The sequence below is a fragment of the Panicum virgatum genome, chromosome 5K (assembly GCF_016808335.1).
Source record: "Panicum virgatum strain AP13 chromosome 5K, P.virgatum_v5, whole genome shotgun sequence".
Taxonomy (NCBI): domain Eukaryota; kingdom Viridiplantae; phylum Streptophyta; class Magnoliopsida; order Poales; family Poaceae; genus Panicum; species Panicum virgatum.
The window spans coordinates 8126609-8266726 of NC_053140.1; the positions used below are offsets into that span (position 1 = coordinate 8126609).

Genomic DNA, 140118 nt, shown 5'->3' on the forward strand with positions numbered 1-140118 from the left:
TGCTTTTGCCGGACACAGATGCCGCGTGCACCCTCTGCCCGCATCCAAGCCCGCCGTGAGCGTAGCGCTCAGGCCTACGAAGAAGCAGTTAGAGGGCAAGTGGCACGACCAAATCGTGCCAGACAGGGTAACCAAAGGAACCTGTTGCCCGCCCCTGCACGTGCAAATCGCCGTCAGGAAGAAGAAGTCCAGCAAGAGTTGGTTGACGAAGGAGGAGCCAACTATGATGACGAGGAGTTGGATGAGGATTACGTAGCTGAGGAAGAGGAAGAAAGTGAGGAAGTTGAAATGGAACCGGAGGATGAGGAGCAGGAATTACCCGAACCTCCGATGAACGACCTGGTAGCCGTTATGGCTCAGCAGACCCGGTTAATACAAGCCCTAGTCCAAGACCGACAGGGACACCGTGAGAACGCCCGCGGACCTGAAGCAAGACTATCGGAATTCATGAAGTTTAGGCCTCCCACCTTTGAGCATGCTAAAGATCCTCTCGAAGCCGACGATTGGCTTTACGAGATCAATAAGAAGTTGGACATCATCCATGCCAGAGGCAGAGACCGAGTTCTCCTGGCCGCCCACCAACTCATTGGAACAGCTGGAGAATGGTGGGACAATTACAGCAATGCCTCAGAGAATCCCGAGAATATCACATGGGAGGAATTCCAAGAGGCATTCCGGGAATACCATATCCCAGAATGAATAATGGAAATGAAGGCGGAAGAGTTCCGCAATTTGAAGCAGGGTGCCATGACGGTAAAACATATACTAACCTAAGTGTCCTTCTCAACCTTGCGACACTTAGGACTAGAAAGATCCTTAGTCTTGTTATATACTTGAGTTGAATACCAAGATCGCCTTTTTGAATGATGAAATTTAGAGGCCTCTCTAACATATGATCCAATGAGCGATAAGATTTCATTAAGCTGCACAAACTCATTAGTCACAATAATGGTTGTCATTAATCACCGAAACATACCTAGAGGGCCTAGATGCTTTCAATCTCCCCCTTTTTGGTGATTGATGACAACACAGACAATAACTTAAACAAGTAAAGCAAAAAAGATTAACACGCGAAAAGAAAAGCACAAAGAGCACGAAGGCTCGAACAGAATCCATAGACATGTCATAAAAGAGCAACATGCACAGAGTCAAATATATAAGTCCATGAACTAGAAGCCAATAAAGATACAACAATCAAGTCCTGGCATCTACGATCGCTCTGCTAGCTCTACCCTCCCCCTGACTCTAACTCCCCCTAACTCTCTCCCCCTTTGGCATCAAAGCACCAAAAAGGCGAGCTACGGGTCCTGCTGTCACGGCACGACGAGGAAACGGTCCAGGTCGTTGTCGTCGTCGTCGTCGGATGGAGAACCCTCGGTGATGGACGGGAGCTGCGGGTCCGAGCTGACTGGAGGTGTAGCTGTCGTGGAGGCTCTCGTGCTGGCACTGCCTGGGAGAGGATCCGTAGAAGTCATAAGCGGGTCAGCAGAAGAGGTGTCAGCATCTGAAGTTGTGACTGCTGAGGCTGCTGGCTGCGTCGACTGCGGTGGTAGGGACTCCTCTCCTCCTCCTCCCCCTGAAGGTAGTGCCTGTGGTACGATGGGGAGGGCGACTGACTGAACCGCTAATGGTGAGTCCTGAAAAAGCGTAGTCACTGGCAGTGGCGAGAAGATCTGACGACTGGTAGACCCAAGAAGTGCAGACAACGAGAATGTGGTCTCCGGTGTCATTGAAGAAACTGGAGCTGCTGTAGAGGCTGGAGCTGGAGTGACTGCAAGTGGGGGTGCTCCCATACCCTGAAGACCTGGTTGTTGTGGGGCTAGTCCGGAGTGAGAGTATAGCTGTGTGATCATACCGAACATAGCCATCATGCCCTGCTGCATCTGCTGAAACTGAGCGTCTGTCCTCTGAGTGACTCTGTCAAGTAGGCCGACAAACCGCTCCTCTAATGCAGCACGCTCTAGAGCAGCCTCCCTCTGGATGGTAGTGAGCCGGGCCTCAGTCGCGAACCAGTCCTCTCTCTGCTACTGACTAACTGCTGAAGTAGAGAGGTGAGCTCGGGCGGCTGAGTCACCTGAGACTCGGAGACAGTAGTGACTGCTGGCTCTCTGGATCCTCCTGCCTCATGATCGTGAGCAGCTGGTGTAGGAGGGAAGTACTCGTCGTCCTCAGAGGAGTCGGTCTCGAGTTCTGACCAGTGGATCTCGTCGTCTCCTCCGAAAAGCTGTGCCTCTGTCTCAAGTAGTGCCTCGTCCTCCTCGGCTACTCGGGCCTGAACCTCTGCTGATAGCTGTGCCATGGCAGCTCTCTCAGCCTGTCTTCCCCTCCTCTGGTCCTGGGGAGCAGTCGGACGGTAAACTGGCAACCGGGGGGCTCATCCTGACGGTAGACATCACTGATCGGCGAGTCAGCAGGCATGATCATAGAACAAATATAACTGATCCAGTGTGCATAAGGAAACTGCCTCATGACCCCCATCCCGTCAGTGATCACATCCTCGATCTCAGCCAAAATAAAGTCGACAATGTCAAAAAGCTCATGAGTGAGGATGTGGAGTAGTAGTAGCTGCTGCAGTCCTGTGAACCCCTCTGGATAGCCACTCCTCGGTAACAAGATCCTCCGGAGGGCCATGTGAACTGTGTACGCCTCTGGGGTCAGCAAGCTGGGGACTCTGGCATACGAGGCTGGGAAAGGCTGACGGAAGCACCGAGAGATCGCCTCGTGAGAAGGTGCTATCCCCCCAATCAACGCCCTGCGAGGTGGATCTGCGTCCCCGTAGACTCTCTCGTGCAGGGAGACATCGACCAAGTCGACTCCAAGGATCCCTGCAATCGTCGCCCTCGTCAAACCAAAGTCCTGGCCTCCAAACATAAAATGTACAGCTCTGCGCTCGGGAACAATCCAGGCTGTGGCATAGAACACTCGGACCCAGTCCTCAATGTACCTGTTTTGCTCCATCTCAAGTAGCCTGGGCAGACCTCTGAAGTGTGCAAAGTGCTCTCTAATGTCTGCTCCCCCTACGGCTGTCCTCAGTGAAACCCAGTCAAGCACTCTGTGTGGGAAGATCTTGTGGCCTCGCATCTGGTAGGTCTCGTAGAAACTGGCCTGAAGAAGCGTCCAGAACCTACGGTCAACCCTGCTGTCACGGGTCACAGGGAACTAGTCCTCCTCTGCCACGCTCCACCTGAGCCTCTTGACCTGGCTCCAGACGCACAACAGTGCCCATACGGAACACTGCGCGCTTGGCCGCTAGGGCCTCGGCTCTACGGGCTGCTGATGCTACTGCTGTCCTGCGAGGCACCTGTGGCTGGTGACCACCTCGCGTGCTGGGCCCGGTGCGACGCTCGGTCGTTGGTGGAGACTCTGCTGCTGGGGATGTTTGCCGAGTGCGGCCAGAACGTCGTGGAGTCGGTGACCCCTGAGTACTCTGCCCCTGAGACTGCTCTGACTGCGCTGCATCTGAATCTGAGCAATCTGACCCTGCAGCTGCCTCAGATGTGGCCCTGATGGTCCTGCCCCCTCTGACTCTGCCACTGCCTCTGCCTCTGGCTGGCTGCTCCCGGATCCCGAACGGACGAGCACGGCCTGACGCCTGCTCCTCGGCGGCCTTGGCCACCATCTCGGCCCTCTTGGCCTCCCTCTCTGCACGGGTCCGCTTTCGGACCGGCTTCTCGACCACAATCTCCTTGCCCTTCCTCTTCTCACGACACATCTCGGTTCAGGCAATATGTCAAACACCTTGCGAGCACTGTGAGAGCGTGTCGGCTGTGGCTGCGTGGTGAGCGGCGTGTAGGGCGCTGCTGCGTAGGCGGCGTGAGGTGTGGCAGTGGCGTCTCTGTGCGTGTGGCGGCGGTGCGGAGGCGCACGGCAGCGGCGGCGGCGCACGGGCGGTGGCGCACGCGGATGGCGGTGGCGCTGGCTGCTCATGTGTGGAACGGCGTGGGCGTGCGCGGGCGTGAGCGGCGGTTGGGCCGAGCGCAGGTGGCGGTGCGGGCCGGCGGTGAGCGACGGCGCGTGGAGGTGGTGCGCGGCAGGCGGTTGCGTGGGCGAGCGGCGGCGCGTAGCGGGCAGCGAACGGGCGGAAGAAGTGAGAGCGGCGTGCGCGGGCAAGAGATATATGACATGTGGGCCCCGCTATTTTTCTTAACGCCGGTTGATCCGATGCTTAGGTTTAGAACGCCGGTTAAATGCATCGGTTCAGTTCACCCGAGACTCCAGCAAATCTGCATCTGAACACCGGTTGAACCGATGATGTGAAGTTTGAACTCGTCGGTTGATCAATGAAATCATCGGTTGATTGCTAGGTCAGAACCATGTTATGTTCACCGGTTGATCCGATGTTGTGACATTTGCATACGCCGGTTGAACGCCTGGATTTGACTGAGCTGAGACAGAACTTAGTAACGCCGATTAAACCGATGGTGTAGATCCATTAAGCGTCGGTTTAACCGGTGAACCCAAAAAATCTTCACTCAGCTCACTCTTCTATGCTAAGTCCAATAAACTTATAAAATTCAAATAAACTCAAGTTAATGGACTTGCATAGGCGACTTTACCCCTCAAAATAATTAGGAGAGCATACTAGCTTAGTAGTTTTCTTTTCAAACACATGGAAAAGCCGCAAAGCGAGACAAAGCGCCAAATAAAATGTATGAGCCATGTCATAGGAATATTGAAGATAGAGAGCTTCAAACTCATCATGGCATGACTCACTAGGCAATAACACACCTAACACTTTGCTCTATTCACTTCTCATGAATTGAGATCTTGCATATGAAACAAGTCTCATTTTCATCAAGTGATCTCCTTTGTGACCCTTCCGCATGCAATGATGGTGCAAACTATAACCACATGCGAGAGAAGGGTAAACATGAAGTGCACATCTATATGACAAGAAATGCATAACAAGAATTTAAGTTCTACTTGTCAAGTTTGAACCCATGGGAAGCTTCTTCATGATGAGCCTTTCTACAAGCCTAGAGGAAAACAAGTGGACCACCACCTCTAGCTAAACCCATGCTCATCACTATCTTACCATGGTTAGACAAGTGTCCTATATGTATGCATTTTTCTATATGATATAGCAATTTACATGACGTTTGCCGCATCTAATACATTAAGCTCATTCCTTAGCCTTACAAATGTACTCTCATCTAATGGTTTTGTGAAAATATCCGCCAATTGCTCCTCGGATCCCACACCTTGAAGTGATATGTCTTCTTTAGCTTCGTGATCACGCAAGAAGTGATGGCGAATATCAAAGTGCTTTGTGCGAGAGTGTTGAACCAGATTTTTGGAAATTTTTACGGCACTTTCATTGTCACAAAGGAGTGGAATCCTATCTAGTTTCACACCAAAGTCCAAAAGGTTTTGCTTCATATATAGGATTTGGGCACAACATGCACCGGCCGCTATATATTCCGCTTCCGCGGTGGACAAAGCCACGGAATTTTGCTTCTTACTTGACCAAGAAACTAGAGAACGCCCAAGCAAGTGGCAACCCACGGAGGTACTCTTGCGATCCACACGGCTTCCGGCAAAATCCGAGTCCGAGTATCCCAAGAGATCTAAGCTAGCGCCCTTGGGGTACCACAAGCCTATGCTTGGGGTGTGCTTGAGATACCGAAGGATCCTATTCACAGCCGAGAGGTGTGATTCCTTTGGGTTTGCTTGAAAGCGGGCACACAAGCACACACTAAATATTATATCGGCCCTAGATGCAGTAAGGTAAAGCAAAGACCCTATCATAGAACGATAGAGGGATTGATCAACCGGTTTACCGTCCACATCCAAGTCCAGGTGCCCATTGGTTGCCATGGGTGTCTTGATCGGCTTGCATTTATCCATCTTGAACTTCTTCAAGATATCTTTAGTATATTTTTCTTGATGGATGAATGTCCCTTCCTTCAATTATTTGACTTGAAAACAAAGGAAGAAGGTCAATTCGCCGATCATGGACATCTCGAATTCCCTAGACATCATGGTACCAAACTCATGGCTTACTAAATCATTAGTTGAGCCAAAGATAATATCGTCAACATAGATTTGACAAATGAAAAGATCCCCGTTGACGACTTTTGTGAATAATGTGGTGTCCACCCTCCCGATCTTGAAGCCTTGCATGATTAGGAAGTCACGAAGCCTCTCATACCAAGCCCTTGGAGCTTGTTTGAGCCCATAGAGTACATTGTGCAACCTATAAACATGGTTAGGATTCCTCGGATCTTCAAACCCGGGAGGTTGTTCAACATAAACAAGTTCGTTAATAAAGCCATTTAAGAATGCACTTTTCACATCCATTTGATATAACTTGATATTATGATGAGAAGAGTGAGCAAGAAGGATGCGGATAGCTTCAAGTCTTGCAACCGGAGCAAAAGTTTCACCAAAATCCAAACCTTCGACTTGAGAAAATCCTTTTGCTACAAGTCTTGCTTTATTGCGTACCACCACCCCATGTTCATCTTGCTTGTTTCGGAAGACCCACTTAGTACCGATGATGTTCTTGTTTTTCGGAGGAGCTTCGAGGACCCAAACTTCATTGTGGGTGAAGTTGTTCAATTCTTCTTGCATGGCCATCACCCAATCCGAGTCCTTAAGCGCTTCCTCTGTGCTAGTGGGTTCAATACAAGAAACAAACGAGTAATGTTCGCAAAATGAAGCATGCTTAGAACGAGTTCTTACTCCCTTGGAAGGACTACCAATGATTTGATCAATTGAATGATCCTTGGAGATATGACCATGCTTCACTAGCGGTACATGCGTGGATGTTTGTTGAGGTGGATCATGGATGATTTGTGCTTGTGGTGGAACATTTTGCTCTTCTTGTTCTTGCACTTGGGATGTTGGCGTTGGAACACTTTCTTAAGATTGTAGATCATCTTTTTCTTTATTTTCATCCACTTGGGGTGCCATGGAGGTGCTTGGTGTAGACGAGGAAGGTCCTCCCCCTTGATCATTGCCTTCATGCACCTCTTCCGGCTTGATATCCCCAATGGACATCTTCTTCGAAGCTTCTTCAATCTCATCATCACCTACATTGTCATAGCCAATAACCTCCTCTTAGGATCCATTAGATTCATCAAACTCCACATCACATGTTTCTTCAACTAACCCGCAGGTTTGATTGAAGACCCTATATGCTTTGGAGTTTGATGCATAACCAAGAAAGAATCCTTCATCACATCTACTCTCAAACTTACCGAGCCTTTTCTTCTTATAAATGAAGCATTTGCAACCAAAGACTCGAAAGTATGATATGTTTGGTTTCTTCCCGATGATGAGTTCATATGGTGTTTTCTTGAGGAGTCGGTGGGGATACACTCGGTTGGATGCATGGCAAGCCGTATTGATTGCTTCCGCCCAAAAACTCTCGGACATGCCATAATCATCCAACATTGCTCTTGCTAGAGTGATTAGAGTTTTGTTCTTTCTTTCCACCACTCCATTTTGTTGAGACATGTAGGTGGCGGAGAACTCATGCTTGATACCCTCTTCATCGCACCATTCTTCAATCTTCATATTCTTGAACTCGGTGCCGTTGTCACTCCGAATCTTCACAATTGGAGAGTTGTACTCCCTTTGAGCTCTTCTTGCAAATGTCTTGAAGATTTCAGGAGTTTCACTCTTATCGCCTAGAAACATGACCCAAGTATAACGTGAAAAATCATCAACGATTACTAGGAAATAGAGGTTACCACCAATGCTCTTGTATGTGGTTGGACCAAAAAGATCCGTGTGAAGTAGCTCGAGCGGCTTGGAGGTAGACAACATCGTCTTGATAGGATGATGTGTTGCAACTTGCTTTCCGGCTTGACATGCACTACATAGTTTGTTTTTGTCAAAGGTGACATCCTTCAAGCCGGTGATCATCCCACTCTTGTGGGCTTTCTTGAGGTTGCTCATGCCAATATGAGCAATTCTTCTATACCAAAGCCACCCAAGAGACGACTTGGTGAAGAGGCATGTCATGGAGCTTGTTTGCTTTGAAGAGAAATCCACCAAGTAAATGTTGCCATGCCTAAACCCCGTGAATACCAATGACTTGTCTTCTTCAAAGGTTACTACAACACCATTCTTGTCAAAGGTACACGTTAGTCCAAGATCACATAATTGAGCAATTGAAATAAGATTAAAACTAAGTGATTCTACAAACAAGACATTAGAAATGGATAAATCTTTAAAAATTGCTATTCTACCCAAACCTAAAACTTTCCCCCTTGAGTTATCACCATAGGTGACATGTTCATGATCGCCGGGGTCTTCAAGAGATGTGAACATGCTATCATTGCCGGTCATGTGTTGAGAGCAACCGCTATCAAGTACCCAATGTTTTCCACCGGCTTTGTAGTTCACCTACACAAATGAGAATCATTTTTGAGTTTTTGGAACCCAAGCGAGCTTTGGGCCTTGCACATGTGTGACAAGAGCTTTGGGAACCCAAAGTTGCTTGGGGAGATTCTTCTTTGCTTCCTTTGTAATCTTGCCAATGAATTTGACCTTCACCTTGCCCTTTACCTTACTCAAAAGAAAATGGTTATTTTGATGCATAGATGAGTAATTTTTAGGTAAAATAGGGAAAGGACGTGATGGCAAAGGACACTCCCTAGTGTGGTGCCCGGTGACTTGGTAATGTTGACAATATGATCTAACTTCTTTAATGAAGCTAGTCTTGATCTCCGGAGAAGGAGTAGTGCCTTGGTTTGGCTCCAGAAATGAACCAAGACCTCTCTTGCCATAGTCACGAGCATTGTTGAAGAGAATTTCCTTGTGGATGTATTCTCCTCGTGAGAGCTTCTCCACACTACTCTTGAGGCTTGCTACTTGATCCATCAATTCCTTTTCCCTAGAAGGAGCAAGCTCGGGCACAACATTAGTAGCATTTGCATCATTGAGTAGGTTATCACATGAAGTAGAAGCATTGACCTTTTCAATATTTTCATTGATAGAGTTCTCAAGACTCGGGTCAATTGCTTCATAGGCAAACTCAAACTCTTGATATTTGTGAGCTAACTCCCTATGCTCTTGCTTGAGATTTTTGTGACTCTCTTCAACTTGCTTAGCAAGTGCAAGTGACTCATGGTGCTTTTTGAGCAAGTCATTGTACTTGCCAAGCAAATCGGAGTGAGCTAGCTCTAGCTTGGCATGAGTGCTCTCAAGAAGCTTGACCTTGCCCTTTTCCCTCTTGATGACGGATGTATACTCATTGATGAGGTTAGCAAATTCATTAGGATCAAGCTCATCATCACTATCACTATCACTATCCTCTTCACATACTTTTGTGTAACCTTTTGCCATGAGGCACATAGGAGGTGGAGGTAACGATGGTTCTTCATTGGTGAGAGCAATGGTGACGATATCTTCTTCATCATTTGATTCTTCACTTGATGAGACATCGGTCACCCATTCTTGTTTTTTCCAACAAGAAGCTTCTCTTGGTGTTGTCTTTCTTCTTTGGAAAGAGCTTGGTCTTCTTGTCATGGCTCGTCTTCTTCCAAAGTTTCTTGTTTTTGTTCTTCTTTTTCATCTTCATTATAATCGCTTGAATCATGGCGATGCTTGCTCTTGTTATCCTTCTTTCTCTTGTCCGGCTTGGGGCAATCGGGAGAGATGTGACATTTTTCTCCACAAGTGTAGCATGTTTTGTTTTTGACATCTTCTCTTGGCCGGAACATTCTTCTTTTAGGGTCAAAGTTGTAACCCTTCTTATTGATCTTGTCACTCAAGCGTGTAAACTTTCTCATCATGAGAGCAAGTTCTCCATCATCTTCATCATCGGATGAGCTTTCATGACGATCATCTTCTTCATTGCTTGAGCTTGATTCTTGCTTGATCAACTTGAGCTTGCGGTGCTTGTTGACCTTGGTTTTGAGAGCGATTGGTTTGCTTGAAGTTGGCTCTTCGGACATACCAAGAATACCCATTTCATGAGCGCGAATTTCGCCCACAAGCTCTCCCACTTCCATCGTATCAAGATTCTCCTTTTGAAGCATAGCATTGATTATATTGTACTTGGGCTTTGGAAGGAGCATGAGTATCTTGCGGTTAATGGAGCCACTGTCAATTTTAGATACTTCAAGAGCATTAATGTCCTTGACAATGACATTCAAGCGAGAATACATATCATTGCAATTTTCATGAGCTAGCATTTTGAAAGAATCATACTTAGCTCTAAACAAGTGATATTTTTGCTCACGAACTTTGGTGGAGCCTTCATGAATTTCAATGAGCTCCTTCCAAATATCACTTGCCAAGTCTATGCCATTAACTCTAGCAAAGACTTCCTCACTAATGGCTTCGAAAATTGCATTTCTAGCCTTAGCATTCCACTTTAGTTGTTCGGGAGTGGCTGTGGATCCAGCGAAAGTAGAAGCCGTCACCAATTGGAAACAACTGACGATGGTTGTAAGGATCACCAGGGTGTCCGACCCTAGAGGGGGAGGGGGTGAATAGGGTCGCTAATCGCTTTTTAACCTAGGGCTCAAACTACTTGCATAAGATAAACCTAACACGTCATACACATGCTAGTTATGACTAAGGTTTATCTATGCTACTCTCTACTTACCCCTAAAAGACTTGCAATCTAGCCAATCCTAATCAAATCAACTAAGAAAGTAAAGGTACGCAAGATAGAGTAAATGCGGAAACGTAATGCGGTAAGTAAAGAGGTAAGTGCAAGAGGAATGCAAACTCCCGAGTAGACACGGTCATGTAACGTGGTTCGGCACAAACACCTACGTCCACGGGACACCGAGGATCTTCCGATCACCGTCTTGCACTACGCCACCAAGGCGATGCCGTCAAGCAAAGGCAAATGCCCACAAGACACCGAGTCTCGTGCACCGCCACCATCTCTCTCGGTCACCCGGCCGAAATCCACTATGGAGCTTCTCCACCAAGGAGGGGATCTCCTCTTCCCCCGCACAAAGTGTCGTTGCCACTCCCCACCAAGACGGAGGGTCACACGACGGATCACAAGGATTGCTTGCCGCAGCAAGACTTCTCTCAAGGGAGCTCTCGCAAGAACTAATCCCTATTACAAGCACTAAGCACTCTCGCAGGTGTGCTTAAGCCTATATGATGTACAATGAAGCTCTATGGTGGTTGGAGATGATCTTTGGCTCTTGTATACTTCCTTGGACTCCAGCACTCTCAAATGAGCCGTGGGGTGGCATATATATAGCCCAACCCTCCAAACTAGCCGTTGGGAAAAAGCTGACGAAAACCCTTAACGCCGGTTAAACCGACGCTCTAGTTTTGCCATCACCGGTTTAACCGGTGAGTGTATTTTCCCAGCAACTAGTCGTTACAAACTTCCAACGGCTATTTGATCAATCGACCGACACTCTCAAAATTAACGTCGGTTTAACCGGTGAGTGCAAGCTCAGAAACCCCCAGAAAAATGGAGTCTCTGGACAAATGCACCGACGCTCACTTTTTCTTTATCGTCGGTTTAACCGGTGCCTCTGGGTCAGTCTTCACTTCAAGTCATTGCACCGACGAGTTGTCTTTAGGCATCGTCGGTTCATCCGGTGCAAAACCCTTGTCTCATCTTACTGGGTCCATTGCACCGATGAGTACAATTTGCCTAACGTCGGTTTAACCGGTGCATAACGTCGGTTTAACCGGTGATAGCAAATTGTCTCTGCCTTGTTCGTTTTGACTTGAATTTCTTCACGGTCTCTTCAATTCTTGTCCCTTGGACCGAAGAGCTCAGCCGCGAGCGCCACCACCTCCCTGCTCTCCGGCTGCCTCTGCGCCGCCGAGCAATTAGCCCTCGCCGACCCTGCTTTGCCCAATCCAGCGTACAGGTGAGCTTCGCCTCGCCCCCACCTTGCTCCTAGGCCGGAAATCACACCCCCTAGGGCTTTCCCCACGCCAGAACACCCGCGCCTGCGTAACGCCGCCGTGACGCCCGCAGTTCGCCGTGGCAAACCCACTGCAGAGCCCCACAACTGCACACGAGCCCCGCGTTAACTTGCACTCGACTCACAGAAGCTCCCCGAGCATATAGCGTCCACGAACTAACCCAGAAACGCCCCGAACGGCCTGCGCCAGCGAGCTCCGCCGCGCAGAGCCGCCGTTGCTCGTGCCCGTGTTGCCCAGAGCCCAGCCATGCCCCGCCTGTGGCCTAGGTAGATCACGCATGTCACGCTGATCCTTCCTAACCCAAGCTCAAGTCAAATCAACCCCCGGAGCATCGTTTACGGTGAACTCCGGCGAGCCCCGCCGCGCGCTGCCGCGGGACAGAGGTCCCCTGGCGAGCCCCGCTGCCGCCCCACGCGCACGTTCGATCTGGGCCGCCCGATTCAAAACCCGCGGTCCGGATTAGAAGATACCGTTTCGCCTAGGCAGTTTTGCTAAAGAGCCCCTGGACTATTGGAAATCTACCCGTAGTCTAGCCCAGTGCAAAAATAATTAGAAATAAGCATTTAACTTTACGGATTAAACCCCCGAAGTTTTTGAATATAGAACCCGCCGTCCTCGGACTGATTCTTGTAACCAGACCCCCAGAAGTTTAGTTTTTCTTACATTTAGGTCCCTAGTTTTTACTAAGAAACCCCTCCGAAGATCAAATTTTTCACAGATATACCCCCGGACCGAGAATATTCTCCAGGATATTCCCTGGTTTCACAATTTCTAGGAATTCAAACTTCTACAAGCCATAACTTTCTTATTTTTCATCCAAATTCGATGATTCTTGTCTCTAAAATTTTATAAAATCAAGATGTACGCAACCACACCAAATTCACATAAATCCAAGTTGGTTTCCAAATGTTGAATGCTTGTTTGTTTGATCGCGTTAGTAACGTTTCGACGTTCACGCGTAGGTTCGAACGAAGACGAGTTTGACGATGACCCCGAGGACCCGGACTACAAGGAAGAACCCGACAACGAGCCCGAAGAAAAGTCCTATCGCCCCCTCCTTGATCATGTTGAACCCAGATTTTCGAAAATATAAAATATGACCAACATTTAAATCGGACTTGATATTTTCGTGCATGATGTGTCTTTTAGAATGTTTTTCTCCCGGTTAGGGTTTACCCAAAACTTGTTGCTTAAGCCACTCCTTGATCTTTGAGCACCCTGATCCCTTGACAACCATATGTCAAAATTATTATTTCAATTGCATAGGCTAGGTGCTTCGCTACCGCAAAACTTTCAAAAACAACATTTCCTCGTGTGAGTCCATAAATGGTTTCAAAACTGTTTTAAGCTGGGAAAGACATGGCTATGCATTTACTTTGTGCATATGCTACGGAGAGTCTACCCTGGCATATAAGGATTGTCGTTGTGGTCATCACCTAGCATCCGTTTCGTGCAACCACATGTCCGACCTAGGACGGACTTGGTCACGAACCCATAGGCTTAGAGCCGCAATTCACCTGGAGGCAGGGTGCAACGGACACCGGGAGCGGACCTGGGACCTGTGTGGCGTACCAGAGTCTGGCCCCGGCATGGGACATGTGTGGCGTACCATGTCGTGAACTAAATGATATATCCTCGATTAGCTGTGTGCTAATTCGGGCCCCTGGTTGTTCCGTGGTGATTGTGGGCTATATGTCCTATGCGTGTGCGGGATCGAGTTGTACTTGACGTAACTCAAGTACATCATGTGGGTAAAGTGTACAAACTCTGCAGAGGTTAAATCTATCCGGATAGCCGTGCATGCGGTCTCAGGCATGCTATGGTGAAGTCACAGTGATTAGGATTTCGGAAGTTTTGTGGGTGCGTGCTGGGTGGAATAGAATCCCGAGCTCGGAAGCCGAGATGTCGGGCAAAACTGTGTGGAAATGCCAAAGTGTGGCAGTGTGCTTTTAGGCACGGGAACTGGCGGGATTGAAGTTTCTCCCCCAGGGCCAAAACCTACATAATGAAATATACTCTTCTCGTACCTTCCCTTTTTCAAAGAAAAATAGCAGGATTTCACACATGCATTGAAAATCAGCTTTTCCGCAAAACCAAACCCGAGCCTTTCCTTGTTGTACCCAATGCATCTAAATAAACCCTTGAAAGATGGGACTTGCTGAGTACCTTATGTACTCACCCCGCCTGCCGTCATGTTTTTCAGCAGAGAAAGCAGAAGGCGACTTCGACGTAGAAGAAGACGCGTAGTTAGGGTTTAGCCTACACCCAAACCTATGCCTGTGGTGTTGGGTGTATCGCGTAGCGCTTTCGTTGTGTTAAAGTTTGTGGCCTGTGAGCCATTATGTAAGAACTTTATGTAAGTTATGTTTAAGACTCTGTTTCATGTTTTGTATGCGATGTAAGGCTTTAGTACTATTTCTGTATTCTGTGCGTATCAGTTACTAATCCAGAGACTGATACGGTAAGCACAGTGGATTTCCGAAAAGGGGTCCGACACATCCGACCGTGGCGGACAGCGCACGCGCGTCCAAGAACGAGGTATCTGTCTTTCCCGCGGATCGCAGTCGTAGAGGAACAGCTCCTGGTTGTTGGCGCTAATGCTGAACGGCGAGAGGCCGAGATCAGAGGAGAGGTTGAAGAATGTATCGAGGTCGCAAGTGTCGTTAGACATCAGGTCGATGTTGATGGCTCTGAACGAGTTATTGGGGTAGAAGATGTCCAGGATCTGGTGCCTCCAGAACGAGTTCGCCAGGGAAAGGTTGCCCTGGCTGTCGCATGTAACCTGGAAGGCCCTGTAGCCGCACTCTGGCGGGTGCGTGCCGGCGAGCCAGAACGGGTAGGCGACGGTGAGGCTCCCGCACCTCGCCGGCGCGCAGGCCGTCGACGTGTTCCGGGCGACGGCGGGGGTGGGACTGGCTAGCAGTAGCAGAGGGAGAAGCATTATGGCTGGGCAGAGCGGGGCAGCTGCTGGTGCTGGTGCCGGTGCCGGAACAGGACACGCAGGCATCTCTGGGACTGGGAGACCGCGCGCGACAGGAGGTAGAACTGCGGGCTAGTCGAGGAGGTGGGGGAGAACACGGGGCAGAAGCTGATGCACAAAGCGGACTAATTGGACCGGGAGGAAAAGGAAGGCGCGAAGGACGATGCAGAGGAAGGTGATGGTGAAGTGCCCGCATGATGCAGGACTGCACGGTGACGCGTTGCTTGTGGCGTCAGCCGTTGAATTGGCTGGCAGAGCGAGTTGTGCTACTACCAGCATGGCAGCAGAGGAGAAGAGCAGCGAGGCAGCAGCAAGGGAAGATAGATGATGCATCATCGTGCAGACGCAGAGCAGCAAAAGGTAGCTGTATCGTCAGGGGCCTTGCACGCAGCGGCGGTAGGGGTGAATCAGTGAATGCAAGTCAAGTCTCGAGATAAACTGACGAACAGCATCTTGGATGGAAAAATCAAGCTCACGTTGGTTTAATGGTCTTGACTCTCCCTGTGGAGCCAGTATACTTGTGCCCGACGGGAACGTGACGCTTGAGGTTGAGGCCAAACTGGCCCAGCTCCATTGACTTCAGCTGACGTGCAGGTTCTCACCCTGTGTCTTGTAGTACGTTGCACTGCCAGAACGATTTTTTTTTACTCAATAGAAAGCTGTAGACCCATTTTGTCAAGTCTTTAAGATGCAGCATACATTTAGCCAAGGAACTCTCGCAGTCACGAGACTGCTGACGGTGCTAGGCTTCCTGACTCCTGACTGGACTCAGTTTGCTATTGATGTTTACCACTGACTGTTCCAAAGGCAATAACGCTAGAGCTTTGGTTACCAGTGGCTGTATGCCGTGACACGTTCTGGGTGCAGAGCTGGACTCAAGCCTGATTGCTGATATGCCAGGTACTCACGTTCGTATGTCGCCGGCCGGTTGCAGAACGCAGATTTGCATCTTTCAGGGAGAAAGATACGACTTACTGACTGGCAGCTGCAGCACAGCAGCAGCAACGTTGCGGCAGCAAGGCTGTAAATGAAAAAAAAAAATTCGAAGGAATCTTGCCAATTTGAAGTACTAAATGAAATCTATTTATAAAATTTTTTGCACAGATGGGTTATAAATCGCGAGACGAATCTAATGATGCTAATTAATTCATGATTAAGCAATAATTAGCGGCTGGTACTGTAGCATCACTGTTGCAAATCATGGATTAAGTAGGTTCATTAGATTCGTCAGCCCATCCATGCAAAAAGTTTTGTAAATAGACTTCATTTAGTACTTCAAATTAGTAAGATTCCTTCGCAAAATTTTGCGTTTTTGCGTTTACGGGGTGGGAACTAAACAGAGCCTAAACTCTTCCCCTAATCTCCACAAAAGAGTTGCAATAGTGATAATATCAAAACAAATATTTGCGAACGAGCCGTAGCTCGGTTGGCTGGGTCCGCTCGGTGGAGCGCCCGCCGTCCGCGTTCGAGCGCCGCTCGACGCGGATTTCGCACTCGGGAACAGTAGGTTCCCTAAATAATCTCAGATGAGACTCTCAACGCGTGGAGCCACAAAGGGACTGCGATGCACCCGTCGCCGGAGCCTCGATGACTCTAGTGATCTCTCTAAGGACGCGTCTTGATATCTGTGTATAGTTGTAGGTCTGGTTGTATGCTTGTGGTGTGTGTGAGGTGTGCGTGTGTGTGGTGTAGGTGTGCGTCTGTATACGAATAAATGCTACAGTTGTATCCAGATGAGAGGTTAAAAAAACAAATATTTTTTTTCAAGGTAGACTGCTACTGGAGATAATACCTTCGTTTTCCCCTCTTCCTTCTCAGTTTTATAGATTCGCTTACTACTTCGTTGCCATCTGTTAGTAACTATAATACCTAAAACAAAACTAAAATCATCTTTCCACAAAGTGATTTCCTCGATTAATGACATAAGCTTTTTTCTTTGTGAATCATATATACAGTTATTTTACAAAATAAAGAGGAGGCCCTAAACATAATTGTTAATTGAGAACTGGACTGGTATCTGAATTGCAAAAGGCATTTTTTGAAGAGTCGGCCTTGTGAGTGCCAGTCTACTTGAAAATTTTTCTAATATTGATAAGTGGGCCAAAACGAAAAAGAACTGTAACCCATGGGCCAACAAAGTAAGTGGGCTTGACTAGCTTAGTACGTGGGCCAACAAACATGTCTGGGCCAGCAGGAAAGGAACAAAAGAGCAGAAAGCAGGAGGGCTCCAAAACCAAAGGTCACGGCTGCCCTTGTGCTGCTCGTCGCCGGCCTGCCCTAACCTGGCGGTCTCTGGATGCGCTTTGACTGTGCCTAAGATTTACTCGCTGCTGTGATTTGCGTGGAGCAATTTGAATTGTACTCCTGTATGCCTGGGCTGACGGGACAAAAAAAAAACACTTGTGTTCCATCGAAACAACGAGCGTTTGGATCAGGCGAGTTGGAAAAAGCTTTGAAATTTGGGTCCACCTTACGATTAGCTGAAAAGCGGATGCCGGTTCTTCTTCTTCACCGGACGCAGATTTTCCACGCACAAAGTTCGCTGCTATCATCATTGCATTGCCATCGTCTAGAAGGGCAGCCATTCTTCAAAAGAAAATGAGGACACAGAAACACCCGGATGAGTATTTGTGGCAGCAGCGGTCTCGAGAGATTTTTCGCCGCGCGGAGCCGGAGCCGGAGCCGGTGAGCACCTGCCGACGGGCGTATGGAAAAACAGCTGCGTCCGTCGCCGCGACGCCGGCGACTCCACGGAAGCGCTGATGGCGACGGCGAGACCGTACCGCAGGCTTGGGTGCATGGTTTTCAGGCGTGGCAGCTGATTGTCTAGTGACCAAACGGAGAAATCGGTGGCTAGAGGCCCAGACCGGGGTGTTTGAGATGACGCGGCTCCAGGGCAAGCTTTGGTCGGAAACGCTGCTCCAAGAGTGTATGTGTGCTGGTGACGGAGCAGTCGCATTTGTTCTAGCAAAAGCGGATGAAGCCGTTTCAACACTACAATGATCATGCCCTACATGACACGCACGGCTGGTGCTGCGAGCATATAAACTTGCACGGATGCTCTGTTAGTTTCGCGGAACCCTCCTCAAGACTTCAAGATCGAGAAGCAGGCGACAGCTAGGAAGAACCGGAACTGGGGACATGAGTGATGGAAATTCGATGCTCCGTGCTTGAGACCTTTGCCAAGGTCGATCAAACGGCCCACAAGCTACTTCGTTCCATCCAGACCGTCGAAGTCTGCCCGGCCGGGGATGGTGCTGCTGGGTCCATACCCGGGAACATACTCCAGTCCAAGTATCTGACAGTGGCCGCAACCCCAGCGCACGTCAGATGCCCCTCCTTTTGACAACCTCAACAGGTCCGTCCAAACCCCTGCCCAGACGCGACCAAGAACAGCCTACTCTCCCCTCTCCTTGCCCCGATGCCGCCTGGTGCTCTTGCTCTTCTCCTGCTGCTTCCCCTCGCCAGCTTACTGCGCTTCGCCGCCGCCGCCGCCGCCGCCGCCGCCGACGCCAACGGAACCACCGCGAGCTGCGCGCCGGCGACATGCGGGAACCTGAGCATCACGTACCCGTTCACGCTCAGCGGCGTGCAGCCGCTCTACTGCGGCTTCCCGGCCTTCGAGCTCACGTGCGCCAATAGCAATAGCACCGGCCGCGCCTACCTCGCCAGGTCGTTCAGGGAGCGCCTGTACCGCGTCCTCGACATCTTCTACGGGAACAACTCGTTCGTGATGGCCGTCGACGTCGACTCGTCCTACGTCGGCGACGAGCGGTGCCACATCCCGGACTTCAACGTCTCCTCCGGCCTCTCCCTCCTGCCGGTCAACGTCAGCGCCGTCGCCAACACGAACCTCACCTTCGTCTACAACTGCACCCTCCCCCGCAACGCCAGCGTGCTGCTGTCGCCGCCGTGCGCGAGGCTCACGATCGGCGCGTACGTCCAGGACGGCGAGGGCAACCCGCCGCCGCCGGAGTTCCCGAGGAACTGCAGCTCGGTGAGCGTGCCGGTGCGGCGGTCATCGTCATCCTTCCGCAACGCGTCGGAGCCAGCCCGTGAATACAAGAGATTGATCGCGGAAGGGTTCGTCTTGGAGTGGCCGCCGACCGCGGCGGAGTGCGACGCGTGCAGGGAGCGCGGCGGCGAGTGCAGATTCGTGGAGCTTGCGTTCCAGTGCATCTGCAGCGACGGGAGGCCCTGCCGGAATTCTCGCGGTAAGCTGTACGCACCATCTGTTAACTTGAACTGGTCTACCTCTGAATTCTGACAACCAATACGGCAATACATACATTGATCTGCAACCATATGCTGTCATTTCTACGGAGTATCTAGTTAGAGACTGGTATTTCTCCCGTTCTTGTGATTTCACACTAGGAGCTCAAACAATTTCCATGGTAACTTGAGACTAACAAAATTAAACACCAAAGTTTGTTTGTCTATGTTATTGAAGTAGCATCTGACTATTCGAGGCGCCAAAGAAAAAACAACAACCAAAAGCTGCTAATAGTTTTGCTCGAAAACAAGGGCTGTTAAAATTCAGACGCATTCATTGACTAATCTTAGCCAGCGACATTTGAATTTGAAATGGTCAGTTCCTATACTTGGAACTTCGAACCGCCTCTGCAAAACTAGTGGCAGACTGCTTCGCTCCTCTGTCTTTCTTAGCGCTGATAAACCTTAGCAATAGGCTGCCGCCACCAGTAGGAGCCAATCCTTTTGGTCAATCTTCAACATCGACAAGCCAGCCACAGCCATGCTGCGGCATCGAGTTGTCCATCCAATTGTGTGACGCACAAATCGTTTTCTGAAACGACTGTTCAACTTCAACCTTTTTTGTCAGGCCGTTTGGTCCAACCATATGTCTGATGTTTTCCTGGGCAACACGCATAGCAGGTTCAGTAGGAAATTAGTAGACGATGCCTTTCAGATTAGGGAACGGGGTAAGTAATCTGAAGGGGACTGATCACTGAGCCCCTGTACTTATCTAAACTCCCTTAAATAGTAGATTAGATCCAGCTAGAGAATTGACTCAGGTCCACATGCACAGTACTAAAGTACCTGATCTGCAACTGCAAGTCTTCGCCCAAGTCTTCCATTAGCGTTCGTTTTCATTAGATATTTCCTGCCGTGGAAGGCCAGGCATAGCTAGGGATATTCTCATCTTCTGAGCTCTGAAGTCTTCGATCGCAATGCTGTCATGTCCTTTTTTTCCCTAATCGAACATCTTGGCTGCTTCCTGCTTGCACGCTTGATGCATAACGTTGCAGGTGAATACTGCAGCGTATCGCAATTTTTGGGGCTAAAATATGACACTGTCCAATTTGTACATGTTCAGTCTATGTCTTTGTTAGTGTCCTTTCTCTGCTGTCCCTACTTCTGCATTATTTTAAATTACCATTATCCGTCACTATCAAAAGCTGCACTTCTAGTCTTTAAGGACAAAGCATCTACTTTAGCAAAAAGTTCTCTGGTGATTTGGATCGCACGGCCAACGAATAGTACAAATCTACAAATGCGTCTCAACTCTCATAAACTAAGATTCATCAGCACAAGTGTATGCCATAGAATGATAGTCCAGGTATGTATACTTTATAATTCTAACACGAGTATAGAAAATAATTAGACATTTTGAAATTGTTTTGCCAAGACATGGTCGTCTGTAACTTTTTTTTTCCTGATAATTTTTAGGTAGATTAAACTGCATCTCCGTTTGGTTTCCACTGCACGAAACTTTATGCTACTGTATTTCTTGTACTAAGGTAATTTGTTCTATGCAGATACTCGAGGAGTGATCAAAATCGGATCAGGTAATTACGGTTTTATTATAAATAGATACATAAAGCAACCCTAGTTGCACTTGCATGCCCATCCTTGTTAACTTAAACGAATTCAGTACACTACTGTAGTACACTGACACATGACGTTATTATCCTTGGGGTGTTCAACCTCTGCGACAAGAGCAGGAATCGCAGCAGCTCTTCTGTTTCTGATCATACTGAGCGCTCTCTGCCTTCTGATCGCGCTACACAAGCGACGGAAGAGGAAGCGGTCTTCGTCACTGGCCGGCCTCATCGGTGACGGCACGCCATTGGCGTCGCTCAGGAAAGAGTTCAGCATGACCGCCTCGCCGCGCACCCACATCTTCACCTACGAGGAGCTCGACGAGGCCACCGACGGCTTCAGCGACGCCCGCGAGCTCGGCGTCGGCGGCTTCGGGACAGTGTACAAAGGCACGTGCTTTTTAGTTATAGTAGTGTTCGATGCTTCAAGAATCAAGAGTCTATTTGATCGATCAGTGCAGAGGTTAATGAAAGAAATGGTGCTCGTGTTCGTTGCAGGGACTCTGCGCGACGGCAGCGTGGTGGCGGTGAAGCGGCTGTACAAGAACAGCTACAAGAGCGTGGAGCAGTTCCAGAACGAGGTGGAGATCCTGTCGCGGCTGCGCCACCGCAACCTCGTCACGCTCTACGGCTGCACCTCGCCGCGCAGCAGCCGGGACCTGCTCCTCGTCTACGAGTTCGTCCCCAACGGCACGCTGGCCGACCACCTCCACGGCGCGCGCGCGTCGGGGTCCTCGCCGCCGCTCCCCTGGCCCGTCCGCCTCGCCGTCGCCGTCGAGACAGCGAGCGCGCTCGACTACCTCCACGCCGTGGAGCCGCGGCAGGTGGTGCACCGCGACGTCAAGACCAACAACATCCTCCTCGACGAGGCGTTCCACGTGAAGGTGGCCGACTTCGGGCTGTCCCGGCTGTTCCCGGCGCACGCCACGCACGTGTCCACGGCGCCGCAGGGCACGCCGGGGTACGTCGACCCCATGTACCACCAGTGCTACCAGCTCACCGACAAGAGCGACGTGTACAGCTTCGGCGTCGTGCTGGTGGAGCTCATCTCCTCCAAGCCGGCGGTGGACATGAGCCGGGCCGGCGCCGACGTGAACCTGGCCAACCTCGCCGTGCACATGATCCAGGGCTACGAGATCGACCGGCTGGTGGACCCGCGGCTCGGGTACCGGACGGACGCCGAGACGAAGAGGACCGTCGACATCGTCGCCGAGGTGGCGTTCCGGTGCCTGCAGCCGGAGCAGGACGTCAGGCCGCCCATCAGCGAGGTCCTGGCAACCCTGAGAGAGGCGCACAAGACGGGGCAGGCTGCTGGCTGTGTCAAGGTCAAGGATGACGTCGAGTTGCTGAAGAAGAGCAGGGATGGCTCGCCGGACTCCGTCATGCACAAGTGGACGAGCCCATCCACAACTGCCCATAACAGCAGTTGAGGCTTCAGAAAATATTTCTGCAAGTGGCCGTGTGCAGGCTCCGTAATGTGGCTAAAATGTAGACTGAATGAATGATTCGTGTAAATGTGAAGAAATATTTTTCTTTGTAAGGAAGAGTGAGGGTTGGTTCAGAATTTCAGATTCCTATACCAAACGAGGCAGTTAGGATGGTCGAAGTGATTCGCATTCTGTTGCTGTACTATGGTGGAATGACGGGCTGCATACTTCAGAGAATCTTTCCGCAGCATTTCCATGTTCACATTGCACAACCAACTTCGTACACATACGAGTTGTTGACCGTGATTTGAGCTGATATCCAGAAATCCAGTCCATTCTGCTTCAGAATATAGAAAACTTGTATCTCAGTCTTCCAAACTTGACTTTTCCCTGCATGTATGAATCCAATGTCACATGTTTTTGTTTAAATGCAAGATTTATACCTATAGATTTAGAGGTAGAAATCTGGCAAATTTCGTTTCGTTTGATTTGCTGAACGGTCAGTGTTTCATCTTCTCTACAGAGGAACCGGCATTTTTTTTTGATGGTCAGGAACCGGCATTTAAGGATAGGATTTGAGAATTAGGGATTTTGTAACTGCCTCACACATCTTGGATGGACGATCAGCAGTACAGGGAAGTCACTCGCGCAAAGTTACAGTGGGGTAGTTGAAAGGTGATCCAAGATTTTCTTGGTCTGAAATCTGAAGGATTGAAACTTGAAAGGTTCGCATCTCTGCACCAAACGAAGCAGTTAGCATGACCGATCTGAAACAATTCGCATTCTGTTGCTGCACCTGTACGGAGGTGTAACACCCAAATCTTGAGCCTTTAAAAATTTTGGGAAATAAAATTTTGAAGTCTCAAAACACCTTTAAAAATTTCGCAAACTCTTAGTAGATTAAAACATTTCAAAAAGTGTTTCAAAAAGTTTGTGAGTGCCCTCCAAGTTGTCTCGGTCTAAATAAAATTGGTTGTGCATGTGTGTGCCTAAAACTTTTCAAAATTTCAAACCAATTTGAAATCAAACTCCTTTGAAAATTATTAAACCCTAAACCCTAAACGGGCCGCCTTTTTTCTTTCCTCCCGCGCGGCCCGCTTGGCCTGGCCCGCCCCTCTTTCTTCCCTGGGCCGCCTTCTCCCGCGCGGCCCAGCCAGCCCACGCGCCCTGCGGCCGCTCGGCCCGTGCGCGCCAAAATTCGCCACCGCCGCTCACACGCCCGCCTTCGCCTCGCGCCCGCGCCCAGCGCCCAGACGCCGCCGCCGTCTTCTTCCTCCTCTCGCCGGCCGGCCCCTGCCGCGTGTCCGGCTAGCCCGAGCACGACCCCGCTCTTCCCCCGCTCGGCCCCCACCTCTCTCACCCCGTCCCCTACCTGCCACGAACCGCACGTCCTCTCCCTGCGCACGCTCGGCCCCTACCCCGCCACTGCCATTAGAGCTGGGAAGCTTCCCGAGCTCCCGGCGCGAACCGAACTTCCCCTCGCCTACAAATGGGACCCCAGCCACTCGGCGCTTCCTTTCGTCACCGCCCGCGGCTCCAGCACCTCCGACCAAGCCCAGCCGCGAGCGCCACCACCTCCCTGCTCTCCGGCCGCCTCTGCGCCGCCGAGCAATTAGCCCTCGCCGACCATGCTCTGCCCAATCCAGAGTACAAGTGAGCTTCGCCTCGCCCCCACCTTGCTCCTAGGCCGGAAACCACGCCCCCTAGGGTTTTCCCCACGCCAGAACGCCCACGCCGGCGTAACGCCGTCGTGCCGCCCGCGGTTCACCGTGGCAAACCTACTATAGAGCCCCACAGCCCCACACGAGCTCCGCGTTAGCTTGCACTCGACTCACAGAAGCTCCCCTACCATTTAGCACCCACGAACCAACCCAGAAACTCCCCGAACGGCCCGCGCCGGCGAGCTCCACCGCGCCGAGCCGCCGTTGCTCGTGCCCGCGTTGCCCAGAGCCAAGCCATGCCCCGCCTATGGCCTAGGTAGATCACGCATGCCATGCTGAACCTTCCTGACCCAAGCCCGAGCCAAATCGACCCCCGGAGCACCGTTTACGGTGAACTCCGGCGAGCCCCGACGCGCGCCGCTGCGGGACAGAGGTCCCCGGCAAGCCCCCCCCCCCCCCCCCCCCCCCCCGCGTGCTTAATCTGGGCCGCCCGATCCGAAACCCGCGGTCCAGATTAGAAGATACCGTTTCGCCCAGGCAATTTTTCTAAAGAGCCCCTGGACTTTTGGAAATTAACCCGCAATCCAGCCCAGTTCAAAAATAATTAGAAATAAGCCCTTAACTTTACGATTTAAACCCCGAAGTTTTAGAATATAGAACCCGCCGTCCTCGGACGGATTCTTGCAACCCGACCCTCGGAAGTTTAGTTTTTTTTACATTTATTCCCTAGTCTTTACTAAGAAACCCCTCCAAAAATCAGAATTTCACAAATATACCCCGGACCGAGAATATTCTCCAGAATATTCCCTGGTTTCACAATTTCCAGGAATTCAAACTTCTACGAGCCATAACTTTCTTATTTTTCATCCAAATTCGATGATTCTTGTCTCTAAAATTTTCTAAAATCAAGATCTACGCAACCATACCAAATTCACATAAATCCAAGATGGTTTCCAAATGTTGAGTGCTTGTTTGTTTGATCGCGTTAATAACATTTCGACGTACGTGCATAGGTTCGAACGACGACGAATTTGACGACGACCCCGAGGACCCGGACTACAAGGAAGAACCTGACAACGAGCCCGAAGGCAAGTCCTATCGCCCCCTCCTTGATCATGTTGAACCCAGATTTTTGCAAATATAAAATTTGACCAACATTTAAATTGGACTTGATATTTCGTGCATGATGTGTCTTTTAGAATGTTTTTTCTCCCGGCTAGGGTTTACCCAAAACTTGTTGGTTAAGCCATTCCTTGATCTTTGAGCACCCTGATCCCTTGACAACCATAGGTCAAAATATTTATTTCAATTGCATAGGCTAGGTGCTTCGCCACCGCAAAACTTTCAAAAACAACATTTTCTCGTGTGAGTCCATAAATGGTTTTAAAACTATTTTAAGCTAGGAAAGACATGGCTATGCACCTACTTTGTGCATATGCTACGGAGAGTCTGCCCTGGCATATAAGGATTGTCGTTGTGGTCATCACCTAGCATCCGTTCCGTGCAACCACATGTCCGACCTAGGACGGACTTGGTCACGAACCCATAGGCTTAGAGCCGCAATTCACCTGGAGACAGGGTGCAACGGACACCAGGAGCGGACCTGGGACCTGTGTGGCGTACCAGAGTCTAGCCCCGGCATGGGACCTGTGTGGCGTACCATGTCATGAACTAAATGATATATCCTCGATTAGCTGTGTGCTAATTCGGGCCTCTGGTTGTTCCGTGGTGATTGTGGGCTGTATGTCCTATGCATGTGCGGGGTCGAGTTGTACTTGATGTAACTCAAGTACATCATGTGGGTAAAGTGTACAAACTCTGCAGAGGTTAAATCTATCCGGATAGTCGTGCCTGCGGTCTCAGACAACTATGGTGAAGTCACAGTGATTAGGATTTCGGAAGTTTTGTGGGTGCGTGCTGGGTGGAATAGAATCCCGAACTCGGATGCCGAGATGTCGGGCAAAACTGTGTGGAAATGCCAAAGTGTGGCAGTGTGCTTTTAGGCACGGGAACTTGCGGGATTGAAGTTTCTCCCACAGGGCCAAAACCTACATAATGAAATATACTCTTCTCGTGCCTTCCCTCTTTCAAAGGAAAATAGCAGGATTTCACGCATGCATTGAAAATCAGGTTTTCCGCAAAACCAAATCCAAACCTTTCCTTGTCGTACCCCATGCATCTAAATAAACTCTTGCTTAAAAGATGGGACCTGCTGAGTACCTTATGTACTCACCCCGCCTGTCGTCATATTTTTCAGCATAAGAAGCAGAAGGCGACTTCGACGTAGAAGAAGACGCGTAGTTAGTGTTTCGCCTACACCCAAACTTATGCCTGTGGTGTTGGGTGTTTTGCGTAGCGCTTCCGTTGTGTTAAGGTTTGCGGCATGTGAGCCGTTATGTGAGAACCTTATATAAGTTATGTTTAAGACTCTGTTTCATGTATTGTATGCGATGTAAGGCATCTGTACCATTTCTGTTATCTGTGTGTATCAGCTACTGATTCAGGGATTGATACGGTAAGCACAGTGGATTCCCGAAAAAGGGGTCTGACAGGAGGCAAAATGGAATGCCGAGGGATCTTCTTGGGGCGTTTCCATGTTCACACTTGCACACAAGCACACCGAACTCCCCGTAACTTCAGGTTGTTTGAGACCTTTTTCAGTAACACTCATTCCACATCTTGGATGAGCCCGCGTTCCGTGGAATCGCGCAATGTCGCATCCATCTCCGACTTGACAGCCGAGGGGATCCAAACTTTCAGAAATCGACAGTTTATGCAGTGTATCTCGCACCATCTCGTCATGCAATGATGGCAGTAGAACGCTCTCCCCTGCGCGTCTTGCTCTTCATCTTCTCCAGCCTCGGCGGCGCCATCTCCGCGGCGACAGAACGGACCCCGAACGCCACCGGTGCATCGTCAACGTGCCCATCGTACCGGTGCAGCCACGCCGTGGACATCCGGTACCCGTTCTGGATCGACGACGCCAACGCGAGCGCCGGCAGCTCGTCAGCATCCTACTGCGGATACCCGAGCCTGCGCCTGGAATGGCGCCGCGACACGCCGGTGCTGCCGCTCCCGTCGGGGGACTACGCGGTGACCCACATCCTGTACGGCGACCGCACCGTCTCCCTCTTGGACCTCAGCGTGTTCTCGCGCTCCAACACCTGCCCGCTCGTCGGGCGCAACCTCTCCCTCCCGGCGGGGTCGCCGCTGTCGCTCACGGCCCGGGACGCCAACCTCACCTTCTTCCTCCACTGCTCCTTCGTGGGCATCCCGGCGCACCTCGTGGCGTGCCTCGAGGACGACGGCCGGCACCACTCGTCCGTGTTCCGCGACGGCGACGAGCTCACGCCGCGCGGGTACGCGGGGCTGTGCCAGGACGTCATCGGCATGCCCGTGCTGCGGAGGTCCCTGCTCGGGGCCGCGGGCGGCGCCAGCCCGCTGGACGCCGTCGTGCCGGCGCTCAACATGGGGTTCGAGCTGAGCTGGAGGCCGGTGGCGGACGGGGAGTGCGGGCGGTGCGATAGGGCCGGCGGCCTCTGCGGCCGCCGACGTGGGGCGGGGAACGGGCCGTGGACCTTCGCCCGCTTCCGGGCTGCGGCAGCCCCTGCGTGGATTGCTCCAAAATCTCCAGGTACGCATCCCTGTTCCAATTCCTCCCTCCCTTCCTGCTGCTGCTTTGCATTCCGTTGGCGTTTTCTTGATTTTTGGTGCGCCGAGGTTTTAATGGGCTTAACAATACGTAGCTCTGCGCACGCATGAGTATGGGCCTAGCCATATCAAAGGCCATTACCAACGAGGGGTTCAAAGTATAAATGGCCCCAAATATAATGGGTCATAGGCCAGTTTGAAAGGGAGCGTAGCCTAGTGATTACATGAGAGCATTTCAGGTTCTGAGTTTGACTCCCTATATGAGCGAATATTTTAGGATCTAAAGGCGTTGTGCTTTCAGTGGTAGGCGATGTTCCCGTCGACATGTCTGCGATGACTTTGTCAATTTTGAGAATTTGTCAGCTCGGTCTTCGAAGCTTCTCATAGGGACAGTGTTTGCGTATGTGTATTTATAGGGATGAGTGTGCGTGCGTTATGAGTGTCTGAGTTGTACTGCACAATAAAAAAAAGTTAGTGAGTGAGCTGGAGATTTGCTACATTATACCAGCCTGAAATTGCTGCCGGGCTCAAACACTTGATATTAATATAGCAGTATATCAAGCAAACAGAACACAGGCAAGTTTTGCCTCAATGCCGCCCCGCCGTACACCAGCACACAGCAGTACAAAGCTAGTATTTGTTTTTCTCTCGACGAGCACTAACGGCTTTTACACTGTAGGAGTGAAAGGTGTGAACGCACGCGCTCGAATCGGTTAGTGTGACTCACCTTTTTCTTTCCAAGCTCGCTTAACAGACCTAAGAATCTCCGTTCAGAAATTTCGATCCATCTGCTTCGCCACTTGGCCAGTTGGGACCCTGCTTGCTTGAGACTAGTTCAGTGGAACCCCGAGAGGCGATGCTTTGGGACCAGGTGACGCACAGTGGCGTAACACATGTAAGCATCTGTCCCGGCCCATCCAGTGTCTCAAGCTTCCTCATCGTCGACGAGAATATGGAGAGTGGAAGCACGCGCTCGTCGTCTTCAAACGGGACGCGACGCGCAATGACTTAGCATGCCAACAGCGTCCTCTCCCGATCTCGAGTTCTCGCATCCAACATTGCAAGCGTCCTCAGTCATCATCTTTGACTAGTAGTAGTAGGCTTTTAATCGAGGACCGGTCAGCACATTCGGCCACATCATTGGCGCCTTCCTTTTCCTCCCGGTCCGATTTGTCCGCTTTGTGCATCAGCTACTGCTCCGTGTTCTCCCCCACCTCCTCGACTAGCCCGCAGTTCTACCTCCTGTCGCGCGCGGTCTCCCAGTCCCAGAGATGCCTGCGTGTCCTGTTCCGGCACCAGCACCGGCACCAGCACCAGCACCAGCACCAGCGGCTTCCCCGCTCTGCCCAGCCATGATGCTTCTCCCTCTGCTACTGCTAGCCAGTCCCACCCCCGCCGTCGCCCGGAACACGTCGCCGGCCTGCGCGCCGGCGAGGTGCGGGAGCCTCACCGTCGTCTACCCGTTCTGGCTCGCCGGCACGCACCCGCCAGAGTGCGGCTACAGGGCCTTCCAGGTTACATGCGACAGCCAGGGCAACCTTTCCCTGGCGAACTCGTTCTGGAGGCACCAGGTCCTGGACATCTTCTACCCCAATAACTCGTTCAGAGCCATCAACATCGACCTGATGTCCAACGACACTTGCGACCTCGGTACATTCTTCAACGTCTCCTCTGATCTCGGCCTCTCGCCGTTCAGCATTAGCCCCAAGAACCAGGAGCTGTTCCTCTACGACTGCGATCCGTGGGAAAGACAGATACCTCGTTCTTGGACACGCGTGCGCTGTCCGCCGCGGTCGGATGACTCGCCGCCGGTGTTTGCCTTGCTTGGCAAGGGGTACACGCCAGGTGGAACTGGGATGCCACGGCCGATGAACTGCAGCGTGTCCATGATTCCGGTGCTGGGATTTGAGGGAGCGACGAGTGCAGACTACCAGAGGCTAGTGAAGGGTGGGTCTCTGCTCGAGTACACGGATGCTGGGGCCTGCAAGGCTTGCATGGACACCGGCGGCAGGTGCCGGGTTGATGTATCCGAAGATGCGTTCAAGTGCTACTGCACCGACGGCATCGACTGGTTCGTTTGCAGGGAAGCAGGTGAGTTTGTTTAATCTTATGATTTAGTACTAGTAGCTTGTTCTGCGTCTTACTGCTTCCTTCGTCTGGTTTTGCCTCTATAATCTATACTCGATTTCCAAGTAACATGCGTAAGCCTGGTATATTAGCAGAATATTTTTTTTGCCCCCAAAACACTCGAGAATGCCCTGATATTAGCATCCGTGAAAGAAAATATTTTTTTTGAGTTTTTCTTTTCATGAAACACAGCATAAACACATATGCTTACAAACGCACGCACACGCACTCCTATGAATATGTGCACGCAATCCTACCCCTATGAACACATTCGTGAGAGTGAGCTAGTAAATCCTCGAGATTGACGAAATCACCACTGGCGTCTAGTTATGGACGGGCGTATCGTCTACCACTGAATTGTCGATTAAACCACGTCACCTGCTTTTAGAGCGTCGATGGAATGCACTGCTTACATAGTAGATTCGATGTCATCCACCATTTCTATCAACATGATATACTCCATTTTCATCCACTCTTCTCTATTATTACTACATGCCAAGAATAATCCTACGGGCTGTTTCAGAAAAGGAAACATGGTAAAAAAATCCAATCAAGCAAAAGTGTTAACACTCTAAACTAATATCATTTGACTGTGAGAGAGAGAGAGAGAGAGAGAGTCGATGATTACACAAATGCATAGGTTCTTGAAGCTAACCTATGGAAGTTTGCAGGGGCTAAAGGGCTGTCCTCCCTTTGCCTCGAGTTGGGAGGAAACCGAGTCTAGATTCCTGGGTTCCCTTGGCCTGGTCCTGAGTTTTTTTAGTTATCTTGTAATAGCTCTTTGCTCAGTTTTTCTCTTTTCTGGTCAAAGATGAGAATTTCTTCTAGTGTAATTGGACCACTCATTTTTCTCTCTTAGTATAAAGATACGCAGCTATCCTGCTTGTTCTATAAAAAAATACAATTGCTGTAAAAACGTCTAATCCATGCATTCATAGAAAGAGTGGTCTTTTCTTGGAAAATTCTAAGAGAAGAAGCGAGAAACGGATCGATAAAATCCGATCCACTCAAGAAATATCAATGTTGAAGATTGACATCCAACATGATTTGTATTGAAGCGCCTAGTAGTTAGTATCTTGTAGTCGTGGACATTTAAATATGTTTAGGGGGCTTAGGATTATATTAGAGAAAAAAACAAGCATATAGGGTAATGGCTGTCAGATGTAATCCTAAAATTTAGGCCGAGCCAGGCATCTGCTGCTAGCCCAAGCTGGCGAAGCAGGCCTTGGTGCTGGCCCATACTGGCCCTCCTGAGTACATTGGCAAGTGCCTTCACCATTCGGTACTGTGTCACTGACCTTCTCCACCATCTGTTGACGAATTTTTTTTTAACATGGACTTGAGAGCCACTTCTCTTATGAAACATTTTTGGAACATATTTCTTTTTAAATAATTACTGAGATAATTTAAATGCTCATTATTCTGGATTTATAATTTTTCCACGGCCGTTTCAGTATGTCGGCATTTTTTTTACCACACAGTTTAGGAGCTTTCCTCTGTTTTCTGTCTGTTGCGTACTACCTGAGTTTTTTCTTAGTTCTACTATTGGATCATACTTCAATCAGTAACTATTATCACCACATATTAAAAATGTGTAATAACAATAACAAAATTGTTGGGAACCTTTACATACCCAAACTCTATGGTCCAGACATCGACAACATGCATTTTACATTTTAGTCAATACAGTTCGATTGCAAACGTTCTATGATGTCACCATTTTCTGTTGAAGAGAGTACTTTAAAACACATTCCTCGCTGTTTATAATGCATCAAAGTCAGGCTAAGAAAATTCAACTACTACTAAACGGTGCCGTAGTAAGACAAATTCATGCTGACTGCACCCTGTCATGTGAATCCCTCGTAATCAAGTGCCCAATGTCAGATAAATCGGCTCCTCTCTCCATCAGCCATCTACCTCAACAACAACAATCATCCATTTTCACAAGCTACTAGATAAAATGCGATAAAAACCTCGAGCGTCCATACTCCTTTCGGCATTTTTTGCCCCACCGATATCATAATGCACGATGCCGCCGTGCTAGCACTCCTTGTGCTCCTGCTCCTGATGCCTGCGCTCGCCGCCGCGCTGGACGCGGACTGCACGCCGGCGTCGTGCGGGAACCTGTCGATCAGGTACCCGTTCTGGCTGCGCGGCCGGCAGCCTCCCTGCTGCGGCTACCCGTCCTTCGGCGTAGACTGCGACCCGGCCGGCGCGCCGCCGCTCTTGAACGGCTCGTCTGACACAACCGTCAAGTTAAACGGTTTAATTAAGCGTAATGGCCATTATTTAAACGCATCAGGCGCATTAGCTTAATTAAGTGTAACCTGACAGTCTGTTTCCAACCCACAGGCCGATCGAAATACACCAGAAGTCTCGCGCAACGGCGAGCACAGACGGTACCAGCATAACATAATTTCACAAAAATAGATAATATCATAAATATTTACAAAACAACTTTAAATTTAGAATTTACATAAAATAAATGACAGCAGCGGAAGAGAATATGACCTGAGAGAAGGAAATTTGATTGAGAAACCAATAAAACAAAACAATCTATGAACACGTGAGGACGTCACATCGAGCCCACTGATGCGAATTCTGGTTAACTTCTATACCCGAAACAGGGTAAACAACAAACCCTGAGTATACTAATACTCAGCAAGACTTACCCGACTTTTGGGTATACTTAGCCCACATATCTAGACATGCAAAGCTTTCTGGCTGGTGGATTTATTTGCAGAAAAGCATCTAAGGGTAGATTCTTAATTTCAAAATTTTAGCTCCAAATTATAGTTATAAAGTTGCTACACATCTATGATTTGCAGATCTATAACAATCAATGTGAAAACATAAATGATTAAATAACATCAACCTGTATCATATCGTTTCGTTTCATTTCCTTACTACGATGTGACTCGGAGATCAAGATGCTCATGTCCGAGAGTGACTGACGGCGAATCGATCCGATTTAACCTTGCAAGGTGGACCTAACCAACACGGCACGCATATGCCCCGTCGGACTATACGAGCCAACCATTCCCCACCCCGTCTCGAACTACAGGACCGCCCCACCATCATATGGTCAGCCGAGCTCAACGTGAGACCACCAAAAGTAAATATATGCAACCCCATTTCTCCGCGACTACTCGACTACCCCAGGAGGTGAGATGGAGTCATGTACTTTTCGAGATGAGGCAGTACTCGGCTTACCGGTTTCGACTACCTCCTACTCCCGGTATGCGGTTAATACAATTCAAACATGATCAGCAGAGCCGACAACGGTACGGTCCTTAACCGACACAGACGGGGCTAGACAGTTCCCGCCCGGTCTCCAATTCATTTTCTTTCCTCCATATTCCAATATTCCATAATCAATTCATAAAGACATCCTATATCTCGCGAGTAATAGGAAATTACTCGACTTCTACCGAATTCTATTTTTTTAGCATGGCAAAGATACCGACCTACCCATACTAATATTTCGACCAATGGAACCTAGGAATCATGCAACTAGGGTTTCATTCAACGCCTATAAACTTAATGCATAATCAAATAAATATATATAACATTTCATAAGTTAAAATAATAGGTTATGCTCCGGGGCTTGCCTGGGATTAACACTAAGTCAGTGTTAGTTACATGATACTCGCTTGGCGAGCATCTTTCTTTGGTCATGCACATCGGGTTCCATCCATCCGTCTTCGGAATATGTCCACCAACATCATCTTCGGGTTCGGCTCCAGTAGCACGTCCTTCATATGGTTCATCTATCGTACCTAAATGAGATGTGACAATGCATATGTATGAATGCATGGAAGTGCAACACACAAGGCATTCATAAAAGTACAACATACTAGCATAAGCACCTAGAGCTATTTAACTTAACCATCACTAAGCATCTCATAGAAGATGACAAGCACATCAAGCATGCCACACAAATTAACTTAAATTAAACCACTACAAGCATCCACCATTTAGGAAATTAGCCAAACCTTCTAGCCAACAAAATTTAACATGATTCACCCAAAAATGACATACTTGATGTATCAAACCATGCAGAAAAGAATGGCTTAGCAATACTTTTGGAAAGTGAAAGATATAACTAGAAAATAAACAAATGCAAAAACTTAACTTGAGGACATGATCTAGCAACCAAAATTTACCAGCATGATGAGCTATTGATAAAGCATGCAACAATATTTTGCCAACATTTATTGACAACAGAAAATATTTAATTTAGCCCTAACAAAACAAACAGAACAAAAATAGATTTACAAATATGCACATAGCTTCTGGTTCTAAAATTTTTACAGTGAACTAAACATGCAAAGATTAAGTTACTGCATAAATTTCATAATTTTTGAACATCCAAAACTGCAGATATTAAATAGACAAGCGTAAACAAGCATTAACCATGATTAAATCAATACATCATGAAAAAATTAAACAAACAGAAGGTTAAATATTTTTCCTAAGTTCGACATGCCAAATAAAAGCTAATCCAACTGGTTTTACATTTTTATCATTTTTCTAATATTTACTATGCATTTTCAAAGCTTGCAACCACTTAAACTAATATTTAAACTAGAGCAAAACCTATTTAGAAACTAAAGATCAACCTGTAAGGAAAGTTGTAGATCTTAGGACAAGGAATCCAACAAATTTTAGTTTGTATTTTTCTGATTTTTCTATGATTTTTTAAAGTTTCAGCCAAACTATTGCAAAAGAACCCTTCACAGCACTATTCACCTGAGTCATGGACTTCGCAGAAAGGCCTCTACACTTCTTTCTATTGTTGGCTGGGGTCCCTAGCCGCGATTTTTGGAACAGAGGAGGCTCAGGGAGCTCGGTTCCGGCGAGCTCGCTCACTGGCGGCGAGAGCTAGGTGGGGGAGGAGCAAGAGGAGGTCACGGGCTACCTTGGGGTGGTCTTAGCGCGGCGGAGGGCGGCCAGAGGCGTGCTGCCCACAGGAGCAGTGCACGGCGGCGGTCGGCGACGGCGTGTGGCGGCCGGTGAGCGGCTGGCGACGGGGCGGCCATGGGAGGATTCAGCAAGGCTGGGGGGAGTGGGGGCGCTCGACGGCGCGGCACAGAGGCGCGTGCGCGTGGCTTGCGGCGAGCAGCAGCATGCCGGCGGCGGCATGGCTCGGGAACGAGCGCGGAAACTCGCAGAACGCGTAAGAACGAGGAGAGCATGAGCATTAGTGCCTCACCTAGCTTCGATTTGAGCCGCTGGATGAAGAAAACGGTGGCCGGAGGATGGAGTTCGACGTCGAGGTGGGGCTCGATGGCCATGGATGGCCGGTGGCCAGAGGATCCGCGATTCCCGACTATACGGCGGTCGGAGCTCAGTTCCAAGGGGCTGGGGAGGAAGCTAGGGAGGTGAGGGAGCTTCGGGTGCGAGTGATTTGAAGAGGGTGGAGCGGAGGCTAGGAATTTGGCCGGCGGGACGCGAGCTGCTCGAGCTCTCAAGGAAGAAGAAAGGGAGAGGAAGGAGAGAGCGCTGGGCAGGATAAGGCAGTGGGAGGTACATGACGAGGCGACGACAGCGTTGACGTCGGGGATGGCTGACGTGTGGCGCCGCACGCGAGAGAGGCGATGGAGGGGGAGAGAGGGGCAGCGGCAAGCAGCAGCGTGAGACGCGCGGCGCGTGCAGCGCTCTGGCGGTGCCGTGGCCAATTTGGCTTTGGTGACCCCGGGCAAAATATCGGGACGTTAGACCGTCCACAGCGATAGGAGGAAATGGAGGAGTAAATCTACTGTTTGGCACTGTAGATGTACTGTTTGGCACTGTAGACAGAGAGGGCGTGGGAAACGAGGCAAGAGCAAATTTGCTCTTGCTCTTGCCATTGTGGACAGCCTTACAGCTCCTTCCTCGGCGTGCTCGGCATCCAGTACGGCAACAGCACCGTCGTGGCGTTCCACACCAACCTCGCCGACGACCCCACCGGCTGCCGCGCCACCAAGTTCAACCTGTCCGCCAACCTCGCGCTCTCGCTCGTCGCCATAAGCAGCGCCAACTGGGGCCTGTTCCTCTGCTCCAACTGCTCGCGGACGCCTCCGGCGGGTCGTTCCCTATGAACTGCACGGGCCCGGGCCGGTGGTCCGTGTACCTGAGCCGGAGCTACGAGACCGGGGTCCCCGTGCAGGAGGCGGCGTCGACGGGCTGCCAGTACGCGGCCGTGCCGGTGATGCCCGGGTCCGAGCTGAGGGCGCTTTATGCAGCTCGCCAATAAAATCAGACCGAGCACTGACAGATTCTTTTGACACAAGATCCCAAAAAATAGACCAACTCAAAAATATATGCAAAAGATCAGGTTTTAACCGACCCAAGCAAACCACATGTTGGGTCGAACAGAAGACAAAAAAAACCTAATCCAATAGTTACATCAGATCATACTAGGATTGAAGAAAACAAAACAATGGTGACGGAGGTAGACCCCCCAGTATCCTCGAGAAGGGCCTAGCCGGCAACCAAATGGGTCAGGCCAACTACACAAGAAAGACATATTCAGCCCAAGCACAGTTGTAGTCCGATTAGCTCTGTTGTATAGTAACCGACTGGGGGACTTATCATGTAAACCCTATCCCGCAGAGTACATAAGGAGGGGTAGGGTATGCCTAGGTCATGATATACCATCTTCAACTGCCTCTTACCGGTCACTATCGCCTTCCACTACTCCTCATCCCAAAGCAAGGCAATATAAATCCACCTCCAATAGGATATAGGATATCGTGTGCATAGCCGTCCGAATCTATCTAAATCGTTATCTTGTGTTACCATCAAATTCTTAATTATGCGATCTGGCTCACCTCAAACCTACTGTCTTAACACCTGATGGATTTGCCGGAATAGCAATCCTGGTTTTTTTTTTATCCGACTCAAATCTATTTGTCCAAATGATTAGGTCACTCTGGCTCTAGTAGCTTCGCTTCTCGTCGCACTGTCCCGAGCGCGGCTGCCTGCCTTGGAGTTGACCACCGTTCGGATCATCCTTGTAATTCCGGGGTGACCTCCCGAGTCCCGAACTTTGAAACCTAACCCGTCCGATGGTACGTGTCACGTAACTTCTTGCGAATTCGGTAATATATTTGAGCAAGCGTAATCCCTTTTATCTCCTTATTACAAGTCAACTGGAGTTGCAAAAACGGAAAATAATTATAAATAGCTCCGTGGCAAGACAGCACTGACTTTCCTGCTCTGGCTGCTTAAGAAAGCCCAATAATCCGGCCGGAAAGACTAGTAAGACAAGCAAATGCCATTTGTTCCTTCTCCCTATTCGGACCTTGGCCCCCCCTCCATTCCGCAGCCTGCAAAGTTCCTCCATTGATCAAGTAGCAACTAGCAAGCAAGCTCGATGCATGGCCTTACCCTCCTCAAGCTGGTCGCCTCCTCCTTGCTCCTCCTCCACGGCCGCGCGAGCGCCGAGTGCGAGCCGGCGGCATGCGGGAACCTCACTCTCAGATACCCATTCTGGCTCGGCAGCGGCAACCAGACAGAGGCACCCTGCGGCCACCCGGCCTTCGAGGTCTGGTGCGGCGATGGCGGGAGCGTGGCCTCGCTGAAGGGCTCCTCCATCCACGTCCTCGCCATTGACTACGGCAACAGCTCGTTCCTGGCCTCCCACAGCCGGGTCGCCGCCGACCGCGACGGCGTGTGCGGCACCGACTTCAACATGTCGGTCAGCATCGCGCTCAGCCCGTTCACGATCAGCCCCCGGAATCGTGCCCTGTGCTTCCTCTACAACTGTAACGGCACGGCCCCGAGCGGGCCCGGGTTCGTGAACGCCACCTCGACCTGCGACGCCCCCATCTACGCGTACCTCGGCGGGGCCTACTACTGGGACAGGCCGCCGGCGATCGCGACGGGCCGGTGCGCGCTCTCGTACATCCCGGTGCTGGGGCAGGAGGCGGCGACCATGACGGCGGCCAACTACAGCCGGCTGCTCAGGGACGGGTTCGTCCTGGAGTGGGAGGCGGCCGGCGTCGGCTACTGCGCCGCCTGCCGCGCCGGCGGCGGGCGGTGCCGGTACGACAACGCGTTCCGGTGCCTCTGCCCGGCGGGGGCGACATGCACCGGTGAGTAGTCCGATCCCTCCCATCCACGCCCTCTCCTCCGTACGCGTACGTGCGCGCTACAGCGGTCAGCGCGTGTGGACGCCGGCGGGCACAGGGCGACTCGGGCGGCGTGTGTGTGCTTTGCTTTTTACTTTTTTAGCCGCGGGACTTTTTCCTTGGCACATTGCATCATGCGGATCGCGGCGCGGCGCGGCGCGCTGGCGCGTTGGTGTCGCGTCGGTGCTGCCCAATGGATTGGATCCTTTGGAGATTTGGGTCGCGATCACTGCCCCCACCCCATTTGCACGTAGCTCTCGCTCTCAGTAGCCTTGGCTAGTGGCTTGACGCGCGGCAGCTAGGGCCTAGGGTGATGGTTATCTATCTCGTGTTCGCCATCATGCCCCACCAATTGGCCATTGGCAGTGGCGAGTTGACAAGACTGTGGTGCGCGCACTGGCCACGCCGCGAGCCAGCCAGCCAGGGGAAACGCGTGTGCGGCGCGGCAGAGTGCTCGCCGCGGAGCAACGGGAGGCCTGCCGACCGCCGCCGCCGCCTGCCACTGTTATTTAGCTTTCCCGTGTCTTCGTCGTGTATGATTGTTCTCGTTAGTGCGCTGACACATCATCGGAAGCCTGCCTATACATCACCTGCCTGAGCTTCGCTTTGATCCATACGCTATTGCAATTATAGGTTGCCGTAGCGTTGCTCTGTCTTGCCGATTGCTGAAGTGTCCATTTGGGGCAAGTGGGTGCAGTGCATTGCAGGAAGTGTCGCGTGCAGCTTGGGTCACGATGCAAGTGGCCACCAATTGGGCACTTTGGATTTCCTGGTCAAGATAGGAGCCACTTTTTCTGGACAAGTGTCTCGAGTAGGTTTACATTTCTAGTCGTTGGATCGATCCCAGTCCAAATTACAAGCAAATGTCTTGGAGTGTCTCTGATTTATAAATTATTTATGAAAAATAATCCAAGTTGTCGTAGGTTTTGGTTCATAAGCTTAGAGCTGGGAGCTTTGGAGTCAACAACTGCATTAATAACCGTTTAGATGCATAAGAAAAACACATGAATTTGAAGAGAAAGCATGATGCAAATGAAACTTTCATCATGGTGTCGAGCATCATGGTAGTATCCCTTATAAATTCAAATGGAATATAATAATTTCTAGGATATATAGGGCGCCGAACATTTTCATAAGAAATTTCACGCAGGACTCAAAACATTTTCAATTTGTTCTATGGCCCCTTCCAAAGAGCCCCTACATTTTCCTACGTGGATATGCATCATGCTAGAGCGATGCTTGTGATCAAACCTAGTCAAGTACTAGCAAAAACAATGATCAAACTTTATCTTGGTCCAAATCCACTGAAGCATGTTTTGTTGTAACTTCACACTAGCTCGTGCCCTTCTATTGGTCTAGTTTTGAGCTATTATGTCTAATTGGACTTCTCTTACATACTAGTATGATTGTCTTTAGAAAAAGGATATACTATTTCATAGTTATGAGTGCAACTCAAGCTGCCAGTGGTCTGAGATCTAGACTAAATCCGCATCAAACTATTTGTATTAAACACGCCGACATAAACCACTCCAGACCACCCTATAGCATGTGAAAGCCAAACCACACCCCTATCAAAGGTAGAGAGGAAGGCGGAGACCTGCAAGTAGTGTAGGAGCGTGCTGGTGGTGGTACTTTTAATTGATACGCGCTACTAATGGCTAAGACGATGAGCACGAGTAATCAAGCAAGCAGAAGGACGTGCACATCAGCCGCTCTGTCCTAAACCAAGTCTCTTGTGAAACCAAACCAAACCAAACCAAACCGGACTGATTTCTAGAGCAACCATTTCCCACCAAATTGAAGTAGGACCGATGCAAAATCCAAACTGCTGCAACCGGTCTCCACCCAAACCATTAGTAGTTTGAAGTGCAACTATTGTCATCTCTCATCAAAATCTTAAAAATTGAATTTATATAACCAATTAAATGGAATAAATTCATCTGTATCAATTGTAGAGATCCATGACTTCCAGGAAGACATATGACAGATTTCGACTAGCAAATACCAACTTTCAATGGAACCTTGGTTGGAACATTCAATCATAGAATTCTGATTTTGACTTCCCATATTCATATATTGAAACTTGCCAAAATATGCTTTCAAGTCTTGACATCGACTGCTTACTTTGAAGTGTTTTATTTGGCAATTCTCTTGTATGATACTACTATAAAAACGGTGAGTTTGAATCAAACAGGAAACATTCGATACAAAAAAAAAAGTTATATTCTTTTCACCTAACATCTAGGGCAAGGCCCCACTATGATTATCTCTACAAAAAAGGATGTACTACTTTACTATTATTAGTGCAGCTCTTTTCTTCTCTCAACATAAAGTGAACTTACAGATACCAATTCAACCTTGACCTCAACTTTAAAAGGAGAAAATTCAAATGTTTCAACTTCAGTGATGATCCATGACTTCCAACTAGACAAAGACAACTTTCAACTAGCATGACAACTTTCAATGAACTCTTGATTGGAAGTTTCAGTCATATATAGAAATCAGATTTTTGACCTTCCCATTTTCATCAATTCAAACTAGCGAAAGTATGACTCAAAGTCTCTAGACCTAAGACAAACTATTATATTATTCTAACTTTAAAGTGTTTGATGCAACAATTTTGATAACCACTATCAAAAAGAGAAAAGGGAAATTCAACACAGATTTAAAAAAAACATCATACTTGATGTAGGGGAAAAAATATTTTCAGTTTCATATAACATCTAGGAGGGCACAACCTCACACAGCGTACAACCTGGGGTGTTGAATAAAGCTGTCAGCAATGTGATTGGTTATGGAATGTGCATTATTTGCCTTTAAATTAGCACTGTATTTAGGAATGCTTGCATTTTCACTAGAATAATTCAAGATCAAGTGCCTTTCAGAGTGATTCAGTAAGATTTGACTGAAACTATATATCAAAAATCATGATAGGGTTGCAGTCCCCAGCCTAGTATACGGCCCCAATCTAAGATTCTAATGTCCTAAATATATATAATTTCGAAACTTTTGCCATTTTTTTTCACTGGCAAGTAAGGATTTCATGAAAATATTAGAACTGTCGTTTTTGCCTGATAACGACCAAGATTCCACTAGATATTTTTTTTCCTAGCACGGGCATATTCACGCCAATCCAGCGAGAAGCCATTGCTCCACCTTTGCCCACGGATTCTGCTGCTAGGAAATCGACAGGAACACATCCGTTCAATCAAGAGAGAAGACACCATGTATCAAGCACCTTTAAAGCATCCTTGCATCCTAAAATCAGTGGCAATTGAGCTTTTTTTTTTCGGAAAAAGATAACGCTGGAGGTTTTTATCGAATATCGATACACTTTCGTGGCTGTTGCCAAAATAGTCAGGTTGAAACTACCAAGTCAAAAGCGTACGTGCAGTGCTCCGCGGCGACCCCCACTTCAAAGCCTGCTCTGGCTCTGCTGCTGGTCTCTGTAGGAACAGCAACAGCCGGCTTACTAGGTGTGTACAAACAAACGGTTGTTGCGGTTCGCTAGCTAGCAACAGTCCACGGGTTTGACGAAAAGAGAGAGGAGCTTGCTGGCCGACGCGAGCGTGGCTTACCCGGAGGCCGGAGCTGATCAAGTGATCAGCAGGGCGGCGCGCGTCCGGTCACGTCGGTGGCTCGCGCGGCAGTCGTCGCCTTGCCCCGCCCCCCGGGCTCGGGGCACCTCGGAACTCCCCGTGCGCGGATGACGACGGGCCCCCTGGCGCACCGGTCAAAAGGTTCCGGCCGCCGCACTGTATCCACACTACACAGAGGACGCCCGGGCTCGACTCGCCTTCTTCCCCATTTAGTCAGCCACTTGCTTGCGCCTCATCCTCCCATCATGGCATCATCATCATTGATTCACCCCCCTTCGTTCGTCTCGTCGCGCCCTCCCATGGCTCCGTCCTTGTTCCTGCTCCTCCTCCTCCTCTCGGCGGCGCCGCTGGTGCTCGCGGCGGCGGCGGCAGACGGGCAGGGAGCGGAGCGCTGCCCGGCCGCGCCAGTGCCATGCGGCGAGGTGAACATCACCTTCCCGTTCGCGATCGTCCCAGATGAGGCGACGGAGAGCTGCGGCGCGATTGGGTTCCAGGTTATTTGCCAGGACAACACCACCCCGTACCTCGGTTACAATCGGAATCGGCGCTACGGCCACTGGCTCCAGATTCTCCACATCTTCTACGACAACGCTTCCTTGCTCGTCGCCGATTCCGAAAAGCTCGAAGATTTTAACTCTACTTCGAAACGCTGCCACGCCCCGTCGAACAACAGCTCCTCCAAGCTCGGCCTTCGGTTCTCGATCAGCGCCATGAATCGGGACCTGATCATGTACAACTGCGCGGAGCCGCTGCCGGAGTTGGAGCGGCGGGGGAAGGGCCTTGTCGAGATGAGCTGCGGGAACAGGACGTTTGCTCGCGTCGCCGACGACCGTTCCGACGGCGACCCGGAACCGGGAGGCTACGGCAGCTACTTTCTGGAGGGCTGCAACGCTACCATCGTGCCGGTGCTCGCGAGGTCCGGCAAGGCGAACGCGAGTAACTACAAGGAGCTCATCAGAGACGGCTTCCTCTTGACATGGCGGAGGCCAAAGCGACGAGGTACGTTATTACCTGGTGGAACCAATAAATTAGCCTAGAACATGAGCCTCATCGGCGTAGAGACTACTAGTACAGAGCACAGACCTGGCAACCCAAACCACCGATCAGTTTGTTAATAAGGGCATAATATATAATATAATAATACAAAACGCCTGTCATCGTCCCCAACCGCGGTAGGCGTGTTCGCCGCCGGCCCGCCCGCCGCCACCTTGACCTTGCCGTCCGGCCGGCGCTCGCCAACGCAGAAGTCAATGAGATATTAAAACTTGGAATAATAAACCCGGATAGGAAATTAAGTAAGAAAACGAGGCTAATCAAACACTCGGAAGCCGTGGACCACGACCGGTCAAACCACTCGCCACCGTCCCGGTGTCCTTTCTCAAACTCTCCCCTCGTCTCATATCCGTCCGAGCTCCGAGCTCCCCCCATTCCGTTCCACCGCTTGTTCTTGACTTCTTGTTCTGTTCAAGCTCACCTCCCTCGCCGAACTCCGAAATCCAGACACTCCGTCCCCAATCCGTAATGCCTCCGCTCGTCCTGCTGCTGCTCGCTTCTTCCTTCCTCCTCCCGCCGCCGGCGGCCAGCGCTGCAGAGCCGTCAAGCTGCTGGCCGAAGGCATGCGGGAACCTGAGCATCACCTACCCGTTCTGGGTGGATGAGCCCGGCCGGCCGCCGTGCGGGCCTCCGGCATTCAAGCTCAAGTGCAACAGCAGCGGCGCGTTCCTGAGCAGCTCCATCTACCAGGCGTATCGGGTGGAGAGCATCTTCCCCAAGAACCGATCCTTACATGTGGTGGACATCAACCTGCCGCTCGCCATCGGCTGCCCCGCGCCGACCTTCAACGTCTCGTTCATCGCCCGGCCACTCTTCTTCAGCAAAGCCAACAGGGAGCTGCTCTTCCTCGGGAAGTGCACCGAGTCCCAGCCGGAGCCTCCGGCTGGGTTTCACAGCCTGCCCTGCGACAGCTCCTCCTTTGTCCGGCTCGCCGACGGCCGAAATTTCTCGAGCAGCCACGTCCAGGGCGGCATCCCGCCGAGCTGCTTCTTCGCTTTCGCGCCGGTTCTTGTGCCTCCCCGGTGGAATGGCGACGGGTACCTCGCCAGCTTGAGGAAGGGGTTTCTCCTGGAGTGGACAGAGGTGCCCGGCAATTGCTCGGAGTGCATTGCGAGCGGCGGGGAATGCGTGTACGGCGACGCCGTGCTGACCTTCGCCTGCAATTGCTCCGGCAGCATGCGAAATGAGAAGTGCGGTGAGTTCAGGATATTGAAAACGCGCTGCCATTTTGTTTCTATTTAGGAAAAACGAGAATTGGTCATTATTAGTCTACTAATCAGGAAGTAGAGTATAGTCGGCCGACGCTAAATGCAGAGAGATAGCAAAAAAACAAAACACACATGCGAAAAAAGGGGTGAAAGTACAGAGAAATTCAAGAACAATTTCAGAGGGATGCTTTACTCCCCTAATATTCAGATACCACTAGTGGTTCTTAAATCGTACAATGCAAGTGTTATTATCGGATTCAATGATTCTGTAGTGTCCATGTCGGTAGCAAATATGATCCTGGATGCCAGTGGCATAGAGTCGCTATCGAGAATAATTGAATAGCAACAAGTCAGTCTTCATTTCAGGCTGTGTTTGGATCCGTAAAATAGTGGTAAAAAAGTCACATCGGATACTGTGGCACACTGTAGCACTTTTCATTTGTTTGTGGTAATTGTTGTCCTACCATGATCTAACTAGGCTCAAAAAATTTGTCTCGTCGTGTATATCAAAACTATGCAATTAGTTTTTTTATTTATCTATATTTAATACTTCATGCATGAGGTAAAAGATTTGATGTGATGGGTGAATAGTGAAATTTGGAGAGAGAAATTTTGGAAGTGAACACAGCCTCATATTAGCGTGTTCACTGGTACCGGGAATATAAAATGTTAGCTGGAAATGAAGATGTTCAGTTTTAAGTGTGCACCGTCTGCTTCAACTGCAAATTATTTGATTGGCTGATTAGTGAAGTTATTCCATTGATGGGGACGGTGAGGCCGACTGTACTATAGTCAAACACATTGGTTGAAGTGTTCAACTTTACTATTCGATTAAGATACCGCCGTACCGATGGCCCTTATCCCTATTTTTCATCTAGCGCTAGCTGACTACAGAAAATTGTTCTAGTATTGCAAGCCAATGCACTATGTTTTCTAAGCAAATAACTGAATCTATCTGCTGTGGAACCCAGCCTGAGGTTGATTTGAACACTGTAGTGAATTTAAACCCAGGGCAATCATACACGAATGATGTGATTGTGAGAATTGAACTGCAGAAGAGTGGTGTGATCACTTGGCCAACAATTATTGTGACTAGTGGACTGATAAACTTCTCTGTTTTTTTTTCTGAATAAAGGAAGAAATAACAAAAAAGGGTTAGTCCACACAACTTGGACACAATTATATGACTCATTTGATATTCACAAGATTCTGTGCTGTTGCTTATTTGGATTGTCATGCTTAATGTTTCCTTATTGCATCGACTTGCTCCTGTATGCCTTTTGTGAGCTGAACATGCGCGTTCAAAATTTTTTTCCTTTTTTCTAGCTTCTGTGCAGAGTCAGTTTGCACAGGGATTTGTTTAGCTATGAACTTCTGAGGGCTTTCCTTTTTTTAATTCTTACCATCTGAAAGATGCACATACCTAAGTACCTAAACTGTATCTTTGGCTCTATGTAGCGGACCTTGGAGTCTGTAGCAAGTTAGACCAAGACCTTGACTTAAACAGTGCAATCACGTTCTTGTACTGTACAACTAGATTGATTTCGGAATCCTCCCCCATGTTCATCTTAAAAATGGTTCCTAATGTGTCTATGTTTAGAATATTGCTTTACCCTTTTATGCACTTTTGAGGTCAGAAATTTACCCTCTAACCTTCACTCATTTTAAATTTCTGCCAGTTCTTGGTGAAAATATAAACAGTTTGGGCCATCGAATATAAAGAGTTTTTATCAGTTTCTGGACAAAGTCAAAGTTGATGGTAATAGCCAACAATAATGCAAGAAGATTTATTTCATCAAGCAAGACACTGAGTTACTGTTGTCCAACTCCAACCTTTCCACTAGATAACCTGTCTGAGTTGTGCTTAGGTCATGGTTCTTCGTCTTAATTGAAATGTTTTCTTAACATACATCATTCCTCTTTTCAGTTTGAACTGGTGATAGTAAATATAACCATACTCAGCATTACAATCATTAGAACTCCTTCAAACATAATCTATGGACAGACAGCTTTGATGTCTTCACCATTGTCTAGAAGTCAAGATCCTTATTTCTAGCAAGATCTTTTACTTCTAACAAGCTGAGACTTAGCGGTTCTCCTTGTTATGGTTCCACCTGCAATTGAGAATCTGTATCCAGTTGTCGCTGGATTTTCTTGTGCTGTAATTTCAGCCTTATGCCTTCAACCCCTTAACATAATCGTTTATAACTAGGCACTTCAGTCAGTACAATTTAAGTTGTAAATGAGGTTTCAGATCTGCCACAATGTTTTTGAAGATCAGTGGAATGTTCAATATAGGGATTTCTGTCCTATCCTGATTGTTGGGCAAGTGGGAGAGGGGTGGGGGTGGGGGCAGGGCGACAGGACCATATACCACACACTAATATGCGTACCATAGATAGAAAATGGTCACATACTATATATCAAATGTCTGTGTTAAGTCATACAACTCTTTCTTCGTTGTCATATTCTTTTCCTTTTCTTTCAGGCCTAATTCCGCTCATATATACTGTCATATGTTATCTGCCAGCCATGAAAGGAGTTCAGCTATAGATTAAAGCTGGCAAAGTTTTCATGGCAGGATTAATTTAAACTGCAAAATCTTGCATTTAAATAGAAAGATATTCACATTAACTGTTATTATGCAGGACGAAGCAGCAAAAGAAAAGCTATAATCGGTGAGTCCCTCAAGCTGCATAGTCTGGTTTCCTGCACTACCTGGAGCTTTTTAGCATCTTATGTTGCAGAATCTATAGGAACAATTGATTACCAATACCAGATATTGCTAATGTTGTTATACTATCATGGGCAGGAGGTGGCATAGGAGGTGGTATATTATTTGTAGCATGCCTCTTCATTTTTGTCTGGCACAAGCGGAAGAGGAGGAAACAAGCTAGAGCTCCCAATGGCTTCACGTGTAGTGAATCTTCGATGCAATCATACAGCAAAGACCTTGAGTTGGGTGGCTCACCCCATATTTTCACTTATGAGGAACTTGAAGAAGCTACTGATGGATTTAGTGACTCGAAAGAACTTGGTGATGGTGGTTTTGGAACTGTTTACAAAGGTTGGAATGATGTTTGCCAAAATCCCTCGTCAATCTTAACTCTACAGTCTGCATCTCATTGTTTTTTCTGCATTAACATATGAAACTGCAAGTGATAGGAGCCACGCATAACAAAATTCTTTGATAAATATCTTGTTCTTATTGACTTTACAATGACAAGGTGACCTTTTTATCCTTCAGGAAAACTTCGGGATGGAAGAGTAGTCGCAGTTAAGCGCCTTTACAAGAACAACTACAAACGGGTTGAGCAATTCATAAATGAGGTAGACATCTTGTCCCGCCTCCTCCACCAGAACCTAGTCATCCTATATGGCTGCACATCTCGTAGCAGCCGTGACCTCATGCTCGTGTACGAGTACATCCCTAATGGGACCGTTGCAGACCATCTTCATGGACCCCGTGCATCAGAACGGGGCCTCACATGGCCCATAAGGATGAACGTTGCCATAGAAACAGCTGAAGCACTTGCATACCTCCATGCAGTTGAAATCATACACCGTGATGTTAAGACGAACAACATACTGCTGGACAACAGCTTCCACGTCAAAGTTGCTGACTTTGGGTTGTCGCGTTTGTACCCTCTTGAAGTCACCCATGTCTCAACAGTTCCACAGGGCACACCAGGCTATGTCGACCCGGTGTACCACCAGTGCTACAAGCTAACTGATAAAAGCGACGTGTACAGCTTCGGTGTGGTGTTGGTAGAACTCATATCCTCTAAACCAGCTGTTGACATGAGCAGGAGCCACAGCGAGATTAACTTAGCCAATATGGCTCTCAACAGAATTCAGAACCACGAAGTTGAGCAACTGGTTGACCCTGAGCTCGGTTACGAGACTGATAGCGAAACAAAGAGAATGATAGATCTTGTTGCCGAGCTGGCTTTTCAGTGCTTGCAGCTAGAAAGGGATTTGAGGCCGTCGATCAAGGAGGTAGTGGAGGCCCTGAATTGTATCAAGAATGGGGATTCCCCAGAAAAAAAGGTGGATATAAAGTCATCTCTTAAGGAAGATGCACACTTGCTGAAGAATAGCATACAGTATTCACCTGATTCGGTAATCCACAGATTCCACAGTCAATCGACTACCCACTCTGTAGCATCAAATGCTAGCGGATGAGATGAGATTCCTTGTATGTACTGAACCTGAAGAAATAAAGCCCTTTCGGATGTGTTGTATATAGTATAGAGATTGGCTAATGAGCTGGTTCATCTGGGTAAGTTTTTCCCCCTTTTTTTTGGTTGACTGACAATGAACTATAAGATCATGTTGTATGGAAGGCTCGAAAAACTATGAGCTTGCCACAAATTCAAACAGTAGGCATGTAGTAGAGAAGTAGTGTAAGGGTTTTCACGAAGCTGTGGTTTGCACTAGATATGTTCCCATATATAATAGCTTTCATGTTGATAATACAAGGGTGAGTAAGATGATGAACTGAGGAACATGCAACCAAAAAAAAATCAAGCTGTACTTGCACAGCACCAACTCCTCTTTTTTTGAAACGAATACATACTCTAATTGGCCGAATGGCTGATGGACATGTTTTAATTTGTCTTGGTTGATGCGTAGCAGTATGTTGACAGCCTGCATTCTATAGTCTGAAGATTTCAGGATTGCCATTTGAGCGACATATGGTTGTAACTTGTAAACTCACATGGCATCCAGACGTGGAGCCCCGAAGGCCCAAATCCTGAATCGCCACTACCTCAAAATTTCGGCGACGGCCATACATATATTAGAGCAAGTAGTAACCTGTGCATATACAGTACAGAGGTAGAGCTGCGTACGCGTACCTGAATTTGACGCTACCAGCCGGGCCAGGTTGCTCGCCGATCGCGGCTGCATTTCGCCCTAGCGCCCTGCTATCCGGCAGTGCGCAGGTCGCCGGTAGTCTCTTCGGTAGTCTCTGCCCTGAGCCGTCTGCTGCTGCCCGGCGTGCGGCGGCGGCGGCGGTGGCGGCTGCATAGCGCAACGACATAACTGACCGGGCCGCGCGGCCGGACGGCTTGCTACGGCTGACGAAGTAGATTCAGTTGAGAAGGCCTGCCTACTGGGCCGGGCTATCGTACCCAAATCTATAAGCCCAATGCAATAGTTGGGCCTATGTTTTTTTTTTGCTATGCAATTTCAGTACCAGATCGACGTCCATTTCCTTATTCGCTGGCTACCGGTTCAGAGAAGTTTGTAAGCTCTTTCTCTTTTTTTTTTTCTGTGTACACACAACACTAGCAGACAACTTCGCTCTAAAAGAATTCAACAACGCCACCCAAATGTCACGAAAAAAAAATCGATCTGATTCGCGTCAGGCGGAACAAGTCGCGTGCTCTCACTCCCACAGCATGATAGCACCACTCCACTGTCCTCTCCTAGAGAAGCCGAGTGCCGAACGCGTCAAATCCCGCCACCATTAAACTAGCAGCACGCACGTACTGTCGTTCTCTACCCACCGGATTAACTGGGATCCGACGGCGACGTGCGCTAATACGAGCCACGGCGGCGGCGGCGACGCCGACCACCTGTCCGCCGGTTCGAGCGCGGGCACCGGGTCTCGTTATCCCTACCAAGAATCGCGCGTCCTCTAGCGCCCGGGTGGTTAGCGCCTGACGGCGATCCTGATGCGGACGCTGGCCCTTGCTTGGGGTTTTCTTTGGCACACCCCCCGCCGCGCCTCCAAATGGCGCCGTGTGGCGCGGTTGCGGCCCTCGCAAGCTACACGTAAACAAAAGAAACCGGGAGGGAATGTACTTTATTTTTTTTTCTCGAACACGCAGAAGAGCTGTGTATCTTTGTATTAAGAGAGAAATAGTCCAATTACAAACACATCACCTTACCTTGGACTACAGTAAAAGATGCCAATGTTTTAGAAAAACAAAATAATACAAGCAACAAGAATTTGGGACCTGACCACCTCTAGACCTCCTTTAACTAGATACTACAACTCCCTCTAGGCTCAGGGTAGTAAGCCCTTTAGCACCAGAGATTTGCCATAAGTGAAATTCATCCTTAAAGGCTTCGGAGCTCCCTGCAAATTTGGTGCTGCACCATCGAAGATGCAAGCATTCCTGTGCTTCCAGATGATCCAAGCTCCAAGGATTACAAGAGAATTGAATCCCTTCCGTAACTGCTTCTGTAATTTTTTCCAAGATTTCTTCCACCAATCTGCAAGAGAGCTAGATGTGCGACTAGGAACCAAATGAGTTAGGTTCAGTGGCTGGAGAACGCTGAACCAAAATTGCCGTGCAAACACACAAGTAGTGAGTAGATGTTGGATAGTCTCATCTTCTTGGTCACACAGCGGGCAGCAGGCAGGGTGAGGTAGTCCTCTTTTCTGCAGACGATCAGAAGTCCAACATCGGTTACGAATGGCCAACCAAACAAAGGTTTTGCACTTGCTGGGTGCCCAGGATTTCCAGAGCCTCTTCCAAGGTTCAAAGCCAATGGCTCCTTCAAAAAAAGCTCTGTATGCCGATGTAGTAGAGAATTTTCCTGAGGCTTCAAACTTCCAGTGATGAATGTCTTCCGTGTCATTTACAGCAAACTCAGCGAGGGCATCCCAAAGCTCTAAATATTCAGCAAGGCCCTACCAACTGAGGGCTCCTCTTATGTCTGACACCCAGGAAAGCTCAATCATAGCATCGCTCACAGTTCTAGATTTTCTTAATCTTGGTGGTACAGCCTTGAAAACATTAGGTGCCAGATTCTCAATACTGCAGCCATGTAACCAACGATCAGTCCAAAACAAAGTGTTCCTACAATTGCCCACTGTAGTCACAACTGACACGACAAACATAGCAGCGGTGTTGGGGTATGTTGGAACTTCCAGACCAGCCCATGGACGGTCCGGTTTAGTCTTCTCAAACCAAAGCCATCGCATTTGCAATGCCCAACCCATAATTTCTAGGTTATGGATTCCTAGCCCCCCAAGATCGAGAGGTCTCATGACCTTTTCCCATGCCACTAAGCAGCTGCCACCATTGATCTCCTTCCTACCCTTCCACAAGAAACTCCTCCTGATTTTGTCTACTGCTCGGATGAACCATTTAGGGACTTTAATAGCGATCAGCAGATATATAGGAATGGCAGTTAGGACAAATCTCACTAATACAGCCCGGCCTGCCAAGCTCATCAGAGAAGCCTTCCAACCAGGAAGTTTGTTGGCAATCTTCTCAATCCAAGTCATCAAGTCACTGCGTCGCAACTTTCTATCCGAGATTGGTAATCCCAAATAAGTGATGGGGAAAATAGTTGTTGTGCACTGCAGGGTGTTGTTTACAATCTCCACCATTTCCCCATCACAATGAATTGGAATCACACAACTTTTCTGTAAGTTAGTCTGCAGTCCAGAAGCCTCACCAAATACTTGCAGAAGTTCCTTAGTAATCTGAAGATCCTCTTCCTCTGATCTAATAAAGAGTGCCACATCATCTGCGTATAAGGACATCCGCTGACCAGTAGAGAGGAGGGGTAGGAGCAGGCCTTCCGCTTCAGCTTTCAAAAACAGACTGTTTAGAACATCCATGACCAAAATAAACAGCATGGGGGAGAGGGGATCCCCCTGCCGAAGCCCTTGCCGATGATTAATGAAGCCTCCCGGCTCTCCATTTAGAAGAACTTGAGTTGAGGCTGATTGTAAGAGATTAGAGACTAGATTACGCCATGCAGCTCCAAAGCCCAAATGTGTTAATATCTCTAATAAGAAAGCCCAATCCACTGAATCGAATGCCTTGGAAATATCGAGTTTCAAAAACAGGCTTGAAATTTTTCGTCGATGTAGGATCTTGATGGTCTGCTGCACCAACATGTAGTTATGATGAATGCACCTGCCTCTTATGAACGCAGTTTGATTCAAAGCGACCAAGCTGTCCAGCTGAGGAGCTAGGCGATTTGCCATCATCTTGGTAACCAGCTTTGCGAAGCTGTGCACGAGACTAATTGGACGATAATCCTTGGCTTCAACCGCATCAGCTTTTTTGGGGATCAGTGTTAAATATGCAGAGTTTAGCAGCCCCAGCATCCTTGTATCACCTTGCTGTAGAGTGATAATCGCAGCCATGAAATCAGCTTTGATGATTGACCAACAGGATTTGTAGAAACGCCTAGTAAAGCCATCCGGCCCTGGAGCTCGATCAGCCGGGAGTGATCTGATAGTTGCCCAGGCTTCCTCTTCTGAAAATGGCGCCTCAAGTTCTCATAGGTCAATTCCTGCTCTGTGAAATGTAGCCAGGTCAAGAGTAGTATTAAATAAAGTTTATTTGTGAAACCTTTTTATATAGATGGGTGTAACTTTTCGAGAAGAATCTAATGAACCAAATTCCATCATAATTGGCTACAGTGATGCTACCGTAACCGCGCCTAATCATCCTCAGATTGTACGATCAAATGCCTCATTGGCTACATCAACTGCTACAGTACTATAGTTGTGAAGATGGTTTCGTAATTAAACTTTATTTAATATCTCTAATTAGTAGTCAAATGGTCGAAAAGATTTTATGAAATTTTTTTCAGGGTCCATCCAAACACGGCCATACTATAGTCCAGGATCAGCTCCAGAATCCCAGACCAGCTCAAGCGGTCAACAGTAGACAGAAACAGTAGCAGACCCAGCTGAAGAAATGTGAGGAAGAGCACAGGTATATAACCGTACGGCCACATCACAGAGGCGCCGGGGAGAGGGCAGCCAGAGCGAGCAGGATTGCATTGCAGGAAGGATGGCGCTGGCAGGGCGGCTCCACCGGCCCAAGGCAAAGAGCTTCTGGATCCTGGTGCGGCGCCTGCTCCTCCGCAGCAGGAGCCGCAGGCCGCCGCCGGCGGGAGGCGCGGCGGAGGACCGGAGGGAGGAGAAGAGCGGCCTCCTCCTCAGCAGGAGCTCTTCCCTGGAGCAGCTCCTGGTCACGGATGCCGGCGCTCCCGGGGATGGAGACGCTTGCGCCAAGAAGCACGGCCAGGCGGTGGCGGTGCTGGCGCGGCCGGAGGCAGCGGCGGCTGCAGCGGCAGGCGGAGGCCGTGACGGCGCGGCCGCGCACCGGCGGTTCGCGTTCGGCGGGTTCCGGCGGCGGCTGCTCATGAGGCGGCCGTGGCGCCCGGTGCTCGTCGCCATCCCGGAGTGATCATCGATCGGCGGACCGTTAATCGGAAGCACAGTTGCGTGGGATTCGATCGAGTGCGTCTGTCGGATCAAACTACCTGCGGCGGAATCCGCGCGCTCCACTCCTTCTCAGATGCGCTTGTACAGTTGTGCCTGTAACGACTTTGCGTGATGCTTTGGTTCATCTTTGTTCGTTCCTGCCTCCACCGATCTGCGAACTCTAACGAACTGTCTGGTTTTCTTCTTTCGAATATAATGCAACTTGTACATGAACTCGAACGAGATTTTTGATTCAGAGGAATTTAGTTAGGCTCTATGAATTATGATCTGCAGTTACCTACCTCGATGTCCGGTAAAGCAAACCCAACAATGATTAGTCCAAGCTTGCGAACATTTTTTTCAGTTCGAATTTGCGAATTTTCAAATGAGATGATCTGACTGGGCTCCTTGGCAGGATCCCTGGATAGCCGCGCCCAAGCTATCAAAGCTACAGTTGCAGCAGCTTTGCTTTAGCACATGCGGACAAAGATTCAATGAAATCTGGGTCATGTCTGTTTGGATGTTTCGCTATCTTGCTTTCGGCGATGACGACGACCGGGTCGCTTTTAGCAGGCATTCATGCTGGGCTGGGCTGGGCAACACAGAAGCCTAGCTGAATTGGGCTAAATGATGGCCCATCTTTAGAGTAAGCATTGTACAGAATCGGGTTTATCTGAAACGGGCCTGACGAAGTCCTGTCCGCAGATGTTGGGCTTAATTTGCATCAGTGAGCTAGATTTGGCGTTTTTTATATTTTTATATTTTTCAAAATCGTTTTTTACAAAAATATATTTTCGGTTTCAAAATTTACAGGTTTGTATCCCTACCGCGCGGCAGGGGGCGGCAGGGGGCCTGCCGCCCAGGCAGGCCCCCTGCAGCCCCCCTCAGGGCGGTAGGGGCCTATATGCAATTAAAATTTCTATTTTATTGCATGGAGGCCCCTACCGCCCGGCAGGGGGGCGGCAGGCTCCAACCCCCAATATAAAAGCCGAGGTACCCCCACACCTGTATTTGCAGCAAACAACATACATGAGAGACATGGGGTGAGGGAGGGAGTTACAACAGCGAAACCTTGCTGGATTCCGCACTTGTGATCTGCAGGTAAGTTACGTATGAATCCATTAATATTGTAAAGCAATTTAATTTCATTAATGCTATAGTATTAAAATTTTAGTTCAGTATTAAAATTTAAGTTTATTACAGACTTGTTTCTAAATGAATTATAAATTAAAATAGAATTAAGTTTTGGATAGTGAAATATAGTATTAAACTTGCTTCTAAATATTGCAGCATAAGGCAATGGCTGCCTTCAATTTTGGAGGATTTTCATGGACCAAAAAAATCTAGTATAATACTTGAGATCATGACACATCTTGTAATCAGTAAGAAGTTGGATGTATTAGCGGATGGTATGATAGAGATGGTGTTGTCAAAATTAGTTCAGCTTAAAGATTTCATATTGTTTCGAGGTATTACAACGCAGGATGTAAAGGAACACATGCTAGAACGTCGGAAGATATACATGAGGGTATGTGAACTAGCGAATCATCCTAATGTTATTGGATTCTTACAAAATACTTGTAAGATATGGATGCGGTCAGAGGTGTATGAGATGCACATTAAGGTAACTCTTATTCAGTTATAATCCCGTCTGTCATTCGTAATCCATATTTATGAAATAGTAAAATTATTGTGTAATTATATACTAGGATTACCCCGAGGACACGGAGTTGATTAACAAATCGATACCAAATTTCCGTAAATTGGTATGTATCTTCGGTGGAGTTATGCCGCAAACTAGACGAATGAGGTGGAAAAGATCTTCGGGTGATAGTTCTTGGCCTCCGCAAGAACAGATGACCAAAGATTCGTCAAGTCATGCTGCACCACCTCAAGCACCAACTTATGTTAACTGGGATGACGATATGGATGACTTCATGCCCCCCAAATCATGCCCTCCAACACATGATGTTTTCTCTTGAGCAGGATGCCAAACTGGTATCTCAGTATTACACTGACCTGCTCCACACTAAGAACTCCTGGGGCCGATGGCTCAGCAGTCGGCCCAGTAGCATACTTTGCCAGCCACGCTTGTTTCTCCGCGTCTGCTCCAGAAGCTCCTGGGTTTACCAACTGCACCGAGCGTGTTGGATTGACGCTGTCAGGGATGTAGGCGCACGTGTAGCCGTGCGGGATCTCCTTGGGTGGCTCGGTGAGGAACTGGCCTTCTCCAGGATCACCGCCGATCTTGTGGACGATGTAGATCGGCGAATTCTGCTGTATTGCTGCCGCGAGCGAGTAGGGCACTGGCGGCTTGGTTTGCAATGCAGCTTCCCTCCTGTGACTCCCCAGAGTTGGTCCCGATGGGGAGTATTAGTTCTTGATTTCCTCCTAGACAACGCGATGCACCACGCGCTCAAGCTCGTTCACCAGGCTTTCTAAGTGCCGATGGAGCGTGTGAGCCACCATGTAGTTCATCTCCTGGCGTAGGGCCCTGGTACGCTCCTCTGACGGCACAGACAGATCGACGTTGTCGAGAGCGCCTTCTGGTGAGAACCCCTTCCACCTGATGCCATGGTTGCGGGTCCTCTCAAAAGAGCCGATGAGATCGGCTTCGAACTGAGCTTTGGTCTCATCATACTTTAGCTTGTGTTCTGGAGTCAGCTCTTCATACGTGATGGGCTTGGGAGCGGGTTCTTGATCTTGAGCTCCTGCCATCTCTGCGGTGGGCGTTGTTGTTGATGAATCTCCCACCGGGCGTGCCAGAATGTGTTGTCGGTCGAAACCCACCGGCGAGCAGTGATAGGCAACACGAAGAGCCGGGAGGTTGCCGGGGCGCTGGCAGGCACTGCTCCCTCGTCGACGGCCCGCAATTCCAGCACACGCCGCGGCTTGTGAAGACGCAGGGCGTTCCACCTGACCTATACCCAATCAGGAAGGTGCGAACGTGCTTGCAATGACTTGCCTGCATACACAAACACGTGGAAACATAAGTCCGAGCCGTGGTCGGCTCCCCGGGACGACTCTTGCATAGGCTTTAAAGAGCCGATCGAGTCCCGGTGTCAGATGGGATCTGTTTGTATCCAGATATCGATGATTAAAGCGAATAGCTGTAAAGCTGCTTCGATTAAATCTAATTGATCTAATTCACGACGGTAAAGGTTTCACCGCTAGATCGGAACATCCTACACGTGATTGGGCCTAATAAATGTAACAAATAACTAAACCATAACCAAAACAGAGGCCTAAGAACTAGCAAGAGCCGATTCCCGGTTAAGACTAGAGCAGAGCATCTAACACGCCACCGGATCGTCCAACCCGTTTGCAAGGCCTAACCTAGCAGATATTACGCCAACTCTCAAGAATAAGAGCAAACCGTAACAGATCAGATCTACTAAACATAAGAGAAGCAGGGTGTTACCTTTACGCAGCTAACTCTATGCAACAAGAGCTAGTATAAGATGATAACATGATCGCGTAAAGACAACATAATATTCGTAGACAATAAGCAACAAAGCACGACAGATCCACTAAAAGCCATGCTACGAACATTAGGATAACTAGTACTACTCGCCATCAAAAACGCTTCAGTATGAGTAATACCAAGGTAAAAGCAAGAACAACGCTGCCCTGATCGCGAGAAGCGATCAGGGCAGCATGGCGCTTACTTGGATGAAACCCTAAGATTAGGGGTGGCGATGCGCCGAGATTGTTGATTGCGAGACGTGATGACGTTCTTCTTTTCATGAATAACATAGGGTACATATTTATAGTCCGGAGACTTGGGAAACAATCTAAACTAATCTTGTCCCGATCGGACTCTATCTCTAATCTTAAACTAAATCTAAGATACATGGCCCATGTGGCCCAAATGCTCACGCAGGAGCCGATTTACAAGCCTTCTTATTCTCCTGCTTCAAGCCCATCTTGCTTTCGGCCCATAAATTAATCCTGTTAATTTATGGCGATAACACATGCCCCCTTGGTTTTGGCAATGATAGTTCCAAAACCACTCCGTCGCTTCATCTTCCCGTTAATGCTCATTAAACATACTGCAACCACCAAGGAAGATGCAACGTCTCTGCAACTGGCTCCTCGTAGAACGTGAAACTGCCGATCCGTCTTCCATCTTTTCACTATTTAATCTCACCCCGAATCGGCTCTTCTTCACAGCGAACTCCTTCTTCCTCCCAGAGCCAAATAGCGCAGAAAACCCCACTCCTCTGCTAGCCATGGCGATCTCTTCTTCCTCTGGCTCCAACTCCTTCGGAGATTCTCCTTCTTCTTCCTCTTCTCCCTCTTCTTCTTCTCTTTCCACCTCCTCCATCGACTCCATCCCGGAGAGTCGGGAGCCGACGCCGGAGTGGGACCCAACCGCAGCGTATGAAGCACTGGCTCCTCTGCACTGGGATGCAGAGGAGTTCGACTTCGGGGTCGTCTCCGAGGAGGACGAGCCCGAAACTGAAGGAGAAGACCTCCAACTCCTGTTCCAGGAGGAGTTGGAGAGCGACGAAGAAGACTCCTCGGAGGGAGTCGACTCCTCCGATGACGACGAGCCGATGGACGGAAAGCCCTTCCGGTTCCTCGGGTCCTCCGAGGAGGACAGCGAGGAAGAGAACAGCGGCGGCGGCGATGGCTGGAGCGACTTCGGGTCCGAGGGCGGCAGCAGCGCCTTCGGCAGCGACGACGATGACGACGACGACGACAGCGGGGACGCGCCGGCCCGAAGCCCCAAGCGTCGTAGGCACTCAGACACCTACGATTGGTAGATGTAGATAGCATCGTAGGGGTAGGATCACAAAGCCGAAGGATTAATTCCTTTGTAACAATCGGCTTTCCTTGTAATGACCTTTTATTAATGAAATCACTTTCCTTCAATTCTGTGTGTCTGATTTTCTTTCCAAAAAGCCGATGGCAATGCATCAGGCTTCTATAAATATCCAAGAGCCGACGAAATTCAAACTAGAATCAACCCGTATAAGAGTAGAGAATCACTTCCACCTTGAACCGAACTTGAAACAAGCTCTCAAATCCGAGCGTAATTCGAAAACCCAGCTCTACAAATTCAAGCAAGAACTCTTCAAGCATCCGGAATTCGAATCAAAGCCCACAGCAACCAAACCCCAAGTGAACGGATCTGAGCCATGGCAGACTCTGCAACTTAGACAACAAATCCTACTGCTGATGATGCAACCAGTGATGCAGCAATCTGCGGTCTGAAGGTAATATTCGGCCTAATCCTTTAGTTTCCCTCAGCTTATTAAGCCTCTGAAATACTAAACTCTGAAACATGACACCATATGCATACTTTTGAATTTCTGAACTTCAGGTGTCAGACATCCTTCTACCGCATCCTTCCAATCCAAAATCTTTATGTCTTGGCCCACGAACCTATGAAAATCCCACATATTTGATCTCTTGTGAAGCAAATAGGATCCCTTTCGTGAGTCAAAACATCGATTTGAACCTCTGGGCCGACTGCTTAAGAGCCTGGCCCAACCCTCCTGAGAGCTGGATTACATGGTACAGCAGAGTAGCAAAAACTTATATGCCCTTGTGGCAGGATTTGAACATAGCCAATGCACTTAGCTTATCATTATCTCCTCTTGACAAAGATGAGAATCTTCTGAAAACCATCGGCTATTTCTGGTCTGGTGCTCTGAACTATTTTCTCTTTGGTCATGGACCCATGACTCCCACTCTGCTAGATGTCACCATGATCACTGGCCTAGATATTGGATCTCCTAATCTAGCTGCCCACAAAATGGCAGAAGTCCCCTTCAAACTTTCTTCCAAAGTTAACTGCACAAACTGGGGCACTTACATGAATCAGCACATGAAAACAAAAGGTCCAGTGACTGAGAAGGAACACACAGCCTTCTTAAATCTTTGGCTAGAGCATTTCATCTTCTGTGACCCTTCTTTAGCTCCAACTAAGAACTATCTTCCCTTGGCCTACCACCTGGCCCATGGCAATCACATCGGCCTAGGCAAACTTTTTCTTGGAGAAACCTATAGATATCTTCATTTGATGACATCTAACTTGCTTAACCAGAAGAAACTGAGAACTGGAGGCCCTTGATGGTTTATTCAGTTGTGGGCACAACTATACTTTCAGCACCAGATTCTGAACTTCCAAGGCCTAACCAAGAATTCTTTTCCTGATGAGAGTGGCAAACCAATTAGATGTACTAGCTATGGCCAAGCTTTATTTAGTCTTCCTAGCAGTAAACTGAATTCAGCAAATGCAGCAAACTGGTTCAGAATCTTCTACAAGGGACTGGATAATCCACTCTATTTCCCATTCACCGAATCTGAATCCTTTGAAAACCCAACTGCCTTTAGACTAGATAACTTTGCCGATGACGACAGCACTCGGCATCTATACTCTTTAATGATCCGACCTGGTTTCCTTCCTGTTGGCATTAGCACCTCTAATAGAATCATCAAGTCAGGTTATGAATCTTATCAACCAGTCATAGCAGCTCGGCAATTTGGCCTAGGACAGGTCCCTCCCCACTTCCATATTCGCCACTTGGTGGAGAGCAGAGCTGATCTGACTGATGGCCTCACCAGTTCAAGATGCTACAGCATGTTCGATGATCTCCACATTCCAATACCAGCCGATCTGCCCTTTGATCCTTCATCGATCGATTTTAGCACATGGTGGGGAATGTGGAAAACACATGTATTCAGGAAAGCTCTAGGTCCTCGACTGCAGCAAATTGATCCTGAATATGTAATCCCCGAGGAAGAGGTACCGAATCTATGCACTTTATCCCTTCTGAGTCCTTCATTCCTTTACTTGACTAATCCTGCTCACCCTGTTTGCAGCAACAAGATGGTCCAGAACCTATGACCAGCAACGGGGAGCCATTCCACTTTCTTCCAACTGCCCCTGATGTACTCTTCTGCAAAGGATCGACATCGATGAAGAAAGTGATAATGACCATTCAGCCAGACTTACTTCAGTCGGCTTCCAAACGAAGATAAGCTTCTGCAATTGTTGCCCCCCGAGTCTTAACCAAGAAAAGGAAGATGATCACGAGGCGCGTTATCAAAAAACCAGCACCAGCTTCTCCGAGTCCATCAGAGTCCAACACCAACCAGGTAACTCACCTTTCTAAAACTTCTTCTTTATTGCATACACACATGCTCTGGTTGACTGTAATTCTATTTTCAGGACGCAACTGAAGACATCCTTGAAACTGACAATTCAAATGCTCTGACGGATGTACATGACGAACAGGCTAACACAGTCAAAGCCTCTATTGTCACCTCCAATCCATCCGGATCAGCTACACCAGAGCCGATCATCACTTCCTGTTCAGAACAGGTAATATTACAAGAACCAATTCTGAACCAGCCGATAGTTCCATAAATGCATCTTGCTATTAACTTCAGATATATCCACAGGGCTTTGAAATTTCAAGTTTGCTTTCCTTTGACCCGGTATCAATGAGTCTGACTGCCCCTGGAGCAAAAACATCATCTTTGCAGCAATCGGCTAATTTGGCACATCAGCTTCATCTTATCAAGGATCTGCTATCTGCTCCACTCACTGCTCTAGTTGGCGATTCCAGTGAAATAAAGAACATCTTCGAGCAAATAGAATCCCAACTCTCGGAGCCATTGCAAATCAAACTTTGGCCAGCTAGCAATCTTCCATTCTTCCGGTTAGAAGTGAATAAAGCACAACAAAGAATAGAAGCACGTCGCTCTCAAACTTCTCTGAAAGCTGACATTGCTCAAAAGTGCAAGACCCTCAACCAGAAGAAGGCAACTCTAGATACCAAAGCTGATGTGTCTGCCAACAAGAAACAACTCGACCTCCTGAAGAAAGAACTGGCAGAACTCGAAGAAAAGGTTTGTACCACCAAGAAACTCATCCAGACCGAGGAAACTTCCATCGCAAACTCCGAACAAGAAACCCAGGAAATAGCCGAGCAGATACAAGCAGAGTTTGCAGAGATAAGCACCTTGAGCCGGCAGATAGTTACAGGCGATGACAAGGATGACGAAGCAATCATAGCACGAGCAGACACCGTCCGCACAGAAGCCATCCACGCCATAGAAGAATTCCTGAACCAATAGATAGGCTCCAGAAACAACTAGTACTGTCTGTTAATCCTGAAACTTGTAACTGTTTAAAACATCTTAAGTCGATGGTCGCACATCGGCTATCTTGCTTCTTATATGTATTTTACTAGCCAACTCAACGTGTTGGCCCCTCATTCATTTCTCATATTTTTTTTTACTGGCCAACTCAACGTGTTGGCCTTTCTCTTTTTTTACTGGCCAACTCAACGTGTTAGCCTTTCTCCTTTTTTTACTGGCCAACTCAACGTGTTAGCCCTTCATAATTTTTTTTCTTGGCCAACTCAACGTGTTGGCCTATCTCAGTACAGCCGGATGGATCTCATCGGCTCTTGTCACTCGCCTTCCCACATGCTCGGGAAATACTTCTTGAGGTGTTGACCATTGACAGCAACAGGAAACTTGACACCATCTAGCTCCTCAAGCATGTATGCATTCCCAGGCAAGACTTGATCAATCTTGTACGGTCCGTGCCAAGTTGGAGACCACTTGCCATATTTTCTATCTTTAGTTCCCAATGGCAATACTGCCTCCCAAACCAAGTCTCCAACCTGAAAATTCTTTGGCTTGACCTTCTTGTTGTACGTGCGAGCAACTTTAGCCTTATTTTCCTTGATCTTCTCCAGCGACCAAAGCCTTAGCTCTGTCAGATCTTCCACATTATCGTTCATCAAGGCTGCATACTGTTCAGCAGATAGATCATTCTGAAACTCAACACGCCTTGACCCAGCCGTGATTTCCCAAGGTAACACAGCGTCTTGGCCGTAGACTAAATGGTACGGCGATGTCTTGGTGGACCCGTGACATGAAATACGATACGCCCACAAAGCTTCCGACAACACCTCATGCCAGCGCCTAGGATATTCATCGATCTTTCTCTTTATGAGCTTGATGAGGCTCTGGTTGGATGCTTCAGCCTGTCCATTAGCTTGGGCATAATACGGAGATGATCTGATCAGCTTAATTCCCATGTCATCGGCAAACTTCCTGAATTCCTCTGATATAAAGACCGATCCTCCATCGGTCGTAATAGTTTGAGGAATCCCAAATCTATGAATGATGTGCTCTTTGACAAAGCCGATCACATCTTTCGACGCTACTAACCTCATGGGTATTGCCTCTACCCACTTTGTGAAATAATCTGTAGCAGCTAAGACCCATTGGTGACCCTTGCTAGACGACGGGTTGATCTGACCAATCATGTCCATGGCCCAACCTCTGAATGGCCACAGTTTGATGATAGGATTCATTACTGATGCCGGCACTATCTGAATCTTGCCAAACCTCTGACATGCCTGACACCCTTCGTAATATTTGAAGCAATCTTCAAGCATAGTGGGCCAGTAATAACCCGATCGCCTAATCAGCCACTTCATCATATGAGCCGATTGATGAGTACCGCAGGCTCCTTCATGAACCTCATGCAAGAGCCGATTTGACCGATTGCTGATAAATGTCGGCCGTGGCTTATCCCCAGGACCGATGTCAACCTCTTCCAAATCATCAGCTGACGTGAACCCGTATCCCAGCTTGCCGTCGTCTGAAAAACCAACTGCGAACGCAGGCGGGTCCTCATTATCCACAAGATCAGCGGCGAACACAGAGAGATGACAAGAAAAATTATTTGGCCAACCGCATGGGCTGGCCGTTTCTATTCTTCCATTATCATTCGAAGCCAAACGATCAATGAGTGGCCAACTGCTGGAGCAGGCCATCGTATGTACATGATGTAACAATTCCGACCCCAAATAGGATTTTTCTATTTTTCGGGGCCGGTCGCTGGGACCGGCCTCTCTATCTCTATTACACCCCGTAGCATGCCAGGATGTGTTTACTCTGTGAGGCCAGTGGATAAGACCAGCCTCAGTCCATTTTTTGTCGCTTCGATCCGATCACAATCTTCCAGGGCGATCCCTGAGATCGGCTCTTGCCCTTCTGCGTCCCAGGCATTCATATATGCGAGCGAGACTTTGCTGGAATCATCCGCAGGGACCATTTCCACTTCATCGCCATCCCATTGGATGAGATACTGATGCATTGTGGAAGGGATACAACAGTTGGCGTGAATCCAATCCCTCCCAAGCAGTACCGTGTATGTACTCTTGCTGTTGATGATGAAGAACGAAGTCGGGATCGTCTTGCGACCCACTGTCAGCTCCACATTAAGAACCCCCATTGCCTCTGATGGTTGTCCATTGAAGTCATTGAGCATCACATTGGTCTTGATTAGGTCGGCAGAAGAACGCCCCAACCGGCGCAGCACTGAATATGGCATCAGGTTGACTGCAGCACCGGTGTCAACCAGCATCCTGCTAACGGGTTTACCGTTGATGAAGCCCTTGAGATACAGCCCCTTCAAATGTTTGTAGCTTTTTTCCTTTGGCTTCTCAAAGATGATCGGCTGGGGGCCAAGATCCAACTGTGCAATAGGCAAATCCTCCGGCTGGGGTGCCTGGAACTCTGATGGGAGCACGAAGACCATGTTCACATCAGCCGATGACTTCTCATCGGCTTTTGCCAGCTTGGGGCGCCACTCTTTTCTTGGAGAGTGCCTTTCCACCCTTCGCGGATGCTTGACTCGTTACGCGAGATCCGGACGCGCCTTCCTCAGCACGTCAAGGTACTTTGCTTCTGCTTCTTCTAGATTGCGCAAGCGCTGCACTCTGCGCTTCTGCGAGCGATTAAGACCGTCAGGACACCACCGTGGGCGATGGTACCTGTCTTCTTCTTCTGGCTCGGAATCACCCCTGGTCGACCGCTCGGCGTGATCGTCGTGACACACTTTGGGCCCCAAGCGCTAGAACACCGAAGTATCGTCTGACTGGCGTGTCCGAGGCCTGCACTCCAGACAATCATCTATAGTGGGCAATCGGCTCATGCCGGAATTCCAGCAGTACCTGAAGAACGGGCAATGCCAGTGGTCACGTACAGCCTGGCGCCTTCCCAGCGTCCTCCCTGTGCGGTACTCATACTCCTCTTCTTCCGATTGATATCGGCGACGCAGCTTGTGCTGATATTCATATTTTTCCAGAAGCCGATCGGAAGCAGGAAGCTGATTACAAATGTGATGCACTTGCTCTTCAGTAATATGCTGTCGCCCTGGCTCATTTTGATCTTGGGGCCGTTTGCCAGAAATGGCCTCCCTCCTTTGCTCGTCACGACGACGTACAGGCCCCGCCATGTTGATCTGGAATGAAAAATTCTGGCCCGTAGGAGTGAAGTCTGACAACTCTACCACGTTAGCTTGCGGGAAGGGCTTCGTGTCGACCTTGATCGTGTGTTGAGCCAGAATTAATCGGCCTTGCTCGATAGCCGATTGGATTTGACGACGCAACTCCTTGCATTCACCCGTGGCATGAGTGAACGAGTGGTGCCATTTGCAGTTCAGTCTTCCCTACAGCTCTTGTGCCGTCGGTAGCTTGTGATTCTCTGGGAGCTTCAGCTGTTTCTCTTTGAGCAGCAGATCAAATATCTGCTCTGCTTTGGCTACATCAAAGTCGAAGCCCTTCACAAGCCCTTGCTGTTTGATCCATTTGCACGGGACAGGGTTTGCCCCCCCCTCGAGTCCACTCTGCCACGACCACTTCTTGTTCCTCGCCAGAGTCATCAGATTCATCTGCCTGGGCCATGTTTACATCGCGCTTGAACTTGTCCTGGTACAACTCAGGATGGTAGTGTTCATATGCCGTAAGCTTCTGCACCATGTGTGCCAGAGAAGTGAATTCCAACTGAAAAGCCAGATCCTTGATCGGCTTAACGAGTCCCAAAACAGCCAGATCGACTGTCACCTTCTCTGTGATGCGTGATGAGTAGCATCGATTCTTGACTTCTCTGAAGCGCTGTATGTATTCCGACACGGTCTCTCCTCGCTTCTGCCTGACTTGGGCGAGGTCGGCAATCCCAGCTTTAGCAGCCTCTGAGTGATACTGGGTATGGAACTGATCTTCCAGCTACCTCCAAGTTCGAATTGAATCTGGAGCCAATGACGCATACCATCCAAAAGCCGGGCCTGTAAGAGATTGGCCGAAGAACCGGACCCTCAACGGATCCGATACTGAGATCATCCCAATCTGCGTGAAGTATCGGCTCACATGCTCGATGGAGCTGGCTCCTTTTGATCCGTTGAACTTGGTGAACTCAGGGAGCCGATACTTGGGTGGCAATGGGATCAAATCGTAGTCACTTGAATACGGCTTGGAATAGCCGATCGCTTTTCTCTTGGGCAGGATGCCAAACTGGTCTCTTAGTATTGCACTGACCTGCTCCACATTAAGAACTCCTGGGGCCGATGGCTCAGAAGTCGGCCCAGTAGCGTACTTTGCCAGCCATGCTTGTTTCTCCGCGTCTGCTCTAGAAGCTCCTGGGTTTACCAACTGCACCGAGCGTGTTGGATTGACACTGTCAGGGATGTAGGCGCACGTGTAGCCGTGCGGGATCTCCTTGGGTGGCTCGGTGAGGAACTGGCCTTCTCCAGGATCACCGCCGATCTTGTGGACGACGTAGATCGGCGAATTCTGCTGTATTATTGCCGCGAGCGAGTAGGACACTGGCGGCTTGGTTTGCAATGCAGCTTCCCCCCTGTGACTCCCCAGAGTTGGTCCCGATGGGGAGTATTGGTTCTTGATTTCCTCCTGGACAACGCGATGCGCCACGCGCTCAAGCTCGTTCACCAGGCTTTCTGAGTGCCGATGGAGCGTGTGAGCCACCATGTAGTTCATCTCCTGGCGTAGGGCCCTGGTACGCTCCTCTGACGGCACAGACAGATCGACGTTGTCGAGAGCGCCTTCTGGTGAGAACCCCTTCCACCTGATGCCATGGTTGCGGGTCCTCTCAAAAGAGCCGATGAGATCGGCTTCGAACTGAGCTTTGATCTCATCATACTTTAGCTTGTGTTCTGGAGTCAACTCTTCATACGTGATGGGCTTGGGAGCGGGTTCTTGATCTTGAGCTCCTGCCATCTCTGCGGTGGGCGTTGTTGTTGATGAATCTCCCACCGGGCGTGCCAGAATGTGTTGTCAGTCGAAACCCACCGGCGAGCAAAGACAGGCAACACGAAGAGCCGGGAGGTTGCCGGGGCGCTGGCAGGCACTGCTCCCTCGTCGATGGCCCGCAATTCCAGCACACGCCGCGGCTTGTGAAGACGCAGGGCGTGCCACCTGACCTATACCCGATCAGGAAGGTGCGAACGTGCTTGCAATGACTTGCCTGCATACACAAACACGTGGAAACATAAGTCCGAGCCGTGGTCGGCTCCCCGGGACGACTCTTGCATCGGCTTTAAAGAGCCGATCGAGTCCCGGTGTCAGATGGGATCTGTTTGTATCCAGATATCGATGATTAAAGCGAATAGCTGTAAAGCTGCTTCGATTAAATCTAATTGATCTAATCCACGACGGTAAAGTCTTCACCGCTAGATCGGAACATCCTACACGTGATTGGGCCTAATAAACGTAACAAATAACTAAACCATAACCAAAACAGAGGCCTAAGAACTAGCAAGAGCCGATTCCCGGATCAATTCCCTGTTAAGACTAGAGCAGAGCATCTAACACGCCACCGGATCGTCCAACCCGTTTGCAAGGCCTAACCTAGCAGATATTACGCCAACTCTCAAGAATAAGAGCAAACCGTAATAGATCAGATCTACTAAACGTAAGAGAAGTAGGGTGTTGCCTTTACGCAGCTAACTCTATGCAACAAGAGCTAGTATAAGATGATAACATGATCGCGTAAAGACAACATGATATTCGTAGACAATAAGCAACAAAGCACGACAGATCTACTAAAAGCCATGCTACGAACATCAGGATAACTAGTACTACTCGCCATCAAAAACGCTTCAGTACGAGTAATACCAAGGTAAAATCAAGAACAACGCTGCCCTGATCGCGAGAAGCGATCAGGGCAGCATGGCGCTTACTTGGATGAAACCCTAAGATTAGGGGTGGCGATGCGCCGAGATTGTTGATTGCGAGACGTGATGACTTTCGTCTTTTCATGAATAACATAGGGTACATATTTATAGTCTGGAGAATTGGGAAACAATCTAAACTAATCTTGTCCCGATCGGACTCTATCTCTAATCTTAAACTAAATCTAAGATACATGGCCCATGTGGCCCAAATGCTCACGCAGGAGCCGATTTACAAGCCTTCTTATTCTCCTGTTTCAAGCCCATCTTGCTTTCGGCCCATAAATTAATCCTGTTAATTTATGGCGATAACACGTACACACAAATACATTGCAAGATGTTACGTGCACAACTAGATGCGGCAAATTCTTGTAGGTGGAGCCGATCCATCCGTTGGATTCCCGGAAGGTCCAGCCTCGGCAGCAGCAGTGGGTACTGAAAGCTATGGGCACTTCTTATAAGTGTGACCGTCTGCTCCACATAAGTTGCAACATTTTTTCTTCTTTCTAACCTCGGACTCGTCCATTCCGTTCTGGATACGATGCGCCTGCCGTCGGCCTATGCCCCTCTTCATAGCTAGATCTGGGATGAGCATTGGATGAGAATTTTTTGAGTGAATGGTCCTAGAATACTGATGCCGTATATCTCATAACACCAAGTCTGTGCAGCGGCTTACTTTGTGAAATAGTGAGAAACATACGACGCAGCATCCAGATACAGAATAAGCCGCGATGACACTCTGAATTCCTTCCTCAGAGATATAGCTCAGATACAGAACAAGCCGCGATGACGCACACCTCACCTCATATTCTTTGCTGGTAGACTTCAACACTCTGAATTCCTTCCTCAGAGATATAGCCCAGACCTTCACAGCATCCTTCACATCTTCAATGGTACGATACTTTGCCCCTAGTATGACCTCATTCACTCTGTATTCAAACTCCGGACATCTAATATCTTGTACCACTGGATTCCCAAAACCCTCTTCACGCCATTCACCTAGCACTAGGAAGCGCTCATCATCCTCATCGTTCGATGAGTCCCCACATTGCTCTATTATTTGTGCATCCTGGTCTTCTTTCTCTATGTCCTCCACAATTCCAGGTATCCGCTCGCCTTCATCTGCTAAACCTTGTGGTTCTGGTTCTAGTTCTGTAGCTTGTACATTCTCTTCTTCTTTATCCTCTTCCAACTCTTCATTCACCTCATATGTTGTGTGTGTTGATCCTTCACCTAAATTACCGACCTTCTGGTGAATCTGAATTACCATTGCGAGAGGCCACCCTCTTTGAAGAGCTGCCTGCATGTACTGTTTCCATTCTTCCGTACTACTTATAAGCGTCAACTCCCAGAAATCCCCATTTTTTTCCCAAGAAGTCACGGTATGAACCATAAGCAAATGAGTCTTTGGATTCACATTGAACTTCCCATGAAGCCACTTGCGTATGGAACCAAAACTTCTCTCTAGGGGTTTATCTAGACTGCACTGTCTTCGTTCCAATGATGATAGATTTACTCCATAGGAATCACGAGTAATTCTATAAAAATCACCGTAATGAACTTGAAACGCCACCTTGCTCAACATATCTGGCCATCCAAAGACTTAATTTTAATTAAACCAGTTTCTAAAACCATGGTACGACTTCAATTATAACTACTAATCCGAACCCTAAGCGGTTACAATTATAAAATAACTAATTATAGAATTAAAAATACAAAAAGATTAGAATGACAAAATTGAGAAATATTGGTTACCTGCGGTTCGGATCCAAAATCTGGCAGGGCTTCGCTGTTGCAACTCCCTCCCTCACCCCACGTCTCTCCTAAATATTGTTTGCTGCAAATACAGGTGGGGGACCTTGGCTTTTATATTGAGGGTGGGAGCCTATCGCCCCCCTGCCGGATGGTAGGAGCCTCCATGCGATAAAACAGAAATTTTAATTGCATATAGACTCCTACCGCCCGACAGGGGGCGGCAGGGTGCCTGCCGCCCATCTGCGGGGCGGCTGCCGCCCTGCCGGGTGGTAGGGGTAACCAAAAATATATTTCTGTAAAAACGATTTTTGAAAAATATAAAAAATGGAAAAAAAACGCCTAGGTTTGATCCATTTCACTGTCAGCTTGGCTGCTACTGGCCTCGTCAGTTGTCTCTAAACCTGAAGGTAAAAGTATTTTTCTGCCCTAACCACGTCTAATGTTAAGTCAATTGCTATAATAGTTTGATGCGAATTGGTTCTGTTAATTTTTCAGATAAATTTTTTATGGGTACAAAATTTAGAGAATTTATTATTTTTTAGACTTTATATCTTCAACTCAGTATATTATATTGCTAAATGGGAGATTAGTCAAATGATTTTGTTGCGGAAACCGCCATTAGATTGCACTAAACTAGTGTAAAACTAAGGTGGGATTATAGATGCACCAGTTTAGTTAAAGAATTTGCACTAAATGAAATATAAGTGGTGAATACCACACTTTTGGGATGAAAAATACATTTTTTCCAAACGTAAACAAAACTCTGCCTAGATCATCATTCTGATGAAACCAGCTTGAGAGATGTTCTCAAAAGAAAAGCTGAAGCTGCAATAAAAAAAAGGCTAAAGCGTATGTGATTCGTTTTTTTCTTGTGAGATGGACACGAGTAGAAAAAGATGAATATACACAAGATCTGCTTTATTCTTTATTTATTCACTCGCAGAAGGTAGAACATACTCCTACACACCCGATCTCACCAAACAGGAAAGAAGCTAGCACATAGTAGGAGTACATGACACAGTCTGCAGGCTGAAAGGACTGAACAGTACAAACCACACACACCAAAGCAGAGCAACGAGACTAGTAGCTCGAACCGGCAGTTCCTCCGCCGCACACGCTCACCACCTCACCGTCCGTCCCCACGGTCGCCTAACCGGAGATCTGGATGCTCTTCACCTCGGGCTTCTTGCCCTCGGCCTTGGGCACGGTGACGGTGAGCACGCCGTTCTCCAGCCCGGCCTTGACCTGCTCCACCTTGGCGTCCTCAGGCAGGCGGAAGCGCCTCATGAACTGGCCGCTGCTGCGCTCCACGCGGTGCCACCTGTCGTTCTTGTCCTCCTTCTCCTTGCTGCGCTGGCCGCTGATGACCAGCACGTTGCCGTCCTCCACCTCCACCTTGACCTCCTCCTTCTTGACGCCGGGGAGGTCGGCCTTGAAGACGTGCGCCTCGGGGGTCTCCTTCCAGTCGATGCGGGCGTTGGCGAAGGCGGCGGTGTCGGAGTCGGAGGAGGACGACGACGGGACGACGGAGCGGAACATGCTGTCGAAGGGGTCCCAGAGGTCCATGGAGAAGGGGTCGAACACGTTGCTGCGCCTGACGAGCGACATTGCTGGTGCTCTGTGTGCTTGGATGAGCTGAGCTCTGTCTGTGGATTGCAAGTGCGCTGTAAGAAGAAGGCTTTGTTATCTCTGTGTGTTGGGCGTTCCTCTTTGGTGGGCTGCAGCTGGGTGCGAGGCAGGGAATTTATAGGAGGGATTGTCTGAGCCCGTACAAGCCCTTCCTGAGACGTCTGGAGAGCTCTAATTGTGTCTGATTGCTTCCAGAGTAGTCTACTCTCTCCTGGGCGCCGCTGAACGGTTGCTTTCCTTTTCTCTCGCTTTGATTTATGTGCCGTTCTTCCGTAACCTTTGGATTTGCGAGTAGCTTCACCCGATGCGATCGCTGTTAAGGCTTTACTAGTGCCACATTTGTAGATAACGTATAGAACGAAAATATACAAAACTGATGTTACTAGTTACTAAGTCCTGAAGATTACCTTATAATATGTTCTAATTTTTTTTGACTTGCATAGGAGTATTTTATACCCAACAGATAAGATGCACAGATCTGCATACGAGCACTACTTGCATGTTTATCAGGTTCTTTATCCATTTAGAAAGACCTTTCAGTGAGTGCCAGAGTGTGCCGCCGCATAGTAATGCCACTGATAGTGATAGACTCTCCAACCTGTACACTGCATGGAGTACATGTGGCAACTCACGAGTATAGTCGGCCAAGCAAATTAAAATGATAAAGAACTTTTTTGAAGAAAAAAAACTGCTAGTACAATGAATGAAGAGAGGGCTCTGGTCACGCCGAGGCCAACAAGCAGAGGACGCCAGGACACGAGACCGCTCTAGAACATTGTGGGGCCTTCCTGGAGAGACGACGGGAAGGAAGCTGATCTCGAAACTAAAACAGGAAGACGAGGTTGGAGAGCACTCCAGACGATTCATCCACCGCTCCCGACGAAGCTATAAATTCATCCCCTCCCACCGCTCAGCAGCTCAGTCCAGACCGAAGATCGAAATCGCACCGAACAACGCGCACATAATCTCATCTCCTTTTCCGATCGCACGCGAACGTTTCAGGTTCCCATTCACTGCAACCTCCGCCGACAATGTCGCTGGTGAGGCGCAGCAGCGTGTTCGACCCCTTCTCCCTCGACCTCTGGGACCCCTTCGACAGCATGCTCCGCTCCGTCGACCCGTCGCCCGGCTCCTCCGACTCCGACACCGCCGCCTTCGCCGCCGCCCGCATCGACTGGAAGGAGACGCCCGAGGCGCACGTGTTCAAAGCCGACCTCCCCGGCGTCAAGAAGGAGGAGGTCAAGGTGGAGGTGGAGGACGGCAACGTGCTGGTCATCAGCGGCCAGCGCAGCAAGGAGAAGGAGGACAAGAACGACAAGTGGCACCGCGTGGAGCGCAGCAGCGGCCAGTTCATGAGGCGGTTCCGCCTCCCGGAGAACACCAAGGTCGACCAGGTGAAGGCTGGGTTGGAGAACGGCGTGCTCACCGTCACCGTGCCCAAGGCGGAGGAGAAGAAGCCTGAGGTCAAGGCTATCGAGATCTCTGGTTAAGCGGCCATGGACGCCGGTTGAAGATGGTGCGAATGTGATGCTACGAGTCGTGCTTGCAGCTTGCTTGATCTCGGTGTGTGTGTGTTCATGAGCGTGTGTGGTGTGGACGATGTGTACTTCCCTTGCCGCCGTACTTCCTTTCGCTCTGTTCTTCCGTGTAAACGTCCGGTGCTTCCTCTGAGAAATAAATAAAGAGCTTTCATTCAAATGTTCTATATTTGTTGTTCATTTTGCTCTTGTTCGAGGTGTTTGCAAGTCGTAACTCCTCGTCATGAATTCTTCCCAAACGCCAGGCAAAACCCAAAAAAGGGGGATTTTTTCCTGCAATGAAAGCTTCCGAAGCAGAGTGTGTGTTAACGATTCATTTCTCCATCTCTTGGTGCTGGATCTTTTACTCAACCAACGTACTGGTAATATTTGTTCCTGGTTGTAGTCGAGGCAGAGACATTGGTTGGACGGTGCTTACTCTGGAGCATCATGGCAATGGCGTGGATTTGACGATACAGGCTAAGAGGTAGGACGGGGGAAACGGCGTCACACGTTGGATTAACACTCAACCAATGGGGTGATTAAGAACAAAGAGCCCCATGGGAAGAAGTAATAAGGAGGAAAGGAGATGAAGGTGAGCAGTCGATTACTCTTTACGAGAGAAAATTAGATGCTGATGTGGTTACAACGCTACAGATGAAAACACACCACTGAAAATGCATGAAAAAAGGGGGCCAAAATATTACAACCCTGAAACAACCCCAACACATAGATAGTATACCCTATATATTCAGCATTTTGTCTGGATTTCAGGTTGTGCTAGTGAGAATTGAGAAAGGCTTGAGCCTAGAACATGGTCACTTAAGAATGAAATGTAGAAACTAATGTATGTCATGGACAAATAATTAAAATGGATAATATATGCTTTATTTTCCCACTCCTTTTTTCTTTCCATAGATTAACATTTGCGTATGGGTGCTAGTTTGCTGCGCTCACTTGGTTTCAATGGCCTGCTTGGCATATGTGTCTCGACCTAGGCCCGTGGGCCTCAAGTGTTGGTGGAATTTAGATTGGGCCGTCCACTTATTGCTCCTTCAATTCGTTTTCTCATCCATCGGATCTGATCATGGCCACCCGACCGGACGAAATCCTACCTCACCCATCCGAAAAGAAATCTAACCCAACCCGATAAATGCATGGGCCAGGCTCGGTCCAAAACATTTAACCTGAGACCCAAAAAAAATCCGACCCATCCCAACCCGACTAAAAAATTATACATAAAAAATAGGATTTTATCCGACCCAATCCAATCACGTGCCAGGCTGGATTCGTGCCAAAAAATCCAACCCGATAATTTCTTTTGACGCGACCCGAACTTATGGATGATCAGGTCTAGCTCTATGTTTTCCTCAAAAAAAAATCTAGCTCTATGTCAACTGTGTACTTTGCACAATGGAAAATTAATTTAATAATACTAACATATTTTCAGAATAATTGGTAATTGGAAATTTTTACCTCACTATTTGTAGTTTGATTGTACGTATTTTCTATAAATATTTATAAAATAGCTAGTAAAATATAACATGCAGTTTTGGTAATGAATTCCAAAAGAAAACAAAGACTTTTTTGGTACCATCTGGTGATCATTTCCTCTTTAACTTAAGATAGGAAACTAAATAGTCAAACAAATATTTTAGTCAAAGAGTAAGCAGGGAAAGTTAGAATCGTCAGCTATTCTGAACAGAGGGGTACGTTGAATCATGCTACATGGCCATATTACAACTTCCAATGGCACACGGCTGAGCAGGATATAGATTCTTCTTCTCTTTTTTTTTTTTTTGAGATACCGAGCAGGATATAGATGGGCATTGCCCATCTGCCAGCGGGCCACAACAATAATCCGCAATCAGCACTTCAGTAGTACCAGACCGACGGGTCTGGATGTCTCTTCACAAGTTGTCGTCAACAAAATCGAATCAGTCCATTCTCGCTCGCAATTAGCTGATCTAGAAACTAGGGATTTTGCTAGAAAGAATTAAAGACCTTTTTTTTGAAGAATTAGAATTAAAGACTTTTTTTAAGCAAGTTTATCCGTGGAGGAACTGAACTGAATGCAGCGGCAACTCGAGATAAACGAGAGTCATCTAGAAGAAAAAAGAAAAGCAGAATAAGAAGGAAGAATAATGCTGCGAATCAAGCGGAAGGTGAAGCCAGAGAACTCCAGATGGTTCACGCGCGACACGTCCGGCATCAACCTATAAATAACCTGCCTCGTCCCCAACCTCCAGCCATCGAGAAGAGCACACAGCCAGAGCAACGCATACAACCTTCAGCAATCCACTCGCACCCGACCGCGCTCAGTGACCCAACCGACGACGATGTCGCTGGTGAGGCGCAGCAACGTGTTCGACCCCTTCGCCGACTTCTGGGACCCCTTCGACGTCTTCCGCTCCGTGGTGCCCGCGGCATCGAACGACCGCGACACCGTCGCCTTCGCCGGCGCGCGCATCGACTGGAAGGAGACCCCCGAGGCGCACGTGTTCAAGGCTGACCTCCCCGGCGTCAAGAAGGAGGAGGTCAAGGTGGAGGTGGAGGACGGCAACGTCCTGGTGATCAGCGGCGAGCGCAGCAGGGAGAAGGAGGACAAGAATGACAAGTGGCACCGCGTCGAGCGCAGCAGCAGCAAGTTCCTCCGCCGGTTCCGCTTGCCGGAGAACGCCAAGACGGAGGAGGTGAAGGCCGGCTTGGAGAACGGCGTGCTCACGATCACCGTGCCCAAAGCAGAGGTCAAGAAGCCCGAGGTGAAGGCCATCGAGATCTCTGGCTGAGAGTTCAATCTTTACGGTCGCGCAAGCTGCTACGTCGTGCTGTGGTCGAAGTATGGTCGTCGTGTTCCTCAATCCTGTGTCGGTCATGTCGTGGTCAATGGTGTGCTTGCCGGCTGGCCGCGTCGACCCGGGAGCGGTATTGGTATTTGTGTGTTTCCCAGTGGAGTCGTCTTTGGGTGTTGAATAAATGAAAATATAAAGAGTTTTTCTTGTATGTTTGATGATTTCCATTTACGTATTTTACTTTTTTTAGTGTGATTTATGTATTTCGGATGCCGAATCAAGCTATGTTTCGTCCCATTTTTAAATGAAAAAAGTTTATTTTACAACCTTCAACTATTGCGCTGGTTTGATTTTCAACTTTGATGTACAAAATCAGAAATCTTGCAACCTCCAACTATCAAAACCGTTTGGATTTCAACCTTATCACTGTTCCAGGGCGGGTTTTTCTTTTTTTCTCTCACTCTCCAACTTTAATAGCAAGGGAAAAATAGTTAAATGAGTCTAAAAATTATGAAATTTTTAGAGAGGTAGAGTAGATGATAGAAAACCTATTTTAACTATTATTTTTAGTTGGAACTTAAAAAAATAAAGTATAAATATTTGAATATGGGTAAATTTTAAATTTAAGTGAATTTTTAGGACATCAAAACATGCTCCAAAATTTACCAAATTCGAAATCTACGGTTCATTTTGAACATAGTTTATCATGTTAATTTCATTTCACTCATGTTTTGTGGAAATTTTTCAAAATCTGTTAAAATAATCAAGTTTGGCGCAAATTTGGTCTTTATGAACAAACTTACAATATTGGTATGGAATATTAGCCAAATAAAATTAACATGGTAAACTAAATTTAAAATGAACTTAGGTTTAAAATTTGATAAATTTTGGGGCACCTTTTGATGCCCTAAAAATTCAATAAATTTAAAATTTTACTCATATTAGAATATTTATATTTCAAAATTTTTTGAGTTTCCAACTAAAAATAATAGTTAAAATTGGTTACCTATCACCTACTCTACCTCTCTAAAATTTTTCATAATTTTTAGACCCATTTAACTATTTTCCCTTGCTATTAAAGTTGGAGAGAGAGAAAAAGGAAAAACCGCCTTGGAACAGTGATAAGGTTGAAATCAAAACGGTTTTGATAGTTGGAGGTCGCAAGATTTCTAGTTTTGTACATCGAGGTTGAAAATCGAACCAGCGCAATAGCTAGAGGTTGTAAAATGGATTTTTTCTTTTTTAGGGGATCCTTCCTCTGTTGAGCTAAGAACCTACCCACTTTGTAAAGTTTTTATGAAAGCCTTCCAACACTTAGATAGTAGGCTCAACCAGCCCAGTCCATTCCCATTGAAATCAAACATATCAGCCCATCCAAAAGCCATGCCACATTAAAGTCCGTTTCAGCCCACACAAAGGCCCAGCTTTCCAACCTTTTTTTTTCTTTGCCTTGTAACTTTTGAACCCTTTCCTTCTCCCAACCCGTCTTCCACAACCCAGTTGCAGATCGATGCCAATGACGACCAGTTCTCCCAGTGCTAAGCTTTGCTGTCTCGCAACTTGCCACGGTTCCTGGCGTGTCGCGGAGTAAAGCTCGCCGCGGCGGCTGCGACTGGCATCGCCGACGAGGCCGCGCACAAAATATCCCCTCCGCGTGCTGGTGCAGCCGTACGAGCTGGTTGGTGCGGTGATGGTGCCGCGCGCACTATCTTTTTCTCCCCCGTTCTTCAACAGCGAGGTGCCGCAAGTCGCGGGCCAGCATGATGGCCGTACAGATTGGGACAACTAGCTCACGCTCCGGATATTTGCTTCGACCACTTTCGAGTTCTGAAGGTTTTTGCAGGTGTTGGTGTCGAATACGATCGAAATTCATCGGTATGTTAACGATTTTTCGTTGGGGAAAAAATGCTAAGATTTTCAACTGATGAACAAAGTCACACTGGCGGGTTGCTGTCGTTAACTCGTCACAACTTTATTACGACATGAAGAAAAGTTTGTAGAGGCTGCAATCTCAAGAAAAGACGAAGAAATTAGTAGAGACATGTACAGGATTCCAGCTTAGCTGCTTAGGTTGCTATTCATTTACCGAGCACAGAACGGATTCTTTTTTTTTCTTGTTACATGCGTGCAGGCAGATCCATCACACGGGAAAGTATGCAATACCAAACCAGAGGAGGAGGAAGCTTCAGACGGTACGGACGAGAGACCTTAGTGTTCGTTCAACAGGGGCGTGCCTCGCCCGTGATGGAACGCGCGCGCCGGCGCGTCAAATCAGCAGGGGCCGGCCTCCACGGCCACCGTCGGCTCCCCGACCGGCTTCTCGACGGAGGCGGCGGCGGCGGCGGCGGCGGCGGCGATGGCCCCGACCTTGGGCACGGTGACCGTGAGCACGCCGGCGTCCATGGCGGCCCTGACGCCGTCCACGGCGGCGTCCCCGGGCAGGTGGAACCTGCCGAGGAACGTGGCGCAGCTGCGCTCGATGTGGTGCCACCTGTCGCCGCGCTCCTCCCGGCGGACGCTGCGCTCCCCGGTGATGACCAGCACGTTGCCCTCGTCCACCTCCACCCGCACCTCCTCCTTCCTCACGCCGGGCGGCAGCGCCGCGCTGAACACGTACGCGCCCGCCGTGTCCCGGCTCTCGATGTAGGTGTTGGCGAACGCCGAGGTGTCGCTCGCCAGCCACGTGTCGGCGGCCACCGCCGTGCCGAAGATGCTGAAGGGGTTCCTCCACGAGCCCGGGGCCAGCGTGTCGAGCAGCCTTTCCAGCGACATCCTCGCAGCCTCGAGCAGGGGCTAGCTGTGGACTCTCTAGCTTCAAGTCTACGTGTGTGCTCGAGCTGCTGCTGCTCGGCTAAAGCCCCGGCACGGCTATTTATGGGCGCTTGAAGGTAGGCGTCCGTCCGGCCGGCATCGTCTCCGTCGAGGCGTCGAGTGTACTGCTGTACGCCTGTACTCTAGTGGTGTGAAAGGGCCAATTTGGTAAATTTGCAGGTGATTGACTGGCTCGTGATCTGGAGAGCTCCATGTCCATGGAAGGGGGAGAAATAAAAAGATGCTGCCGGCGGCCGGTTACCTGCCCGCATCGCCGGCGTCCCGTGCATCCGATCGGCCGCCGACGGTTGCGATCCGCCGGCAGCTCGCCGTCCGCCGCTTAATGGCGCGTTGGCGTCAGCGTGTGAACGATGGCTACGTGGGCTCCTTAGGTGCAGTCGCTGTACAGTTGCCTGCCTCTACCCCTTGGGACCACGTCGTCGACGGCGACCGCGCCCGATTTGTCCGCACCTCGGCGTCGAGGTGGCCTGGCCGTACGCATCTGCGGCCTTCGCGGTTGCCTTGTTGGTGTTGGTGTTGGTGTCCGTGTCGCCGCCGCCGTACCGGCGCGCCGGGAAAGTCCGGGGTGATGGGAGTGTGTGGCTGCGGGGTCCTTGTCCGGCAGTTAGGGCTCGACGGACGACCCGTTCACACTCTCCCTGGGTCTTATCTTATGCGCCCGGCCACGTGCGCCTCTGAATCAAAGACTCGAGGAAAAGTAACAGGCTGAGTCACTAGTTGCGATCTTCTTGTGTTCTTACCGATGATTTGTTGTAAATTATTGAGGTGCTCTGGATTCTCTGAGATAAAACAAATTTGACCTTTGATCGATGTCGATGAAGTTGGAACTTGGAAGCAGAGGCGAAGCATATGAGATCGAGTCTATAATACCCACATCATGAAAAACTTCAATTTACTCTATTCAAGTATATAACCAAAGTCTAAAGGAAAAAGTCTAAGTTACTCCCCTCAACTATAGCCAAAGTCTGGATAACCCCCTAAACTATTGTTTGGTTCATTTTACCCCTTAAACTATACAATTTGGTTCAAATTACCCCCAATATAATTTGTCTTTTTTGTTTCTCCATGCATAGGTGGAGTTTTGAGTTGAAATTTTACAGCATAATAGCACGCACCATAACGCATGTTACAAAAAATAGATCATAATTTTTTATTTTGATAGGTTAGAATATTTAATGATAAATTAATCATTGGAGTACAAAATTATATGAAAAATAATGGGGAAAATTATAAAACTTTTTCTAAATATGCATTATGATGTTCACTACTACTCTGCAAAATTTGAAATTAAAATTCAACTTGTGTATGGAGAAACAAAAAAGATAAATTATATTAGGGGATAAAATAAACTAAATGGTATAGTTTAGGGGGTAAATTGAACCAAGTTATATTTTAGGGGGTTATCTAGACTTTGGTTATAGTTGAGGGGGGTAATTTAGACTTTTTTCAAGTCTAAATAACCCCCTAAACTATATCTTGGTTCAATTTACCCCCTAAACTATAGACTATTTAGTTCATTTTATCCTATAATACAATTTGTCTTTTTTATTTCTCCATACACAAGTTGAAGTTTAGTTTCAATTTTTGTAGGGTCGTAGTAGATATCACAATGCATATTACAAAAATTTTAAAAAAATTTCATCGTTATACAAAAAGGCTAGACAAAGCCCGGAGCTAATGGTACCATGTATATACTTGCAATTACCAAGGACAACGAGAAATTGAGTCACCACATGACACTGTTAGGACAGTTTTGCAATGCTAGTGTTCAATTTAGTGTATATTGTAAGAGGATTTGGATAGTGCAAAATGTTGTACTTAAACACCATGATTACTTTGTTAGTCCAAACAGGATGCACAAGAGGTGCGCGCCTAAATTATATAAAGGAGGATGTATTGAGACTTTCAGACTTTGAGGAAGAATTTAAGAGATAAGTTTCACTGTCTTATAAATTGTTACATATTGATGAGGGGCCAGTCAAGGTTATGCCGCCTATGCAATCTGATTATGAAGCAACAACTGAACTCGATAATGCAAATAAACCCCTCTTTCAAAAAGTACTAATCCATTGGTATGTATACACATTTAAAAAATACAAATTGCTAGAAAATGGCAACCATGCATCTTGGATATTGTGCAAGCATGCCCTCAAGTTTTTAATGTAAACAAGGTTTTCATTTGGCATCTAAATATATGTTAAGGAGATGGACAAAATATGTGAAAAAGGATTTGATTAAGAAGCAAGAAAGTGAGAAGAAAAACATATGCTGCATTTATATCTTGAAAGGCGACATCTGGTGCGTTGAAGTATTCGGCGACAAACTGATGTTATAAAAAAGTTGGACTTGGAAGCAGATAATTCTATAAGAAAGATGCAAGACAAACCATGAAATTCCTCTAAATTCGAAAGATTGTGCCAAAGACATATTAAGAGATATAGTATTGTCTAGAGTTCATTGGGTGGTAAAAGGTGCAAAGAGTAAACGTTCAGGAAAAATGTAGTTATTAAAAAGAAGAAAAAGGGAAGGAAAATAGAAATGCTCAGATGAAAGGTAGTGATACTACACATCGTAGCATGTTTTTATCACATTCTATGCTTCTACAGTTATCTTTATTTTAATCTCCTTTTATTTTATAATATGCGTGGCTATAGGAGAAGATCTATATAATGCAGCGGAAGGTAGAGATGAAGGAGTTCTGATCCAAAGCAAACTTGTACTACTCGTTTTTCCACGGCCACGTGAGCCTCTGCTCAAGTCTCTGTGAAGCAACACTGATTAATCACAAGGTGTAATCTTTTCTTTTCCTCAGAGATTGAGATCATTATGAACGCAAATCTAAGGTTTGATTCATTAGGAGGGGGTAGGTGAGTCATCACTGTTTTTGTTAGGCATAAAGCGAGGGCTTTGACGCTTTGTAATCTTCTGCGCCACGAACCGCCTAGTTTTTTCAAACCTCTTCACTGTTCATCACTGTGACAGACCCGCCGAATTAAAACACTTAATTAAGCGTAACCGCCATCATCTGAACGCATCAGACGCATTAGCTTAATTAAGTGTAACTTGACAGCCTGCTTTCAACCCACAGGCCGACCGAAACACACCAGAAGTCTCGCACGAAGGCGAGCGCAGAAGGTACCAGCACGATACAATCTTACAAAAATAGCAAAATATATTAAGACTTTTACAAACAGCTTAAAATTTAAAATTTACAAAAGAAATGACAGCACGGAAGAGAATCTAACTTACAGAGCATTTTTACTAGAGAATAAATAAAAACAAACTAAATAAGCCGAGGACTACCGCGACGTGAAGACAAGGCGCCACATCGAGCCCACCGATGGGAAACCTAGTTAGCTCATATACCTGAAACAAGGTAAACAACAAACCCTGAGCAACTAATACTCAGCAAGACTTACCCGACCAGTGGGTATAACTTAGCCCACATATCTAGATATGCAAAGATTTTGGCTGGTGGTTTATTTTGCAGAAAAGCAACTAAAGAAATTCCTTACTTTCAGTATTTTAGTCCAGATTCTATACAAATTAACTCTATTCTAATATTTGCATGGATCAACTATAGCAGACATGGTGGTGCAATCAACAATAATTCAAGGTGTTCATCATCATATGTATATAAATATATCTATCATCTCATTATAACACTACGCTGCGACGCAGTGACCAAGGTGCTCATATCCGAGAGCGACTGACGGCGAATCGATTCGATTTAACCTTGCAAGGTGGACCTAACCAACACGGCACGCGTATGCCCCGTCGGACCACACGCACCAACCATTCTCCTCCCTGTCTCGAACTACAGAACCGCCCCACCTGCATATAGTCAGCCGAGCCCTACGAGAGACCACCAAAAGTAAACTCGTGCATCCCGATTCTCCGCGGCCACTCGACTCGCCCTAAGGGGTGGGTAGAAGTTCTGTACTTCCGAAGCAAGACAGTACTCGGCTTACCGGTTTCGACTACCTCCTACTCCCGGCATGCGGTTAGTACAGCTCAAACATGATCAGCAGGGCCAACAACGGTTCGGTCCTTAACCGACACAGGCGGAACTACACCTCTCCCGCCCGGTCTCAGATTCTATTCTCTCTTTCATTCCAAGACTTTCATTCCAAGGTGAGTAACTTCTATATGGAAACATAAAAATATCCTATATCTCGCGAGTAATTAGAAATTACTCGACTTTTACCGAACCCTATCTAGCATAGCATATCTATCGTCCTATACATACTAGTATAACTCAAGGAAACCTAGGGTTTATGCAACTAGGGTTTCATACAACTCCTAAACGTAATGCACAAGTAATAAATACATATATAGGTGTCATAATTTAGATTAATAGGATGTGCACCGGGGCTTGCCTTCGGGCTGCTGCTCAGAGCTAGGGGCAGACGGGCTTTGGGCCGGATCCTTGCGAACCCCCTGTTGGACTTGCTCCGGGTGCTCTTTCGCCTCCGCGATCACTTCATATACGACTCCTTCGGCGGCGGCGTCTACACGTATGCACATGACATGAGAATGTATGCAAATACGATATGCAACAACAATCTTTGAAATGCCCAAGTAGAAACACTACAAATTTACCCCAAATTTACCCAATTCTACATCCAACAGTTCTAATAAAACCCGGAATATCCGGATTCATATCCGGAGTATCCGGACTCCGAAGTCCGGAGTTTCCGGGCCTATACCCGGAGTTTCCCCCGGAGTGTCCCAAACCCGGAGTATCCGGGCTTATACCCGGAGTTTCGCCCGGAGTGTTCAAAACCCGGAGTATCCGGGCTTATACCCGGAGTCTCCGGGCTTGACAGCATTTTCGCCCCAAAAACTGAAATCTTGATTTTTGGCAAAACCACCCACACCAAATTTGAAACCCTCTTGAATCCTAGTTGAAGGATGCATATAGAATTGATTGACCAAAAGAAATCACTTAGAACCTCCTAGAATCATAGATCGGGGCGGCACGAGTTGAATACCTAGGATGAGTTTTTCTTGAACGAAGAACTTGAAATCCAAAGCCTCCCCGAGGAGGAGCACATGGGGGAAAGGTTCTCCACGCCGATTGAAGCTTCCTTAGCCTTGAAATCAAGTTGAGAGGGAGGATTTGCACTCTAGGGCACTAGAGAGAGAGGGAGCTCATGAGGGAGAGGGAGAGAGTGCACGTGAGGGGGAGAGGGAGAGTGAGCTGTGAGAGAGAGAGTGTGAGATCCCTGTTTTAATGATTGTGGGGCACAGAGGACAAAAATTACATGAACTAGGAACTCCATGTCCGGAGTATCCGGGCCTACGGCCGGAGTATCCGGGCAGGGTGTTACAATCACTTGGCTTACAGAAGATCGTTTGCACATGACCATCTAAGGCCCTGTTTAGTTTCAAATAAATCACCTACTTATAAGCTAAAAAGTGAATAAAGTGACTTAATTTGCCAAATAACCCTAATTTATAAGTCACCTTAACTTATACTTTTTAAGCAGCTCCACCCCAACTTAAAACTTATAAATTCCCATTTTCCGCGTGGGGTCCACACCTTTTAACCTTTTAAGTCACTTAACAATCAAACACCCATAATTTATAAGTCATTGGTTTTAAATCACCTAATTGGTGACTTATTTAAAACCAAATAGGGCCTAAATAAAAAACGTCGTGAATCACTTGGGCGACGTGGCGTCCGCTGGATCAGAGAAGATGCTCGACGCAAGCTAATATCAACGTACCTTTCTAACCCTGCTCGAGTGTCTAAGACAAACAGTGCTAACCCTGCTGATGAAGTGTCTCTAGCTAGGACTGCACGCACAAGGCCCTGACCAAGCTAAGGGTCCATGAAAGCGAGAGGAAACACAACCAGGCGAATAATTCAGGTAAGGGTAGGTCCAGAGCTCCCCGTTTTTTCCACGCGTGCCGGCCCGGCGTGGCTGTCCGATTCACGATCCGACGGCAGGCACGCCGTGCGGTTGTTTTCGCTGGGCGTCAGCCGATGCGTCCTCCGATCAAAGTGACACCGGGGTCAGAACAAAGGGCTGCAGATTCTCCGAGCCGGGAAAGCGTTCACCGCCACGCGAAACTCGCAGTGCCAGCGACGGGTCATGGACCCGTGCCATGCCAGTGCCATCGTCCATGAGAGGTGCCAGTCATCAGCAGCCAACGCTAGTAGCTGCTAGCTCGATCCCAAGTTTCTTCCCTAATGAATGCGTCAGTGTACTGTTGATGGGGATCTGTGTTGTTTGCACTTTATTTGATCGCTTGGCTGTGGCTTGCTCTGAGGATCGCTTGGTGGCCATCAGCCGGGGGAGATCGAAGGTGCCATTCTGAATTCAATTTTTGACGACAGTACCGGAGTTCAGGTTTCCCCTTTTGTTTGCCGGAGCTGCAAAGTGCAAAGTTTATCTCTTTTAGAAGCCACGTGAAGCGATACATGAATTATTACACGTCAGATGTCAGTCAGTTTCCGTGGTACTAACACTAAATGTTTTCTTTGTGGTGAAGCAATATCATTAGACAATAAAACTTCGAAATGGATCGGTGATTTGAGGGGCAGGATAAGAATCGCGTTGTGACGATGCAAAGAATTTCTAGGTGCTATTTTGCCGCAACAGATTTTTTTTTTGAAAATATGTAAGTGAATATCAAAACTCTTCACGACTTTGATATTCAGTTCAGCCATGAAGAGTTTTTTTTTTTTTGAAAATATGCAAGTGAAGAGTTTTGCTGCAAATGATCATTCCTTATTTAGCTATCTTATAGAAACCACCCCACCGCATGTGTAAATACTAAGCTGATTCCGAGCAGTCTTCACTGACGTAAAGCAGCTAACTTAGGAGTGCTGCTGTTTCCGTGTTTAGATTATTCTTATTTGACACGTTTACAATTGTAAATGAATGAATCATCGAGCAAAACATCTAATGCGATCAATATATGGTCTTGCAATTTTCTCATCTTTTGGTGATAATTTGCCACTGTGATTGTTATGAAAACTGACACTTCTCGCTTCCCTTGTTACTGGCGTTGGGCAGCCGCACATAGCACAGCTGAGAGCCTCACGGCAAGGTTGTGGGCTGCTGGTTACGGCCGCCTTCCCGGCGTAGCCGCGTGGCTGCTGTGTTGGAGCTACGGCGACCGTCCCCAGGCGATGATGGGCTGATGGTGCAGGGGCGGTCGCCTTCCCCGTTCCAAGCTCCAAGCCTGCCCGCGCCCTGTCGCTCTCTGCTTGCTCTATGCTGTTCCTTTTGGCACGGGGTGCCGGGGACTGTGGCGGTTCCGGCCTAGGATCGCAGCCGGTTTACCTGCCACGCATTTCTGCGGTTCAGAGCCCGCGGCATCGAATGAAGGCCAAGCTTCTGTACCGCCGTCTCACCTGCCACCCGCGAGGTGTTCGACCTTATGGCGCTGAAGCAGTGAAGCGGGTGCGCCGGCACGCTGTTGAGGTTCAGAGTGTACTTCGACTCAAACCGAGTAAATCACACGTTCTTGCACATCCTAAGCCGTGCCGCTTGAACCAAACACTACTTGGAAATGGATGCAGCCCGATTGATTTTACAACTGCAAGTTTTGGTTGTTGCCTGTCAGTCTGTGGACGTGGGGCTAACTTCTGGCTTCACTTCCTCCATGCTTTCTGCAGATTAGCCAGGTTTGTTGCTCACCACTTGCCAAGACATAACCAGTTTGTCCATCGTCATTGTGAGATAGCCCAAAGTTCATCTGTAGTGTGCCGGTTTATCAAAGCCACCTGCCTTCTTGGAAAGCTGCGATACACATCAGGAGTGCATCGATAGTCAAAAAGGCATTTGAGGCTTTGAGCTTATTAGTTGACTTGCTATTGATAATCAGTAATTATCTTCCATAGTGTCCTATAAGATATTTGGGACCTTGCAATACAGACATAATCATAAGCTAGGCCATACGCATATTCCTTTCTGGTAAAACATTAAACAGGGAACTGCTCGAAGTTCTCAGAAAGAGAGTATAGAATGAAATACAGTTACTGTTTACATTGCTCTATAGCTAGGTACATATTGAATGGATAGAAAAATAGTCGGTTTATCACATGCACTTTTATTTTCAGTATTTACCATTTAGAGGTGCCTCTCTTTCTTATAGAGACTTAAAAGGTACTTTTGTTGATTTTTGTCAAACAAACCAATTCTAGATGTCATCTTTGATGATGTACTCTTTGACATTTAAGCCACTATTCATGTTTTATCATTGTCAGATGACAGTCCACGCTACAAAATATCTATGTGTTACATGTAGCTGCACCTGCACTGCATTGCTGTCACATGTGACTGAGACTGTGTTGCAAGATGTTGACTTATTATCTGGAGCTAATACAGGTATCGACTCATCTCTGGTAACATTGCACATGTATATATGTATCCGCATTAAATTATGCCCATGCTTTCAGGGCTTTGCTTTCAATACAGATAGGTTTGGTCTGCATGATAGTGTAGGTAAACATCTCCTTGAACGCACGAAATTGGGTGTTTCTTTTCCTTAATATGAATTTAAGCTCAGTGTATCTCCTTAATATTTAGAGCCTGGTTCCCCAGAAGTTGTTTGGAATTGAAGCTAACAAGCAAACTACACTGTGAAAATAGATTTTCTTTTCGTTATAAGTTTCAACTAGTTTTGTAATGAACACATTGATCTAAACCCCTGAGCTATTTAACATGCTAATCAGTCTCAGGTAGCAACTACTTTCTATTTAAAGGTATACTGTCTCTTGTATTTGTGTAGTACCTTTGCTGGTGGATGATGCAATATCATTTGTTATAAATTAATTTTGATCATATTGTGTGAGTCGGTGGTAAAGGGCCTCAAAATTTAGTCTAGATAATTTAAGGTCCGGGCTCAAAAAGGGCTCAACTCTTATCTTATACAATTTTGAGCTAAAAATATATATAAGGGTCAAGTTGAATAGTGAAGAGAGCATTAGGGCCATGATCCATTACTACCCCTACCGTGATACAGTGATCATAATTATTTCTCATTTCCGTTTTAACTGAATACTAACAGTCTAACCGATAACAAATCTCCAGAAAATAAACACTTAGACACAATTACAAAAAGATCTTATTCCTCAGTGAAATGGTTTCATCACATCAGTCATGTAATTCTCTTAAAGGTACAATGGGATCATAACTTGGAGGATAGTGTGATATACATCAATGGAGTCTCAATCTTGTATCATCCTAAGATCTGTGTCAAGGTAATCCTTATTACATTACTTGCAACAAGTTTACCCATGATTTTGAAAATATTTTGGTAGACCTGAACTTAGTGTTAGCTCCCATGCATGGATAAACCAAGTAGAACTCTGCTTTTGTTTCTTGAAATCAGTCCACATCTTGCAAAAAGGTCAGTAAGCTGATATTGAAAAGGAAGCCCATAAACGGATATGTGTAGAGAGAAGTAGCAACACAACCTGGGTCACACGGCCCAAACTTAAATTCTCTCATTTGTTATCTTCAGGCATCGTGGCACAGTAGTAGTACTAAGATGGAGACCCTTTTCTCTCATTTGTTGAAATGAGTAAGGAAACTTAAATTCTGAGTATCTTCTCCAGCAGTTGTATTAATCGAATGGATTGATGGTTCTGGGGGGCAAGATAAAAATTGCATTGGTGGAATTTCTAATTCAGTAACACTCCTCTCTAGCATATCTATGACCTTGGTGATAGAAGGCCGAGCTTCTGGCATCATTTGTATGCACCACAAACCAATCAAAGCCATCTTTGTCGCAATCTCCTCGGTTGCACTTGTCACTTCAAAGGTTTCAAGTGTACCCCCATTAGACAAGTGACCATGAAGCCATTCCGGGAAATAAAGTTGGCTAGAATTGTCAAGATTTTTTTGCACATTTCTTCTCCCACCAACCATCTCCAAAAGCACCATTCCAAAGCTGTAGATGTCTGACTTGGTTGATACATCACCAAAACTTCTAGAGAACACCTCTGGAGCAATGAAACCAATGGTTCCTCGTGCGCCAGCCATTGACGAAATGATGCTCTCCTTAATCTTACAGAGTTTGGCCAGGCCAAAATCAGCAATTTTTGGACAATAATTCTCATCTAAAAGGATATTGTGAGGCTTGACATCAAAATGGATGATGCGCCTATTGCACCCTCTGTGCAAATACTCTAGCCCTCGTGCAATACCAATTGCTATATCATATAATTTTCCCACCCTAAAGTTGATTTTGGATTTTCAGAATAGATATACCGCTCCAATGATCCATTAGGCATGTACTCATATATGAGACCTCGCTTTGATCCTTCTATACAAAATCCAAGTAGGCAAACTATGTTAACATGAGAGGTGTTGACAATGCTTAGAACCTCGTTAGCAAATTCCTCTCCATCGCCTCTCGAGTTATGAAGTAACTTGACAGCAACCGGGCGTCCATCCCTAAGCTCACCTTTGAAAACCATGCCATATCCTCCTTCCCCTAGTTTTTCACTGAAAGACCTTGTTATCCTTTTCAGGTCAGTGTACCTGTATCTTTTGGGTCTTATCCCATATCTGGATAGTATCAATTCAATATTTTGTTTGATTTCACAATTCTCTCTCTGGACAAGGGATAATTTTGTCCAAAGTGGCTTCAGCACAGCAAAAAAAAACATCCTAAAAGCACCCCAGAACTTGCAGATATGAACACTGCAAGTAAACGGAAAGGAAGAAATATTTAAAAGTAGTAATACATCAAGAAATGACATGGTTCATATCAATCAGTGTGCTAAATAGCACAGCATGGTGTGATGCTTCCTTAGATTTTTTTTTCTTGAACACTACAGTACTTGGATCTTCTGCTGCTACGAGTGAAGTTCATACCTGCCATGAGCAAACTAGTGCCATTCTTGCTGTGATCTCCATCTGCAGATAACACATAGGTTGATTGAATAAATGAGTAAGAAATTTTGTGGAAATTTACTGTTGGAATCGCTTGAGGTTATGGTTTCATATATATACTTTAAGAGAGAATTTGACAAGCTTCACTACTTAAGTTGCAGCACAAAGAGAAATGATGATGGAGAAATGTCCCAGTAATGATAGGTAACAGTGGACCAGGTGCGAGGTAAGCAGTGACAACATCAATCATATTTTTGAATTAATTGGAAATTTTAATTTTTGCACAAGACTAATCTAAAACATTGTAGGATTCTCATATTTTAGATGAAAGCTGCAATTTCCACATTTTACTTTTTCATGTTATGTGTAACAAATCTGTCGGCACCTAATATAATACTGGAACAGAAGTGATATCAGGCACATGGAAAGGTAATCATGTTACCTGAAACGCAATCTGAAAGCGACAAAAGGTACTTCCTTATGCTTCCCGATTGCACTGAGAAATTGACCAGGGGAATCTGCCCAGCACTGCCAACCTCACTGAAGCTTCGGATCCATTCGAACCGCGGAGAGGCATGGCATGAAGCAAGACCGCGCTCATCCGGCTCTATGCTTTGGTGAACCTCCTTGCCATGCCCAAAGATGCTGCGGAAAACTGTGACGTCGCTGTGGCCGCAGCTGATCGATGAGAACCACGTCACCAAGTCGTGGTAACTTCTCTCGAAGTTGTCCACAGGTGGCCTGAAGGTGAAGAAGAAACTGCAGGGCAAGTTGTTGCTGACGCTGAGCTGCACATCCTGGACTACCACGGTATGGGAATCGTACTGAATTTCTTTCAGCAGTAGCTGGCTGCCAATAGCGAGATTCAGCTCCGGACCCAGTAGGCCGCAGCTGACGTTAAACGATTTCCTACAGGCTGGGTCGAGACCCGGAGTAGCAACGAAGAAAGGAGGTCTGATCTCGATGGGTTCGGTACTGTTGCATTGAAGCACGGACGGGCATGAACTGGAGGAGAAGGTTGGGAGCAGGATGAAGAGGAAGATGGCCAGAGAGAGGGGCGAGACTGGCGAGGTGGTCATTGCTGGGCAACAGCAACAGACTAGCACCAGGCATGCAAAATTGCAACTGCATCAGCCACTGCAAGTATTCTGTAGGGTAGATGCCAGTGGCCTTTAGGCAATAATGCTACAGCCTACAGCTGCAGGGGGCGAAGACCGGCAGTAGACTTGAAGAGTGTCACTACAGATACCTCCACGTCCTCCGGTCCTCGCACGGCTTGGTAGGACGAATGTGCCAAAGTCGTTACCGTTGACGACAGCCGAGTGACTAGTTACTACAGTAGTAAACAAAAGAACGACTGACAAATCATAGTCTCACTTGTCAGCATTCAGTAAGTAGTAGTCATTACACGGTTGTAACTTGACTAACGAGTGACTGCGAGTAACTGCAAAGCTCCACCTCACAAGCTGATCGAACAACTAACTTAACGGGCCACATCTACTGCTGTTACAGTCGAATACTAGTAAACATTCCTTTTCAAAAAAATATATTAGTAAACATGAACTCCAGACGAACTTGCCGGGGTACAAAGTTTATTCGTATCCATGTATCATACACAGGACGCCTGCAATTCCAAACACACAAGTGCACGACACATCACATACACAACTACTACATTTCTGGATTCAGATTCCATGACATTGCTACAGCATGTCACGGTGAAACATTGCATGCATCTGAACCGTTGAAAACAAATCGATTGTCTCAGGCGCATCCGGCGGTAGCACCCCGTTCCAGAGCCCCGTTTTCACCTCGCCGCGCGTCGTGCGGCTTCTCCCGCAACCCCACGCTCGCCCCTCCGCGGACCTCCCGATCTCGCGCGAGGCAGGGGACGGGCGGCGGGCGCCGCGCGAGGACCGGGCGAGCGGGCAGGTCCGCGCCGCGGGCCGCCACCGCCTCGACTGGGGACCCGCCGAGGGCGCCGCCGCGGGAGGCTGCCGCGGGCGCCGCCGCAGGCGACTGCTGGGGCCGCAGCCGCGCTGCGCTCATGGAGGAACAAGCCGTGGACTGGCTCGGGAACTCGTGAATTTGCTTCCCAGATCACCATGGCAGCAGGGAAGGACTGGCTCGGGAACTCGGGACATCCACTGACTCGGCGGTCTCCAGCGGCGGCGGCCTCCTAGCTGCGGCACCAGCTTGCCGCCACCCGCGCGAGGCCAGGCCCGGTGGCTGGCCGCACTCCTCGCCCTTGCTCGCGGCTGCAGGCCCCCCGCGTCCTGCTCCGCGCGCGCAGAGCCGTCCCCGGCAGACTCCAGCGCCAGCGGCCTTCAGCGGCGGCATCGCCTGCCGCCACCCGCGCGAGGCCAGGCCAGCTCGCCGGCCGGCCGCTCCTCACCTCTGCTCGCGACGGCAGGCCCACTGCGGCCAGCTCCGCGCGCGCGGCGCCGGCGGACTCCAGCGCCGGCGGCCTCGCAGGCCTCCCACAGCGACAGCCTCGGTGAAGTCCCGCGGCGGCAGGACCCCTCCCTGCGGCGGCGGCGGCGGTTCTGGGGGAGGAGAGCCGCGCTCGGGCGGGCCGACCGGGCAAGGGAGGCCGCGGGTGAAAATGGGAGACAAAACGGGATGCAAGGTGAAAACGGAGGTCTACAGGTGGGCCGGCGCTGCGGGTCGTTGGATCCTCCTTCAACGCTCTAGATTGGCCCAATGTTTCACCGTGACATGCTGTAGCAATGTCATGGAATCTGGATCCCTACATTTCTATATGTCAATTGTGCACTGCTCGGTGGCCTCTCACGCTATGCACGATAGCAAAAAAAAAATTTACAGCATCCAATGGTGAATCTGCGGCTGACATTCACCCCACCTGCGCAGTAATGTAGCGGTAAATATCTTCGCGTCCGGAGTCTTCTTCCTCGTCCCCGACGCCTCTCCAGTCTCCGTTGCGGCACTACCTTGCAGCCGAGGAGGCCGGCGCTCGTGCCGGCGAGGCGGCGAAGACGCTGCTCTCGAGAAGTGGCGCCGGCTCCGACGTCGGCATCGGCAAGGGATCCGAGCACCTTGAGTGCGACCCCGCAAGCAGCCGGCCGGCGCACTCCCCTTTCCCACACTCTTCCCGACGGCGAAGAGGGCAAGGCGGCCGGGCGCGCCTCCCTCAGCCCCTCCCCTCCTCGACCTCCCTTCCCCTCTTCTCATGCGTCCTCAAAGGCGGCTGGTCGCACCTCCCTCAGCCCCTCGCCTCCCCGAGCTCCCTTCCCCAGTCCCCTCTCCTCCTGTGTCGCCAACGGCCACGAGCCTCACCGGCCGGCCGGCCGCGTAGGCCTGCCCGCCCGATGGGGTCGGCGCGCGGCGGCGCGGCTCTGGCCACGGGGTGCGTTAATGCGACTGCCCGCAGCGGCCTGGTCGAAGCCGCTGCAGCCGTAGGGCGCGGCCGGCGGCGCGGCAAGGAAGCCATGGCCGTGGCCATGGTGCGCCCCCTCCCCCCTCTCCCCGAGCTACTGCGCGCAGGAGAGGAGTTGCTGCCTCATGCAGATCCTGCGGCAGAGCTTCTGGCGGTGCGGCCCTTGTGCTTCTGGAACCAGTAGAAGATGTTCTTGCCCTCCATGGGACCGTAGCAGGCTAGGTGCGCCGTGATCTGCTGGATGTGCGACGCGCCGCCCCGGTACATCTCCTCCAACATCATGAGCTGCTCCGGCGTCGGGAACCAGCGCGTCGACCCCGCCACCATTGGCTGCTGCGGCTAGTGCTGCTGCGATGCCATGTTGTCGTCTACCTCTAGCCAACTCCTATACTTGGCTCTCTACATACTATACTAGGAATCTTGCTGCTCTTCTAGGGTTTTATTTCGTCTTTAAATATCTTTAACCTACGACATTTTTATGTTTCCTGCAGTGCTTCATTGTTGGTTACTGCAGCTGGGCCGGCCGCTACTGTCACTGCTGCTTCACCTTCCGGCGCTGGTAATTTAACCATCGATAGATCTATATTGTTCCCTGCTTTTGCTCTTAGGTTCCAGCACTATTTTTTGCAGATCTAATATCTGGTTGTTTACTCCATAGTACGTTGTGCCCTCCTGTACCCGTAGATTTATCTGTTGCGATTATTAGTATTCCAGCTCTGCTATCAGTCCTTCGATTCCATGTGTACAACTACACTTAACAAAGTGTGGTAGATTAATGCATTTCTTAAATCGGTTGTTTACTTAAGTAGTTGTAAGCATCTAGGCCCTCAAGGTATGTTTCGGTGATTAATGACAACCATTATTGTGACTAATGAGTTTGTGCAGCTTAATAGATCATTATCGCTCATTTGATCATATGTTAAAAGAGGCCCCTCAATTTCATTATTCAAAAAGTCGATCTCGGTATTCAACTCAATTATATGTCAAGACTAAGGATCTTTCTAGTCCTAAGTGTCATAAGGATGAGAAGGACACTTAGGTTAGTATAGATTTTATAGTTTTATAGTGATCGCACTATTAAGAGGGGTTAAGGCCAAGTAACTTGAGCATGGACATGGTCAATCAAAAATGAATGCACACTATGGTCACTCAGGTTCCTAGAAGTTCAAATAAGTGGTTTTCAACTTATATCTCAAGAATATTTAGATTTCATTCAAGACTCAAATCAGAAAAGGCAAAATCAGAAAAAGTCTTTAACACCGGTTTAACTGACGCTTTCATTTTTCTATACGTCGGTTAAACGAAGTCAGCAGAGTCTGGACAAGTCAATACAGCGGTTAAACCGACGTGTTTGAATTTAACGTCGGTGCATTAGTCCAGAGTTGGTTTTTTCAGGGTGTTTCAAGGTTCCATACACCGGTTAAACCGACGCTGTTTGAATTGAGACGTCGGTGCAATTGACTAGTGAGTTGGGTTTTTTCAGGGATTTCTGAAGTTGTACTCACCGGTTAAACCGACGATGGTTTTGAGTTAACGTCGGTGCATTTGTCCAGAGACTTGGTTTTTCAGTTGATCAATGGACAACTACACTCACCGGTTAAACCGATGATACGTCGGTTAATCTGCCCAAGTTGTAACGGCTAGTTTTCAGAAGGGGCAGTTTACATTCATCGGTTAAACTGACGCTGGCTATTGGAGGATCATCGGATTAACCGGCACTACGCAGTTTTCTGGCAGCTTTTCTCCAACGGCTCTATTCGTGTGAGCTGCCTATATATACCCCTCCAATGGATCATTTTGCACACTCTTAACACCAGGACACATTCATACACTCATACATTGTTGAGAGCCACCTTGAGCTTCATCTTCCACATATTTGTTCATTCAATCAATCAAGAAGCAAGATTAAGGATTTGAGTAGAGAGAAACTTGTGTGCATCCGTTCTTGGTGATCGGTTCTTGCTCAAGTGAAGGCCCTAGCTTGTTACTCTTGGTGATTGGCAGCACCTAGGCGATCTTGGTGATTGAAGATGTTTCTTCCGGAGCTTGCCAACGATTGTGGGAGCCCGAAGAAGGTTGTACGTGGCTTGAGCTCCACCACGCCGGGATGGTGAACGGAGACTCTTAGTGAGCGCCCAAGTCTCGGTGACATGGGAGGTGACAATACTCTTAGTGAGTGTCACAACGTGGATTAGGGGTGTGTGCCAACACATCGACACCACGGGAAAAAATCCGGTTGTCTCTTGCCCACTTTTTCACTTCAAGCATTTACTTTCATGCAACTTTTCATGTGCTTGACCTTAAAGATCATAACTTAGCTCTACCTTGCTTAGTTTCTTTTCTTTAATAGCTTGTGTAGTTTGCTTAGTTAGCCGGTTGGTGAATTGAGCCTTACTAGCATTGCATAGGTTAAGGTTGTTTTAATTGCTTTAGGAATTTGAAAAAGGCCTAATTCACCCCCCTCTTGGTCCATCGATCCTTACAGTAGTACTGCTTAGTTCAGCTGTGACTGCGATTATTGCTTCCAATTGTTGTTTAATTTGGGCAGCTGGAATAGTGGAATGTAAAGTGCCCTCCTTTTACTTTGGTTACCATAAACTGAATTATCCTTATTGAACTTATGGTGCTTCCGTTTTGTCATATTTCTTCTTATTTTAGTTTGGCGACTACATAAAAAAGTGCCTTTCCTATTACTTTGCTTACCGTGAAGATGAATTAGTCTCTTCTTTTGCTTTCATTTCTGCGCGGATTGCTCCGGGTCATGGGGGTATAATAAGAACCTATCCAGGTTTCTTATGTAGATGTGTCACGTTGCTCTGAATCTAAAGTTCCGGTATCATAGGTTGCAGAGGAGGGATCAGTCTTGCATGAATGTTCTGAGGTGATCATCTTTTGTCAATTTTATTGACGGAACATGCCACAACATCTCTACATTCAGAACCATCTATTTTTCTCTTGCCCAAATTTTATGGATCTTAGTTCTATGCTGCAGCTCTTGTGCTGCCAGTACAGTGTAACATCCTTTAATCCCACTGCGGCCCTGTAGACCTGTGCTGTTTTCCTAGAAAGTAGAAACTGGCAAGGTAATGCACTTTTTGTTTCACCTAAGACATAGCCCCTGATGGTAGCTAATTTCAGAACCACCTACTTCTCTCTTCCCCAGATCTTATCAATCTTAGTTCTATGGTACAAGTTTTGTGCTAGTACTGTTGTAATCTTTTTTAAACCCACTGCGACATTGTAGACATGTGCTTTTTTCCTAGAAACTGACAAGATAATATACTATTTGTTTTACCTACGACATACCTTCTGATACTAGCTATGCTACTGTTTAAGTTCTTTGATTGTACCTGTAGTTTGATTTTGAGCTATGCAAGGGCAATATGAGGGTTTATATATCTTTGTGGCTTATTTATTCACTTTGTGTCTTGCCACCCTTTTTTCACATGGAGGATATTCATACAAATTATTTACTTAGCAAGAAGTCTTCTCGAATTGCTGATCTCTTCCAGAACAACTACCACATGTTTGGTATGTTACTACTTCTACCTCAACCTATTCTTAATTTACCTTTCAGTATATGTTTCCCTAAGCAGTAGCGGATAGACATTGTAAATTAAAGATGCCTACTGGGGTTGCTTAATGTTCTAGATTGCAGATTAATTCATGCATAAACAGCATTTACAGACCGAGGTCATTACAATTAATTTTAATGTGACCGTGAATGTCATGGTGTTTGTCCTGCCGTTTAATTTGATTTACTGATGAAATTTATTTACTTAATACTTGGCAGGGCATATTGAAATTGATGTTAGTTTTACTGCGCATATACACTTTAGCTACAAAAAAGGTGCCCTCTGGTTTAGCTTCTGTCTTCCCAGAACAAGAACACAAGGGTCTTCGCCCTTTAGTTTTTTTAATTTGAGATCACTGGCTTAAGACGGAAGAAGAATTTTTTGTCAATCGAGTGAATTCTAAAGCATCACAAATAAACGAGCAGACCTTGGGTGAGTCTCATTTTAATCATGCCTTGCTTGCTTTAGAGCTTCAGGCTGTAGCCTCATGCATCTCAGAGGTGAATTGTTTTATGTTTATATAGAATTTTGAGATTCAGCAAGAGCCACGGTACCTATTGGTTCCGCTTGACCAAATTATGAAAGGGACGATGTGAGTTCATGCTACCTGAAGCTAAATGTCAATATAGGATCCTTAACCCTTATAATTTTTTTGATATGCTCTTTGCTACTTTCTGCATGCTACATCATTGCCTATAGCTTAGAATCCAAATCAATGTAATCTGGATGCAAGTTATACATACTTTTTTCAAAGATTATAACTATCTTGAATTCTTTCATACATGGAGACCATATCACTGCTTGGCAGTTGGTCCTTTTTTCTTTCATACTGAAGCTAACAGAATTATTAACCACTCACTTCCCAATTTGTTTTTCTTATTTTGCAATCCCAACAGGTTAGTTACTGAACTGAACTACTTGGAAGCCTTAGCAGATCTAAATTATACTTTTTTTTGCTGGTATCATATTTTCATGTTATTTGTGAGATTCCTATTAACTGACATGTTCTCCCAATAGGATAGCCAAAGAAGATATGTCTGTTTAGCATAAGATTATTTTGCATACTGCCTAAGTTAATTTTTTTTATGTAAAACGATTGCAATACTACTTCTGACCATATATCATATTATAAGGCAAGAATGCCACAGCTTCCGAGGTGGTCCTGCTACTACATGGAAAGATAACCAACACCAATTTGAAGCTATGCCATGGCTAAATGGTAAGGATTATATACAAATACTAATTGTGTACATAGACAAAAAAAGAAGCATACTTTCCCACTAACTCTTTCCTTACCTATACATCTCATCCTTACAGGAACAACCAAGTCATCATATCAACATAACAGAGCAGCCTTCCACAGTTCCACCACAAATGGCACCGCTTCAAGTGCACCAACAATGGCTGCCACCCAGATGAATGCAGTTCCACCACAAATGGCACCGCTTCAAGTGCACCAACAATGGCTGCCACCCAGATGAATGCAGTTGTACAGAACACTGCTGACAAAACCTTCGAAGAACTGTGTAACCAAACCATGGATGCAGAAACTGGAATTCATTTTCCCAACATAGATTCATCCTTTTCACCTTCATTTGAGGTAGCAGCTCCATTCCTTGCCCCTTCTATCAATATTCTAGCTGCATTCACAATTAAAGAGGTACGCAGAGATTTCGGCCATACGATCACAACCCTGCACAACCGCACAACCGCACCTCTCATATGGCACCTATTTTCCAAATAATTGATAACCTACATATCTGCCAAGCTCCCACCTATACCAATTTAACCTCAATTATTTTCTAGCCATCAAACTAACCAAGCAAGACCATTCAAAAAAAAGATGGAGCTGCTTCTGCAAAATATTTCATATAGACTTCTAGCCACCTTCATCTCACCAACACCAATATGGGCCGTCGTACTTTGGATATGTGTGCCTAATTTAAGAGGTCCCTTCACCTTAAGAGCCCAATACTCTTTTCTGCTGCAATTATTTATGCCATGCATATTATACAATGGATCATTTGCGCCTACCTCCGTACCTTGGAAGCTGAAACCGATTTATCACTAATTGGAATTAAATTGCAATGGATTGCAGGTCAGAAGCAGCACAAGCATCCCAGGGACTTCACAATTACCACCGCCTGTTCCAGAAAATATGATATTCAGTAGCACTTCTGTATTAACATGTAATTATGTATTCTGTGTGAACAAATAATTGTGCTGCACCATATGCTTATTAACATTTCCAGCTGTCGCATTTATGCTATATTTATAAGTGTTAATGATACAATACCTTAATCTAATGAAGCCTGAGCGCGTAGGTGCGCGCAAAGTACTCGTGAGACACCAATACGAACGACACAACACAGGACGTAGTACTTTCAGACTTGCAGTTGATGAACATCAGAAGACGCTCGCATCTCACTCGATCATTGTTCATGGCCGTCCAACGAAAACCCATGGATCAGCCCGAGATCTCGACAGTCTTGACCTGCGGCTTCTTGGCCTTCTCCTTGGGCACGGTGACGGTGAGCACGCCGTCCTCCATGGCCGCGCTCACCTGGTCCAGCCTTGCCCCGCGCGGGAGGCGGAAGCGGCGCTGGAACCTGCCGCTGCTGCGCTCGACGAGGCGCCACGCCTCGCCCTCGCGGGGCTCCTCCCTGGCGCGCTCGCCGCTGATGACGAGCACGCCGCCGTCCTCCACCTCTACCCGGGCGGCGTCCTTGCCGACGCCCGGCAGGTTGGCCCTGAGCACGTGCGCGGCGGGGGTCTCCTTCCAGTCCACGCACACGTTGGTGAGCACGGGGCACTGCTCCGCCAGCGGGCGGACGACGCCCAGCGGGTCCGCCGACGCCCAGAAGTCCAGCGACAGCGGGTCGAACACGCCGCCGCCGCTCCGCACCAGCGACATGGCAGATGGAGTTAGCTGAAAGCCTGCCTGAGAGCGAACCTGAACTTGATGCTGTTGCCGTGTTTGGTTTGTCCCCAAAAAAATTTCGCGAAAACTTTTTGCATCTTTGACCAAAAATTTAGAGTAGTAAACGAAGTCTAATTACAAAACCACCTCTACAACCCCTCTGGAAATCGCGACACGAATCTAATGAGGCATTTGTTCGCGTGATTAGAATATGATTACTGTAGTATCACTGTAGCAAATCATCAATTAATTACTGTTATTAGATTCGTCTCGAAAAATTACACTCATCCATAAAAAATTTTTGCAAATAGACCTCATTTAGTATTCCATGCATACGAGATTCTTTTTTCGATAAACGTGCGCGAAAAAAAAATCTGTAGAAACCAAACACGGCCAGATGGCCATTGCATTTTATAGGATGAATTGACGATCAGTTGGATTGGATGCGTCGTGAAGGGTCCAGGGCTGGTGTTTCCTGCTTGTTCTGGATGGCCAGTTGGACGAGACGAGGAGTCGCGAAGGCTTCACCGCGAAATCGAGCGCGCGGACCATCAGCACAGCACGAGAGTTTTCTAGACTCGATGGGAGGAGGAGAGTGGTGTTGGTGCGGCGTGGGCCATGGATGGGCGGTAATCGTGAAAGGCGCGTGGGCTCACCGACACCGGCCGGTCGGCCGGGCTGAGCGGGCATCGTCCTTGATGGGACGGAAAAGTGGATTGTGTGGGCTCGGAGATTCTAACTGAACTTCGGTCGAACAGGTGTGAGTAAAGATGGGCCTCCATTCCCAAGTCCCAGCTGGAGCCTTGATGGGCTGTGTTTATAGCTGATGACGTTATTGTGCACTTCCTCTATCCTAAGCTAAGAATTTCTAGATTTAATTAAAATTAAATTTATATTTTTCACCAACAATATTTTTATAAATAAATAATTTTAAATATAAATATTTATATATTAATATAATATTTTTTGACAATGAGTCTAGAAATATAATATTTATTTTATAGAATTTTATAAATTATTTACTATTTATAACTAATAAAATAGAATAAATTTAACTTTGATCAAATCTTCTTAGGGCAGTCCCAATGCAAACTCCACTCGTAGAGTCTTAAGCCTTAAAGACTCCATCATAAGAAACTATACTTCCCAATACAAAGTGTGTAAACATAAAATCATTTATTGTTTTTCTTTCATCACAAGATTCATGGACTCCACGCCCTCTCCACAACGCAAGTCTCCCTGGTTTCTTGGGTATTGAAGGGCGCGTAGACTTGAGGTCTTATCTAAAAATCAAGTCTTGTTTTTTTCTTCTCTTCAATAATTAGGGTGTCACATCAACAAAAAAAACTATAAATAGAGGACTATAAATATACTCCCTCCGTCTCACAATATTAGCACTCCAAGCATTCAAAATTTGTATCATAATATAAGCATTCCTAGACTATTGTGGGTCCCACTTGCTATAGATTCCACTGCTGAGCTGATCCAACGAGTGAAAAAAAATCCCTAATCTTGGCGCTCATGTGAAAAGCTGTGGAGTGAGTGGTGGAATGTCCCAGAACATGTGTTTTTTTTTTTGACTCGGTCACACCGGATGACTTCTTGTACCTCACAAATTAACTCAGGGGTACATGCGTTATTTTAACACACTGCTATTTTTGCTTTAGGATTGCTATAAATGCTAATATTATGCAACGGAGGAAGTACTTAGACACCATAGTAGAGTTTGAGTTGGAACTGCCCTTATGTTCGAAATGGTGAGAGTAAGATTGGTCCAAAAGTTCCCCCGAGGAGAGAGACGTGGCCGGTGCCCGGTGATTACGCTGCCTTCCTTCGAGGTTGGAGCCTTCGAGGAAGCTTCTGCCCTTCTGCCTGCCGGAGAAGGAAACTTCACTTGCCTCGTGGCTCCGAGATCCGCACCGCCCCACGCGTGTCCCATGGCCGGCCAGGCCACGTGCCTCGGTCCTGGCAAGATGTGCCGACCGAGGCAGCAGCCACGCCCCACGCACACAGTCTCGCTGTTTCTTTCTCTCTCGTACGACTCCGCGAGCGAGAAAAGTCGGCGCCCTGCCGCTGCGTGTCCATAGCGCGTGCCGCTCCCGCCGCGGCCTATTAATACCTCCGGCGAGACCATTCCAGGCTCCAGTATCCTCCACTTCACACCTGCTCGCTATCACACAGCCAATTGCTCTCGACACCAACCACTTCTTCTTCTTCACCATGTCGAACGGCACCGAGAAGCAAGCCCAGGCGGCGGCGGCGGCCCAGCAGCAGAGGCCCCCGGCGGTGTCCGCGGAGATGCAGAAGGTGTTCTCCCGCTTCGACGCGGACGGCGACGGCCGGATCTCCCCCTCGGAGCTGGCCGCGGTCTCGCGCGCCATCTCCCCGCCGCCGAGCTCCTCGCACGGCGGCCGCGAGGTGGCCGCCATGATGGACGAGCTCGACGCCGACCGCGACGGCTACGTGGACCTCGGCGAGTTCGCGGCGTTCCACGCGCGCGCCGCCGGCCGCGGGGACGGCGAGCTCGAGGCCGAGCTCCGCGCCGCCTTCGACGTCTACGACGTCGACGGCGACGGCCGCATCACGGCCGCCGAGCTCGGCAAGGTGCTCGCGCAGATCGGGGAGGGCTGCAGCGCCGAGGAGTGCGAGCGGATGATCGCCAGCGTCGACGGCGACGGCGACGGGTGCGTCGGGTTCGAGGAGTTCAAGAAGATGATGGCGCCCCAACCCCAAGGCAGCGCCGCCGACGCCGCCGCGCCCGGCGGCGGCCTCCCTGACAAGGCCAAGAAGGAGTGAGCAGTTACATATGTAGCCAGGGGGAAGTGCTGGAGTGCCTCTAGAATTATTTTCACCTAGAGTAAACGCTCCCCCGTAATGTTATTAGGAATAAAAATCCTCCATGACTTATATATAACTCCCGTTATATATTGTGGTGTACATTTATCTGCATCGATTGATTTTCTGAACCAGACCTGTTTGGTTTGATTTTTTTCCTACGGCATTTGAGAAGGATTGAAGCCAGGATTAAGCACGGAAACAGTCCAGCAGATATCCTAGATACTCGAGCTCTTCTTTGCGGACAATTGAAGCCGCTGATAAATTCTGATGTGACAATTGAGCACCTTAGGAACAGTGTAGAGGAGAGGTTCAGAGAACCTCAGAACGCTGAGTACAGAGCATTTAGCACATTACAACCCTGATTCACTAGCAACATGCATTACTTTGGCCTGAACAGCACAGCGAGGCGATGCGCTTCAGAGTTTTGAGATCGTGGAATTTTGATCACTTCAAAATGATATCTATCTTGGAGAAGTTTGATTTCAGAAAGCATTGGCCGTAGCCTCCATGGCACTTGCGAAAGATCCTGCTGCAAGTACCGGGCTGCCAAAAGACTATCAGAAACCAATCAAAGGAATGGCTCAGCAGCAGAGCATCAGCCTTCGCTCTCAGAAGCAATGCATTCAGCTCTGCCATGAGGACCGAAAGAACCTGCGTATTGGCCTGAATGTGAACCAAGCAAGCCAAATAAGTGGCTGGATCTAGGAAGACACCCATGCCAGCATTTTTTCAAGTGCCGATTTTCGCATCCGGAGGCAGTGCTGCATCAGAGAAACCAACAGCAGGAGTGTTGTTCGGCCTATAGCAAGCCCTGCAAAACAGACGAGAACAAACATCTTTGCCGCGGAGCAGGCAAAGTAGATTGTGGTTAATGGTTGGGATGGTTTTCATAGGAAAGAAAGGCTAAGATCACATATTGGTGAGGTTGGTGGCTTACACTATAATGCAATGAAGAAGTGTGGTGATTTGTTAAATAGAAAGCAACATATAAATTGTGGGGCCGACGGTGATGGCAGTCTGCATCATCGCCGCCTCCACCACCGAATATCCTTGTCTGTTTAGAATCGGGGGGGTGATCATGCCTCTCATTATATCAAGCACGCTGACATTGGTGATATTAGCCGGTTCTATCCTCCTCATCATTCTAATACCCATGTACATCGTTGCTAGGGCCAGGGTAGTGGTGGATCCAGGGGATGGAGGGGGGCTCAAGCCCCCCTAGCACCCTGCATCATCGCCACCACTGAGTACTCCTGCCTGTTTAGGATCGAGAGATTATCATATCGCTCATTGTATCGAGCGGGCTGACAATGGTGATATTAGCCGTAAGAAATTTCACAATCAAGTGTGTGGGAAAAAATTGTGGCGACGATGGTGTGCCGGTTCTTGTCGTGATTGCTTGATGGATCGTGTTTCACCGTGTCCTTCATGATCTGCTACGCGTTTCCTTGATAAAAAAATCTGCAACCAATGTTCTCCCTGTGTAATTGTGTTGAGAATATATAAGTAAATAAAGCATCATCCACATTCTTTCATAGAGAACCAGCACAGACTGGCTGGTTTTTCCTTTTACGTGTGTTTTCTTCCTCTGATTTGGTACTGCCGTTCAGGGCGGGCACAATGCTTCCTCTCGTTCTGGCTTGTGCCGGCAAGCTCAGCCCTGAGCACAGAGATGATCATCTCCTGTTGGGCTGGAAGCCAGCTGAGAGCCTCTGATAATCTGTCCTCTTCTCATCGCAACAAGTCAGGGACGACGTCAACGGGGACGGCCGCGTCACGGTGGCCGAGCTCGGCAAGGTGCTTGCGCAGATCGGGGAGGGGTGCAGGCGTGCAGCGCCGAGGAGTGCGAGCAGATGGTCGCCAGCATCGACGCGGATGGCGACGGGTGTGTCGGGTTTGAGGAGTTGAAGAAGATGATGGTGCTACATATATTGCACTGTACGTAGCAGTACATTATCGTTTGGATTACACCAAGCGTGCTGAATTCGAAAAAGGACAGAGATCATGATTTCTTTATGTAAGTTATTAAAACTTAAAACGGGAATAAAATCACGTTTGGACTCGAGTGCGGCATATTATTCCGAAGGATGGTATTATATTATTCTCCAAAGGATGGAATAAAATCACGTTTGGACACATATCCTACGCTAGATGGAGGCCCATTTTAACATGACTCACAGACGAGGAATTTGAGAGTTTTATTTCAATGGCCCAATTTACAACATACCAGCCCGACAACAGCCCATGCGAAAGCTGAGCCCATCTCTCTCTCTCTCTCTCTCTCTCTCTCTCTCTGAATCTGAATCTTGTTAAAATCCATGCGATTAATTCATCAATTATTTATACTTTTGAATTTGACGTGATGTTCAGTTTGTCACGGGCCACACGCGGCAATTCACATGCGTAGCTTTAGAGGGCCGTTTCGCTGGCTTTCCCCTTCCGGAGCGCACCACGTTCCGCGCTGAAACAATCGTGACCGACCCCATCCCTGCCCCCGAGAACATTCTGACGACGGAGGAGCACGCGCTGCGCATGTACGATGAATCCGGGCTTCTTCTCCGGTTGTTTCTTCCCCACCTTTCCTTGCTCCGGCCGCCAAGCATGAGCTGAAAATTGCATGCATGCGCAGGCCGCCATTGCGTGCCGGCGGCGAGGTCCATGGATGGATCGGTAGATCAAGCTAAGATTCGGGAACGATCCATGTCCACACATGACACCACAGACACAGAGTACGGTAGCTTAGCTGCTACTGGCTCTCTTCCCTCTGTGTGGTTCTCCTGGATTTTGCATGTATTTTATTTTAAAGAGCACGATACGCCGCCCGACCTCACATTCCGATCCTGCTTTATTTTTAGCCGATAGATGCTCGTGCCTTGAAGCTTTGTATTTCGAACTCCTACGCCTAGATCACCAATGTCCTCCATTTCCGTCGTCGTCGTGGGGCGGCTGCAAGTTGGCCACGTCGCTCTCGTACAGGTCTTGTGCCTGTGTGGCACGAACAGGTTACAGGCCTACAGGGCGTCGTCCAACGTTGGTGCTGGTGGTCTCTGCTGGATACCGTTGCTGCTGGTACATTTCCTGGAATCCTGGTAAACTTTTGTTCGTGACACGATGGCATGTTTGCAGCAGCTGCAATGGGTGATTCATTGATGGGGTTAACGTCAGTCAGGACCAGTGCTCTAGCTACAGTTCAGACGGCGAGCGCTGACAAATCTGAAGACGGATCCGTCGAGACCATCAGAATCTCCGGCATTGAGTGTGCTCGCTGACGATGCCCGAGTTCGAGCTAGATACCGGCCGGCGTACCCCATAACAGCGACTAAACAAGCCAAACCAATCGCTTTTATTTCCCTCTTCCCGAAGCCAAGAAAAGCACGGACCCCTCCCTGCCTTGGCGGACGCTTGGAGTGTTGGTAATGGTGCTTACTCCACTCGGGAAAAAAAACAGACGCTTACTACTCCATTAGTCGGGGAAAAAAAAGAAACCAGATGCTTACCACTCCATTAATTAGTACAAAGAGAGCAGTCGCTAATTAGTCGGAACGGCGGCCGCACCCCCGGCGGCCGGTGCTGCACTCCGCCGCTGACATGCCGGCTACGCCGCCGCCGGGCTCCACTCGCCAGCGGCGCGCGCACTCGGAGCCCGGCGACGCGGCGCGGGTCTTGCGAATTCTTTACTGTTACTCAAAAGCGGGAACACACACAGGGAGAGAGCGAAAGGCATGCCCTGTCTGTGGTGTGGTGGTTGCTTCGAGTTCGCACGACGTCTTGGCGTTCGGTGCGCTTTACAACCATTTCGTGGTGATCCTGACGAGTGACCAATCAATCTACCGGCCCCTTTATATAAGGTGAGCCGCCGCGATCCTTGGTCATCGCAGCCCAATCGGCAGCAGCAGCAGCAGCCAAGTTTTCCAACCAAAACTCAGCGATCGATCACCTGCTAGCTCCTTCATCTGATCGAGTGCCATGGCCTGCACTCAGGTACGTACAATGTTCAGTAGCAGCAGTTCATGTCATCATAAAGTTTTCTGCTGTGTGCCAATGCAAATGCAATCGCCTCACCCACATTTATTCGGAATCGGCCGCTAACTTTGTCGTCGATGGTCGTCAGGAGGTGGTGTTCGACTTGAACCTGATCGAGAACAGCGCCCTGGAGGACGGCCTGGCCGGCTGGTCGCCGGTGGGCTCGTGCACGGCGCTGTCCGTGCACGAGGAGGAGCCGGCCAAGGTGCCGACGGAGACGATCAACGACGTCGGCGAGGACTACCGCCCCAGCGGCCGGTACATCCTCGCGTCGGGGCGCGCCGACGAGGCGGACGGCCTGCGGCAGGCGATCAAGGGCGCGCTCAAGCCCCGGGTCACGTACCGCGTCGCCGGGTGGATCAGCCTCGGCGGCGCCGCCGCCGCCGACGCTGAGGGGGCCGGCCACGCGGTGCGCGTCAACCTCCGCTTGGACGACGACGAGTGCGTCGTGGAGGGCGGCGCGGTGTGCGCCGAGGTTGGGAAGTGGGCGGAGATCAAGGGCGCGTTCCGGCTCAAGAAGAGCCCGCGCGCCGCCGCGGTGTACGTGCAGGGCGCGCCCGCGGGCGTGGACGTGAAGGTGATGGACCTCCAGGTCTTCGCCACCGACCGCAAGGCACGGTTCAGGAAGCTCAGGAGGAAGACTGACAAGGTGAGTGAGCGTCTGCTTCTGCTGGTTGGTTGGTGGCCTCGATAGGCACTAGCTCGTTGCTTACTCGCCACGCCAAGGACATTCTCGGTCCTGATTTGCTGGCCGCCACACCAAACATGCATTAAACAAGAAGATTTCAAAAGTCTCTAGGCATTGAATGAATTCAGTGATGAGCCGTCGATGACCTCCTCCGATATGAATATGATCCTGCTGCTGCAGGTGCGCAAGCGCGACGTCGTGCTCAACTTCGGCAGCGCGGCGGCGTCGGGCATCTCCGGCGCGTCCGTGCGGGTGATGCAGATGGACAGCAGCTTCCCGTTCGGCGCGTGCATCAACCCCGCCGTCATCCAGGACCCGGCCTTCGTGGACTTCTTCACCAAGCACTTCGACTGGGCCGTGTTCGAGAACGAGCTCAAGTGGTACCACACGGAGGCGCAGCAGGGGCAGCTCAACTACGCCGACTCGGACGCGCTGCTCGACTTCTGCGACCGCTACGGCAAGCCGGTGCGCGGGCACTGCATCTTCTGGGCCGTCGAGAACACCGTCCAGCAGTGGGTCAAGAGCCTCGACAAGGACCAGCTCACGGCGGCGGTGCAGGCCCGCCTCCAGAGCCTGCTCACCCGCTACGCCGGCCGCTTCCCGCACTACGACGTCAACAACGAGATGCTGCACGGCAGCTTCTACCGCGACCGCCTCGGCAACGACGTCGACGCCTTCATGTTCCGGGAGGCGGCGCGGCTGGACCCCGGCGCCGCGCTGTTCGTCAACGACTACAACGTGGAGGGTGGCAACGACCCCAACGCGACGCCGGAGAAGTACATCGAGCAGATCGCGGCGCTGCAGCAGAAGGGCGCGCCCGTGGGCGGGATCGGCCTGCAGGGGCACGTCACCAACCCGGTCGGGGAGGTGATCTGCGACGCGCTCGACAAGCTCTCCGCCGCCACCGACCTCCCCGTCTGGCTCACGGAGCTGGACGTGTGCGAGTCCGACGTCGACCTCCGCGCCGACGACCTCGAGGTGGTGCTCCGGGAGGCGTACGCGCACCCGGCCGTCGAGGGCGTCGTCTTCTGGGGGTTCATGCAGGGCCACATGTGGCGCCAGGACGCCTGCCTCGTCAACTCCGACGGCACCGTCAACGACGCCGGCGAGAGGCCAGTCGTCACTGCTCGATTTATTCGTTCCCGAACGCCGGCCGGCCAAAGAAATCATGCATCAGTCGGTGACTGACTTGTGTTCCTGATCTCTGCAGGTTCGTGGATCTCCGGAGGGAGTGGACGTCGCACGCGCGCGGGCACATCGACAGCGCCGGGCACTTCAAGTTCAGGGGGTACCACGGCACGTACGTCGTGCAGCTCGCCACGGCGACGGGGAAGGTGCACAAGACCTTCTCCGTGGAGAAAGGGGACACACCTCTCGTGCTGGACATGAACATCTGACGATCGCTGCTACGACCACGCACACCGTACCCGGCCTAGTTACATTACATACAGCCTTGAAACGAAGGTCCTAGTAGTTATACTGATATCATACACGTATTACGTATTGATTTGCTCGAACGGAGTGCATGCGAAAGGAAGTGTACGGCAAACATAAAGCACTCTGTAGTTTTACAATTCTACAATTGGGTATTGTAAGAGAAACTTAAGGTATTGTACTCCCTTAAGAATTATTGGTGATGATGAATAAAGTGAACGAGCTATTCCTCGTTTTATAGTAAACCCTACCGGGTGTTCTCTAGCTATGACTGCCCCTACGTAGAGTGATTGCTTTTCTAATAGGATTAATCAGCTCTTTAATTTATTAATATTAGTCATATTAATTTGGCTAACCTTTTAACTATATGTATAAATAAATAATTACTAAACAAGAATGTTGAAGTAACTGATGGGAAATATGCGGATGTCATTCCAATGGGAGTTAGGACAACCTAGTATTACTTAGGGCTCAGTCAATCCAATAAGAACTGTAAGATTAAGTGACATGTCTTTATAGGTTGATGAAGGACAAAACCAACATTCAGTGCGTCGGCCATGCTCCCTGTGGCCCTTTTTAAGCCCGCGAGGTTAAGCTAGGGTTACCTCCGCCCCGCCAGCTAATTTACAATCGTCTATGCAGGGATGATCCAGCAATAGATTAACGACCAGGTGAAAATTTCTTTCTTGGGGGCTCATTCCTCTCTTCCGACTTCCAACCATCACACGCTCAACATGCTAATGGCGCCATTTGCTAAATCTAAAGGCCCCCCTTTTCAACGTGTACTCTGCTGCGTCGCATAGGTAGAAAAAACTTCGGATGCCTTATTTGGTTATCTGTTTTTTTTACATTTAAATGCTTTCTTCTTAATTGAAAGACAAAGCTCCATAGAATCATAATTCTTTGTTGACCACCATCAGATTAGTTTGTATAACTAAAGTTGTTCAAGAATATGCAATATTTATGATGATAATTCTTGTTTGGAGAAAGCATTGGTTCTTTAGCGGATATTTCTCTCACATTAATTCGTCTGCGTATTCATTGGCCCACACTTACAATCATAATGTGCCAATGGTCTTGCAATAGATTGCAATATGTGAAACTCTGCGCATCATCATTATTTTTTCGTCCCTATCTTGACGTTTGGTTGCTCCAGAAGAAATGGATTGATTGAGTTCGGCAATGATTTTGAGTAGAATCCAGTGTGCTTCATGCAGCTGCATGTATTGCATGACGTTCTTGAGACTCAAAAAGTTGTGATTCGGAATCTCGGGCAAAGACTATGGTCGCGTCGTAGTGCAGGGCGTTCCAAAGATTTTTCAAAGCAATTATTTCTTTCAATAGTACCAATACAATACAACTATGGTCGTGTTGTCACGCTTATGCTGCTGCCATTTTTTTTGCATCTTTAAGGAAGGTTAATGCGAGACATAGATGGTAACATGAGTTTTTATGTCATGCGGACCCTGTATTTAACTTTAATTGGATACAGACACTTTTTGGTAGTTTAAAATATTGCATCTCATTAAATTGGACATGGACTCTTTTGTCCAATTTAGATCGTTAGATCTTCATTAAATCGAATGGTGTAAATCCTATACACAAATACTATTTCGATCTTCATTGATTTGGAGTATTTATTAACTTTATTTGCCATGAAACTCAAACTTGGATTTTTATTATTGCATTTGATACTATTTATTTAGCTATTTTTCTTCTTAATATGATTCATAATCACTACACATATCAACAATAATTTTTTTATTCTAGTTCTTGCATTTATCTATTTATTAATCATATCCATCTTCGACATCTCTTCACGTCGGGGCAGTGCCACGACACCGGGGGCACATCGCGTCGGAGGCTCCCTCTGCCAGCCTATTGCCTGCGACCACCGTGCTGCTAGCTACCAGTAGTTGCTAGGAATTCAAGTCAACATTATCTCTTTGCAAAGAGGTATTAACAGTCCAGATTAATTCTAAAACATATGTTTTTCCATCAAGCTCACGTATTACCTATGCCCCCCTCTTCTTCAATCGTCCAGAATGCGTAATCCGTTTGCAAAACTTTTAACAGGTACTAACAATATGACATACTAAAAAATTAGTCAACTGACAACAGTTGGACAGTCATAGAATAACGTAGGAATTTATATACCCTCTCGACGAACATGGTAGTTTGTTTTAACACTCTCTTAATAATATAATAGAATTTATACTTTTCATTTTAAATTTAGCTATTCAGCTAATATTAATTTTTATCTAGTGGTAATGCTATTTTTTTAATTTGATAATTCAAAATTTTCCTATTTAGTAATTGTATTCAACATGGACTCTTTGACTAAGCCCTAATTTCCTTATTTTTTTAATTCCGAATTAAACTATTTACTAATAGTATTCAACATGGACTCTTTGCCATGTCTTAATTTTTCTTAATTTTTTAAATCCGAAATTAGCTATTTATTAATCGTATTTGATATGAATTTTTGAGTTAGTTTGAACCGTTAGATCTTCATAAAATCCAACGGTGCAAATTCTTCTCTTTTTTAGATTAATGTGGGAATTTCTAGACCCTCTCGGCGAACGTGGTGGCTTCTTTTAACACTCTTTTATAATAGATGCTTTCTTCTTAATTGAAAGACAAAGCTCCTTCTATTGTTTCCAAAAAAAAAAGTTTAGCCCTACGGGAGGGGCAGGCCCGGCTCTAGCCCAGAGCGGCGAGTGCGCTGGCATAGGGCCCAAGAAGGAAGGGGGCCCATCAAATAGGAATAAATCACTATATATATGAATCCGGCCCAACTCTGCATCAGACCCAGTGGCTCCGCACGCCTTGCCGTTCGCCTCCTGAGTGCTGCATCCGTTGTCGGAGAATTGGGATCGATCGGAGGTCACACATCACACCGTCGCATTAACTTCCGCCTGCCGCCGACGCCGTCTGGCCTGTGGCCTCCTGCCCGCACGGCCGCACCGCACTTCAGCCTTCTGGTCTTGCAATCGGCGCGGCGTCTTGCCGTCTGCAGCCTTCAGGTCACTGACCGCTACCGCCTGCCATTTGCCAACAGGTAATCTTCTCTTGTTCTCTAATCTTGATTCTAGATGTCTAAATTTCAGCAAGTAATTTAAGTTATTATGCTCAATTTTAGGTATAGCCTAGGATCATACGATGTTGCCAAAGAAGCATTTGTCTTGTGCTGAGAAAAGAAAAAAAGAAAACGGGATGAACAGCTTATTGAATCACAAAGGAGTCTTTGGAGTTTGGTTCTTATTTGAGGTAATCATAATTCATATCATCGTCATATTAGTTTAATTTTCTAGTCCTCTTATAGTTTGTAATATTGATATTATTCTTCATAAATTATGTATATTATTAGAACTTCTATCTTCTTATAATTAGCGTCACAAATGAAAAATAGTTGATCTAAAGAGCTCATAGTCTCTCATTCGCCCTAGGGCCTCTGAGAATATAGAGCCGGCTCTAGAGAGAAGGAGAACTCTGGTGGTCATTGGACCACCCTCTAAACTAGGCAACCTGGGTTCAAATCCTCGTGGTACCGTTCTTGCTAGTCTTGAGAGCATATATCAATTTAACGTATCATAGAGAGAACCTATTCCCTATTGCTATTCTAGTCTCTGGCCCAGCGACGGACCACAGTGGGGCCCAAACTAGGTCCAATAACTCAAGGATGCTTAGTTCTTAGTTTTTTCAACTTTTTTACAGCTTTTTTCATGGAGATTATCAATTTGCTCCCCCTCTCTTTAGCTTACGTTCCGCCACTGCTCTGGCCTTCTAAAGTTTAGCCCTATGTTCTAATAGTCTAAACATAGTCTAGTCAAAGCTAATGGCTTCTAACTACTAATTAGTTATTATCTGTAATTAGCATAGCGATTAGCTCATGTTTGGTCCTTATTTTCTAACATTTAAATAAGAGGTTTAAAATTTAATCCTAGGATCCAAACGGGACCTAATAATGCAACCCCCCGCCCCTTTCCAATTCCTCCTTTTTCTTTCCAGATTTTACACCCATGATCTCCGAACCAAAACTTTACTTAGTTCCCAAACCAGTAAAAGAAATTTAGAAATTTAATCAAATAAATTTAAATAAAAACATATTACAAATTTATGTAATGAAAACAGTAAACAAATTTATGCAAACTTGATGTGACAAATATTGTGTAAAAGTTAATATATAAAAAATATGAAACAAATTTTAAACAAAACAATCGGAAATGATAATAAAATAAAAAATGAAACAAAAGATTTAAAAGTTTTCAGAAAATTTGGAAACAAGAATTTGTGAAGTAAACATGAAACAAAAAAGTGGGATCTCTGAGCTCCGACGGCAAGCTGTGCCACTCCGCATCCTCACGCCGGTGGCAGGTGGTGGCGGGGGCGGCGCAGTCGTCAGCGCTGCCTCCGAAGCATGCACGACGCGGACACCATCGTGGGGGAGTTGCTCCCATGCAGGAGATGGAGGCCAAGCAATTGGGAGCTGCCGGTGGCGACAAAGTGGATGAGGGCGTGGAGGCGGAGGCAGGGGCTGGGCATGGAGGATAGGCGAAATGCAGCCAGGCGGCGGTGGCGTCGAAGGGGTGGCCAGCGGCGGTGGCGGTTGCGATGAGTCTTCCGTAGAGCCGGCATCGGCAGCATAGTGGACGTGGTGGAGAAGAATGAAAGAGAAGAAAAGAAAAGGAGAGAGATAAAGATGATGACATGTGGGGTCCACCTCCACGTGTCATCCACATCAGCGAAACCGACCTTCAAAACAGCGAATGGCCAAATGTAAATGGTTTTAAAAGTTCGATGGTTAAAGATTTCTGTTTTGTAGTTAGATGGACAAAACCAAACTCAAGTAACAGTTCAATGGTAGAAAATGGACTTCTTCCTCTCTAAAAACCTCAACAATAGCCACACTTTCCATTGAGATTTTGAGAGAAATCAGGCAACTAGAGAGTAGAGGAGGTGTGGCAAGCAATTTTTTTATTAGAATACATTACGAAAGTGCTTGATGGAAAATACGGTTATGGAAATTTGGCTTAATACTACAGTAGCATCCAACAAACAACAATTCATATGATGAGTCCACCCAGGCCGTGCCACAAATAGCCTACTTATATGGTGTCTCCGACCCTTATTCCCAACCTTCCACTAACCGCATGAAGCCACTAACTAGCATCTGGCTAGAGCTTCGTAAAGCAACCGCTCCAGCTCCTTGATATTTGCAGCCGCCATGCACGTAAGCACGCGGACGCCGCCATCAGCTGCTGGCCCGTTGCTCATGAGGTGCAGAAGCCCACCGCGGCTGGAGTCCGCGCGAGACATCGCTCCCGGCTTTCCCCACCCAAAATCCGCGTCGTACACCGGCATTCCGAGCCAGCTGATAATCTGAAGTTCGGTCTCCGGCAGGGTGCCCTTCGCCGGCTGGCTGTCCAGCTCCTGCTCCGCCGTCTCGTAGTAGTCGATCGCGGACTGCACCACCTCATCATCGCCATCCATCCGGGCGATGGCTGCTCCGACGCGTCCGGCGACGGATCCCAGCGCCTCCGAGGCGATATCCCGCACGGCGGCGGCGACGCCCACCCTGACCAGCGCGTTGCCGAAGTAGCGCTCCGGGAGGGGCGGCTTCACCCTGCGCCGGACGTTGGCCGGGAAGGTGAGCCGCGACTTGGAGTCCAGCGGAAGCCGCCGCGCGACGCACGCGCACTGCCACACGAGGGCGCTGACGGCGCAGAAAGTGCTCGCGCCGCCGCCACAGAGGCGCTTGAGGGCGGCGACCTGGTCCCTGGAAATGGCGAAGACCTCGGTGGCGATGGGCCCCGACGGCTCGGAGAAGGCGAGCTTGGGGTAGAACATCAGGAGAGCGTCCGGCTGGACGGCGGGCGGGGGGGACCACGCGCGGAGGAGGGTGCGGTCGTGGCAGGGGAGCTCCACCTCCTCGGCAGCGCGGTCGCCGTCCCTGCAGAAGGCCGACCATGTCTGGAAGAAGTGGAACGCGCTCATGGCGTCGATGGAGACGTGGTGGAGGGCCGTCCCTAGCGCCACCCCTCCACACTTGAAGAATGTCACCTGCACACATCATGTACCAAATTGCATTGGTTGGTATACGAGGGGTGCATGGAATGGAAGCTCCAATCTTGGATTGGAGAAGCTGTGGATCGACCTGCACGGCCAATATGACAGACGGCGGCTCGATGCGAGGAACGAGCAGGCTCCTTAGCTCCGCCGACGGCTTCAAGTCTTTGATCTCGTCAAGAGCGACATCGGAGCGAGCGATGACAAAGAGCGCGCCCTCACCGTTGCAGTCGATTTCTACCCTGCCGCTGCCATCGACGCCGAGGCGGCCAGCGAGGGGGGTAGAAGGCCACCAGGGCTTTGGCCATGGCCTCCTTGAGCCTGGCCACGCCGAAGAAATCGGACGCGGTGACGTCGTCGGGGCGGTGAAACAAGTAGTATGTTGGTGTGCGACCTTTGTTGAGCATCAGGAGGTCCAGGGAAGACAACCACAGCCCCTTCCTCGGTGTCGGCTCTCCCGGTGCTACAAACGATTACTCCACAACTGTCACCTCCGAATCCATTGATTTTAGTCTCTTCCTTGACAGCCAGGGACCTGTAATTTCTCTTCTGAATTTAAGGATTATTATAACACATGAATTGCATTGTGACATTTCAGCTTAAGATAATGTGGGCAAAGAAACGAAGCAGGATGAAAGGGCGTGCAAAGGAGCGAGAAGAAAGAGCACGAGGATACGTGGAACTGGGAGGAGCCTCACCAGCGAAGGAGGACGGACGACCAGGGGTTTTTTCCATGGGAAAGGAGTGTGGTGGCTGTGGGAGGAGGAAGGACGACGGGAGATGAGCCTGTGCTTATAAATGGGGAGGGACAGGGTATCGTGGGTGGGCGCCGGGGCGCGCGGCGCGTGCCATGCGCCGGCTCGCCTTCTCGCGATCGACGCCGGAGCATTCGAGGCGCGGCGCGGCTACGCTTAGTGCCGCCGTGAACCCGGCCGTCGGCTCGCCGTCGCACGGCCTCGGCGCTCGCCACACGCTGACGACGGCGGCCACGGGCAGAACCGCGTGCGCCGGATCGGGCAACGCGGCCGACGGCGGGTTGGCGACGGAGACACAGACACACTACAGGAGCTGCGAATCCATTTTCGTCCTGTCAACGTGCGTAATTAGATGGGAAAAGTCCAATTTTCACCCTAAAAAAAATCTGATTTTCAATCTTCAACTACGAAACCGGACAACATAGGTCATCTAACTATCAAAACAAGGACAAATTTGGCCCTTGGGTGGTTTTGAAGGTGGTTTTGTATTTTCTAAAAAAATTAAATAAATCTAATTAGATCTAAAAATCAAAACTAACTCACTTTAAATCAGAAAAATATGAAACTAGCACCAAAATTTTTCTAAAAATGTAACCTATATATTATTGCTCCATTTGAATCTTAGTTATTAAAAATAATAGACATAACTGCAAGCAACCAAATATTATGAATATAAAAAAAATTAAATCTGAATAGCTCACAAGTCATGTGACAATATATAAGTTACATTTTTAGAAAACTTTTGATACCCATTTCATAATTTTTTGACTTAAAATAAATTATTTATAATTTTTTAGTGTAAAATTGAATATTTTTAAATCTCACAAAATGGAAAACCACCTTCAAAACCACTCCAGGGATCAAATTTGCCCGATTTTGACAGTTAGATGGCCTATGTTGTCCGGTTTCGTAGTTGAAGATTGAAAACAGATTTTTGTGATAGTTGGAGAATGTAAACCGATTTTCCCCTAATTAGATACTGCGAGCTGGCCCGGTTGGCAGAAAGAATCTCAGAAAGCATAGATGTGACGGCCTCCATTATTGCCCATTTATTCGTGGTCTGTTCTCGTTCGATTTCGTTGCCTGAGTGTCGCGCAAGCTGTTAATTGTGTGGCCGGCGGCACGGGCGGAGAACGGCGTTGCCGGTTGAAAGGAATCATTGTCTCACAGAAGTCTGAATTAGCAAAGTTAAAATCTTAATCTATACTTTACATCTAGTTTGTAAGAAATATAAACTAGATCATACTATCAAGACGTACAACTATGGCTCGTCCAATATTTCAACCCACTCAAAATAAGAGTTTTGTAAGTTATAACTAATTCTATCAAAATACTACTTTAAGTAAAGAAAGACACACAAATTGCAAGTAAAAATTGTGGAAACTTAAATAAATGAGTGGGTTAGAGAGATGGAAACTCGACATGTCGATTTTTTTTCTGTGGTATCGGTGGACAAAAGCCATTTCTAGTCCATATTGGAGCTCCACCAAGCATACGCTCCCGGTCATCAAGTCTCTTCCGGTCAGTGGCTTGGTCTCGACTGCTAAGACTCAAGCCAAATAGATGAGAACCTTTCTACAAAGGCAATGCACATCACCCCTTGCACCGGTCATCTTGATGTCGTCTTTACTAGGGAGTTTCCCATGAAGGTGGGGTCTCCTCGTTCCCCAAACATTGTTGTTGTCGCCATTCCGTACCAAGCCGGAGGGTTGATGACTTGCCGGCGGAACCGGCACACCAAGATTATTTTAAGGGATCGGCACACCAAGATTACAGTGGTGGTTCACTCTGGAACTGAACATAAGGCAGCAACACTTCTCTCTCTCGCTCTCTCTAGACTTAGCCTAGCACTAACACTATCAAATAAAGTATATGCTAATTAAAGCCTATGTATGTGATCACTAAGTACATTGGTGGCTTGGATGTATTCTTCTATGTGTATGAGCTTTCTTTACGCTCCATCAACCTCAAATGTCAGAGTAGAGGATATAAATAACCCAACAACTCTAAGAAGTCATTGCTCCAATGGTAAGAAAAAGTGTAGTATTATCGAATGAACCGGTACACTGACTGATTGGGTATCAGATCATCCGGTACCACCTCTTTTCAGCTATATATTCGTTGGCCCCTCTTTCTCGTCATTGCTCCGCCGCTTCATCCGACACCCGCCCGCCGGTCTATCTGGGTTTTCTCCCGGAACTTTCTTCCCACCAAACATGCTCTCTGAGTGATTATCAGACCATGCTTGCACCGATGCCGCTTGGCAACTGTACCAAATCATCTGGTACAACTTCGGTTCACCCGGCGCTGAAGGGTTTTCTTCACTTGATCTTCGTCTGAATTCTGCACTAGTCCACACTGTATAATTTGATGTCGTCGGTTCATCCAGTGCCGTGATTCTATGAATTTTTACTATTGTTTGGGCATCTTAATTAACTATGATTTGGATGATTTTAACTATGATTTAGATTTCATCCATGGGATCCAGAAATCTTATAATATGAGCTCACAAATTTATTAGTCACATTGACTATATTGTTACTCAGTCACCAAAATTACAATAATATGGTCTATAATAGAGCCATTTTTCTTGCACTGGCGCTGCAAAGAATAGTACCTGAAATACTCTAACTCATATACGCCGTGGGGAGGGAGCCAAGGACTTAATAGGATTAATAGGATACTCATACCAACAAGTTGCAACTTCTTTTCCGGAAGCCGGTCTCCAAAGAACAGCGAGGTTAAGCATGTTTGGCCCGGAGAAATTTGGGGATGGGTGACCGACCGGGAAGTTCTTCTCGGGTGCGCACGAGTGAGGACAAAGTGTGCAGAAAAGACTGGTGTTGGTCTGTGAGGACAGTCTATGTCCTAGAAAACAGCCAGATGTAAGCGGGCCCGACCTCGGGGAGGCGGGACGTTACAGAATGGTATCAGAGCCGACTCTCGCGGTTTCACGAGCACGTACGAGCGTAAGTGTGGAGGCATGAGCACGGGCGCGTGGGGCACAGATGCCACCGGCATGTGCACGGGCGCGTAGCGGGTCAGTGCGCGGGCATCTGGGATGCGCCATTGGCACTGGATGCACGGACGTGGCACAGGGACCATTGGCACTGGACGCACGGACGTGGCACATGGGCTGCTGGCACTGGACGTACGGGACGTGGCCAAGAGAGGACGTTCCTGGCTTGGGATTGACCGACGAGGACGTCGGTCTCTTAAGGGGGTGAGCATGTGACACCCCGGCCGAGGGCTTAATAGGATTAATAGGATACTCATACCAACAAGTTGCAACTTCTTTTCTAGAAGCCGGTCTCCAAAGAACACCGAGGTTAAGCGTGCTTGGCCCGGAGAAATTTGGGGATGGGTGACCGACCGGGAAGTTCTTCCCGGGTGCGCACGAGTGAGGACAAAGTGTGCAGAAAAGACTGGTGTTGGTCTGTGAGGACAATCTATATCCTAGAAAGCAGCCAGATGTGGTGTTGGTCTGTGAGGACAATCTATATCCTAGAAAGCAGCCAGATGTAAGCGGGCCCGGCCTCGGGGAGGCGGGACGTTACACTTGGGAGCAACAGGCTGCCCACAGGACGACATGTGCCTCTACTTTGGAAAAAGCTAGGTCCGGCCACGAAGAGGGACGCGGCTGCAGCGCCTGGGTCCCGCCAGGGTCAAAAAAAAAAATCTAACTTCTATACACCGAGAGGGAGAAGCCGCCGCAGTAGAGGCCTCCGCCACCGCCGCCACCATGGGAGTGGGCGTGAGGAGGGAGGGGGTGGAGGGCTGGGCGCCGCAGCTCAGAGCCGCGAGGAACTGGTGTGGAAGGAGAGGGAAGGTGAAGAGGAAGGGGAGGAGAGGAGAAAGAGGGAGGATCTGGCCCGCCGCCATGGCTCGGAGCTCGGTGCGCCTGAATCCGGTGGCGGCCGGAGCTCACCGCCTCGATCCGCGCCTCGCCGGCCGTGCCTGCTCGCCGGGGCACGCGGGGCGGGCGAGCCGGGGAAGTGAGGAGGCGGCGGAGGCGGAGGGAAGGAGAGGAGAGGGAGGGAGTGTTTGGCACTGTGCATAGACGTGCTATGACTGAATTTATTGGCCTCATTGTTCGCTGCGGCTCCTCGGCTAGCTCCATGTGCTATTTCTACTACGATCCAGATTTTGGGCTGATCTCATCCGTATAGGTACAGTTACGAGCATTCCCGAGCGGCCTAGCTGAAACAAAAAACTAGGAAAAGGGGCATTTCATACGGAGTAATTGGTAACTAATTTTTGTTGAGATGGATCCAAACAGGATCAGCGACTGTGTATCTAAACCGCTTTTAATTAAAATAGCAACTATCCAATAAGCTGGTGTGACAGAGTCATTATGAAGAGAGAGAATGGAGTGCCATGAAACGTGATAGGAGTGTCATCACCATGACACTCCTCCGGCTCACTTACTAGTTCATAGTCTTGGTAATTATGTCGATGATACTCCCACTGAGACTAGTCTAATAGATTAGCTAGGTGGATCCAAACAGACTAATAATCTACCGAGTAGCAGTTTCAGCGTTACCCGAATCAATCATGTTCTGGGCGGGGAGTGATAGGAGCAGTCACTCGAGATGTGGTCCACTAGTCTTGGGCGGGAGTGATACGAGCAGTCACTCTCGATGTGGTTCGTTAGTCCTTGCGCAGCTCCGATCCGCCAAGATCGCCGATTAAATCATTACTGAAGGGGGAGGAAATTAAACCTGCTTCCTGTTGCTTGGGTTGGATCCATAGTTTTAAATCGCCGGCTAAGGTGTTTAGCGGCAGAGCTGCCGTTACAATGTTTAGCGGGCTATAGCCGGCTTTAGCGGGCTAAATGCTATTGCCCTAACTAACAGCTATAGCCGTCTATTTGAAACCTAGTGGATTAGATGTTGAACTCGGATTCTGAACTTGCAAACTGGCTTTAAAGGGGTTGGGGTTCAGTCTTTCAGAGAGTGTTGTGCCTTTATGCGCGTAGGAGTTGCTCGCTTAAATATAAGTGAGAATAGAAAATATATTATTTTTTAATAATCATGAATGTATTTTCGCTTAATTTTTAGGAGACACTCTTGGGATAAGAATTATCTAATTCTCTTCTTAATACAAAGATGCACGCTCTTCTGTGGATTCAGTATAAAAAGGAAACATATTTTTTTTCCAGAAGATATGTAAACATGAAACACTTCTTTTTACAAAATATGCATGTAGCACTATTTTTGGAAAATAATGCAAGCCACGTAAGCAAGCAAATGAAAGAAGATATTACCATTTTTTAATCATACTTAGTAGACATAAAAGAATGTACTATACGATATTTCTACCGATCAACTCAGGGACCGATCACCACCTACTGAATTATGTGTCTCGCAAGGTCAACATGACCGTACTTAGGGTTTCAGACCAACTGTTGCTACAGAAACCAAATACGATATGTACATTCAGTAAAACGATATGATACTGTATGTTTTTGTGTGACAAATTTTCTCTCTAGCCTTCTAGATGGTCTCGTCCACATGCAGGGGCGCCCTCTAGGGTCTATTGAAGCGCCTTTCGAGCTGAGGATACCAAGATACATGTTCGACGGCGCAAGGAAACGATGATGGTGCCGAACTTATCGACCCATCCAGCGTTCTGGACATGAAGTCATGGCGCGATCGACCTGCATATGCGAGTTCGCTAAGCATTAACGATCCGCCGCCATTGCTACCTTTTCATTCAGAGCACAGCATGTGGGTGGTGTCGAATGCTTCCCGGGCAAGAACTCCCATGCATTACGACGGTTGCTTGGGTCGGCAGCGTGGCTGTGCCGTCCAGAACGAAATTTCCGCTCCAACGATCCGATCCATGTCAAGTTGCAGGCGGGGCGGGTTTTTATACGGGCCCACGAACCCGCCCCGTGAAATCATCGATCGCGACGCAAGTGGCCCAGCTGCAAATTATTTGTGGCCCACTGCTGTCCGCATCACCAAGCCCACTGGACAAAAGGAAAACCCGCAGTAACCCGCGAAGTCTCGCAAACCCTATCGCCAGTTTCGCGCCGCCGTCGAACGCATCCCCCCGTCGCCGCCGCACTCCTCCACGCCTCCGTCTGTCTTCCCAGGAGCACACGCCCAGCCTCCCAGAGCGCAGAGCCTCCCGCCGCTCTTGCCCCAGCCGCCCGCTCGCGGCACCCACAGCCTCAATCATGCAGGTCGTCTCTGTCCTTCTCGTCAGCATCTGAGGCCTCCAGTCCGAGGCATCTTCCCTCCCCCCAAGGTGCGTGCTGGATCTGCTCATATAGATCCCCTCGAATGTGATTGGTGCATGGTTGAATTCCTCGGATCTGATTTTCCATTGCCTGCACATGTCGTGCTTCCCGAGGTTATTTCCCCAATCCAAGGTTTGGGGTTATTTCTGATTATTTGTTTTTTTAGTGAAATTTGCTGCTCTGATCAAGATTTTTTCTTTTGATTTCAATATACTCCCAGATTTGAAGAAAGGATGTGGTTGAAGGAAGAAGAGGTTTTGCAGCTACTCTTTTTTTTTTACTTAAAACATTGTCAGATATTGAGGTGTATTGCTGAAAGATGTTGTTGATCTCAAATGCTGTCATCTATCCGGAGTTGTAGTTTAATTCATTCGAATAGAACCATATGATGATTCTGAGTGTTAATGCCTTTCTAAATCAGTTTCTTTTTCTAGATTTTATTTGAATTTTTTTGTCAATAATACTCCATGGCTGTGAAGCAAACAAAGAAGCAGTGAGCAAACTAGCCGACCATACTGCACATGCGGGTCATGCGGGCTTATGTTCTGTGCCGCCATACCCACAAAATACTTATCATCGGTGGGTTTAAATTAGTGGGTGCCCACAAACCCGCGAACTAATTTGGTGGCAAGTTTTGTGGGTTTGCGGTCAGCTGCAACCCGCCCCGCCTGCAACGTGAGATCCATGGATAGATCTCGGTATCTCGAGAGCTCGCAGATATGATCGAGGCAGGAATGAACACGACGACGATGTGGAGAGAGGTTTGCAGCCACGCCGCTTTCGGTCACGCTGCCACGCAAGTGACGCGAGCGCCGTGGCCTCAGCAAATCTTTTTGTAGCTTGACGCGACGCCATGACCGGCCAGCCAGCCAGCCCGTGCTACAGCTGCTCTGCCTGCTCCGTTCGTCCACGCGAAATCTCTTGTTCCTTGACCGTGCAAGTAATGGGGCGGCTGGAACGACACCCTGCAAGCTGTGGACATCCGTTAAAGGTCATGTAAACGGGCCCATCGGCGTATCTTGTTGCAAGCCCAGGTCGCGATCCTATTGGAGTTCCCATCACCCATGCAATGCAACTGGCTCGCCGGCAGCCGAAGGGGTCGAGCAACTTTTACTCCTCTCAAAGCAAAGCCAAGAAAAGGATCGGAACTCGGGCATGCTCGTTGGCCGTCGTCGTCGTCGCCGCCGATCTATCATTACCGCGACAGATGAATTAACAAAGCTAATAATGACCGTCACGAAGCATGACAGTACAGTACTCGGTACCTCTCTGAGACGCGGGCCACCGGCCGGTCCCGGCCCCGCACGTCGGCGACGACGCGGCCCGGCCGGGATCCGGCGGCGTGCCAGCGCCCGCGTTGCCCAAACTTGACTGTTATACAAAAGATAGGCGAAAGATACGGGTTAGGTAGCTAAGCCTGGCCATGGGCATGGGCCGGAGCTCTTCCAGGGTTTCAATTCAACCTCTCTCCCCGGCCTGGGTTTCGGCACGCGACGAGACCTTTTCGGTTGCCCTGCCGCGGTGAACCAACGAACGCGATCGCCGAACGAACGAACTTGCCTGCTGGCCGGTCGGCTCGATCGGCGCCTTATAAATTGCGACCCCCTCTGAATGCCACTGAAACCCAGCCATCACCACTTGCAGTCTCGAGACACAGAGCCAATCAGCCTAAACAAGAAACAACACCCGAGCTCTTCGGTCCATTGGCGCTCCAGCTTCGTTCTGCATCGCCTACTCCAGCCTCCTCGCCCCTTCGATCTCGGTTGATAGCCTGACATGGCGTTCGCTGAGGTATGTGTGCTCCATGCATGGTAGCTAACAGTAATGGTACTCTGTTCTACTACATGTTATGTTACTTATTATGCATGCAGCCACTACATTTGTTTTTCAGTACCATGCCATTACATTTGTTTTTTTTTCCTCTCACCTATATGTGGGAGACAACCTGAACTGGAATGAAAACATGACATAAGTTGGTGCCCAATCTTGGGTTCTGTCACGTATGTAATCCAGGGTAGCTTGCTCACCAACCACGTGAAATCATGTTTCTTTGCAAACTACAACAACTTGATGTGGGTTTTGTGGCCAAAAGATGTGCTCGATGCACTCATGTCCAAGGCACCTGTCACTGGCTCCTCATTCCTTCCTTTAAAGCGAAGCATCCAAGCAAACCCAGAGCAACAGATGTCTTAGGTGCATTCCCCGAGCTGTCCGCCGCCCATCCAACTGCTCTGATGGTGTCCTCGACATCACATCCGTCGCCGGCTCGCCGCTCGCGAGCCTGCGTTCTCCTCTCGATCCGACACACACTGTGCACACGACATGTGTCGTCTCTGCCTCATTGCCTTGGTTATCATGTGTGTCGCGCGCAGGAGGAGACGGCTCACTTTGGCATGAACCTCGTCGACGGCCACTGCGACTCGGAGGACGGCCTCGCCGGCTGGGCTCCGTCGGGCTCGTGCACGCTCTCCGCGCACGCCGAGGACCCGCCGGCGGCCGACGCGCTCCCTCCGCCGCTGGCAGCCACGGCGGACGGCGACGACGACGAGGAGGAGGAGGAGGCGGTCTGGCGCGCGCGCAAGCCCAGCGGCCGGTACGTCCTCGCGGCGCACCGCAGGGACGAGAAGGACGGGCTGTGCCGGGCGCTCTCGCGCGCGCCGAGGCCCAAGGTCACGTACCGGGTGGCCGGGTGGGTCGGCGTGGGCGGCGGCGGCGCGGAGGGCTCCCACGCCGTGCACGTCGAGGTCCGCGTGGACGACCACCGCCGGGTCGGCGGCGGCGTGGTCGTCGTCGAGCCCGGGAAGTGGGGCGACATCAAGGGCTCGTTCCGGGTCGACGACGACGAGCCGCCGCGCGGCGCCAAGGTGTACGTGCACGGGCCGCCGGCCGGGGTGGATTTCAAGGTCATGGACCTGCAGGTGTGCGCCGTGAACAAGATCCCAAGGCTCAGGCACCTCAGGAAGAAGGCTGACAGGGTACGTGCTGCTAGCTGCTGCATTTCAATTTCCTGCCCACGTGAATGAATCAACGAGTGGATGAACATTGCAGGTGCGCAAGCGTGACGTGGTTCTGAAGCTCAGCAGCCGGGGGGCGGAGGACGGCGTGTCGGGCGTCGCCGGAGCGCGCATCCAGGTGATCCAGGTCCAGAACAGCTTCCCCATCGGGTCGTGCATCACCAAGGCGGGCATCCAGAACCCCGCGTACGTGGACTTCTTCACCAGGCACTTCGACTGGGCCGTGCTGGAGAACGAGCTCAAGTGGTACTACACGGAGGCCGTCCAGGGGCTGGTGAGCTACGCCGACGCCGACGAGCTCATCGGCTTCTGCGACCGGCACGGCAAGCCGGTGCGCGGGCACTGCATCTTCTGGGCGGTGGAGAACGCCGTGCAGCCGTGGGTCCGCGCCCTGAACGGCGACCAGCTCCGCGCCGCCGTGGAGGCCCGGCTGCGCGGCCTGGTGTCGCGCTACGCCGGGCGGTTCCCGCACTACGAGGTGAACAACGAGATGCTGCACGGCGCCTTCTTCAGCCAGCGCCTTGGCGACGACGTGAACGCGCACATGTTCCGGGAGACGGCGCGGATCGACCCGGCGCCGGCGCTGTTCGTGAACGACTACAACGTGGAGAGCGCCAACGACCCCAACGCGACGCCGGAGAAGTACGTGGCGCTGGTCACGGACCTGCAGCGGCGCGGCGCGCCGGTGGGCGGCATCGGGATCCAGGGCCACGTGACGCACCCGGTGGGGGACATCATCTGCGACGCGCTGGACAAACTCGCCGCCACGGGGCTCCCCATCTGGGTGACGGAGCTGGACGTGTCGGCCGCCGACGAGGCCGTGCGCGCCGACGACCTGGAGATCGTGCTCAGGGAGGCGTTCGCGCACCCAGCCGTGGAGGGCGTCATGCTGTGGGGGTTCATGCAGGGCCACATGTGGCGCTCCCACGGCCAGCTCGTCAACGCCGACGGCAGGCTCACCGAGGCCGGCAGCCGCTTCGCGGGGCTCCGCCGGGAGTGGACGTCGCACGCGAGGGGGAAGGTGGACGCCGACGGGACGTTCAGGTTCAGGGGGTTCCACGGCACGTACCAGGTATTCCTCACGACGGCCGCCGGCGAGGTGAAGAAGCAGACGTTCGACGTCAAGAAGGGGGACGTGCCGCTCGTGCTCGACATGAATTTCTAGCCTTCTTCTCGCTCCGGATGTACACACATTGGTCACGGTGATTGCGATTTACGACAAGGATTATTAGTACCATTTACTTATTCGTATATTGGGATTGGGGTGATGCATATAGATATTAGTATTGCAGGGGTGAAGAAAAAAAAGTATGTATCTGTAGTAATGGAAGTGTGTAGAAGCTTGGTATTGTACACGGTATTTATTAATGAAAAACAGACTGCACTGAATAAACGAACAATTTGTATTTTCTGACATTTTTTTGAGGAAGTAACATATTATTATTATGCATAGCGAAAGTATACTTGGGCTGGATTCATTTTTAGATAATGGAAAAACTTCTGAAACCGCTCCAGAGAGGGCGCGACTGCCTATCGCTTGAGGTGACGCTCCTGTGAACCATTGCCTGAACAACCTATACATGTTAAATGAGCCGTCGCGTATTAGCCCAATAAACTAAGCCACAAACAATACTCTGTTGGAAGAAAAACAGAAAAACACATGCATGCATGCAGATGAAACCAAAATTGATATCATCACCCACATGCAAGAAGAGTTCATATTAAAAAATGTATAAATCTTAAATCCATACATCAAAATTAAATTCCAATTGCACTATTATCTTTTTTATAGCGAGATCTTCAAAATAAGACCACACTTGCCTATATTTGCATGATATTTTTTTAAAGAAAAATTAATATTAAATAATTAGTTTCTACTGTTGAGAACAAATATTTTAACAACATGAATAAATAATTATTTTTACAAACAAAAATCAAACAGAACCAACAAATAGTAATGCGCAACAAACAAAATATTAAACATCGCGAACATTTGATTATATAGATAAATAATGGAAAATAAGTATCACGAACAAATGAGTCAATATAGGCAAACAATTTAATCTACAAAGTGAACAAATAATTTATAATTGTGAACAAATTATTTACATGCAGATAAATAATTTTGCATGAAGAACAAATGCATCCACTTGCCAAATAAATTATTATTATATGCAAATAGGATATGTACATGAGCTGAACAAGTTAGTGTACAACTAAATTATTTTACATGCCCACTAATAAGTCTAGAATGCGACCAAATTAGTATATAGGAAGCATGAGCTTTTTTAAATATGAAGAATTAGCGTCACTTTAGAAACCATCAAATATAATTCTATTAAACTTTAGTTATATAAGAAATAAGATAGCTAGCGTGAATTACAAAAAATAGATGAACTGCAATATGAAGAAAGAATATCTAGACATGATTTTGGAATGAAACAAAGCAAAGAAAAAGTTACAAAAGAAATAAATAATATATAAAATGATTAGAACCAAAAAGGAAAATACAAATTGCAAGGAAAGGAACAGAAAAGAGAAAAACTAAAGATAATGAATAAAAAATGTTACATTCAACTCAGTCTCCACACAAAAAGAAACAGTAAAAAAATATTTGCACTTCATATGCGCGTCTGAGATCAATAGTGCACACTTTTCAACCACTTACAACATTAGAAATAAAAATAAAAGAAGGATGGAAATAAATAGAAAGAAAAATAAATACAAAATAAAAATTAATAAACAAAGAAGTCAAGGCATGCATGCAGGCACAGTGTGAGTAGCAAAGCCTGCCGAAAGAAAGTGGGGCTTTCCTAAAAAAAAAAAGTGGGGGCTGCTGCATGGATGCATGATTTTGGAAGGGCATGGTGCGAACATGCCGGGGCGGTGCTGTAGTGCATGCGTATCTGGACGCGTCGGAGCTAGAAAAGCTAGTGTGCAAAGTTTATTTGGGCCAATTAACTTCCTCCGGCCCACAAAAATATGCTTCAAGCGATGGTTACAATTGAAAGGGTTGGATCTGGGCCAGATCAGAGCAACCAAACAAGGCAAGCCCAGAGTTAAAACAGAGTTCCGGCGCTGCTCTGCCTAGACAAGCGAGTTGAAACAGAGCCGGAACTCGTTTTACGCAGAGAGAGACAGAGTGTGTGTGCGCATTTGCACGTGTGTGTACGAAGTTAAGGCCGTACGTGTGTGTACGAAGTTAAGGCCGTGTTTAGATACAGCGTAAATTTTTTTGTGACGGTATTTTACTAATTTGAAGTACTAAATGAAGTCTATTTACAAAACTTTTTAATCCATGATTAGCGGATGGTTACTGTAGCATCACTGTTGCAAATCATGGATTAAGTAGACTCATTAGATTCGTCTCGCGATTTACAGTCCATCCATGCAAAAAGTTTTGTAAATAGACTTTATTTAGTACTCCAAGCATATGTCAAAATATTAGATGTGACGTTTTTTTGTTTATGGGGTTTACGATTAAAGATCTAAACATGGCCTAAATACAAACTTTTATGGTCACCAGGTCTTGCATTTCATTGCATTGCATACAAGGGGTAATAACAGTCTTGTAGCCCCTGTTTTTATGCATGAGCAGGCCTGACAGCGGCTTTCCTTCCTCTGAAACGAATGCCTTTGACAGTTCCATGTCCACAAATGACTCACCACTTGTATGCTGAGGCGTGATGAACTGCTCACTGCTGCAGGACTGTTGAAAAGAACAAAAGAGAGAAATGTCTTACAGGGAAGGGATTCGCCTGCTCGCATTACATCAGTGCACAGGGAGATGCTGTGTGCCTTGTCTACGTGGGAGAATTCGTTTCATGTGGCAAAATTCAACGCGGTTTTATGACGCGTAACGACAGCTACCACTCTACTCGTTGTGATCGAATGGTACCCGAATACTCCCTCCATATCAGAAAAAGAAGTCGTTTAGAACATGAGTTAGCATACAAGGAGTGATTAATTAAGAGTAATTTTTTCATGTTTGCCCATAATAAATATGGTGGCTGGTGCAACCTATACATAAACGGAAGCTGGTCCCGAGGCTGGAGGGTGCCTGATCGACTCCTGGCGGGCCCTCTTTTTTTACCCTTTCAGCAAAGTTACTGCATGGTGTGCGCAATCTCTGGACCCGAACGGACAATATTAATGTGCACGGGAGTCGAGCGGAGGGGTATCCTCGTCCAAAACATAAGGTCCGATGCTAAAACAACATCTTTTGCGCAAGATGCATCCAACGCGAGAACGACTAGTAAATCCGGTACGGAGGGAGTAGATGCCCGGGCCGGGTGAATTTACGACCAAAGTACCTTTTTTTTTGGAGGGGAGGGGTGTGGGTCCCGTTTGTCCTGCTTGAACTGAAAACGAACAAACTTTAGTTTGGCAGTGTGGCCACCAAATCTGAATCTTAAAAAGTTACGACCCAATGTTGTATGGGATACAATACAAAAGTACTCACTCCGTTCCAAATTATAAGACATTCTAACAATTTTGGAGAGTCAATTTTTTTATATTTGACCAAATTTATATAATAGAATAATGATATTTATTATATAACTAAGTACTATTAGATTCTTTATTAGTTATATTTTTATAGTACATCAATTTGATATCATAAATCTTTATATTTTTTTCTATAATTTTGGTCAAATTTAAGATTACTCTGACTCTTCAAAATTCTTCAAATATCGTATAATTTGGAACGGAGGGAGTATGATATCTCCGTTTGGTTTTCGTATGTTTGGCTGGGCTCGTCAACTCGTTTTTGCAGCACTGCTTGTTAGCATCAGAATTCAGAGAAACCCGAGGTCTCCAGTCCGCAAGCGGAGAGAGGCGAGTGCGCCAAGATTCGTGGCGAAGCCGTGAAAGTGACACGAACTGCAGCATGTTCTTTATTGGCCCGTCGAACAGTACTATGATTGGTACGTCCGTCCCTGTTTGTCTGCACCCTTTTCGTTTACAAACGCTGAACATCCCATATAGAGACTTGCCTTTTTTTTTATCAAAGCATACCTGTATTAAACGTTAAGGAAGATGTACAAAGACCAAGACAACAGGTACACCATACAAGGATACAGGAGATAGCTATACCACCCATTTTGCACAAAGGGCCTCAACAAAAAAGAAATTACATTCAGGTCCCCAGACCCCTGTGCACCGAGAGCTCCAGAAATCCCCACCAACAGGGATCGCCGGCTCCGGCCACCGCCGCCCAGATCGGAGGGAGCACCATCGCGCAAGCGCTTTGACAGAAGCCGCAGTAGACACTCGTTCCTAGGAACGAGATGAGGCTGTCGCCGAGAAGCTCGTTGGCCGGGGCCGCATCCCGAGCACCCTCGATCTCGGATCAAACCTCGCCGCCGATGACGACCGCCACCGCGGGAACCTCGAGCTCGATCCAACCACCCGTCTTCCGCAAAACCAGCAGCCACCACCGTACCTTCAAAGTAGAAAGCCGGCGCCCCCCACCGCCCCTCGAGGACAACGAGCCGCCGCCGACAGACTCCTGTACAGGGACTCCACGCGGGGAGACCCTCCTCCACGAGCTCGCCGCCGGCACTGGAGTGGAGCACCGACGAGATGAGGGAGACTCGAACCCGTGTGCCTAATAATTCGAGTCGTCTCTGAACCATGCATTGCCCCGGCTGCGTGCCCGACCGTACGTACGGGTTCACCGCGACCAGATAGCCAGGAGGCACCTACCTAATTCAAAGCCGTGACTTGAACGAGGAAAAGCCTGATGGCCACATCACTGACGAGTGACGATCGCAATAGGCAACGGGCAATGGCTAGCTCCTGCCGGGCAGCAAGTTTTCCAATGAATCCTTGGATCCGTTTTCATATTCGTCTGATCGGTTCGTGGTAATTGCCAAGACATTTGTGGCTTCTTTTTGAAATGATAAACGGATAAAAAGTTTCTGATACATCTTTCACTCGAGCTAGTGTATCTTTCATTTGTTAACCGAACAACTTTAGAGTTACTTGGTCTCCGTTTGTAACTGCAGTAAATTTATCGATCGAGGCGTTTCGCAGCAGACGCCCCTTGCTTGCTCAGTTGCTTGCCCGCAATGCCTGGCATGCCTTGCTGCCCATCTCGCCAGGCGCAGGTTACTATCGAAGCATCATGTAACGATCAAGCCTATCTAGAGAGGAAGGGATTGGGGATTAGGCTAGAATTAGGGAATGACGAGAAGAACAGAGGAGGGAAATAGGGAAGAACTCGAGCGGGGAAGGAAGAACTCGAGCAGAGGAAGGAAATGCTTTGGGACTCTGTTCAACGATGTCCTCCAGTTTGTTACACAACAGTTATATGACCCGTTGACACCGACTCACGCCTATGCCCATTGGGCTTACATGAAAGGCCCAAATAGGGTCGGCCCAAGATACACTAGCCACTGGTACAGGAGGGCGTGACACTGCCCCCGTCTTCAGATCCAGCTTGTCCCCAAGGTGGAGCTACAGAAAACCGCCGGTTGATGTCATGCAGCTCTTCCCAGGTGGCCCAAGATGCAGGCCATCATTCCCATTGAATCAGCAATTCTGTCTTGGGTGAAACTCCTGAGCGAATACTGCAACGGTCCAGAACTCCAATGGGAGATACATCTGGAGTTGCTTCATTATGGAGAGAAATCAAGTCTGAACTGAACTAATCCTTAGAAGAGATGTGATGCTTGAGCTGGGACACATGCACCACTGGGTGAATTCGACTAGTTGGGGGCAAATCAAGTTTATAAGCAACCCGCTCCACCCGCTGTAATACCCGGAATGGTCCAAAATATTTGAAAGATAGCTTCTGGTTGTGTCTCTCTGCCACAGTCGTCTGAATATAAGGTTGTAGCTTCAAATAGACTGAATCACCCACTTCAAAGTGATGCTCACTTCGGTTTTTATCAGCTTGACTTTTCATCCTTTGCTGGGCTCTCAGCAACTGCTGTTGAATTACCTTAGTCAGCAAGTCACGCTCAGTTAACCATTGCTCAAGCTCAGGGATAGTAGAGGCATGAGGATCACGAATACCAAAATGGCGAGGGGGATGACCGTATAATACTTCAAATGGTGTCAGCTTGAGTGCAGAGTGATATGAAGTATTGTACTAATATTCTGCAAATGGTAACCATTTGCTCCATTGCTTTGGACAGGCATGGACTGTGTATCTGCGAAAGGCCTCTAAACACTGGTTCAGTCTTTTGGTTTGGCCATCCATTTGTGGATGATAGGACGAGCTCATCAACAACTGTGTGTCTGAAAGTTTGAATAGTTGTTGCAACATTTGACTGGTAAAGATTCTGTCCCTATCAAAGATGATTGATTTTGGTAACCCATGCAACTTGTAGATATTATCCATGTACAACTGAGCAACCAGGAGAGCAGTGAAAGGGTGTGATAGAGCTACAAAATGTCCATACTTGGAGAACTTATCCACCACAACCATGATCACATTCTTCTTGTTGGATACAGGTAACCCTTCAACAAAGTCCAAGGAAATCACTGTCCATGGTGCATCAGGTACTGGTAATGGGACAAGAAGACCAGGTGACTTGATGTGTTCAGGTTTAGCCTGCTGGCAGATGCTACATCCTTGCACATAAGTTGCAATAGTTTCTTTCATTTTTGGCCAGGCAAACAAAGCTTTGATTCTGTGATAAGTTGCTTGTATCCCTGAGTGTCCTCCCAATCCACTACTATGCAAGGCTTGGATAACATGTTGTTGTGCCAATTTATTGTTGCCAACCCATATCCTTCCATGAAATCTGATTACTCCATTCAAAAGAGAATAGCCCTTATCATTGGCAGATGAGACAGCCAACTCAGTCAACAATGCCTTAGCATCTGCATCCTCCTCATAACCTCTGATCAGGCACTCTTGCCAAGCTGGTGTGCATGAAGAAATTGCCAATAGTGCAGGTGACTCAGGGCACCTAGACAGGGCATCAGCAGCTAGGTTGTTGATCCCTTTCTTATATACAATCTTGAACTGAAGATCCATCAGTTTCAGTAATGCCTTGTGCTGCAACTTAGTGTGCACACGCTATTCTGTCAAATACAACAGACTTTTGTGATCAGTTCTGATCAAGAACTCTTGATGCTGTAAGTATGGACGCCATTTGTCGACTGCCATCAAAATGGCCATGCACTCTTTCTCATAAGTTGACAGAGCTTGATTTTTCTTGCATAAGGGTTTGCTTAAATAAGCAATTGGGTGACCTTCTTGCATCAACACAGCCCCTAGACCTTGATCACTTGCATCTGTCTCAAGAACAAAGGTCTTGGTAAAATCTGGTATGGCTAGTACAGGTGCTTCCATGACAGCCTTTTTTAGTAGCAGGAAGGCTTCATTGGTATCAGGTGTCCACTGGAAAATGATACCCTTTTTGAGCAATTGTGTAAGTGGCTTTCTGATTAAGCCATAATGCTTGATGAACTTTCTGTAATATCCAGTGAGGCCAAGAAATCTCCTCAGTTTCTTTAGATTTGATGGAACAGGCCACTGCGGGACAGCTGAGATTTTTTATGCTTCAGCTGCCACTCCTTCTGCTGAAATGCAATACCCCAAATATTCAATTTGTTGCTGTGCAAAGGAACACTTTGACAGTTTGATTAAGAACTGATGCTGATGTATGATCTACACTTTGACAGTTTGATTAAGAACTGATGCTGATGTATGATCTGAAACACTTGTTCCAAAAGGATGATGTGTTCCTCCAAAGTGGCTGAATAGATCAGAATGTCATCCATGAAGACCAACACCCCTTTTCTCAGTAGTGGTGCAAAGATCTGATTCATAACACTCTGAAATATGGCAGGGGCATTAGTGAGTCCAAAAGGCATCACAAGGAACTCATACAGACCACTATGTGTTCTGAAGGCTGTCTTGTGTTCATCACCCCTAGCAATTCTGATCTGATGGTAACCTAATCTGAAATCCAGTTTTGAAAACCATCTAGCTCTAGCCAATTCATCAATTAACTCATCAACAATGGGAAGAGGATGCTTATTTTTGATAGTGATATTGTTGAGACGTTTGTAATCAACACAGAATCTCCAAGAGCCATCTTTCTTCTTAACCAACAACATAGGTGAGGCATATGGGCTTGAGCTTGGTCTGATTGTACCATTCTTGAGCATATCACTGAGTTGCTTTTCAATCTCAATTTTCTGAACTAGGGCATATTTGTAGGGCCTGGTATTGACTGGTTGTGCACCAGGGACTAAAGCAATGTGGTGATCACAATATCTCTCTGGGGGTAAAGATGATGGTTCACTGAACAGGTGGGAGTATTCCTTCAGGAGATTAGAGACTGCAGCTGGTGTCACACTTGGTGTACCATCAGAAACAGACAGGACTGTAGAACCAAGATCCTGTATTGCAGAATTTTTCACTTCCTGTAGTAACTAGACGTAGTGAGATGCAGCCTTTCTCCTCAGCAGGCCCTTGAGCTTGTGTGCACTGATGGAAGTACATTTAGTCACAATAGGTATGACTCCTTTAAGAGTAATTCTCTTCTTCTGGTATGTGAATTTCATGACCTTTTTCTTCCAATGCACCCACATAGGGCTGCATTCCTCGAGCCAGTCCTGACCAAGTATCATATCATAGCATTTAAGAGGAAGTACACCAGCATCAACTGAGAAGGAATGCCATTGAGAACTCCACTATAAGCCAGGGATAATTGAATTGCAAATCATTGGGCTCCCGTCAGCTGCCTGATACTGAGCAGATGCACACTAAACCGTGTCAAGTTTCAGCTGAGTGGCTAAGTGCTGACTAATGAATGTTGCCACACTGCCACTATCAACCAGGATAAGCACCTCAGAACCAGCTACCATGCCTTGCAGCTTCATAGTCTTTCTTTTTGGAGTAGTAAGTGGGTCTCCCACTGCCATGACTGTGTCAGGTTCAACTTCTTCCTCACTGTCAGTATCTGCTGCATCATCCATAGTGTCAATGGCATCAAACAACTCTTCCAAGACATGCAGAGAAACTTGTTGAGAGCATCTGTGGTTGTGACCCCATTTCTCACCACAATTGAAGCACAATCCGTTCTTCTTCCTGAATGCCATTAATGCTTTCAGCTTATCTTCAGACTCGGTGGATTCAGGCTTTTGTTTAGGCAATTGCTACCTGTCAGATGTGTATGATTTAGCACGGTTAGAGGAGACAGCAGACTTGAAAGAGGGTCTACTATAGTCCTTCGCTGACCTCTTCTTGGCACATTCAAGTTCAGCCTCCTGTAATAGAGCCAAGGCACTGGCTTCTTGAACATTCTTCGGCCGATGTAGAGCTATCACAGAACGGATGTCTTCAGCCAGACCACCAAGAAACCGAGTAACAAAGTAGGTATCATCATAAGCTGGATTATAAAGTAGGTATCAGAAACCGAGCCAGTCTGCCTGAGAGAATCCAACTGCCGCAGTTGAGTCGGATACTGGTGGAGGTCAAATCGCTCCAAGACAGCCGAACAAAACTCCTCCCAATCAAGAACATGGCCTCTGCGCTCAAATGTCTGAAGCCAAGTCGCGGCTACGCCCGTGAAATTCAGTGCAGCGAACCATGTCTTCATGCTTGCCCCGACGGAGAAAACCTCAAAATACATACCACATTTATCACGCCAAAGTCACGGATTCTCTCCATCAAAGATAGGAAATGAAAGTTTGTGCAAATGTGGAGATCTTGGCAAATGAACGGCAGCAGAACCATGAGACTCAGAATGAGATTGATCAGGGTCAGTAACCATACCCGTGACCGGACGTGGCGGCTGGGAACCCAAGATCCTGCCGCCAGCGTCCCGGTGGCTCATCTCGATACGGTGCCCGCTGGGCCGCTTGTGGTAGAACCACTTGAATTATCCCGGCTCAAGTGCGCTGGCCATCACCATAAAGGCAACACCGACTCAAACGCACTTCAAACGGAACAATTCTTGGTCTGTTGGGTAACGTCCCGATACAACCACCGGATCTCGGATCGAACAAGCATACCCAGCATGAAGGCGAGTCCAGAGATATTACAACCATACTTCTTACAACACAGGCATAGTAGTTATTACAACAAGTTCAAAGTATTATTATAGCTCCAAACTCAGTAAAACGTTATACAAGACATAAGTTTAAAGTTCAGAGTTTAAGCAGTGGAAAAAAACACGACGGCTACAACACGTCGCAAAAGGATACCAATCTAGCCCAAGCAAGGTATCACTCGTCGGGGTTATTGCCGGCCGGAGACGGATCCCACTCTATGGACCAGCCATAGGGCAAAGAGCAGGGCCAAGTTAGACTAGCGGTCTGGTCCTCAAAACTCATACCTGAAATAGGATTCAACAGCAAGGCTGAGTATACTAATACTCAGCAAGACTTAACCGTCAACAGATATACTTAGTCCACTTAGCTAGACTATGCAGGGTCTTGTAAGGCTCTGGTTTTCCTTTTGCTAAAAAGCAACAAAGAGTAGGTCCTTAATTTCACATTTTAGCTTTCAATATTCTAGTTGATTAACCATTCTATGTAAGCAACTAATTCTAATCAACCATGGTAGAACTTTAGTCAAACATCAAGATTGATCATAATAATATTACTCTTATTGCTCTGTGTGGCAAAGGGATCAAGTAGTCTCAATATCCGCGAGAGACGGACGATTCCAATCGAATTTTCAACCTTGCAAGGTAAACTTAACACACACGTTTGTAAACCTAACACTAATTAGTATAGAAAGTTCTATAATGTTTCTGAATCCTAAATTTTACAAACATGAACATATGACCAAAATAGAGATCCACAAATATTCTCAAATTTTTCTAAGCAAGGAAACTATTTATTATAATTAAAGCCTACTTAAAAAGCATTAAATCAAAGATATAGTTAAATAGATCTAAAATTTCTCAAACTTGCGCAGCAGCAAGGTTTTAGTGACCTACATGCGTGGAAAAAGTTTCAAACACATAACTTTAATATTTCTATAAGCATAAATACATTAGCAAAACTAGTAGATCTACGAATCTTGAAACTTTGACCTAGTTAAAGATGTCAAAAAGGGTTCAAATTTTTACCAGGTACTAGTAACACTGTAATACACATTCTAGCCAAAAACCACATGAAGTTACTAAGTACAACTCCTAGAACAATTAAAGCCTATTTATTCTATTCTTTTTCTTGGATTAACATGCAGACCAAAACTGAAGATGTGTATGTAACAAAACTTGTAGGTCTTGTAACAAGGATTCCAAAACATTTGGATTTGTATTTTTCTGATTTTTCTTCGAATTTCTAGGCATTTTCAAATTCACTAATTTGAATTCTAGAGTTCATGTCGTTTTTACACTTGGACCCCTGAAATCAAGTTTCTAAATTACGAATAGGTCCTTCGCCAGGAAACAAGAACATAGCCTCCGTTTCAGCTCGGATTCTAGTGAAGTTCGGCACCGGCGGTGAGGGAAAGGTGGGGGAAAACGATGAGGAGCTCGAGCCGCACCTTTTGGTGGCTCTGGCTCGGTAGGAGATGGTCGGAAGGGGGCTCGTCAACGGCGAGCATCGGCGGTCGTCGTAGGGGATCAGCGGCGAGGATGCTCCGGCGGTCGAGGGTGGAAGAGGAGTGGCCGGGGAGCTGCGCGAGAATGAGGTGGAGCTGAAGGTGGGGTCTGCGCGGGCGGAGCGGCCGTGGAGGAGCGGGGCGACGGTGAGCTCGAGCTCGCCGGCGTTCGAGCGGGTGGTGGCGGCGTTTTGGGGGTTTGGCCCGGGGAACTGGCGAGAGAGCGAGGGGATTGGAATGCAGGGGTTCCCCTAGTGCTGAAGCGCGCGAAAGAAGTGGAGCCGGGGCTCTTCCCCGAGCTTGCCACGGCGGCAGCGAGGTGGCGGCCGCGGAGCACGACCGGGGTAGCGTGGCTTGGGAAAGGGGGCTCCAACGCGGGTGGAGTGGGGCCGGGGGGTTGCGGGGGTGCCGCATGTGGCAGTGGGTAGCAGGAGGTGGCCTGCGGCCCTCCCTCGGCGGCGGACGGCGCCACTTAGCGCCGGCGGCAGAGGAAGCAGAGAGGGAGAGAGGAGGAAGACACAGGCTGGACCTGTTTACAATTTCAGAAAAATTTAGGGGTCCTACTATAAAACAAAAATAACTCCTAAACTAGGGCTCAAATGAAAAAGTGCCCAACATGAAAGTTGTTCAACTTTTCAAGATCTACAATTTTGATGTTGTGCAAAATTTGATTTGACCAAAGGTTGAAAGGTTATTTTGAAAACATAGAAAGGATTTTGAATTTAATGGACTTTCATCTTTTCCAAAGCAAATTCATCTTAATTTCAGACTGAAAAGTAAAATTTCCTGCCATGTAATGATTACACTGAATTTTACAAAGAAACCCTCCACAAAAGCAATATTCACCCATCTTAAATTAAATTGTAGGAAGGTCCTTGCATCAAATCATATTTACACAATTAACCTTATTATTTTTTTAAATAAGACCCATGTTCAAGCAATTAAGCACATGATGCATGAAATAAATATAGTTCTACTGTGCAGACATCTAAGGTGTCACAGCCTTCCCCCCTAAAAGGAATCTCGCCCCGAGATTATAGGAAGATTAAGGACGGAAAGATTTGGTACCTAGATTGGTTCTAAGAAAGTCGGAAAAATTTCTTTGGAGATAAGTTTCAGTCTCCCAGGTGGCTTCTTCCTCAGTATGGTGATTCCACTGGATTTGTACATTTTAACTTTCTCCCTTCTGGTACTTCTTTCTTTGGTGTCAAGAACTCTGATTGGATACTCAGCATAAGATAGATCGGTTTCAATTTCGATATCTTATGGTTTAATGATCTCAGTGGGCACTTTGATGCATTTCTTGAGTTGAGAGATATGGAAAACATCATGAATGGTGGCCAACTGAGAAGGAAGACGGATTTAGTAAGCAACTGGACCACAAGTTTCGATAATTTCAAATGGTCCGATGTATCGGGGTGCCAATTTCCTTTTATGCCGAAGCGTTGAACACCTCTAGTAGGAGATACTCGCAGATATATGAAATCCCCTACCTTGAACTGTAAAGGTTCTCTTCTTTTGTCTGCATAACTTTTCTGTCTTGATTGGGCTACTTTAAGATTAGTCTGGATAACTTTAACTTTCTCTTCTGCCTCAATGACTAGATCTGGCCCAAAGACTTTGCGTTCTCCGGCTTGTGACCAACTCAAAGGAGTTCGACATCTTCGACCGTATAACGGTTCAAATGGTGCCATTTGCAAGCTGGATTGGTAACTGTTATTATATGAGAACTCTGCCAGTGCTAGGCACTTATCCCAGTTCTTGCCATATTGAATAGCACATGCCCTCAACATATCTTCACGGATTTGATTGATTCGTTCAGTTTGCCCATCTGTTTGTGGATGATAGGCTGAACTACGAATCAATTTAGTTCCAAGGGATTCTTGCAATTGTTCCGAGAAACGTGCAATGAACTGCGCCCCACGATCAGAAATGATCGTCTTTGGAACTCTATGCAGACGGACAATCTGGTCGAGATAGATCTCTGCATACTTCTTGGCAGAATAAGTTGTATGCACAGGAATAAAATGAGCGGTCTTTGTAAGTCTATCAACGATTACCCAAATAGAATCATGCTTCTGAGAAGTGTTGGGTAGGCCAACGATAAAATCCATACTGATGTCCTCCCATTTCCAGGATGGAATGGGTAAAGGTTGAAGAGTACCAGCTACTTTCAAGTGACTAGCCTTAACTCTTTGATAGACATCACACTCAGAAACATATTTGGCGATCTCTCTTTTCATTCGAGTCCGCCAGAAATTTTTTTTAAGATCCTGGTACATCTTGGTACTACCAGGATGAATAGAAAAATTCGATAGATGTGCCTCATCAAGGATTTGTTTTCTAAGCTGGTGATTCTTGGGTACCACAAGACGAAATTCAAACCACAAAACTCCTTTATGATCCACACGGAAACATTTGTACTTTGCTTCTCCCTGGGATAGCTTTTCCTTGATGATTTTGATACCTTCATCATGTAATTGTGCCATGATGATGCTATCATGAAGTGTAGGCTCGACAGCTATATGGTTCAGACTTCCTTGATGTACCATTTCTAGGTTTAGTTTCATCATTTCCTGGCATTGAGTTTCTTTGAATGGCTCTACAGATAGACAATGGCATTGTGACTTGCGGCTGAGTGCATCCGTAACCACATTAGCCTTTCCTGGATGATAGTGCACTTCTAAATCATAGTTCTTTATCAATTCTAGCCAGCGTCTCTGTCTCATGTTGAGATCAGCTTGGGTGAAGATATACTTGAGGCTCTTATGGTCAGTGTAAATATTACAATGAGTTCCCATAAGATGATGTCTCCAGAGCTTAAGGGCATGTATGACAGCTGCTAACTCCAGATCATGTGTTGGATAATTCTTTTCATGATTCCGGAGAGCTCTTGATGCATAAGCGATCACCCGGTTGTCTTGCATAAGTACACAACCAAGTCCCGTACCAGAAGCATCACAATAGACATCAAAAGGTTTGGTACTGTCCGGTGTAGCCAGCACGGGAGCAGTAGTTAGTCGCGCTTTGAGAGTTTGAAAGGCTTCTTCACATTTATCATCCCAAACAAATTTCACTCCTTTCTTTAATAACTCCGTCATAGGTTTGGCTATTCTAGAAAAATCAGGAATGAATCGATGATAGTATCCAGCTAAACCGAGAAAACTACGAATCTGATGAACTGAAGTAGGAGGTTTCCAATCCATCACTTCTTGCACTTTAGTTGGATCAACCGATATACCTTCACTGGAGATAGTATGGCTCAAAAATTTCACACTATCCAGCCAAAATTCACACTTGGAGAATTTGGCATACAGGTGATGATCTCGTAATCGCTAAAGAACGATGCGTAAATGCTGAGCATGATCTTCTTTATTCTTGGAGTAGATCAAAATGTCGTCGATGAACACCACAACGAATTTATCAAGCTCCGGCATGAAGACTGAATTCATCAGGTACATAAAGTATGCCGGGGCATTGGTAAGACCAAAAGACATAACCAGATACTCATAGAGTCCATATCTGGTCGAGAAAGCTGTTTTCGGAATGTCGCAGGGCTTGATCTTTATTTGATGGTAGCCAGAACGAAGATCGATCTTAGAGAAAATCTTGGCTCCAGCTAACTGATCAAACAAGATATCAATGCGGGGAAGAGGATACTTGTTTTTAATAGTGACCGCATTGAGTGGTCGATGGTCAACACATAGCCTCAAACTATTGCCCTTCTTCTTCACAAACAGGGCTGGACATCCCCATGGTGAAGCACTCGGATATATAAAACCCTTGTCAAGAAGGTCTTGAAGTTGGATTTTCAATTCTGCCAACTCATTTGGAGGCATACGGTACGGCCTCTTAGAAATAGGGGCGGTACCGGGTTGAAGCTCGATAATGAATTCGATATCTCTATCAAGGGGCATTCCAGGCAAGTCATCTGGAAATACATCCGCATACTCACACACAACATGAATATCTTTAATTTTAATTTCTTTTATGGCATAGGCACAAGAGTTGAAGCACTCTCGTTGTGGCAGATAGAGTATGGTGGCTCCTTGATAAGGTGAATCTATCTCAATAGCTCGGGAAGAGATATCTAATAGTACTTTATGTCTAGTCATCCAATTCATGCCCAAAATAACATCCATGCCTTCTAAGTTCAACAAGATCAAATCTGTCTTTATTAATTTGCTACCCAACTTAATTGGCACATGTCTAATGATTTGATTGGAAGCTATCTTCCCACCAGGGGTTGCTATCATGTAAGATCTCTTGGTATGACAAAAAGCCAATCCTACCCTTGCTCCAAATTTGGCACTTATAAAACTATGAGATGCACTAGAATCAAATAATATGACTGCGGGTTTATTGTGGATAGAGAAAGTACCCGACATGACTGGTTCTCCTTCGGGAAGCTCTGCAAGAGTAGTGAAATTAACTCGCCCCTGTCGGACTTGCACCATTTGTTTCTTGCCCTTGCCCTTGTTGTTTTGGTTGGAGTTCTGCCCTGGATAAGACTTCTTGGGTT

General features: G+C 48.0%; 15 protein-coding genes, 2 long non-coding RNA genes and 2 pseudogenes across 36 annotated transcripts; 11 read left to right on the plus strand and 8 right to left on the minus strand.

The window, feature by feature from the left end:
- The first annotated feature begins 18072 nt into the window (after positions 1–18072).
- On the plus strand, positions 18073–22294 carry LOC120706072 (LEAF RUST 10 DISEASE-RESISTANCE LOCUS RECEPTOR-LIKE PROTEIN KINASE-like 1.2). The gene is made up of 4 exons (XM_039990641.1): positions 18073–19062; positions 20626–20655; positions 20812–21078; positions 21187–22294. Exons 1-4 carry the CDS (start codon positions 18270–18272, stop codon positions 22116–22118), a joined length of 2022 nt encoding a protein of 673 aa, XP_039846575.1. The 5' UTR covers positions 18073–18269; the 3' UTR covers positions 22119–22294.
- A 4290-nt stretch (positions 22295–26584) lies between these two features.
- Positions 26585–30754, plus strand: LOC120709644 (annotated as a pseudogene).
- Positions 30755–31204: 450 nt separating this feature from the next.
- On the minus strand, positions 31205–35205 carry LOC120706074. Its single transcript, XM_039990646.1, has 3 exons — positions 34770–35205; positions 33166–33333; positions 31205–31793 (listed from the first exon to the last, which is right to left on the minus strand). Exons 1-3 carry the CDS (start codon positions 34849–34851, stop codon positions 31732–31734), a joined length of 312 nt encoding a protein of 103 aa, XP_039846580.1. The 5' UTR covers positions 34852–35205; the 3' UTR covers positions 31205–31731.
- Positions 35206–36840: 1635 nt separating this feature from the next.
- LOC120706073 (LEAF RUST 10 DISEASE-RESISTANCE LOCUS RECEPTOR-LIKE PROTEIN KINASE-like 1.2) lies at positions 36841–48082 on the plus strand. 3 transcript variants are annotated; one of them, XM_039990645.1, is made up of 4 exons: positions 36841–37635; positions 46180–46209; positions 46344–46598; positions 46779–48009. In XM_039990645.1, the coding sequence occupies exons 1-4, from the start codon at positions 36915–36917 to the stop codon at positions 47714–47716; spliced, it is 1944 nt and encodes a 647-aa protein (XP_039846579.1). In that variant the 5' UTR covers positions 36841–36914; the 3' UTR covers positions 47717–48009. The 3 variants fall into 3 exon arrangements, with proteins under 3 accessions (XP_039846579.1, XP_039846577.1, XP_039846578.1); XM_039990643.1 differs by lacking the exon at positions 36841–37635 and adding an exon at positions 41369–42269 and having other exon boundaries at positions 46779–48082; XM_039990644.1 differs by lacking the exon at positions 36841–37635 and adding an exon at positions 42329–43518 and having other exon boundaries at positions 46779–48082.
- Positions 47829–48592, minus strand: LOC120706075. The gene is made up of 2 exons (XR_005688176.1): positions 48391–48592; positions 47829–48298 (listed from the first exon to the last, which is right to left on the minus strand). It is a non-coding gene; the product is annotated as an uncharacterized LOC120706075 (long non-coding RNA).
- A 3584-nt stretch (positions 48593–52176) lies between these two features.
- On the plus strand, positions 52177–53022 carry LOC120710476. Its single transcript, XM_039996155.1, has one exon. It carries the CDS (start codon positions 52306–52308, stop codon positions 52702–52704), a length of 399 nt encoding a protein of 132 aa, XP_039852089.1. The 5' UTR covers positions 52177–52305; the 3' UTR covers positions 52705–53022.
- A 16359-nt stretch (positions 53023–69381) lies between these two features.
- On the minus strand, positions 69382–70205 carry LOC120706076 (16.9 kDa class I heat shock protein 1). Its single transcript, XM_039990647.1, has one exon. The coding sequence runs from the start codon at positions 70090–70092 to the stop codon at positions 69634–69636; it is 459 nt and encodes a 152-aa protein (XP_039846581.1). The 5' UTR covers positions 70093–70205; the 3' UTR covers positions 69382–69633.
- Positions 70206–71048: 843 nt separating this feature from the next.
- Positions 71049–71818, plus strand: LOC120706077 (16.9 kDa class I heat shock protein 1-like). The gene has a single exon (XM_039990648.1). The coding sequence runs from the start codon at positions 71145–71147 to the stop codon at positions 71601–71603; it is 459 nt and encodes a 152-aa protein (XP_039846582.1). The 5' UTR covers positions 71049–71144; the 3' UTR covers positions 71604–71818.
- A 1858-nt stretch (positions 71819–73676) lies between these two features.
- On the plus strand, positions 73677–74637 carry LOC120706078 (16.9 kDa class I heat shock protein 3-like). The gene has a single exon (XM_039990649.1). It carries the CDS (start codon positions 73970–73972, stop codon positions 74417–74419), a length of 450 nt encoding a protein of 149 aa, XP_039846583.1. The 5' UTR covers positions 73677–73969; the 3' UTR covers positions 74420–74637.
- Positions 74638–76369: 1732 nt separating this feature from the next.
- LOC120706080 (17.9 kDa heat shock protein 2-like) lies at positions 76370–77430 on the minus strand. Its single transcript, XM_039990650.1, has one exon. It carries the CDS (start codon positions 77192–77194, stop codon positions 76694–76696), a length of 501 nt encoding a protein of 166 aa, XP_039846584.1. The 5' UTR covers positions 77195–77430; the 3' UTR covers positions 76370–76693.
- A 6809-nt stretch (positions 77431–84239) lies between these two features.
- LOC120706083 lies at positions 84240–89687 on the plus strand. Of its 18 annotated transcripts, none has more exons than XR_005688186.1 (7): positions 84259–84896; positions 85479–85599; positions 86391–86474; positions 88059–88171; positions 88269–88339; positions 88519–88923; positions 89029–89687. XR_005688186.1 is itself a non-coding variant. In XM_039990653.1 (3 exons), exons 1-3 carry the CDS (start codon positions 84484–84486, stop codon positions 85691–85693), a joined length of 516 nt encoding a protein of 171 aa, XP_039846587.1. In that variant the 5' UTR covers positions 84240–84483; the 3' UTR covers positions 85694–86219. The 18 variants fall into 18 exon arrangements, 1 of the variants encoding a protein (XP_039846587.1); XR_005688187.1 differs by having other exon boundaries at positions 88275–88339; XR_005688189.1 differs by having other exon boundaries at positions 88059–88154; positions 88275–88339.
- Positions 86323–88224, minus strand: LOC120706081 (annotated as a pseudogene).
- On the minus strand, positions 87928–89226 carry LOC120706082. Its single transcript, XM_039990651.1, has 2 exons — positions 88556–89226; positions 87928–88137 (listed from the first exon to the last, which is right to left on the minus strand). The coding sequence occupies exons 1-2, from the start codon at positions 89190–89192 to the stop codon at positions 88031–88033; spliced, it is 744 nt and encodes a 247-aa protein (XP_039846585.1). The 5' UTR covers positions 89193–89226; the 3' UTR covers positions 87928–88030.
- A 7758-nt stretch (positions 89688–97445) lies between the features above and the next one.
- LOC120710477 (16.6 kDa heat shock protein-like) lies at positions 97446–98064 on the minus strand. Its single transcript, XM_039996156.1, has one exon. It carries the CDS (start codon positions 97997–97999, stop codon positions 97553–97555), a length of 447 nt encoding a protein of 148 aa, XP_039852090.1. The 5' UTR covers positions 98000–98064; the 3' UTR covers positions 97446–97552.
- Positions 98065–100118: 2054 nt separating this feature from the next.
- LOC120706085 (probable calcium-binding protein CML16) lies at positions 100119–100996 on the plus strand. Its single transcript, XM_039990654.1, has one exon. The coding sequence runs from the start codon at positions 100226–100228 to the stop codon at positions 100799–100801; it is 576 nt and encodes a 191-aa protein (XP_039846588.1). The 5' UTR covers positions 100119–100225; the 3' UTR covers positions 100802–100996.
- A 3718-nt stretch (positions 100997–104714) lies between these two features.
- Positions 104715–107233, plus strand: LOC120706086 (endo-1,4-beta-xylanase 1-like). Its single transcript, XM_039990655.1, has 4 exons — positions 104715–104824; positions 104955–105515; positions 105735–106666; positions 106765–107233. Exons 1-4 carry the CDS (start codon positions 104810–104812, stop codon positions 106949–106951), a joined length of 1695 nt encoding a protein of 564 aa, XP_039846589.1. The 5' UTR covers positions 104715–104809; the 3' UTR covers positions 106952–107233.
- Positions 107234–111875: 4642 nt separating this feature from the next.
- Positions 111876–113460, minus strand: LOC120709645 (putrescine hydroxycinnamoyltransferase 1-like; the record flags this gene model as incomplete). The annotated part of the gene is made up of 2 exons (XM_039995320.1): positions 111876–113051; positions 113146–113460. Coding segments are annotated over 2 exons (1212 nt in total), but the record flags the coding sequence as incomplete, so codon positions are not given.
- Positions 113461–119797: 6337 nt separating this feature from the next.
- LOC120706087 lies at positions 119798–120479 on the plus strand. The gene is made up of 2 exons (XR_005688194.1): positions 119798–120067; positions 120280–120479. It is a non-coding gene; the product is annotated as an uncharacterized LOC120706087 (long non-coding RNA).
- Positions 120480–121702: 1223 nt separating this feature from the next.
- LOC120706088 (endo-1,4-beta-xylanase 1-like) lies at positions 121703–124484 on the plus strand. Its single transcript, XM_039990656.1, has 2 exons — positions 121703–123034; positions 123108–124484. The coding sequence occupies exons 1-2, from the start codon at positions 122102–122104 to the stop codon at positions 124236–124238; spliced, it is 2064 nt and encodes a 687-aa protein (XP_039846590.1). The 5' UTR covers positions 121703–122101; the 3' UTR covers positions 124239–124484.
- Positions 124485–140118: the final 15634 nt, after the last annotated feature.

Excerpts from the sequence above, each read along its gene's own strand:
- LOC120706072 (XM_039990641.1), top strand. The coding sequence starts at position 18,270 with ATGCCGCCTGGTGCTCTTGCTCTTCTCCTGCTGCTTCCCCTCGCCAGC. Across the intron at positions 20,656-20,811 it reads AGTGATCAAAATCGGATCAG|GAATCGCAGCAGCTCTTCTG; the intron begins GTAATTACGGTT and ends CGACAAGAGCAG. Across the intron at positions 21,079-21,186 it reads CTTCGGGACAGTGTACAAAG|GGACTCTGCGCGACGGCAGC; the intron begins GCACGTGCTTTT and ends TGTTCGTTGCAG.
- LOC120706074 (XM_039990646.1), bottom strand. The coding sequence starts at position 34,851 with ATGGCCATCGAGCCCCACCTCGACGTCGAACTCCATCCTCCGGCCACC. Across the intron at positions 33,334-34,769 it reads GCGGCTCAAATCGAAGCTAG|GTACGATAGATGAACCATAT; the intron begins GTGAGGCACTAA and ends CATCTCATTTAG. Across the intron at positions 31,794-33,165 it reads TGACTTAGTGTTAATCCCAG|ACGAGCCGTTCAAGAGCGGC; the intron begins GCAAGCCCCGGA and ends CGGTTGTGTCAG.
- LOC120706073 (XM_039990643.1), top strand. The coding sequence starts at position 41,378 with ATGACGACGGGCCCCCTGGCGCACCGGTCAAAAGGTTCCGGCCGCCGC. Across the intron at positions 42,270-46,179 it reads GCGGAGGCCAAAGCGACGAG|GACGAAGCAGCAAAAGAAAA; the intron begins GTACGTTATTAC and ends GTTATTATGCAG. Across the intron at positions 46,599-46,778 it reads TTTTGGAACTGTTTACAAAG|GAAAACTTCGGGATGGAAGA; the intron begins GTTGGAATGATG and ends TTTATCCTTCAG.
- LOC120710476 (XM_039996155.1), top strand. The coding sequence starts at position 52,306 with ATGGCGCTGGCAGGGCGGCTCCACCGGCCCAAGGCAAAGAGCTTCTGG.
- LOC120706076 (XM_039990647.1), bottom strand. The coding sequence starts at position 70,092 with ATGTCGCTCGTCAGGCGCAGCAACGTGTTCGACCCCTTCTCCATGGAC.
- LOC120706077 (XM_039990648.1), top strand. The coding sequence starts at position 71,145 with ATGTCGCTGGTGAGGCGCAGCAGCGTGTTCGACCCCTTCTCCCTCGAC.
- LOC120706078 (XM_039990649.1), top strand. The coding sequence starts at position 73,970 with ATGTCGCTGGTGAGGCGCAGCAACGTGTTCGACCCCTTCGCCGACTTC.
- LOC120706080 (XM_039990650.1), bottom strand. The coding sequence starts at position 77,194 with ATGTCGCTGGAAAGGCTGCTCGACACGCTGGCCCCGGGCTCGTGGAGG.
- LOC120706083 (XM_039990653.1), top strand. The coding sequence starts at position 84,484 with ATGCTGTTCCTTTTGGCACGGGGTGCCGGGGACTGTGGCGGTTCCGGC. Across the intron at positions 84,897-85,519 it reads GCTTTCTGCAGATTAGCCAG|CTGCACCTGCACTGCATTGC; the intron begins GTTTGTTGCTCA and ends TGTTACATGTAG. Across the intron at positions 85,600-85,670 it reads ATTATCTGGAGCTAATACAG|GGCTTTGCTTTCAATACAGA; the intron begins GTATCGACTCAT and ends CCATGCTTTCAG.
- LOC120706082 (XM_039990651.1), bottom strand. The coding sequence starts at position 89,192 with ATGACCACCTCGCCAGTCTCGCCCCTCTCTCTGGCCATCTTCCTCTTC. Across the intron at positions 88,138-88,555 it reads GCTTTCAGATTGCGTTTCAG|ATGGAGATCACAGCAAGAAT; the intron begins GTAACATGATTA and ends TGTTATCTGCAG.
- LOC120710477 (XM_039996156.1), bottom strand. The coding sequence starts at position 97,999 with ATGTCGCTGGTGCGGAGCGGCGGCGGCGTGTTCGACCCGCTGTCGCTG.
- LOC120706085 (XM_039990654.1), top strand. The coding sequence starts at position 100,226 with ATGTCGAACGGCACCGAGAAGCAAGCCCAGGCGGCGGCGGCGGCCCAG.
- LOC120706086 (XM_039990655.1), top strand. Across the intron at positions 105,516-105,734 it reads TCAGGAGGAAGACTGACAAG|GTGCGCAAGCGCGACGTCGT; the intron begins GTGAGTGAGCGT and ends CTGCTGCTGCAG. Across the intron at positions 106,667-106,764 it reads GTCAACGACGCCGGCGAGAG|GTTCGTGGATCTCCGGAGGG; the intron begins GCCAGTCGTCAC and ends TGATCTCTGCAG.
- LOC120706088 (XM_039990656.1), top strand. The coding sequence starts at position 122,102 with ATGTTTCTTTGCAAACTACAACAACTTGATGTGGGTTTTGTGGCCAAA. Across the intron at positions 123,035-123,107 it reads TCAGGAAGAAGGCTGACAGG|GTGCGCAAGCGTGACGTGGT; the intron begins GTACGTGCTGCT and ends TGAACATTGCAG.